At 50.3% G+C, this 140,654-nt stretch overlaps 1 protein-coding gene across 1 annotated transcript; it reads right to left on the bottom strand.

The window, feature by feature from the left end:
* Window positions 1-19,657: 19,657 nt before the first annotated feature.
* LOC140388213 (histamine N-methyltransferase-like) lies at window positions 19,658-81,063 on the bottom strand. The gene is made up of 6 exons (XM_072472011.1): window positions 80,883-81,063; window positions 65,205-65,260; window positions 49,867-49,974; window positions 41,218-41,348; window positions 38,727-38,820; window positions 19,658-21,370 (listed from the first exon to the last, which is right to left on the bottom strand). Exons 1-6 carry the CDS (start codon window positions 81,017-81,019, stop codon window positions 21,030-21,032), a joined length of 867 nt encoding a protein of 288 aa, XP_072328112.1. The 5' UTR covers window positions 81,020-81,063; the 3' UTR covers window positions 19,658-21,029.
* Between the last annotated feature and the right edge of the window lie 59,591 nt (window positions 81,064-140,654).

Genomic DNA, 140,654 nt, shown 5'->3' with positions numbered 1-140,654 from the left:
CCCCCATCCCCCTCCCCGGCACGAAACCTCCCTATCCCCCTCCCAGGCACGGACCCACCCCATCCCACTCCCCGGCACGGATCCGCCATCCCCCTCCCCGGCACGGGCCCCCCCCCATCCTCCTCCCCGTCACGGACGCCCCCATCCTCCTCCCCGTCACGGACCCCAACATCCTCCTGGCACGGACCCCCCCATCCCCCTCCCCGGCACGGATCCCCCCCATCCCCTCCCGGCACGGACCCCCACTCCATCCCCCTCCACGGCACTGACCCCCACATCGTCCTACCCGGCACGGAACCCAACCTCCTCCCCGGCACGGACACCCCCCAATCCCCCGGCACGGACCCCGCCATTCCATCTTTTCCTTTGCCCCCCTCATCCCCCCTGGCACGGACACCCCATCCCCCTCCTGGCACGGACCCCAACCTCTTCCCCCGGCACGGACCCTCCCCACCCCCCTCCCCGGTATGGACCCCCCCATCCTCCTCCCCGGCACGGACCCCCATCCTCCATCCCGGCACGGGCCCCCCATCCCCATCCCCGGCACGGACCCCCCCCATCCTCCTCCCCGTCACGGACCCCCCCATCCTCCTCCCCAGCACGGACCCCCCCCCATCCCCCTCCCTGGCACGGACCCCCCCCATAACCCCTCCCCGGCACGACCCCAACCTCCCTCCCCGGCACGGACCCCCCCCATCCCCCTCCCTGGCACGGACCCCCCCCATCCTCCTCCCCGTCACGGACCCCCCCCCATCCTCCTCCCCGGCACGGACCCCCCCGATCCTCCTCCCCAGCACGGACCCCAACCTCCTCCCCGGCACGACCCCCAAACTTCTCCCCGGCACAGGACCCCTCCCCCATCCCCATCCCCGGCACGGACCCCCCGATCCTCCTCCCCGGCACGGACCCCCCGATCCTCCTTCCCCGGCACGGACCCCAACCTCCTCCCCGGCACGACCCCCAAACTTCTCCACGGCACGGACCCCCTCCATCCTCCTCCCGGCACGGACCCCAACCTCCTACCCAGCACGGACCCCACCCCATCCCCTCCCCGGCACGGACCAACCCCCCATCCCCTCCCCGGCATGGACCCCAACCTCCTCCCTGACACGGACCCCCCCCATCCCCCTCCCCGGCACAGGACCCTCCATCCCCCTCCCCGGCACGGACCCTGCCCCATCCTCCTCCACGGCGCAAACCCCCCCAAACTCCTCCCCGGCACGGACCCCCCCCCCAATCCCCCTCCCCGGCATGGACCCCCCATCACCCTCCCGGCACGACTCCCCATCCCCCTCTCCCCGCACGAACCTCCCCCATCCCCCTCCCAGGCACGGACCCACCCCATCCCACTCCCCGGCACGGATCCCCCATCCCCCTACCCCGGCATGGACCCCCTCCATCCCCCTACCCGGCACGGGCCCCCCCCCCCCCCATCCTCCTCCCCGTCCGGACCCCCCCATCCTCCTCCCCGTCACGGACCCCAACATCCTCCCTGGCACGGAACCCCCCCATCCCCTCCCCGGCACGGATCACCCCCATCCCCCTCCCCCGGCACGGACCCCCACTCCATCCCCCTCCACGGCACGGACCCCCCCATCGTCCTACCCGGCACGGAACCCACCTCCTCCCCGGCACGGACCCCCCCCAATCCCCTCCCCCGGCACGGACCCGCCATCCCCCCTCCCTGGCACGGACACCCCATCCCACTCCCCGGCACGGACCCCAACCTCCTCCCCGGCACGGACCCCTCCCCACCCCCCTCCCTGGTACGGACCCCCCATCCTCCTCCCCGGCACGGACCCCATCCTCCTTCCCGGCACGGACCCCCCATACCCCTCCCCGGCACGAACCCCCCCCCATCCCCCTCCACGGCACGGACCCCCCCATCCCCCCTCCCCGGCACGGGCCAGCCCCCATCCTCTTCCCCGGCACGGACCCCCCCATCCTCCTCCCCCGGCACGGACCCCAACCTCCTCCCCGGCACGGACTCCCCCCATTCCCCCTCCCCCGGCACGGACCCCCCCATCCCCTCCCCCGGCACGGACCCCACCCCCATCCCCCTACACGGCACGGACCCCAACTCCTCCCCGGTACGGAACCCGCCCATCCCCCTCCCCGGCACGGAACCCCCCAATCCCCCACCCCGCACGGACCCCCCATCCCCCTCCCCGGCACGGACACCCCATCCCCCTCCCCGGCACGGACCCCCCGATCCTCCTCCACGGTACGGACCCCAACATCCTCCCCGGCACGGACCGCAAACCTCCTCCCCGGCACGGACCCCCCCCATCCCCCTCCCCAGCACGGACCCCAAACTCCTCCCCAGCACGGACCCCACCACATCCCCCTCCCCGGCACGGACCAATCCCCCCATCCCCTCCCCGGCACGGAACCCCCCCATCCCCCTCTCTGGCACGGACCCCCCCCATCCCCTCCCCGCAACGGACTCCCCCATCCCCTCCCCGGCACGGACCCCAACCTCCTCCCTGGCACGGACCCCCCCCCATCCCCCTCCCCGACACGGACCCCCCATCCCCCTCCCCAGCACTGACCCCCCCCATCCTCCTCCCCGGCACAAACCCCCCCATCCTCCTCCCTGCGCTGACCCAACCTCCTCCCCGCACGGACCCCCCCCCCCCCCCAATCCCTCTCCCCGGCACGGACCCGCCCATACCCCTCCCCGGCACAGACCCCCCCCTCCATCCGCCTCCACGGCACGGACCCCCCCATCGTCTCCCCGGCACGGACCCCAACCTCCTCCCTGGCACGGACCCTCCCCCATCCTCCTCCACGGCACCAAACCCCCCAACCTCCTCCCCGGCAAGGACCCCCCCCCAATCCCCCTCCCCATCACGGACCCCCCATCCCCCTCCCCGGCACGGACCCCTCATCACCCTCCCCGGCACGAACCTCCCCCATCCCCCTCCAGGCACGGACCCACCCCATCCCACTCCCGGCACGGACCCCCCATCCCCCTCCCCGGCATGGACCCCCTCCATCTCCCTACCCGGCACGGGCCCCCCCCCCCATCCTCCTCCCCGTCACGGACCCCCCCATCCTCCACCCCGGCACGGACCCCAACATCCTCCCTGGCACGGACCCCCCCACATCCCCCTCCCCGGCACGGACCCCCCCCCATCCCCCTCCCCGGCACGGTCCCCCCCTCCATTCCCCCCTCCACGGCACGGACCCCCCCATCGTCCTACCCGGCACGGACCCCCCCATCCCCCCTCCCCGGCACGGACCCGCCATCCCCCTCCCCGGCACGGACACCCCATTCCCCTCCCCGGCCGGACCCCCAACCTCCCTCCCCGGCACGACCCCCAAACTTCTCCACGGCACGGACCCCCTCCATCCTCCTCCCCGGCACGGACCCCAACCTCCTACCCAGCACGGACCCCACCCCATCCACCTCCCCGGCACTGACCAACCCCCCCATCCCCCTCCCCGGCACGGCCCCCCCCCCCCATCCCTCCCCGGCACGGACAACCCCCATCCCCCTCCCCGGCACGGACCCCAACCTCCTCCCCGGCACGGACCCCCCCCATCCCCCTCCCTGGCATGGACGCCCCCATCCTCCTCCCCGTCATGGACCCCCCCATCCTCCTCCCGGCACGGACCCCCCGATCCTCCTCCCCGGCACGGACCCCAACCTCCTCCCCGGCACGACCCCCAAACTTCTCCCCGGCACAGGACCCCACCCCATCCCCCTCCCCGGCACGGACCCCCCGATCCTCCTCCCCGGCACGGACCCCAACCTCCTCCCCGGCACGACCCCCAAACTTCTCCACGGCACGGACCCCCTCATCTCCTCCCCGGCACGGACCCCAACCTCTACCGAGCACGGACCCCACCCCACCCCCCTCCCCGGCACGGACGAACCCCCCCATCCCCCTCCCGGCCGGACAGGACGGACACCTCCGCCATGCACGCACGGGTTGGGAAGGTGTGCGGGATGAGGGTACGGACCCGGCCGGATCCCCTTCGCGGACCTCACTCGGACCTCGTGGCGCACCCCCCAATCACCCGGCCCGGCGACACCCGGCCAAGCGGACCTCGCCCGGCACGGACCTCCCCCATCCCCCTCCGCTGCGAGACCGCCCCCCTCCATCCTCCCCCGGCACGGACCCAACCTCCTACCCAGCACGGACCCCACCCCCCCCTCCCCGGCACGGACCCACCCCCCATCCCCCTCCCGGCACGGGACCCCCCCCCCATCCCCTCCCCGGCACTGACACCCCCCCCATCCCCCCTCCCGGCACGGACCCCAACCTCCTCCCTGACACGGACCCCCCCCCCCATCCCCCCCCCCCGCCCCGGACCCCCTCCATCCCCCCCTCCCCGGCACGGACCCTCCCCCACCCCCTCCATGCCACCCCCCACCCCCCCCCCCGCACACCCCCCCCACCCCCCCCCCACCCCCCACCCCCCCCCCACCCCCCATCCCCCCCCCACAACCCCCCCACCCCCCCCCCACGCCCACCCCACCCACCCCCCACCCCCCACCCCCACCCCCCCCCCCCCACCCCCTACCCCCCCCCCCCCATCCTCCTCCCCGTCACGGACCCCCCATCCTCCTCCCCCGTCACGGACCCCAACATCCTCCCTGGCACGGACCCCCCCCTCCCCCTCCCCGGCACGGATCACCCCCATCCCCCTCCCCGGCACGGACCCCCACTCCATCCCCCTCCACGGCACGGACCCCCCCCATCGTCCTACCCGGCACGGAACCCAACCTCCTCCCCGGCACAGACCCCCCCCAATCCCCCTCCCCGGCACGGACCCGCCATCCCCCCCCCCTGGCACGGACACCCCATCCCCCTCCCCGGCACGGACCCCAACCTCCTCCCCGGCACGGACCCCTCCCCACCCCCCTCCCTGGTACGGACCCCCCATCCTCCTCCCCGGCACGAACCCCCCCCCATCCCCCTCCACGGCACGGACCCCCCCCCCCATCCTCCCTCCCCGGCACGGGCCAGCCCCCTCATCCTCTTCCCCGCACGGACCCCCCCATCCTCCTCCCCGGCACGGACCCCAACCTCCTCCCCGGCACGGACTCCCCCATTCCCCCTCCCCGGCACGGACCCCCCCATCCCCCTCCCCGGCACGGAACCCCCCCCCAACCCCCTACACGGCACGGACCCCAACCTCCTCCCCGGTACGGAACCCGCCCATCCCCCTCCCCGGCACGGAACCCCCCATCCCCCACCCCGGCACGGACCCCCCATCCCCCTCCCCGGCACGGACACCCCATCCCCCTCCCCGGCACGGACCCCCCGATCCTCCTCCACGGTACGGACCCCAACATCCTCCCCGGCATGGACCGCAAACCTCCTCCCCGGCACGGACCCCCCCCCCCCCATCCCCCTCCCCAGCACGGACCCCCAACCTCCTCCCCAGCACGGACCCCACCACATCCCCCTCCCCGGCACGGACCAACCCCCCCATCCCCCTCCCCGGCACGGAACCCCCCCATCCCCTCTCTGGCACGGACCCCCCCCATCCCCCTCCCCGCCACGGACTCCCCACATCCCCCTCCCGGCACGGGCCCCCCCCCATCCTCCTCCCCGGCACGGACCCCCCCCATCACTCCTCCCCGGCCGGACCCCAACCTCCTCCCTGGCACGGACCCCCCCCCATCCCCTCCCCGACACGGACCCCCCCATCCCCCTCCCCAGCACTGACCCCCCCATCCTCCTCCCCGGCACAAACCCCCCATCCTCCTCCTGGCGCTTGACCCCAACCTCCTCCCCGGCACGGACCCCCCCCCCAATCCCCCTCCCCGGCACGGACCGCCCATCCCCCTCCCCGGCACGGACCCCCCATCCCCCTCCCCGGCACGAACGCCCCCCCCCATCCCCCTCCCCGGCACGGACCCGCCATCCCCCTCCCCGGCACGGACCCCAACCTCCTCCCCGGCACGGACCCCCCACCCCCCCTCCCTGGCACGGACCCCCCCATCCTCCTCCCGTTACGGACCCCCCCCATCCTCCTCCCCGGCACGGACCCCCCGATCTCCTCCCCGGCACGGACCCCAACCTCCTCCCCGGCACGACCCCAAACTTCTCGCCGGCACAGGACCCCACCCCATCCCCCTCCCCGGCACGGACCCCCCGATCCTCCTCCCCGGCACGGACCCCATCCCCCTCCCGGCACGGACCCCCCGATCCTCCTCTCCGGCACAGACCCTCCATCCCCCTCCCCGCACGGACCCTCCCCCATCCTCCTCCACGCACAAACCCCCCCAATCCCCCCTCCCCGGCACGGACCCACCCATCCCCCTCCCCGGCACGGACCCCCCATCCCCCTCCCCGGCACGAACCTCCCCCATCCCCCTCCCAGGCACGGACCCACCCCATCCCACTCCCCGGCACGGACCCCCCATCCCCCTCCCCGGCATGGACCCCCTCCATCCCCCTACCCAGCACGGGCCACCCCCATCCCTCCTCCCCGTCACGGAACCCCCATCCTCCTCACCCGTCACGGACCCCAACATCCTCCTGGCATGGACCCCCCCCATCCCCCTCCCCGCACGGACCCCACCCGTCCCCCTCCCCGGCACGGACCCCCACTCCATCCCCCTCCACGGCACGGAACCCCCCATCGTCCTACCCGGCACGGAACCCAACCTCCTCCCCGGCACGGACCCCCCCCCCAATCCCCCCTCCCCGGCACGGACCCGCCATCCACCTCCCTGGCATGGACACCCCATCCCCCCTCCCTGGCACGGACCTCAACCTCCTCCCCGGCACGGACCCCTCCCCACCCCCCTCCCCGGTACGGACCCCCCATCCTCCTCCCGGCACGGACCCCAACCTCCTCCCCGGCACGGACCCCCCCCCCATCCTCCTCCTCCCCGGCATGGACCCCCCATCCCCCTCCCCGGCACGAACCCCCCCCCATCCCCCTCCACGGCACGGACCCCCCCCATCCCCCTCCCCGGCACGGGCCAGCCCCCATCCTCCTCACCGGCACGGACCCCCCCATCCTCCTCCCCGGCACGGATCTCTCCCCATTCCCCCTCCCCGGCACGGACCCCCCCATCCCCCTCCCCGGCACTGACCCCCCCATCCCCCTACACGGCACGGACACCAACCTCCTCCCCGATACGGAACCCCCCCATCCCCCTCCCCGGCACGGAACCCCCCCAATCCCCCTCCCGGCACGGACCCCCCATCCCCCCTCCCCGGCACGGACACCCCCATCCTCCTCCACGGCACGGACCACAACATCCTCCCCGGCACGGACCGCAAACCTCCTCCCCGGCACGGAACCCCCCCATCCCCCTCCCCGGCACGGACCCAACCTCCTCCCCAGCACGGACCCCACCACATCCCCCTCCCCGGCACGGACCAACCCCCCATCCCCCTCCCCGGCACGGACCCCCCCATCCCCCTCTCCGGCACGGACCCCCCCCCCATCCTCCTCCCCGGCACAAACCCCCCCCATCCTCCTCACCGGCACTGACCCCCAACCCTCCTCCCCGGCACGGACCCCCCCCCCCCAATCCCCCCTCCCCCGGCACGGAACCGACCATCCCCCTCCCCGGCACGGACCCCCCCATCCCCCTCCCCGGCACGAACGCCCCCTCCCATCCCCCTCCCAGGCACGGACCCCCACCCATCCCACTCCCCGGCACGGACCCCCCATTCCCCTCCTCGCATGAAACCCCCCCCATCCTGCTCCCCGGCACGGGCCCCCCCCATCCCCCTCCCCGGCACGAACCCCCCCCATCCCCCTCCCCGGCAGGGACCCCCCCTCCATCCGCCTCCACGGCACGGACCCCCCCATCGTCCTCCCCGGCACGGACCCCAACCTCCTCCCCGGCACGGACCCTCCATCCCCCCCCCCCGGCACGGACCCTCCCCATCCTCCTCCACGGCACAAACCTCCCCAACCTCCTCCCCGGCAAGGACCCCCCCCAATCCCCCTCCCCATCACGGACCCCCCATCCCCCTCCCCGGCACGGACCCCCCATCACCCTCCGGCACGAACCTCCCCCATCCCCCTCCCAGCACGGACCCACCCCATCCCACTCATCGGCACGGACCCCCCATCCCCCTCCCCGCATGGACCCCCTCCATCTCCCTACCCGGCACGGGCCCCCCCCCCATCCTCCTCCCCGTCACGGACCCCCCCATCCTCCTCCCCGGCACGGACCCCAACATCCTCCCTGGCATTGACCCCCCCACATTCCCCTCCCCGGCACGGACCCCCCCCCATCCCCCTCCCCGGCACGGTCCCCCCCTCCATCCCCCTCCACGGCACGGACCCCCCCATCGCCCTACCCGGCACGGACACCCCCCCAATCCCCCTCGCCGGCACGGACCCCCCATCCCCCTCCCCGGCACGGACCCCCCCTCCCCAATCCCCCTCGCCGGCACGGACCCCCCATCCCCCTCCCCGGCACGGACACCCCAATCCCCCTCCACGGCCACGGACCCCCCCGATTCTCCACCCCGGCACGGACCCCAACCTCCCTCCCCGGCACGGACCCCAACCACCTCCCCGGCACGGACCCCTCCCCATCCCCTTCCCCGGCACGGACCCCCCCATCGTCTCCCCGGCATGGACCCCAACCTCCTCCCCGGCACGGACCCCCCCCATCCCCCTCCCCGGCACGGAACCCCCCCCCAATCCCCCTCCCCGGCACGGACCCCCCATCCCCCTCCCCGGCACGGACACACCATCCCCCCTCCACGGCACGGACCCCCCATCCTCCTCCCCGGCACGGACCCCCCATCCTCCTCCCCGGCACGGACCGCAACCTCCTCCCTGGCATGGACCCCAACCACCTCCCGGCACGGACCCCTCCCCATCCCCCTCCCCGGCACGGACCCCAAACCTCCTCCCCAGCACGGACCCCACCCCATCCCCCTCCCGGCACGGACCAACCCCCCATCCCCCTCCCCGGCACGGACACCCCCCCATCCCCCTCCCCGGCACGGACACCCCCCCCATCCCCCTCCCCGGCACAGACCCCCCATCCCCCTCCCCGCCACGGACCCCCTCCCATCCCCCTCCCCGGCACGGGCCCCACCCCCCCCCATCCTCCTCCCCGGCACGGACCCCCCCATCCTCCTCCCCGGCACGGACCCCAACCTCCTCCCTGGCACGGAACCCCCCTCCATCCCCCTCCCCGGAACGAACCCCCCATTCCCCTCCCCGGCACGGACCCCCCATCCCCCTCCCCGCACGGGCCCCCCATCCCCCCTCCCCGGCACGGAACCCCCCATCCCCCCTCCCCGGCACGGACCCCCCCCATCCTCCTCCCCGGCACGGACCCCCCCCCATCCGCCTCTCCGGCACAGAGCCCAACCTGCTCCCTGGCACGGACCCCCCATCCTCCTCCCCAGCACGGACCCCCCTCCCGGCCCTCCCCCGGAGCCCAGCCCACTCTAATCACCCCCCCCCCCCCGCCGCACACACACACACACAACCCGAGACACACCTCTCCCCACACATTCAGACTGCGGCCACGCCATCGCCTGCCCAGCGGCCAACCCCCCAGGCCGTCACTCACCTCCACGCTGGTCGGCGTGAACCTGGAGCACAGGTTCACGCCGTGAAAAGGAGGTTTGATTTACGTCGACGTGAACGGTCATCACGTCGACGGGACATTGGCCCATCCGGAAGGGAGAATATCGGTCGGCCGAAAATCGTCTGCCTTACGCAGACCCGTGCCATTCTCCGACGTCAGCGGCGCCATTAACGCCCCGCCGACTTTTCTCCCTTCAGAGACTTCGGCAACCGGCGGGAGCGGGATTCATGGCGGCCAACGGCCATTCTCCGACCCTCTGGGGGGTCGGCGAATGACGCCCCAATATCTTTATTCCCTAAAGCTCCTTCTACAATGTATTTAACATTCTAAATATCATTTTTCCTGCTAGTGACTTTGAGTCATCGGCACTCGGACCCTGGTGGAGCTGTGCTGTGTCAATTTCAACATGTTAGTTTCAAAGTAATTTCCTGCACAGAGCTCAGACTGCTCCCAAGTAAAACTTCTTTTTGTGTTTCTGCTAAGATCTATTTAGTTCTGAACATACTGATTTACTACGTCATAATACTGATCACATTGTACCTGCCATTTATAACTTTTAACTGATTTGCAAAACCTTGCAAAAATACATCATTTTAAAAACTACAATCACCTAAGGAAATTCACAAATCCTTATTAAGCACACACACACTCATTTATCCACCGAGATCTTGAATGGCTACTCTGTAGGTCTTTCAAAAATCCATATTAAACACACACTCACTAATTTACCAACCGAGTTCTTGGATCTCTATTCTATATGGTTTTAGGTACTCTAAAAAAATTGAGACCCCTCCGTTCTGATAAGTCTCTCTTATCCAGGAGTTGTTTTGCCTCTTAATCTTTTCCATTCTCGTTCCATTGCTTCATCTCTCTTGACCGTGTTTAACAACAAGATGATTACCCTAATTGCCATTTTTTTGATTTCTAACATCTGTTCCTGGTTGTCCCTTTCAGGTCGACTCTGAAATTAAGGATAAGTACCCTTTCTGGGCCCTATCCAAGGATACTGAGGCACTATCTTCCTGTTTTAGTTAAGGGTCGATTGGTTATTGGTCTCTAACTGTTTCTAGGCATCCCCGTTTCTCTAGGCGTTCCCTCACAATCTGCCTGACTCTAAGGATGATTTATTTTTTGGCCTCCTTTTACCAGTAATGGATGCAAGATTTTTAGTGCTATCACCAAGATGTCTTGCAACTTTTTCTCAGGGTAAGTATCTTCTAGTCTACTGATTTTCGCACCCAGCCTGAGTTTTATGTCCCCTCGATCCACAGAATATCCTTCCAAAAGTCAATCACACATGACTTTCCAAACTAAACTCGGCAGGTAATGTTTGACTCACAGAGACCAGAAACTGCTAATATTCTAGCCTTTGTGCCGGTTAGAAACTTCTAATATTCCAACCGTTGTTTGGGAACTAGGAACTTCTAATATTCTAGCCCCCATGCAGGGTGCCATGAAGTAAAAAACTCACCACTATTCTTAGAATTCCCCCGATACCAAAAAGGATCAATAAGACATTCTAAATGGTGAACAGGGATTCTCACTCCCTGACTCCTACGCAGACTTAGGTGGGTGCTATTTCAGTCAATCTGTATTTTCAAGTTATCCCCCGGTATAACCTATATCTTCATAGAGGATTTAATTCACTTACCACTTAGAAGCATCGATCCTGGGTCCTGCGTTGCTAAGTACGTAAAGCAGACTTTGTAATAACCACTGTGTCAGGTTAAAATGTTAAGATATTTTATTATTATATTTTTTCTTTTAAAAGATGAAATTACTGTTTATACAGAAAGGTAAAAAGATATTTTCTTTGGATCCTCCTGGTCAGTTGTTAGACCTTCAGGTCTACCTTGACAATCTTTCTTCTTTAACATTTGGTCTTCCTCAGATGGATTCACGGTTCTGCTCGGTTTTCGTGTTCTACCCTTCCCATGACCGAGGGCAGCTATGAGAGCTGACTCTGCTGGCTGCTATCGATTTAGGGTTTATATTGCCCTTCTAGCAGCTATTAAGTTTATATGACATTATCGTAAAGTAACTTTGTTTTGCTCTTGATTGTTCAATGTACCTTTAATCTTAATTACTTCTAACACGACTATGTATTCATATTGAGCATGACTTTAGTCCATCAAACTCTGATTACATTTTTTTCCTTTGTAATGTTCAAAAGTGCTTTGATCCTAGAGGGGTTCTGGTTCCTTTAACTTCTAAAGATGTTTCATTGCCAAATAGTGCCCTTAGCTTGTCAGGACTCTGACTCTGATTTGGGGTTAACTTGTGCTCTCGTGGGCACGTCGTCTCCAGCTTCCCATATTCACCTGGTGTCAGCAGGATTTTACACAAAAAACATTTGTCACCTAATTCAACTGAAGATCCTGGCAATTCTTTTTTAGCTGCTTACTAAAACAATGAACTTCAAAGAAGGTGTGAAATATTGTTTCCCTTCATGTAACTAAAAGTTCAATCTGCTTTAACTTGAAAGACAGGCATCAGTTTTACAGCTTGTGCAGTCACAAGCTGTTTTCTTAACGCCTGTTTGATAAAGGCTATTTGCATTTCAAAACCTTCTTTTGCTGCTGCTGTTAACCCTTCGTGGGATTTTCTCATGTACCCTCAGGTCAGGTTTTGCCAGTCTTCCATGTTTCAAATGACATATTTTCCCATTTTTGCTTTACACAGTCCATAAGAGGGTCGTTTAGGAGTCTGGTAACAGCGGGGAAGAAGCTGTTTTTGAGTCTGTTTGTGCGTGTTCTCAGACTTCTGTATCTCCTGCCCGATGGAAGAAGTTGGAAGAGTGAGTAAGCCGGGTGGGAGGGGTCTTTGATTATGCTGCCCGCTTTCCCCAGGCAGCAGGAGGTGTAGATGGAGTCAATGGATGGGAGGCAGGTTTGTGTGATATACTGGGCTGTGTTCACGTCTCTCTGAAGTCCTGGGTCATCCAGTTGCTGTACCAGGCTGTGATGCAGCCAATAGGATGCTTTTGATGGTGCATCTGTAAAAGTTGGTGAGAGTTAATGTGGACATGCTGAATTTCCTTAGTTTCCTGAGGAACTTTAGACACTGTTGTGCTTTCTTGGTGGGAGCTTCGACATGGATAGACCTGGGCAGATTTTTGGTGATGTGTACCCCGAGGAATTTGAAAGTGCTAACCATCTCCACCTCAGTCCCGTTGATGCTGTCAGGGATGTGTACAGTACTTTGCTTCCTGAAGTCAATGACCAGCTGTTTAGTTTTGCTGGCATTGAGGGGGAGATTGTTGTCGCTGCACCACTCCACTAGGTTCTCTATCTCCTTCCTGTATTCGGACTCATCGTTATTCGAGATCCGGCCCACTATAGTCGTATCATCAGCAAACTTGTAGATGGAGTTGGAACCAAATTTTGCCATGCAGTCGTGTGTGTACATGGAGTAGAGTAGGGGGCTAAGTACGCAGCCTGGCAGGGCCCCGATATTGAGGACCATTGTGGAGGAGGTGTTGTTCTTTATTCTTACTGAATGTGGTCTGTGGGTCAGAAAATCGAGGATCCAGTTGCAGAGTGAGGAGCCAAGACCTAGGTTTTGGAGCTTCGATATGAGCTTGGCTGGGATTATGGTGTTGAAGGCGGAGCTGTAGTCAATAAATAGGAGTCTGATGTAGGAGTCCTTGTTTTCGAGATGCTCTAGGGATAAATGTAGGGCCAGGGAAATGCCGTCTGCTGTGGACCGGTTGCAGCGGTATGCGAATTGCAGTGGATCAAGGCGTTCTGGGAGTATGGAGGTGATGTGCTTCATGACCAACCTCTCGAAGCACTTCAAGGCCACCAGGCGGTAGTCATTGAGGCACGTTGCCTGGTTCTTCTTTGGCACCGGTATGATGGTGGTCTTCTTGAAGCAGGTGGGGATCTCGGAGTGGAGTAGGGACAGGTTAAAGATGTTGCGAACACATCTGCCAGCTGGTCCACGCAGGCTCTGAGTGCACGACCAGGGATCCCGTCCTAGCCCGTCGTCTTCCAAGGGTTCACTTTCAGGAAGGCCGATCTGACTTCGGAAACTGTCCAGCCGAAATGGGCTGTGTAGCTGTTTAGAAAAATGTATAAGAATGGATGTTTTCCTTTGTTCGGTGGAGAGACGTCTGGGTCTTCAACACACCATCTCCCCGCCGGCGAAATGGACCACTTGATGCGAGGGCAAGCCCTTAGCATTGAGTGATTTCTTTGAAATTCTCTCCCACGAACAATCCTGCCCCATGTGTATTACTGGAATGGAATGCCCACCGAATGCAGATGTTGGGGATCTGATCGGGCTCCCTATCAGATTAGGAATGGCTCACATCAACACTAAACAGGTCAGGGCCCCAGTGCTTTATGAAAGTTATTGTTGTCTATAGTCTTCTTTGGAAACGGGAACTATGTCAAAGCTCCAGTTTAGGTTCTGAGGTTGGCAGACAGGGGTGCAGACATTCTTGCTGCAGAATGGAAAGAGATCAGATGATCGCCAATCCATGGACTACGTGGACCTCAAACCTGAAGTTAGAAAAAGGAGACAGTGCAGAAAATCAGAAGGCTTACGACACGATAAATCATTGGAAGTACAGTATAACCCAACTGCAGAACTGGACAAGGTCTGTGTACTTCAAAGGAAAAATGCACAATTTGGTGTGCAGGGCTCTCCTGCACCTGATGCCCCAAGGGTGTGGTAAGCTCTGTACTGGGCTCCAGAGAGTCTGGAGATGGTCACAATGCGCATTTGCAACCTGGAGATGTGGAACACATAATGCGGGGGGGGGGGGGAATGTGAAACTTCCATGGCTGTTATGTGGGATCCCCTGTAAGTGAAGGTGCACATACATGCACATGCGGGGGGGAATGTGTTAATGTCCAATACCACAACGAGAGGGTGCAGAATAACAGGCTACATCTCTATCTGCACATCGTGAAGCTCTCAGTAAATCAGAGGCACGCAGACAGTGTGGGAAGGAGGGTCAAACTCTGTCCTGTAATAAAGATGTAGCACCATCATCTCGTCACACAGGTAAAATGGCAACTTCCAAAATCAAAAGTAAGATCGGTTATGTCTGGGAGGGATATGATCAAGTATGGGAGAAATGCTAAACTGGGATTTGCGACTCCTCCTTGTGACACTTACTCACTTGTCAGTGGCACTACAGTGGACAGGGTCCAGGTCAATTAAACAGGTCACAGACCCCCCATTGCCCAGGAAGCAACAACAAGCCAAATTTCTAATTTTGTGCTGTTAAAGGGATAGTCCATAACTCAATAACCTCATATCAAATTTGAAAAGCTACATGGTGGAAGACAGGGATACAGCCTTGAGACTGAAGGCTATAGTGAAGGGGAAAAAGCTGCATCAATTCTCCAATCCCTCAGTGAAGGGGAGTCAAGAGTTGACAATGAATGCCATTAATCAGTGCCCAAATGGGTTCCATTCATTCACCATGGACAACCATCATATAATTCACAAGTTCTCACTGCCGTGCTCACTGTGGTAAATGGAACAACTGTTAATTCAACAGTGGACTGTGATATCATGTTACTGCTGTATCGTGTTACGTTATGTGTTTAACCCTGTGGGCTCCACCTATGGGCCATTGTATGGCTTCACCCACAGGGCAATATGTCGGGGCATGTACGGGCTCGCCCATGGCTCCACCCCTTACTGGAAGTATAAAGGCAGCTGACCTGCAGAGCCGCATTCATTGTTGTACCGGTCACAGGCAGGCTCAGTTGCAAGCTGATTAAAACCACGGTTTACTTCTCAACGTGTCTCTCAGTGAATTGATGGTCCCATCAATTTAATCAGCTTGAAATACTACTATGGAATCAGCCCTCAAACCTGATAGACTGGAACTCGATCCACAGGCCGCAGAGGCGAAATCATTTTTTTTACACTGGCTTCGATGCTTCAAGGCCTATCTCGCCGCGTCGTCTACACCATCCGTCACGGACGAACAGAAACTGAGTCTTCTCCACGCACGGGTGAGCCATTGCATTTCTGTCCAGCTCGACGGCACCCCGTCCTATATAGAGGCCCTCGCACTACTCGAACGCCTCTATGTGCGGCCTGTGAACGAGGTCTAAGCGCGACACATCTTCACCACTCGCTGCCAGCACCGCAGGGAGTCGCGAGATGACTACGCGACCTCAAAGCCCTCTCGCGCAACTGTAACTACCAGGCCATTACGGCCCCTCAGCATATGGAGCTCGCTATCCGAGACATTTACGTGGCGGGGGTCCGATCGAACTATGTAAGACAGTTCCCCGCCGACCACGCGACCCCCTCATGGGCCCCCGACCAGATACTAACTCAGGCTTGTGCCGCACGGCCGCCCACCCATCATGGGGGGCTGCCCTGCTATTTTTGCGGCCAGTCCCAACACCCCCGACAGCACTGCCTTGCCCGCAACGCAAACTGTAGTAACTGCGGGCGAAAAGGACACTTCGCCAAGGTCTGCCTGGCCAGGTCTAAAACTCGAACTCACAGTCCCGATCCACAGACCCGCAGACCCCGCAAAGTGGCAGCGTGTCTGCCGACTCCGCCTCCGCACAACACGTCTGACTCATGGGGGCCGCCATCTTGGCCATCCTCCCCCACACGGCCGGCCATGTGCGATCCATGGGGGCTGCCATCTTGGATGCCATCTTCCTCTCCACCCACCACGCTTGCCATCTTGGCCGCCATCTGCTACACCGCCCGAGATGTACGAACGACATGGTCAGCAACCATCGCGGGGCCGCCCCAGCACCTCCGATCATGCCGCCGGCTGCCCCCAGCTCAGCGCGGTCACCCTGGACCAGTCACGACCGAAGCACCTCCAGAGCTCCATGATGGCCGTCCAGGTAAACGGATACAAGACACCTTGACTTTCCGACTCCGGGAGCACAGAGAGCTTCATTTACCTGGACATGGTAAGACGTTGTTCGCTCCCAATATTCCCGACGCGACAAACTATCTCCCTTGCCTCTGGGTCGCACTCTGTGCAAATCCAAGGGTGCACTACTGCAACCCTAGCGATCGAGGGCGCTGAGTATGCTAATTTTAAACTATATGTGCTTCCAGACCTCAGCGCTCCTCTCCTCTTAGGACTCGATTTTCAGTGCAATCTCAGGAGCCTAACTCTTAAATTCGGGGGGGCCCTGCCCCCGCTTACCATCTGCAACCTCGCGACCCTAAAAATCGACACTCCCTCCCTCTTTGCGAACCTCACCGCCGATTGTAAGCCAATAGCCACCAGAAGCAGGCGGTATAGTATGCAGGACAGGACGTTCATTAGGTCCGAGGTCCAGCGTCTCTTGCGGTCATAGAAGCCAGCAATAGCCCCTGGAGAGCTCAGGTGGTGGTCGTCAAGACCGGGGAAAAGTTCCGGATGGTGGTTCAGGACCGCCACTACATGGCGTTTGAGGCAGATGGCTGCCTTTTCCATTTCCTCCGGGTCAACTTTGGTGTCACAAACGGGGTTTCGGTGTTCCAATGAGCAATGGACCGAATGGTGGACCAGTACGGGCTGTGGGCCACGTTTCCGTACTTGGACAATGTAACCATCAGCGGCCATGATCAGCAGGACCACGACGTCAACCTCCACCGATTTCTCCAAACCACCCAAAAACTCAACCTCATCAACAGCAAGGAGAAATGCGTTTTCCGCACAATCAGGCTAGCCATCCTCGGCTACGTCGTGGAAAACGGGGTCCTAGGGCCCGACCCTGACTGTATGCGCCCCCTCCTCCAATTCCCTCTCCCTCACTGTCCCAAGGCCCTGAAGATGTGCCTATGATTTTCTCCTATTATGCCCAGTGGGTCCCTCAGTATGCGGACAAAGTCCGCCCACTATTTAAGGCCACCATTTTTCCACTGGCAGACGAGGCTCGCCAGGCCTTCAACTGCATCAAGGCGGACATCGCCAAAGCTGCAATGCGCGTGGTGGACAAGTCCGCCCCCTTCCAGGTGGAGAGCGATGCCTCAGAGGTCGCTCTCGCCGCCACTCTCAACCAAGCAGGCAGACCGGTAGCGCTTTTTTCACGCACCCTCACCACCTCCGAAATTCGACACTCCTCGGTCGAAAAAGAAGCCCAAGTCATCGTGGAAGCCGTACGGCACTGGAGGCACTACCTCGCTGGTAGGAGGTTTACCCTCATCACCGACCAACGATCGGTTGCCTTTATGTTTGACAATACGCAGCGGGACAAGATCAAAAATGACAAGGTCTTCAACATTCATTGTTGTACCGGTCACAGGCAGGCTCAGTTGCAAGCTGATTAAAACCACGGTTCACTTCTCAACGTGTCTCTCAGTGAATTGATGGTCGCATCACTCCCCCCCCCCCTCCCCCCCTCCAACATGGTTCCAGATGTCACATCCGTGGAATGGAATGCTGCTCATCTTTACGTCCCTACGTGTGTGCTAGAGTTCTCAGGTTCAGGTAGCATGAGGAAAAATCCAATCTAAACTGCCAAACATTTAATTGCCCTACTTCTCCCATAGGTATCTCGTTCACACCTTTCTTTTCAGCACCCCCTAAACATTTTGGTCTTACATATACGTTTTCAGAGGAGGCAAAACACGAGAATGGATGCAGTGGGCTGCTGAGGGACATGAGTGAGCTGATATCATGGAGGAGGGGCGATATGGGAGGCATCCATGGCGGATGCCGCAGGGGGTCCCCGGCCTCATATGGGTCTCTTGTTCGGGGGCAGAAATGCAGTGGTTTGTGCTGCTGGAGTCGGTGCCGGCACAGCCAGAGGGGACTTTGAGAGGCTGCACACCCTTGTAGTATTTTGAGTGGAGATCCCGGGGGGGGGGGGGGGCTCCAACTAAAGCTCATCCTCCCAGTGAGTGCCAGAGGGCCCTGACCTGACTGCTGAAGGAGGTCAATGTACTTCGTCCCCATTTAATCTACATCCTGAAGGTGCCTAGCGGAGTGTGTGGCCATGGAGTGCATGGCTGGGTGAAAATCCAGCAGGACCTACTGGACCAAGGTTTCAATTCTGGCTGCACTGGTGTTCAGAGGGGATGGAGCAGAGGTTGGGTGAAATGCATGTCCCCTCTGTGTGCTTCACCTCCCCCAGAAGGAACAGAGGATGGAGTGTGAGCAACACAACAGATAGGATGGTTGTGATTTGAATGTCTTGTTGGTATGTGTGACCTGCGACTGAATGTGTGAGATCCAGGAAGAGAGTAGCCATTTGAGTACATGATACCATGCTGAGAGTTTGCTAGTGGAAGGAGCTAAGAGTGGAATTACCCTGGCAGCACAGTTGAGATTATTCATCTGCTTCCTGCCCTTGATGGTACATTGTGGAGAGGTGGCAGCCTTGCTGACCTTTTGGCAATGGCCTCACAGCGGAGAGGTGCAGCTGATGTGCTTCTTTGAACCATCCCTGGGGTAGAGCACATGAAAGTCAGCCTCAACTCCCCGAATGAAGGCCTCGAGGTTCCTGGCATTTAAATAATAATGATCTTTACTAGTGTCACAAGTAGCCTAGTTCCCCCTCTGCCAGGTGTTTCAGAGGGGGAACACACCTGTGCATAATTGATGAGATTCCAAGCACAGAATCCGGTTTGGAATCCCGTCATTCTGGTGAGCGGGGAAGATACTGCCAGAGCTGCCTACTCTCGCACTTAGCCTCAAAATTGAGAATTCCTCCCAGAGTGTGGATAAGGCCACACCTGGAGAGATAATGTGTTGTCACTCTCAGAGGACTGTAAGAGCCGCGGAACATTGTGTGGTAAAGTTACTGGCATTTTATGCATTTATGAGGAAAAGTTATGAGGATTGTTGCCATTTACAGGGTGGTTTAACTGAGTTATTTCAGTCAAGATCTGTTCCGAAAGGTTTAAGAAGTACTGTTCAGTGTGTCATGGTATTCCGGTGTTTCAGTGTAATATTTAAAATTTCTTTATTTAATAGATGTTTAAATTTAATATTAAAATCATCATAATTGTTCTGAGAGGTTACTTCCTGATTTCAAAAAACCTCCTCATAAAGTACAAATTGCCAAACCAGTATCGCAGCTGTTTCGCGTTTTCCTTTGGAATTTGGGCAGCTCGGCATATCTGCTGGGATATCACACTTAAATCTTGGAATGCAACTGTGAATAAGGATTACCATGGCAGAAGTAAAACAAAAACAATTTTATTTATTCTGCAGCAGCAAAAGAAAAAAATCCAAGCTACTGTACATACATGAATCAAAATGTAATTTTCCACAAGGAGATTTGAATTTAAATCGCCATAGTCACAGATGACCAGAGGTTGTTTTCCCCTTTGAGAGAAAGCGATGACTGGTGGTGATTTAACCTGAAGATCACCAAACCTCAGTCGAGGGTAAGAAGGTGGACCTTCATGAAGAACCTCAGCTGGTACAGGAATAAAACTCATGTGGTTGGCTTCAGCCTGCACCACGAACCAACTGTCCAGCCAACATGGAGAAAATGCAGTACAGATTTGCCAAAATGACTGTTACTAGATAATATTTTTAAAGCTGCAATAGTTAACATAGTTGAGGGACTCATCGGCAGACTCCGGAATCGCGAATTGCGATTGGGCGGAAAATCGGTTTTGACGCCAAAATCGTGGTGGATACCGGGTTCACGCCAAATTGCAATTCTCCTGTGCATCAACAGCGAGGAAAATGCGTTCCACTCCGCACGTACAGTAAATGCCGTTGGTACATCATTAGCGTGTCTGACTCGGTATTCTCCGGGGCCTCCACGATCCTCTGCCTCCACCGACGGCAAGGTTCACTTGTGCTTTCAAAAATCATGAAACAGGCACCGTGGCTGATGAGGGGGAGAGAGGGATGAGCAGCGGGTGGCCAAGAGGTGGGCTATAGGGTCAGGATGGATGGGAACCGAACACCATTGCCGCAACCTGCTAGGCATCTATGCGGTTGCACGTGCTGATGACTGTCACTGTGAACTTCGTACCACAAGATGTATGGATGCCCCCCCCCAGACACTCCCTTGGTACCCTATGGTCCCAGTCAACCTACCAACGAGATGAACGTCCTCTAGCACAACCAGTGCCATCCCGTTGGCTGGGATGAGTGTTTGGGGTGTGGAGTACTAATATGTCGCTGCAGCTTGTCAGCCTTTCGAGTGCCAATCCCGACACCCCGGCGAATCCGATACCGTTTCCATTGGAATCCTTCGTGTTCCACATCGTGCAGGTGCTAGCCTATTAACGGTCAGTGAATTGTTCCAGGTGCGGTAGCAGTTTTTCTGACGTAGAACTCCACTAATCCCGCCCTGGGGTCAACACTTAATCTCAGGAAGGGAGAAGCCAGCCAAGGATTTTGAACTTTAAATCTGATGAAGAACTGTTTTATAAATTTAAGAGCAGCAGTTTTGAACGGATTTAAAACATTGATGCAAGCACAATGCAAGACTTACTTGATGTTAAAGCCAACAAATCTGAAGCAATAATATCTAAGTATTAAGACAATTCGAAGTGAAGTTAACTAGGTAATGGATGACACATTGAAATCAAGTTAATTGTCAACCACTATGAAATGCAAATTATTGTTGAAAATAATTTTCTCATTTTCCTCTCTTGAGCACTGAGGATGGCGTAGGTAACGAAGAACCTCAGCCTTCAGATCCGGAGGGGCAGTTTTCCCGAAGTCTGCTACATCTGTGATGAAATCCAACAGACATTCCCCATTTTCATTCCCTTCAATGAAACACTCTGTGATATCCATGTCAGACGGTAGCTCATAGATCTGATACTTCACTCTCATTTCATCAAGCACTTTTTGGACGCCAAGGAAACCACTTTTGGTAGGAAAATGGGATCCAACCTTTTTCCAAAGTGAATGCCATCCTCCATCACCTGTTAAAAGTAATATGTGAAATATAATTGTAAAACAAAATGAATTGAAAAGCAGATATGTGGAAATGAGAAGGTTTCAAGTTGATCAAGACAAGCTGAGTGAGTGGGCAAACACATGGCAGATGCAATTCAATGTGGCTAAATGTGAAGTTATACAATTCGGTGTGAAAATCAGAGAGGAAGAGTGTTATTCAAATGGAGTTTTATCGGGAAGTGCAAATGCACGTAGGTACCTGGGCGTCCTTGAACACAAGTCAATGAAAGCGGAGAGGCAGGTGCAGCAACCAATTAGGAAGGCAAATGGTAAGTTGGTCTTCATTGCAAGTGGATTGGACTTCAGAAATAGGTACTTTACTCAAGTATACAAGGTCTTGGTGAGGCCACACCTGGAGGATTGAGTGCAGTTTTGGTCTCCCTTCCTTAGAAATGATATACTTGCCATAGTGTGAGTACAGCAGAGGTTCACTCGGCTGACACCGGGTTGGAAGGACTGTCCTATGAAGATAGACTGGTTTGCATGGGCCTCGATACATTGTAGTTTAGAAAGATGAGAGGAGATACGTTTGAGGTGTAGAAACATATAACAGGGCTGGACAGACTAGATGCAGGGAGGATGTTTTACCTGGTTAGGGAATTTAGATCCAGGGGACACAGTGTCAGGATACAGGGTGGGCCATTTTGGACAGAGATGAGGAGAGTTCCTTCACTCAAGGGGCAGTGAACCTGTGGAAATCTTTACCACAGAGGGCTGTGGAGGCCAAGTCACTGAATATATTCAAGAAAGAGAGAGATAATCTTTGAGATTTTATTGGAATCAAGGGGTATGGGTAGAAGGCGGCAATCTGTCATTCAAATAGACGATCAACCATAATCCTACTGAATGACAGATCAGGCCCAAAGGGTTCAATGGCCTACTCTTCCTCCTAGCCTCTATGTTTATCTATGTTTCTCTGGATAGTCTGGATTCCTTCTGTGAAAATTAGTTTTTGGTGCTATTTAAAAATATATTCATGATTTGTGGGAAGAAGATAACCTGTTGTAACATGTGTTTGCCATGCCAATTAAAACATATTTATTGCATGTGTACCTCTATGGTAAGAATATTTTGGAACATGTTTGGCAATTGGTGTATTGTGTAAATATCACTCATTTTGATTTGCTGAGTTAACAAGGAACACACCAATGTCTTGAGTTTTTCCAATCTCAAATATTGGAGAATCAGAGGATATTGCAAGTGAAAAAATGAGCCCATCAGTTTATCAACCGTTCCTCCCCACAATTAATTCCATTGCTGCTCATTCCGCATTGCTTTGAATATTCCCCCTTGTTAAAACATTTAATTCCCTATTTAAAATATCTATTAACTCTGTTTCAACCAGGCTTTGTGCAGAGATTTCTACATTCTACATAAAGCAATTTTTCTCACCTTTAGATTTTTGTGACTACCTTTAATATGTGGTCTCTTGTTACCATCTCACGAATTGAAACACTCTGTCACTAGTTATTCTATCATAACATTGAAAACTTCTGTCAGACCATCATTTCACTTCTCCAGAGAAAAGAGTGCAAACTCTGGAGTCTCTTTTTAGCAAATGTAAACCTTTGTCGTTTTTACGACCGGAGCAAATCTCGGCTGCAATTTTTACATTGTGATTTATTGCCTTCCCAATCCCCAAATTGCACACAACATCCAAAGCCTAACATAAGAATATAACATAAGAACTAGGAGCAGGAGTAGGCCATCTGGCCCCTCGAGCCTGCTCCGCCATTCAATGTGATCATGGCTGATCTTTGTGGACTCAGCTCCACTCTCCGGCCCGTACACCATATCCTCGAATCCCTTTATTCTTTAGAAAGGTATCTATCTTTTTCTTAAAGAGGTTTAAAGAAGGAGCCTCAACTGCTTCACTGGGCAAGGAATTCCAGAGATTTACAACCCTTTGGGTGAAGAAGTTCCTCCTACACTCCGTCCTAAATCAACTTCCCGTGATTTTGAGGCTATGCCCCCTAGCTCTGCTTTCCCCGACCAGTGGAAACAACCTGCCCGCATCTATCCTATCTATTCCCTTCATAATTTTATATGTTTCAATAAGATCCCCCCGCATCCTTCTAAACTCCAATGAGTACAGTCCCAGTCTACTCAACTTCTCGTCATAATCTAATCCCCTCAACTCTGAGATCAACCTAGTGAATCTCCTCTGCACTCCCTCCAGTGCCAATATGTCCTTTCTCAGATAAGGAGACCAAAACTGAACACAATACTTCAGATGCGGCCTCACCAACACCCTATACAATTGCAGCATAACCTCCCTAGTCTTGAACTCCATCCCTCTAGCAACAAAAGACAAAACTCAATTAGCCTTCTTAATCATCTGTTGCACCTGCACACCAACTTTTTGCGACTCGTGCACAAGCACACCAGGTCCCTCTGCACAGCAGCATGTTTTAACATATTACCGTTTAAATAATAATCCATTCTGCTGTTATTCCTCCCAAAATGGATAGCCTCACACTTGTCAACATTGAATTCCATCTGCCAGACCCTAGCCCATTCACCCAACCCATCCAAATCCTTCTGCAGACTTCCGGTATCCTCTGCACGTTTTGCTTTACCACTCATCTTAGTGTCGTCTGCAAACTTTGCCACATTGCACTTGGTCCCCAACTCCAAATCATCTATGTAAATTGTGAACAACTGCGGGCCCAACACTGATCCTAGAGGGACCCCACTAGTTACAGGTTGCCAACCAGAGAAATACCCATTTATCCCCACTCTCTGCTTTCTGTTAGTTAACCAATCCTCTACCCATGCTACCACTTTACCCTCAATGCCATGCATCTTTAGTTTATGCAGCAACCTTTTGTGTGGCACCTTGTCAAAAGCTTTCTGGAAATCCAGATATACCACATCCATTGGCTCCCCGTTATCTACTGCACTGGTAACGTCCTCAAAAAATTCTACCAAATTAGTTAGACACGACCTACCCTTTGTGAACCCATGCTGCATCTGCCCAATGGGACAATTTCCCTCCAGGTGCCCCGCTATTTCCTCCTTAATGATAGATTCCAGCATTTTCCCTATAACCGAAGTTAAGCTTACCGGCCTATAGTTACCCGCTTTCTGCCGACCTCCTTTTTTAAACAGTGGTGTCACGTTTGCTACTTTCCAATCCTCTGGGACCACCCCAGAGTCTAGTGAATTTTGATAAATTATCACTAGTGCGTTTACAATTTCCCTAGCCATCTCTTTTAACACTCTGGGATGCATCCCATCAGGACCAGGAGACTTGTCTGCCTTTAGCCCCATTAGCTTGCCCAATACTGCCTCCTTAGTGATTACAATCATCTCAAGGTCCTCACCTATCATATCTTTTTTCCATCAGTCACTGGCATGTTATTTGTGTCCTCCACTGTGAAGACTGACCCAAAAAACCTGTTCAGCTCCTCAGCCATTTCCCCGTCTCCTATTATTAAATCTCCCTTCTCATCTTCCAAAGGACCAATATTTACCTTAGCCACTCTTTTTTGTCTTTTATATTTGTAGAAGCTTTTACTATCTGCTTTTATGTTCTGAGCCAGTTTACTTTCATAGTCTACCTTACTCTTCTTTATAGCTTTTTTAGTAGCTTTCTGTTGTCCCCTAAAGACTTCCCAGTCCTCTAGTCTCCCACTAATTTTTGCCACTTTGTATGTTTTTTCCTTCAATTTGATACTCTCCCTCACCTCCTTAGATATCCACGGTCGATTTTTCCCCTTTCTACCGTCTTTCTTTTTTGTCGGTATGAACCTTTCCTGAACACTGTGAAAGATCGTTCGGAAGGTTCTCCACTGTTCCTCAACTGCTTCACCATGAAGTCTTTGCTCCCAGTTTACCTTAGCTAGTTCTTCTCTCATCCCATTGTAATCGCCTTTGTTTAAGCACAAAACACGAGTGTTTGATTTTATCTTGTCATCCTCCAACTGTATTTTAAATTCCACCATATTGTGGTCGCTCCTTCCAAGAGGATCCCGAACTATGAGACCTAATTAAAATTATTAGACCACAAGACCATCAGACATATGAGCAGCATTAGGCCATTCAGCCCATCGGGTCTGCTCCCAATTCAATCATGGATGATATGTTTTCCGGCCTTTGCCTCATACATAGATACATAGAAGTCAGGAGCAGGAGGGGCCTTTTGGCCCTTCAAGCCTGCTCTGCCATTCATCACGATCATGGCTGATCATCCAACTTAATAGCATAATCCTGCTTTCTCTCCATAGCCTTTGATCCCATTCTCCCCAAGTGCTATATCTAGCCGTCTCTTGAATATATTTAATGTTTTAGCATTAACTACTTCCTGTGAAATGAATTGAAAAAGAAATGAAAATGAAAATCGCTTATTGTCACAAGTAGGCTTCAAATGAAGTTACTGTGAAAAGCCCCTAGTCGCCACATTCCGGCGCCTGTTCGTAAAGATGAGACGTGAAGGTTCAGTTAGGGCGCTCGAGAGTTACAAGTTAGTTAGGAAGGACCTAAAGAGAGAGCTAAGAAGAGCCAGGAGGGGACATGAGAAGTCTTTGGCAGATAGGATCAAGGATAATCCTAAAGCTTTCTATGGATATGTCAGGAATAAAAGAATGACTAGGGTAAGAGTAGGGCCAGTCAACGACAGTAGTGGGAAGCTGTGCGTGGAGTCCGAGGAGATAGGAGAGGTGCTAAATGAATATTTTTCATCAGTATTCACACAGGAAAAAGACAATGTTGTCGAGGAGAATACTGAGTGTCATGCGAGACTGTCTTTAAGAACTGGATATTGAAGCAATGTACCTTTAAGAAAACACTGATGTCATAGAGTGGGTGGAGCTCAGCTCAGTTCAGCCATTCTGCAGTTTGGTTTTGCAATTTAAAAAAGTGCCTGGTTGGTTTTGCTGAGAGCAGTTTAAAAGTGCCTGGCTGTTTTGCTGTGAGCAGTTTAAAAGTAGAAAGCCAGTTTGAGACAGCAACTTGAGAAGTTCTGGTTTGCTGTGAGTGCTTGAAGGGAGAAAGCCAGGTTTGAGAAAGCAGCTTGGGGTGTGTCTGTGTGTTTACAGAGAGCTGCAGGAAGAAAGCAGGGTGCTGGAGTTGAAGTCACCCAAGCTAATTTATCTCTGCCATTCTACAGAAAATATATATATATCCTTTAGCCTGATGTGATACTGTTTAAAGATGTTAAGTCTCTTGGAAGTTTGAAGAACATTTTAAAGAGTTATTTACTGTTGCAATATTTTCTGAGTTATCTTTGAAGTAAGGGGTGTTAAGAGATCCAATGCTTATTTCAGATGTTAAGTTGAGTTCATGGAATAAACAGTGTTTTGTGTTTGAAAACCCACGTGTCCATAATTGTAATCCCACACCTAGGGAAAAAGCCGTGTGCTAGGAAAAGCAACAAATCCATTAAAGGGAGAGGTTGGTTGAACTCCATGATACATTTTGGGGTTCCGAAAACGCCTCGCCCATAACACTGAGATGCAGGCTACTAGACTAGAAGGGCTTGAGGTTCATAAGGAAGAGGTGTTAGCCATTCTGGAAAGTGTGAAAATAGATTAGTCCCCTCGGCCGGATGGAATTTATCCTAGGATTCTCTGGGAAGCTAGGGAGGAGATTGCTGAGCCTTTGGCTTTGAACTTTAAGTCATCTTTGTCTACAGGAATAGTGTCAGAAGACTGGAGGATAGCAAATGTTTTCCCCTTGTTCAAGAAGGGGTGTAGAGACAACCCCGGTAACTGTAGACCAGTGAGCCTTACTTCTGTTGTGGGCAAAGTCTTGGAAAGGTTTATAAGAGATAGGATGTATAATCATCTGGAAAGGAATAATTTGTTCAGAGATAGTCAACACGGTTTTGTGAAGGGTACGTTGTTATTGAGTTCTTTGAGAAGGTGACCAAACAGGTGGATGAGGGTAAAGTAGTTGATGTGGTGTATTTGGATTTCAGTAAAGCGTTTGATAAGGGTCCCCAAGGTAGGCTATTGCAGAAAATACGGCGGCATGGGATTCAAGGTGATTTAGCAGTTTGGATCAGAAATTGGCTAGCTGGAAGAAGACAAAGGGTGGTGGTTGATGGGAAATGTTCAGCCTGGAGTCCAGTTACTAGTGGTATACCACAAGGATCTGTTTTGGGGCCACTGCTGTTTGTAATTTTTATAAATGACCTGGAGGAGGGCATAGAAGGATGGGTGAGTAAATTTGCAGATGACACTAAAGTCAGATGGTCGAGTGAGGGAACCATGGTTGACAAGAGAGGTTGAATGTCTTGTTAAGAGGAAAAAGGAGACTTATGTAAGGCTGAGGAAACAAGGTTCAGACAGGGCATTGGAGGGATACAAGATAGCCAGGAGGGAACTGAAGAACGGGATTAGGAGAGCTAAGAGAGGGCATGAACAATCTTTGGTGGGTAGGATCAAGGAAAACCCCAAGGCCTTTTCCACATATGTGAGAAATATGAGAATGACGAGAGCGAGGGTAGGTCCGATCAAGGACAGTAGCAGGAGATTGTGTATTGAGTCTGAAGAGATAGGAGAGGTCTTGAATGAGTACTTTTCTTCTGTATTTACAAATGAGAGGGGCGATATTGTTGGAGAGGACAGTGTGAAACAGATTGGGCAGCTCGGGGAAATACTTGTTAGGAAGGAAAATGTGTTGGGCATTTTGAAAAACTTGAGGATAGACAAGTCCCCCGGGCCTGACGGGATATATCCAAGGATTCTATGGGAAGCAAGAGACGAAATTGCAGAGCCGTTTGCAATGATCTTTTCGTCCTCACAGTCAACAGGGGTGGTACCAGGGGATTGGAGAGTGGCGAATGTCGTGCCCCTGTTCAAAAAAGGGACTAGGGATAACCCTGGGAATTACAGGCCAGTTAGTCTTACTTGGGTGGTAGGCAAAGTAATGGAAAGGGTACTGAAGGATAGGATTTCTGAGCATCTGGAAAGACACTGCTTGATTAGGGATAGTCAGCACGGATTTGTGAGGGGTAGGTCTTGCCTTACAAGTCTTATTGAATTCTTTGAGGAGGTGACCAAGCATGTGGATGAAGGTAAAGCAGTGGATATAGTGTACATGGATTTTAGTAAGGCATTTGATAAGGTTCCCCATGATAGGCTTCTGCAGAAAGTAAGGAGGCATGGGATAGTGGGAAATTTGGCCAGTTGAACAACGAACTGGCTAACCAATAGAAGTTAGAGAGTGGTGGTGGATGGCAAATATTCAGCCTGGATCCCAGTTACCTGTGGCGTACCGCAGGGATCAGTTCTGGGTCCTCTGCTGTTTGTGATTTTCATTAATGACTTGGATGAGGGAGTTGAAGGGTGGGTCAGTAAATTTGCAGATGATACGAAGATTGGTGGAGTTGTAGATAGTGAGGAGGGCTGTTGTCGGCTGCAAAGAGACGTAGATAGGATGCAGAGCTGGGCTGAGAAGTGGCAGATAGAGTTTAACCCTGAAAAGTGTGAGGTTGTCCATTTTGGAAGGACAAATATGAATGTGGAATACAGGGTTAACGGTAGAGTTCTTGGCAATGTGGAGGAGCAGAGAGATCTTGTGGTCTATGTTCATTCATCTTTGAAAGTTGCCACTCAAGTGGATAGAGCTGTGAAGAAGGCCTATGGTGTGCTCGCGTTCATTAACAGAGGGATTTAATTTAAGAGCCATGAGTTGATGATGCAGCTGTACAAAACTTTGGTCAGGCCACATTTGGAGTACTGTGTACAGTTCTGGTCATCTCATTTTAGGAAGGATGTGGAAGCTTTGGAAAAGGTGCAAAGGAGATTTACCAGGATGTTGCCTGGAATGGAGAATAGGTCTTACGAGGAAAGGTTGAGGGTGCTAGTCCTTTTCTCATTAGAACGGAGCAGGATGAGGGGTGACTTGATAGAGGTTTATAAGATGATCAGGGGAATAGATAGACAGTCAGAGACTTTTTCCCGGGGTGGAACAAACCATTACAAGGGGACATAAATTTAAGGTGAAAGGTGGAAGATATAGGAGGGATATCAGAGGTAGGTTCTTTACCCAGAGAGCAGTGGGGGCATGGAAAGCACTGCCTGTGGACGTAGTTGAGTCAGAAACATTAGGGACCTTCAAGCAGCTATTGGATAGGTACATGGATTACGGTAAAATGATATAGTATAGATTTATTTGTTCTTAAGGGCAGCACAGTAGCATTGTGGATAGCACAATTGCTTCACAGCTCCAGGGTCCCAGGTTCGATTTCGGCTTGGATCACTGTCTGTGCGGAGTCTGCACATCCTCCCCGTGTCTGTGTGGGTTTCCTCCGGGTGCTCCGGTTTCCTCCCACAGTCCAAAGATGTGCAGGTTAGGTGGATTGTCCATGATAAATTGCCCTTAGTGTCCAAAATTGCCCTTGGTGTTGGGTGGAGGTGTTGAATTTGGGTAGGGTGCTCTTTCCAACAGCCCGTGCAGACTCAAAGGGCCGAATGGCCTCCCTCTGCACTGTAAATTCAATGATAATCTGTGATTAATCTAGGACAAAGATTCGGCACAACATCGTGGGCCGAAGGGCCTGTTCTGTGCTGTATTTTCTATGTTCTATGTTAAAGTCGGTGGAGTTGTGGACAGTGCGGAAGGATGTCACAAGTTACAGAAAGACATAGATAAGCTGCAGAGCTGGGCTGAGAGGTGGCAAATGGAGTTTAATGTAGAAAAGTGTGAGGTGATTCATTTTGGAAGGAATAACAGGAAGACAGAGTGCTGGGCTAATGGTAAGATTCTTGGTAGTGTGGATGAGCAGAGCGATCTCGGTGTCCATGTACATAGATCCCTGAAAGTTGCAACCCAGGTCGAGAGGGTTGTTAAGAAGGCATACAGTGTGTTAGCTTTTATTGGTAGAGGGATTGAGTTTCGGAGCCATGAGGTCATGTTGCAGCTGTACAAAACTCTGGTGCGGCCGCATTTGGAGTATTGCGTGCAATTCTGGTCGCCGCATTATAGGAAGGATGTGGAAGCATTGGAAAGGGTGCAGAGGAGAGTTACCAGAATGTTGCCTGGTATGGAGGGAAGATCTTATGAGGGAAGGCTGAGGGACTGGAGGCTGTTTTCGTTAGAGAGAAGATAGTTAAGAGGTGACTTAATTGAGGCATACAGGGTGATCAGAGGATTAGACAGGGTGGACAGTGAGAGCCTTTTTCCTCGGATGGTGATGTCTAGCACGAGGGGCATAGCTTTAAATTGAGGGGAGATAGATATAGGACAGATGTCAGAAGTAGGTTCTTTACTCAGAGAGTAGTAAGGGCGTGGAATGCTCTACCTGCAACAGTAGTGGACTCGTCAATACTAAGAGCATTCAAATGGTCATTGGATAGACATATGGATGATAAGGGAATAGTGTAGATGGGCTTTAGAGTGGATTCACAGGTCGGCGTAACATCGAGGGCCAAACGGCCTGTAATGCTGTAATGTTCTATGTTCTATGTTTTCCACCTTGTATTCCATCTGCCCACTCTCTTAGCCTGTCCAAGCCCTTCTGCAGCCTCCCTCTTCATCAACACAACCTGTCCCTCAACATAGAACAGAGAACAAAGAACAATACAGCACAGGAACAGGCTCTTCAGCCCTCCAAGCCTGCGCCGACCATGGTACCTGTCTAAATTAAAACATATGCACTTAAGGAGTCCATTCCCACCCTATTCATATATTTGTCTCGATGCCCCTTAAATGCCGCCATCGTACCTGCTCCCACCACCTCCCCAGGCAGCATGTTCCATATATTTACCACCCTCTGTGTACAATTCTTGCCTCGCACATCTGGTCTAAACTTTTCCCCATGCAGTTTAAACCTATGTCCCCTAGTACATCAGTCTCCTCCCCTTGGAAGGGCATCTGACTATCCAATCTGTCCATGCCACTCATAATCTTGTAGATTTCTATCAGGTCGCCTCTCAACCTCCGTTGTTCCAGTGAGAACAGATTCAATTTATCTAACCTCTCCTCATATTTAATGCCTTCCATACCAGGCAATATCCTAGTAAACCACTTCTGACCCTCTCCAAAGCATCCACATCCTACTGCTAGTGTGGCGACCAGAATTGTACACAATATTCCAAATGAGGCCTAACTAAGGTCCTGTACAGCTGCAACATGACTTGCCAATATTTATATTCAATGCCCTGACCAATAAAGGCCAGCATGCCATATGCCTTCTTGACCACCTTATCCACCTGCGTTGCCACTTTCAGTGATCGGTGGACATGCATGCCCAGATCTCTCTGCCTGTCAGTACTCACAAGAGTTCTACCATTTATTGTGTAATTCCTACAGGCATTGGACCTTCCAAAGTGCATTACCTCACACTTGTTCGGATTAAACTCCATCTGCCATTTCTCCGCCCAAGACTCCAACCAGTTTAATCCTGCGATATCCTCTGACAATCCTCTTCACTCTCTGCAACTCCACCAATTTCTGTGTCGTCTGCGAACTTACTAATCAGACCAGCTACATTTTCTTCCAAATCATTTATATACACTGCAAACAACAAAGGCCCCAGGACTGATCAATGTGGTATGCCGCTAGTCACAGTCTTCCATTCAGAAAAGCACCCTTCTACTGCTACCCTCTGATTTGTGTGCCCAAGCCAGTTCTGTATCCAACTGTTCAACTCTCCTCTGATCCCATGTGACTTCACCTTTTGTACCAGTCTACCATGAGGTATCTTGTCAAAGGCTTTACTGAAGTCCATGTATACAACATCTACTGCCTTTCCCTCATCTATCATCTTTGTCACTTCCTCGAAAAACTCGATCAAATTAGTGAGGCACGACCTCCCCTTCACAAAACCATGCTGTCCATCACTAATAAGTCCATTTGTTTCCAAATGTGAGTAAATCCTGGCTCTAAAAATCTTTTCCAATAATTTCCCTACCACTGACATAAGGCTCACCGGCCTAGAATTTCCTGGTTTATCCCTGCTGCCATTGAACAATGGAACAACATTGGCTACTCTCCAGTCCTCTGGAACTTCACCCGTAGCCAATGAGTATACAAAGATTACTGTCAAGGCCCCCAGAAATTCCTTCCCTTGCTTCACTCAGTATTCTGGGGCAGATCCCATCAGGCCCTGGGGACTTATCTACTTTAATGCTTTTTAAGATGCCCAACACCTTGTCTTCATTGATATCAACATGGCTCAGAATATTTACATATTCTACCCTATACCCCTCATCCACCAAGTCCTTCTCTTTGGTGAATACTAAGGCCAAGTATTCATTTAGTATCTCGCCCATTTCCTCTGGTTCCATACATAGATTCCCTCCGATATCCTTGAATGGACCAACCCTTTCTCTGACTCTACATGAAGTGGCGCCGCCATCTTCACCTCCTGGGGCCACGCGCGGCCATTGGCGCCGCCATCTTCTCCCCCTCAGTCCACGTGCGTCCCATGGGCGCCACCATCTTGTCCTGCTCCACCAACGTGCAGCCCATTGGCGCCGCCATTTTTTCCCGCCCCCGCAACGTGCGTCCCACGCATTTTGTTCCCCGCAGGATCTCCAGCAACCGCCATCTTGCCTTCCCCATGGGGCGTGGACGCCAGCGAACTTCCACGACCTGGGCCTCCAACGCTCTTCGTCTGAAACCAGTGACGATCACCCACAGCTCGCCTCGATGATGCTGGACCAGTCTTGTCCACACAACCTGGCCACCGCTTCGACAACGGTGAAAATCAACGGCCACGTGACCTCTTGCCTGCTGGACTCCGGGAGCACCGAAAGCTTCATACACCCGGATAAAGTAAGGCGCAGCTCCCTCGCGGTCCACCCCGCCAATCAAAGGATCTCTCTGGCCTCCGGATCCCACTCTGTTCCGATCCGAGGGTTCTGCACAGTCGCTCTCACAGTCCAGGGCGTGGAGTTCAGCGGCTTTCGCCTTTACGTCCTTCCTAAAATCTGCGCTGCACTACTGCTAGGCCTGGATTTTCAGTGCAATCTCCAGAGCCTCACCCTCAAATTTGGTGGGCCCCTTCCACCCCTCACTGTGTGTGGCCTCATGACCGTAAAGGTCGACCCCCCCCCCCCACCGGCCCCTCTTTGGCAATCTTACTTCAGATTGCAAGATGTTCACCACCAGGAGCAGACGGTACAGCACCCAGGACAAGGCATTCATCAGGTCCAAGGTCCAGCGGCTGCTTCGAGTGGGTGTCATCGAGGCCAGCAACAGCCCCTGGAGAGCCCAAGTGGTAGTCGTTAAAACTGGGGAGAAAAACCGAATCGTCGTGGACTACAGCCAGACCATCAATCGGTACACGCAGCTCGACGCGTACCCACTCCCACGCATATCTGATATGGTAAATCAGATTGCGCAGTACAGGGTCTTCTCAACGATTGACCTAAAATCCGCCTACCATCAGCTCCCCATCCGTAAATCCGACTACCCATACACTGCCTTCGAGGCAGACGGTCAACTCTACCATTTTCTTAGGGTTCCCTTTGGAGTCACTAATGGGGTCTCGGTCTTCCAAAGGGAGATGGACCGAATGGTCGACCGGTATGGTTTGCGGGCCTCGTTCCCGTACCTGGACAATGTCACCATCTGCTGCCATGATCAGCAGGACCACGATGCCAACCTCGCTAAATTTCTCCGCACCGCCACTCTCCTCAATCTTACTTATAACAAAGAGAAGTGTGTGTTCAGCATGACCCGCTTAGCCATCCTCGGCTATGTGGTCCAGAATAGAGTTCTGGGGCCCGATCCCGACCGCATGCGCCCCCTCATGGAGCTTCCCCTCCCCCACTGCCTCAAGGCCCTCAAACGTTGCCTGGGCTTCTATTTGTACTACGCTCAGTGGGTCCCAAACTATGTGGACAAGGCCCGCCCACTCATACAGTCCACCCAGTTCCCCCTCACGGCTGAGGCACAACAGGCCTTCGCCCGGATCAGAGCTGATATAGCCAAGGCAGGGATGCACGCAGGAGACGAGACACTGCCCTTTCAAGTAGAAAGCTACGCATCAGATGTCGCCCTTGCCGCCACCCTCAATCAGGCAGGCAGACCCCTGCCGTTCTTTCCCCGCACCCTTCATGCCACTGAAATTCGGCACTCATCCGTCGAAAAAGAGGCCCAGGCTATCGTTGAAGCTGTGCGGCATTGGAGGCATTACCTGGCTGGCAGGAGATTCACTCTCCTCACTGACCAACGGTCGATAGCCTTCATGTTCAACAACACGCAGCGGGGCAAGATCAAAAATGATAAAATCTTGCGGTGGAGAATCGAGCTCTCCACCTATAATTACGAGATTCTGTATCGCCACGGCAAGCTCAATGAGCCCCCAGACGTCCTCTCCCGAGGTACATGTGCCAGCGCACAAGTAGACCAACTCCGGGCCCTACATGACAGCCTTTGTCACCTGGGGGATCACACGACTGTACCATCTCATCAAGGCTCGCAACCTGCCCTACTCCGTCGAGTAAGTACGGACAGTCACCAGGGACTGCCAGATCCGTGCGGAGTGCAAGCCGCACTTCTACCGGCCGGACTGTGCCCACCTGGTGAAGCCCTCTCGCCCCTTTGAATGCCTCAGCGTGGATTTCAAAGGGCCCCTCCCCTCAACCGACCGTAACACGTATATTCTCAGTGTGGTCGATGAGTACTCCAGATTCCCCTTCGCCATCCCATGCCCCGATATGACGTCCGCCACCGTCATCAAGTCCCTCAACACAATCTTCGCTCTGTTCGGTTGCCCCGCCTACATTCACAGTGACAGTGGATCCTCATTCATGAGTGATGAATTGCATCAGTTCCTGCTCAGCAGGGGTATTGCCTCCAGCAGAATGACCAGATACAACCCCTGGGGAAACGGGCATGTAGAAAGGGAGAACTGGACAGTTTGGAGGGCCGTCCAGCTGGCCCTACGGTCCAGGAACCTTCCAACCTCTCGCTGGCAGGAGGTCCTCTCTGATGCGCTGCACTCCATCCGGTCACTACTGTGTACCGCTATGAGTAACACACCCCATGAATGTCTTTTTACCTTCCCCAGGAAGTCCACATCCGGGGTGTCATCCCGACTTGGCTCGCAGCTCCAGAACCGGTCCTGCTCCATAGGCACATCCGACTCAACACGGTGGACCCGTTGGTGGATAGGGTACTCTTGCTCCACGCCAACCCCCAATAGGCCTACGTTGCGTACCCCGGCGGCCGGCAAGATACTGTCTCCAAAGGGACCTGGCACCGTCAGGTTCCAACCGAGCATACTCCCCCGCCCCAGCGCCATCCTCCCCTTCCCCGGCGCTTCCATCATTGTCCCCACCAGGCCCATCCCACCTTCCCCTGCCCACACAAGAGGACGATGAAGATTTTGGCACGCTCCCGGAGTCATCTAACAGCAGGCCAGCACCGCCGTCGCCGCCACCATTACTCCGCTGCCAGCGGAACGTCAAGGCTCCAGACAGATTGAACCTTTAACTGGACCTTCAAAATGGACAATTTTTTTTCTCTCTCCATGTTGTTTCTACGACACAGTAAATAATGTTCAACACTGTATATAGTTCCGCACCACCCCCGCCAAACTCATTTTTAACAGGAGGTGAATGTGGTTAACCACTGTACACCTGTATTAGGGGATGTAAGGTAGGACCTGTACTATAGGTTCGCTGGTAGCCCCTGCCGGCTGGCCCCGCCCAGTAGGAGGAGTATAAATATGTGTGTCCTTCATTCAGCTGACTTCCTGCATTGGTTCCCATCCCCCTGCCACGTTAGTTTAAACCCTCCCCAACAGCGCTAGCAAACACCCCCCTAGGACATTGATTCCAGCCCTGCCCAGGTGCAGACCGTCCAATTTGTTATGGTCCCACCTCTCCCAGTACCGGTTCCAAAGTCCCCAAAATCTGAATCCCTCCCTCCTGCACCTTTTCTCAAGCCACACATTCATATTTTTGTATCATATGCAAACTGAGCAACAATGCCCTCAGTTCCTTCTTCCAGATCAATAATGTATATCGTACATTATTCAGGATTCACATGGCCTTCGTGAACTGATTTTCACATGCCGATATTAGTTTGGCAGCATGACGTGGATAGAGTGATGTTTGATTTTGCTGTGAACGCAGATGTGAGGAGAAAGGACACCATTCTGCAATCTGACAGTCGGAGACTGCTCCAGCAACTCGGGAAATGTGTGTGGCAAGAAGTGGAAGAAGGTATTCAAGGGACATTCATGTAACCTTTGGTGCTATATATTAGAGTGCAATTATTCATGTAACGCTACATTCTCTGCACCGCTTATAAGTCTTTAGGCTTTGCATAAGTTCACAAGATATAGGAGTAGAATTAGGCTTTACGGCCCATCGAGTATGCTGCGCCATTCTAACATGGCTGATATGTTCCTCATCTGTTACCTACAAAGCTACAGACCAAAAGCTGGATTGTAAAATCAGCCAGAGCATCTCCTCCCGAGAACACATGACCGAGGAGCAGGAGTAGGAAATTTAGCTTCCCGAGCCTAAACACCTCCAATGTGTCCATGGCTGATTCCATTATGGCCTCAACTCCACTTTCCTGCACATTCTCCATAACTCCTCAATCCATTGTGAACTAAAAATCTGTCTAATTCTTCCTTTAATTGACTCACTGTCCCTGCATCCACCAGACTCTGGGGTAGCAAATTCCACAGATTCACAACCCTTTGGGAGAAATAGTTTCTCCTCAAATCTGTTTTAAATTTTCTACTTCTTGTTCCAAGCTTATGACCTCTTGTTCCACAAGACAAAGCATCTGCTCCACGTCTACTTTATCCATATCTTTTAGCATCTTGTAAACCTCAATTTGATCTCCCTCCATTTTTCTAAACTCTAGACAGTATAGGCCGAAACTGTTCAATCTCGCCTCATACGCCTCATCTCTGGAATCAATCTTGTGAATCGTCTCTGACCTGCCTCTAATGCCACCCATCTTTCCTCAAATTAGGGGACCAAAACTGTGCACAATATTCCAGGTTCAATCTCACTCATACCTTGTATAGTTGCAACAACACTTCCTTACCTTTATATTGAATTTGTTTTGCTATAAATGCCAACATTCCATTTGCTTTCCTTATTAACTGCTGCACCTGCACCCATGCACGAGGACACGCTGCTCTCTCTGCATTGGAGCACCCCAAAGCCTCTCCCGATTTAGATCAAATGTTCCCTTTCCCATTTTTTCAACCAAAATGCATGACCTCACACTTATCCATGTTAAACTCCATCTGCCTCATTTTGGCTTATTTTTCTGACCTATTTGTATCCATTTGTAAGTTTCCTATTTCCTCATTGTAACTTACTGTCCCATCTATTTTTGTGTCATCTGCAAATTTGGCTATGGAACCTTCTATATCTGCATCCAATTTATTAATAGAGAATGTAAATAGCTGGGGTCCAAGGACCGAACACTGTGGCACCCCAATGGTTACATCTTGCCATCCAGAAAAGATGCATTTCATAGATTATCATAGAATTTATAGTGCAGAAGGAGGCCATTCAGCCCATCGAGTCTGCACCGGCACTTGGAAAGAGCACCCTACCCAAGGTCCACACTCCCACCCTATCCCCATAACCCAGTAACCCCACCGAACATTAAGGGCAATTTTGAACACTAAGGGCAATTTATCATGGCCAATCCACCTAACCTGCACATCTTTGGACTGTGGGAGGAAACCGGAGCACCCGGAGGAAACCCACGCACACACGGGGAGGATGTGCAGACTCCGCACAGATAGTGCCCCAAGCCGGAATTGAACCTGGGACCTTGGAGCTGTGAAGCAATTGTGCTATCCACAATGCTGCCGTGCTGCCCATGCATTTATCTCGACTCTCTGTCTCCTGTCCATCAGCCAGTCTTCTATCCAAGCTAATAAGTTACCACTAATCCCATGTGATCTCACCTTGTGAATTAGCCTTCTATACGGCACCTTACCAAATGCCTTCCAAAGTCCAGATGTGCTACATCGACAGATTCCCATTATTCACTTTGCTTGTTAAATCTTCAAATAACTCTAGCAAATTCGACAAACATGATTTGCCCTAAAAAAAAACAATGCTGACACTCTTGAATAAAGCTTTGACTTTTCAAATGTCCTAATATTACGTCCTTGATGATTGATTCTAACAATTTTCCAACAACAGATGTTAAACTAACTGGTCTGTAATTTCCCACAGTTTTTTCAAGGAGTAGCTCTGATAGTTACAAAATTTTTGCATAAATGCCAGATTGTATGGCATTAAATATCAGGAGGAAGATGAATAGCAATGATGTGACATTTGATTGTCTTTTCCCCTGTCGAATTTCAATTTGCGTTGGCCTGGCAGTCCCTCGCGAAAGGAAACTAGAATATCAGAAATGCCAAACATCACGTACCAGAAGCCTGTATTATTAGAAGTTTGCCATTTGTTTCCAGAAGGCTGTGGAAGTACTTGATGGTATCAGGCACACTTTGTACAAAGTACAACATCTAAAGAAAGGGAAAAAACCAGAGAATGCAAATATATCCTCAGAAAGATAAATCCTTTTCTCAAAAATAATTGCGGTACGGTTCTCAATGTGCCTTTAGTTTCTGTTTTGGATCAAAGGGAAATCCTGGCACATTTCTGGCAGGAGGGTATTAACATGGGGCTGAACCTGCTTCTACCAGGGTTTGAACCCTGTATTCTCTGGTTTCTCACTGTCCAAGGGGGCGTTTTGCAAACTGTGGAAATTTCACATCCTGGAATTCGAACACATCCTGGCAAGGCCTCAGCACAGAGCTACTGTGTTGTGTCCTGGTCTTTGGAAAATTTCCAGATGAACCCCTGGGGCAATCAGCTACTTGACACCAAAACTTTTGAAGATTTCTTCTCTACTGGTTCCTTTCCAGACTTCTCCCTTTCCCTGGAGCGTTGTAATAATGCTCTGATCTTCCAGTCTTCTGCAGCACGAGACATTTCTGGGACAATAGCCTTGGCCACAAATTTCTTGCAGTGATCGTTGCAGCACTGGTTGAAGAGTAAGCTGTAAGAGTAAGCTGCTTTTGCATATATTAACAGTGCAGGATTACCACTCCAGTAATTATGCTTCAGTGTCCTTCATCTGAATAGAGGCAGAAAATGTTGGGATGGATTATTTTGAGCTATTGTGGACTTTCCCCTTTTTGACAAAGTCAGACCACTGTGTTGAACGCTGCTGACTCCTTTAAAAAATGCATTTTGGCAAAATTGCCAAGAACAATCAAAATCATTGTGTTGAATGAGTGCTTAGGCCACCTCAATAACTGGCCAAACTGAACATCTCCCCCTACAGTTTTTTGGGAGGTATTTGGGAATGAAAATGGAAGCTCCAGTGAACCCCGACCTTCCCCTGCTTTCTAAGTGTCCTGCATTAGGACAACATTGTAGTGGGCAAACAATCCCCAGGAGGGGCTGAGGAAAATAACTACAGTAACTTGGAGGGCCGGAGATGTGATAGAAAGTCTGCCAATCCCATTATTTTCCATTCTCTACTCAGAAATATTTGAATACTCAGGTAACGAATAAGCTTCAATAGCATATTTGGTCCAATAATGTCAATCTTATTGAGAAATGATAAATTGATCTTTGAAATAGCAATGTATAAATTTATTTTAGGGGACAGCACGGTGATGCAGTGGTTAGCACTGCTGCCTCACGACACTAAGGATCCAGGTTTGATCCTGGCCCCGGGTCACAGTCCATGTGGATTTTGCAGATTCTCCCCATGTATGCGTGGGTCTCACCCCAACAACTCAAAGATGTGCAGGGTGGATGGATTGACCACACTAAATTAGCCATTAATTGGAGAAAAAAAATTGGGTACTTTAAATAAAAAATATATATTTTCTTCCCAATTTCTAACCCTCAATCTGAACACATTGATTTATGCTGTGTTATAGTATCCTCGGGATGACAGGCACCACAGCGAAACAGTTTTTTTCCTCTGTGAGCATAAACAATAAATGACAATAGGTTTATTTGTAATGAGCAAGTGCCATCACAGCAAAATGTATTTCTACGCACACCCATTATGCACAAACAGGTAATTTCCAATAGAAACTGCTTGATTGCTTCCAGGATTTCTTCCCTCCATAACCCAAGGTTGTACAAGCCAAAAGCCAAATGTAATTATTATTGTTATTATATGCTGGCATATACCAGCAAGCTCTGCGTTTCTCCTACAATATATTTCTGACTTCAGGAAAGGCTCCCCAAAAGGCGGCACGTTGTGCAGTGGTTAGCACTTGGACTACGGCGTTGAGGACCCGGGTTCGAATCCCGGCTCTGGATCACTGACTGTGTGGAGTTTGCACATTCTCCGCGTGTCTGCGTGGGTTTTACCCCGACAACCCAAAGATGTGCAGGTGAGGTGGATTGGCCACGCTAAATTGCCCCTTAATTAAAAAAATAATAATTGGGTCCTCTAAATTTATTTATAAAAAAGGAAAGGCTCCCTAAAATACATTTCACAAAAAACACTGATATACAGAATAGATTCTCTCTGTAGTGCATCTGAATTCCAAAGTCTCAGAAATGTATCTAACAGAGTGTTCTATTGAATTACCCAAATATTGCAGGTTCTTAACAATCTTTGACGTCATATTATTTACAACTGTTTTATTCATCTGCTAATATATTTTTAATCTACAATCCATTGAAACATATAATCATAGAAACATAGAGGAGTGAAGGAGACCAATTCAAACCATTATGTCTGTGTCAGCTCTTTGAAAGCTCCAAACGTTCCACACTCAAGGAACTTTATTATTTAAAGTCAAGTTCCTTTTCCCCTCACACCAAGCAATATCTGACTGAAATATGTGAAAGCTTTGGATGATTGTAAAGTTCATCGAAACTGCAGTTACCTGGACCATGTGAATGAAATCAAACTTTCTGCTTTCCTTCCTCTCCTTGTTTTGCTTTTCATATTCTTCTGAGCGCATCTGCTTCCAAGTGAAGGAGATGTTAAGTCCTTGAGTCTTTTCTTTCACAAGATCTGCAACAAAGGAAGATTTAGAAGGTAGTTCTTTGTGTTCATTAAATGATTGGAAACACAATCTTTTTGTTTGCTGTTTTGTCATACCTAGTCTCTTGAAAGACATTGTTGACTGGTTAGAAGTGGCCAGTTAGTGTCAAGCTGAGGGGAAATTGCACAGATATAAACATTGTGCTTTTATTTTCACATTTCAGCATATCACACTTACTGATGAAAATTTATCGATGGGTCAAATTGTACACATCATCAATCAGTAAGTCTAATGGAAATTGCTGGAATCCTTCATTTGTTTATATTCTTTCCTGGGATGTGGAAAGAACCAGCAGGACCTACATTCGCTGCCCATCCCTACTTGTCCTGAGTAAGTGGTGGTGAACCACCTTCTTGAACCGCTGTGGTATTGATACACCTAGGCTGCTGGTAGGGAGGGATTTTCCAGACGTTTGACCCAGAATCAGTGCAGGAACAATTGTTAGGAAAACAAAGATGTTTTTAAAGGATTTATATTTGTATTTGTAGACGTTAGAAATAAGGGCTGGATTCTCCGATTTTGAGGCTATGTCTGGAGGAAGTGTCTTGGTTTAAAATGAAAAAGTTGGCGGGGCCCTCCCACTGATGCTCCGCCCAGTGGGGGGCTGGCAGGCAAGCCACATATACCTTCTAGCTTTACCTGCAGATATGGATGGAGATTTGCTGGGCCCGTGGCTGTGCAAGTGCATGGCGGCTTCCTGCGGAGGCTGCGCAGTACAACATGGTGCCGACCATACGCAGACCCGGCCTGCCAGATAGTGCCCTCCTGTAACCCCCCTCACTACCCCTGCCTGGATCACCCCCCACCAGTCTCCACAGCCCTGGGTGAAGCCCTCTCGGCCAGCGGAATGGCTCACCTTTCGACTGTGGTGGCGCTGGACACAGTCTGCAGCTGCCACGCGAGCTCCCCAAAAACTGTGAGGACATGTGACCAACGCCATCTGGGAGTCAGCTAATCGAAGGCGGAGAATCAGGGAGGGTTTCAGGTGACATCCTGAGTGATTATGCCGTTTTTGATGGGGCAGAGCATCCGTAATACGGCACCTCCCCCGATTTCGGTGAAAAAGTGGATTCTCCGGCCAATCGCCGAATTAAATTTCGGAGTCGGCAATCGGAGAATCCCGCCCAAGGTATAGTTTTAAATGCTGTTCGGAAAACAAAGGTAGTTTTAAGGGATTTATATCTGCATTGGTAAACATTAGGAATATGGAATAGTAAAGTGAGTTTAACTTAATGTTTCTGTGTCTGGAAAGGTAAAACCTACAGATAGGTTCATGCTGGACAAAGGTGTTTCTTTGTGTGTTAAGTACCTACTGTATTTTTATTGTGCTTAATGAGGGCTATGCCATGAAGAATAAATAAAAGGCATGTGGTGTTGCTTCACAAATGGGGCCTTGTGAGATAGAGAAGCTTTTAAGTTTTAGTTCAGCTAATTTGATTGCAGTTGAAGACGGTAGTGACAGAGAAGAGCTCTCACAGCTCTGTGAGAAGTCGTTTATTCAGAAGGCTAGAGAGGAAACACATCGCTCAGCTTTGCTGGAAGAAAAGACATAACATGGAGCAATAATGAAGAAAACATGTGCATAGATCTGAAGAGTGGCTAGTTAGGGAAACTAGAGAAATGAAAAGAAGTTTCCAAGAAGTCTGAGTTTAAATATACTTGAACAGAGCACTGTTCAGTAAAGACAGACAGAGCTGAGAAGAAGGCTGAAATGCCAAAAGATATCTGAAGTGATTTTCAGGTTTGGTGAGATTTTACTACAGCCTGTGGACTGTGAGTTGAAATAATGATGGAAAATGATGGCTGGATCTCAGAGTTTGTGTAAAAACAGTCAAAACAAAGGACGTGATGTAAAATCGTGGACTGAATTTGTTGTTAAAAGTGGAGCAGAAGCTTTGTTTAAAAGAGTCATTTGAAAAACCTGGGGCGAAATTCTCCCGAAATAGCGCGATGTCCGCCGACCGGCACCCAAAACGGTGCCAATCAGACGGGCATCGCGCCGCCCCAAAGGTGCGGAATGTTCCGCACCTTTGGGGGCCGAGCCCCAACATTGGGGGGCTAGGCCGACGCCGGAGGAATTTCCGCCCCGCCAGCTGGCGGTAACGGCCTTTGTTGCCCCGCCAGCTGACGCGGAAATGACATGTCGGGGCGGCGCATGCGCGGGAGCATCAGCGGCCACTGACAGTTTCCCGCGCATGCGCAGTGGAGGGAGTCTCTTCCGCCTCTGCCATGGTGGAGGCCGTGGCGGAGGCGGAAGGGAAAGAGTGCCCCCACAGCACAGGCCCGCCCGCGGATCGGTGGGCCCCGATTGCGGGCCAGGCCACCGTGGGGGCACCCCCCGGGGTCAGATCACGCCCCCCCCAGGACCCCGGAGCCCGCCGACGCCGCCTTGTCCCGCCGGTAAATAGGTGCTTTAATTTACGCCGGTGGGACAGGGAATTTATCGGCGGGACTTCGGCCCATTCGGGCCGGAGAATCGAGCGGGGGGGCCCGCCAACCGGCGCGATTCCCGTCCCCGCCCCTGGTCTGGATTTTTGAAGGCAAACTGCGAAGAGAAATCACTTTTATGAGAAAAGTGTGTTTTGGGAGTGGAGTTTGGAAACTCTCATGTGGCAATCATGCAGGGGGAATTCTGAGGAGAAATCACGGACACTAACTTGTGTTCAGAGTAGAGCGTGTATTTAAATACAGTCATCTTATGTGCTTAAAAGGAACTTGATGTTTTAATCAGACCACTGTATCTTAAGGTGTATTTTGTAATCTATATCAATTCTAAAACCTTTGCATAATTTTTCAGCTAAAGCGGGAGTAAAGGAGCAGTGTATTATAATTATGTTTAATGAATGTTTCTTTGTTAAAACTAATTAGCAGTCCTGTGACTCGGGTTCCTCCAAGTAATAGAACAAGTAAATGTTATGGGGCGTGATTTAATGGAAAAAAACAGAGTCCCATTTTGGGTGTGTTTCGTGGGTTTTTTCCAGCTCTTGAAGTGCTAAGAATAACCTTGCTATTGTATGGGACTCTGATTTATATTTGGGCCTAGGCGAAGAATGCATCGCCAAGGCCGTACTTAAACTCATTTCCTGCACTGGCGCCCTAATCTTTCAGCCCCCCATGGCCTCCGTACCCTCCAATGTCTCAGTTTACCAATCCGTGGGTCCTCAAGGCCCCCCCCCCACACCTCACCTGATAAGGTCTGGGCAGCTGTGGTCCAGATTCTCGGCACGGGCAACCTGGCACCTTTATACTGCTAGCCTGTCACCCTGGCAGTGTCCATGTCTACCTGGCAGTGCCACCAGAGCAACGTGACAAGGTGCCACTACCAGGATCCCAGGCTGTCAGTGTCAAGGTTCCTGGGTAGCAATGGGAGTGCCAGCACACCACCCTACCTAGAGGTCGAACACCTAAGGGCCTCTGATGGCCTAGCCCCCCCAAACTAGCAGAGCTGGGTTAGCAACTGGTGGGTCTTGGAAGGTAGAAAATCTTTTGACTTTAGTTTTTAGCTGAATTTGTTTGCAATTGGAGACAGGTCACGAGGGAGTGAAGATCTCTCAACTCTGACAGGACAGGAGCTGCAAAGAGGCAGGCTTGCCAAAGAACTAATAAATGCCCAGGTAACCAGGGAATGGGTTAGAATTAATGTTTTAAGAAAGCTGGAGATAAGATAACAGAGACCACGGTATTGTTCAGGAGAATTCAAGAGAAACTTTCTGAATTAAACAGACAGATACTGAAGTTAAAAACTCACCACTATTCTTAGAATTCCCCCGATACCAAAAAGGGCCAAAATTCTAAATGGTGAACAGGGATTCTCACTCCCTGACTCCGATGCAGGCTTCGTTGGGTGCTATTCAGGTCAAACTATATTTTCAAGTTAACCCCCGGTATAATCCATATCTTCACCAAAGATTTCATCTACTTACCACTTAGTAGCATTGATCCTGAGTCCCGCATTGCTAAGTAAGTAAAGTAGACTTTGGAGTAAATACTATTTCAGGTTAAAATTTTAAGTTATTTTATTATTATATATATATTTTTTTAAAAGATGCAATTACTGTCTTTACAGAAAAGTAAAAAGATCTTGTTTCTGGATCCTTCTGGTTGGTTGAAGGGACCTTCAGGCCCAACTTGACAATCAATATTCTTTAAAGTCTGGTCTTCTTTCGATGTATTCACTGGTGAGCTCGGTTGCTGTGTCCTATCTTTCACATGTACCGAGCTGTGAGAGCTGGCTCTGCTGGCTATCTCTGAGCTGACTCTGCCTCCTCTTTAAATTCTAGTCTTCCTTAGATGTATCAGCTGTTTTAGCTCGGCTGCTATGCCTTATCTTTCCCATGTCCGTGCTGACTGTAAGCTGACTCTGCTTGCTTCTCTTGTTCTTTCCATGCTTCTCTCTCTCTCTCTGAGTTCTGGTAGTTTCTACTCTGGTCTCTGGGTTTATATTCTCTTTCTAACAGTTATTACGTTTTTATGGCTTTATTGTAAAGTAACTTTTATTTCACTTTGATTGTAAAAGGTATCTTTAATCTAAATTTTTCTAACACGACTAAGTATTCATTTTGGGCATGGCCTCAGCCCTCAGACCTGATTACGTTGTCCTTTGCGATGTTCAAAATGCTTTGATTTCAAGAGGGGTGTGAATCTTGGTTCTTGTCATTTCTATAGTTTTATTTTCCAATTTCCCCAGCTCATAATTTTGAGCTTGATATTGGCTTTAAATTATGTTTCTCGTAGACTGATAGTCTCCAGTTTTCTTTAATTTACTTGGTGTTAGCAGAGCTTCACACCTAGAATTGTCACCAAATTCATTCTTTTCTATCTGCTGATTTTACTTCAATGAAGGTGTGAATCATTGCTTTTAGCGTAATGCTAAAAATCCACTTGGTTATAACTTGAAAGGTTTACATTTATCACCTAACTCAAGTGAAACCCTCATCCATGCTTTTCCAGATGCTTACTAAGATGGTTAATTTCAATGAAGGTGTGAACCATTGTTTTTAGCCTCATACAAAAATCCTGTTTTGTTTAGTTTGCTAAGCTTGCTTAACCAAGGCTATCTGCATTTTACAATCCTGCTCGTTGCAGCTGCTGTTAACCCTTTGTGGGATCTTGCCCTGTAGTCTCTCATGTTTCTCTCAGACCAGATATTGCCAGACTTCCATGTTTCAAATGATACATCTTTCCATATTTTCAATTACAATACAGTAACTAGATTTAAAGTGGGAAATCAGACTTCAGGGGTAAATCAAAAGGTTGATTCAACCTTAACAGAGCATGGGAATCAATAGTTAAATAAATTATGAACTGCTTGTAGAAATCTTATGGGAAAGTAGTAAAATCTGGATATTGATTTGTTGTTAAAAGTGGAGTGGAAGCTTTGTTAAAAAGAATCATTTGAAAAATGAGGACTAGATTTTGGATTGAAAGCATTATTGTGAAAGGAGATTTTAAAGCACATTTTTGGAATGAAGTTTGGAACTTCTCATGTGACAATCATCTGGGTGGATTCTGAAGAGAGAAATCCACAGATATACACTTGTGGTTCAGAGTGGAGAGTGTATTTGACCACTGCCACCTGGTGTGTTTAAAGGGATGTTGTGTTACTAAGATCTTTGTAGCTGTTATGAAGATCTTGGGACAGAAACAGTTATATATTCAGCTGGAAATGTTTAGAATTAGAACTGTTGGAGCTGACATGGATCCTCCATTACTTGTTCCTATCAGACTCCGTTTGCAAAATGCACAATGCAATTTTCAATACAGCTGATAGTTAAAATCCCTATCATTATCTTATGTACCCACTCTCAGTGTCTACCAATATGATTCAGCCTGCTAATAGAAAGACTCATAATTAGTTTTATTACCCTGAGTTGGACTATTTTCATTTTCTGATTTGCTTTCTTATTTTAAGTATAAGAGAACCCACACATCAGTTGTCATAACTATAGAATCAGATTTTTGTTTTAAATGAGTACAGTACAACATGTATAATTGGTCAACACAAATATTACAATTCAATATCATTATAGGATTTTAAGTCTGGAGATAACAATTCACTATAAGAGCTCAGTGACGCACTTTACAGTATCAGCATGGCAAACAGTGATTTACTAGAACACTGATATCAGTTTCCTTTTCAGATCTCTATATTCCATACATGCTAACACAAAATTACACTGTATTAATAAAAACATACGAAGTAGACATTAGATAACATGGAGTCAAGAAGATACTGAATTCTATAAGTATTGCGATACCATGGTTATATGGTTTATTTGAGCTCTTTAATCCTCATTAATATAAAATGTGACTAGACAATATGTGTTTGACATTTAAGCCAGGCCTTTAAATAAGCTGTTCATTTTTTTAGATGTTACCTTGGGCCTAGTTCACAAAAAGCCCTATTCAGTAGAACTGAACGCTGCTTTCATTCATTGTGTTGATACCATAAACATTAAGTTATCTGGTCAATGCAAGCCCACATTCCTACATCCTGTTGTTTCTTCATAGCCCTACGAATTCTTTTCCCTTTTCAAGTGTTTCTCCAATTCCATTTTGGAAGTTTCTATTCAATTTCCTTCAAATGTCCTATCAAACAGTAAATTCCAGAACACAAGTTGTTATGTGAAAAAAGGTTATGAAGTGGATGCGTGTGGAGGACTAACTGAGCGTCCAAGAAATAATTGGAAGCTGGTTGTTCCTGACTTTCCTTTGCAAAATTCCATCATTCCTGCAGGAAGACACTGCTGCCATACTTCTGACCAGCTCCAAAACAGGGAATAAACTGATTTTGATCCTTAGTTTTCATTTCAAAGTTTTAACGCTCCTCACAGAATAACATTGTGCTCTCACCATATGTTTTTTTAATGTTTTGTTGCAATTGATTATACATGGTTTCAGTCCAGTGAGTGCAATGCAAAACCTCATCCAAAACAACAATATTAACCTAATAATCATGGACATAATTATAGAAGATTATCACTCACAAACAATTCACTTATTTTTGCCAAAAAGGGTTACAGTCATTTCACATTGGTTACAACAAACAGCTGGTTCTATGATCAGTAACACATGGGACGGTATTCTGCCAACCTGTCTGGTGGGTTTGGTGGCAGGTGGGTGCAAATAATGTGGCAAGAGCCAAAAAGTCGGAAAACCGCTGGCATAAAATTACATTGCAATTCTACCAATGGCACATTAATGGCAGGTCAGTCATCCCACTGGCAGGTGGTGCAAACACCATTTGCACCTCATGAATACCTGATAACACAGCTGCCCACCTGAATACTGTCGGGACTTCTGATCTTACGTCATGCCGGCGTCAACCCCGATTGCGCAAGAGAGGCAGGCATAAGGCAGTCCTCAATTTGCAAGAGACTTTGAGGTGAGTATAACAAAACCTTTCTGCCATCGTGCTGCACTGCTCCTGCTCTGCCATTCACCACTCTGCCTGGGCAGACCGGTTCCTGCCCTTCATCTCCATGTGGAGTTGATATACATGGATAGCACTGTGCTGCTTGACCATAGACAATGCTATGGCACTGTCTCAGTTCAGTACTGTGCCTGGGGTTGGGGAGTACACCCTCACCACCCCCCTCCCCCCCCCCTCCTTCCCAGCGAAACACACCTCTATCTATTTGGACAGCACTGTGCAGTAAAACAGATGCAACCACTACACGAAATGTCCAAGGTTTGACCAGGGGTTGGTGTACGAGGTGAAGCAGGGGGGGGTTTTGGTGGTGGAGGGGTGATTGGTGGCCTGAAGAACGCAAGGTGGGCAATGTAAAAGGAGGGCTGTGCAAGAAACCTGCAGAGGGAAGAGTCTCGCAATGGCACGCCGAGGCGTAAGGAGGTGGATGAAGAACACAAACAATGGAAGACAGAGGGAAGCCCAATGGGGGGAAGATGAACCCTTACAAGCCTGCCTAAACAGCTTACAAACAAGGGGGTCAAAGGAGTGCCACATAATTTACAGAGAGGAGATGGATGAAAACTCCAGAGGCGGTGGGTAGAGGTTCAGGTGGGATATGGGTGCTTCAGAGATGGTGGGATTGCAGCAAAGGTGGTTGAATCCAGAAACATCCATCTTCTTGAAGCTGCGAGCCTTTCCTCCCTGCATGGACTGGTGAAGACAGGTGAGTTGGAGAGAGTGATATGAGTGTGCTGGACTGGCTTTTAAATATGGCGTCAGGTCCTTTGAACCCATCATCTAAGGTGGGTGGACTAATCAGCTGTCATCCCACCGGGAGATTCCGAGGGGAACACGCCTGTGCATAATTAATGATGTTCCAAGCACAGAATGTGGCCCCGGATCCCATCATTCTGGTCGGCGGGAAAGGCACCGCTGGACCTGCCCACCACCCCACTGAGTCTCCGAAACAGAGAATTCCACCCCATGGTCACAACAGGAAACAGATAAAAGATGAGTTAATGGCTGAAACAAATGAAAACCCATGGTGCATAAAAACATTGAAGTTTAATCAATACCTTTGTATTTGGTGATTTGGTGTGGATTTGGCTCCACCACTTCATTGTGAATAGAAAGGCCAGGATGTTTGGATTGAATTTTGCCAAGAATTTTAATGTCCACTTCACCTGAATGAAAAACACAACATTTCTGTCCATGAATTCATTACAGCACATTTTCAATGCAAGTAGATCAGCTGCATTGAATCTGATAGGATTCACTTGTTTTAAATTTCAAAAGTTCAGAGCAATTCTAATCAATTTGCACTCATCTGACAGCAATGTACTTTTGCAAAAACACAACAAGCTAAATGTATTTTTATTGACTTATCCAATTCACTCAAAGACTATTTTTCATTTTAATTTCAGATCATACATATTAGGTGAATAATAATCAGCGGAGATTGAAACGACTCTGATATTAATTGAACAGTTGAGATAGCTGACGAGATAAGGGAATGGAGTCAATCCCTGGGTCGGGATTCTCCGGAATCCCGGACAAACGTTGACGCCGGCGTAAACACTCGAGTGGTTTTTGCCGGGGTCAACGGGCCTCCTGGCCCAGCAACTAGCCGCTGTTCAGAGGGCTAGCACGGCGCCAGAGAGCTGCGCGCTGCTCTGGCGGCGAAAGGAGGCCCTGCATGCGAGCGACGGTCGTCTCCACGCCGGCGCATGCGCGTAGGTGCCATCTCTGCTCCGGCGTGGAGCAACATGGCGCAGACTATACAGTGGGCCACGCGGACGGAGGCAGGCCCCCTCCAGATCGTGGCTGCCCGCCGATTGGATGGCCCCGATCGGGGGCCTGGACCCCGTTCAGGCCCACCCTGGAGTCAGATCCCCCCGCCCCCTTCATCAGGACGCCCACAGCGGCGCCGGGTCTGTGCTCCCGACGGGTGGTACCAGGTTAGAACCATGCCGGCGGGTGTTTGGCCCGTCGCCCGCGGAGAATCGCTGCGGGGACCTATTTCAGCGGCCTCTGACCGGCGCCGCGGCGACCGCGCGGGCGTGATTAGCGCTGATTCTCCCGTCCCCAGAGATTCGTCAGCCCAGCGTCGTAGCATCATGGTGGGAATTTCCCGCGCCCCCGGCAATTCTCCAACCAGGGGTGGGCTCGGAGAATCCCACCCCATGTGTACAGCGCTCCTTTCTAACCTCGGGTAGGATTCTCCGAGAATCGGCTGGGGGGGGGGGGCGGGGGCGTACCGGCGTTAAGGAGTAGCGTGAACCACTCCGGCGTCGGGCCGCCCGGGAGATGTGGAACCCTCCGCACCTCCTGGGGCTCGGCCGGCGCTGGAGTGGTTGGCGCATTGTCAATCGCCACCGAAGAGCCTACGCCGGCCGGCGCGAGTTGCCGCATGCGCAGCAGCACCAGCATGTTCTGCCGCATGCGCAGAACTGTTGCTGTGTTTCCTGCGCATGCTCAGGGGGTTTCTTCCCTGCTCAGATCATCGTGGAGCTTTACAGAGGCCGGGGCAGAGGGAAACAGTGCCCCCACGGCACAGGCCCTCCCGCAGATCGGTGGGCTCCGATCACGGGCCAGGCCACCGTGGGGGCCGCCCCCGGGGCCGGCTCCTCCTGCGCCCCTCCCCGAGGACTCCGCAGGCCGCTCTCAAAGCCAGGTCCCATCAGTATGGACCTGGTCGAATCCACGTCGGCGGGACTGGCCGAAAATGGGCAGCCGCTCGGCCGATCGGGGCCGGGAGAATCCCCAGGGGGACATCTGCCAACGGCCTCCGACCGTCCCTGCCCCGCCCAAAAACCGGCGCCGGAGAATTCGAGAATCCCGCTCCTTATGTGTAAAAATCCCAAGAAGGGAAGATTTGCTCCTGGAACCAGCCATGGGGGATTATACCAAGGTAAATAAGAAAAGTAAAATGAGGAGGACATCTAGATATTGGTGACCTTATGTAACATACTTTATGATAATGTGTGGGATTCTCCGTTGCCCGACGCTGATATCGTAATCGGCGATCGGTTGGAGAATCCCTTTTTATGGCCGAACCGGGGTCGGAGCATCCCAAAACATGCTCCGCCCCGATGGGTCGAGTTCACAACGGTGTGGATCCCTTGTGCTCTCTGTTTTCATCAACCTCACGTGGTGGCTCGGACTGTGTCCTATCTAGAACCTATCTATCTCTGTCATAAAGACACTCAGTGATTTAAACCTATCTATCTTTGTCAGAAAGATACTCAGTGATTTAAACCTATCTAGAACCTATGTATCTCTGTCTTAAAGACATTCTGTGATTTGGCCTCATAAGCCTTCTGCGGCAAAGAGTTCCACAGATTCATCACCCTCTGGCTGAAGAAATTCCTCCTCATCTTTAGTTTAAAGGATTGTCCCTTTAGTCTGAGATTGAGTCCTCTGGTCCTAGTTTTTCCTACAAGTGGAAACACCCTCTCCACGACCACTCTATCCAGGCCTCGCAGTATCCTGTAAGTTTCAATAAGATCCTCCCTCATCTTTCTAAACTCCAACGGGTACAGCCCCAGAATCCTCAACCGTTCCTCATACGACAAGCTCTTCATTCCAGGGATCATTCTTGTAAATCCCCTCTGGACCTATTCCAAGGCCAGCACATTTTTCCTGAGATGCAGGCCCCAAACTGTTCACATTACTCCAAATGGGATCTGACCAGAGCATTATACAGACTCAGAAGTACTTCCCTCGACTTGTATTCTAGCCCTCTCAACATGAATGCTAACATTTCATTTGCCTTCCTAACTGCCGATTGAACCTGCACATTAACCTTGTGAGAATCATGAACAAGGAGCAAAATTCTCCATCCCGCCCCGCCACATTTCTGCCCCGACCCGCCGGCGGGATGCTCCGTTACACCGGCCGGTCAATGGGGTTTCCCATTGTGGGGCAGCCCCACGCCGTCGGGAAACCCCCGGGCGCCGGCAAAACGGAGACTCCCGCCGGCGGAGAATGATGCCCAAGGACTCCCAAGTCCCTGTGTGCTCTGATTTCCGAAGCCTTTTGCCATTTAAAAAATAGTCTCTGCCTCCATTTCTCCTTCCAAAGTGCATAACCTCACACATTTTCACATTGTCTTTCATCTGCCACTTCTTTGCCTACTCTCCTGTCCTTTCCAAGTCCTTCTGCAGCCCGCCTGCTCCTTCAATACTACCTGCCCGTCTATAAATCTTTGTATGATCTGCAAACTTAGCAACAGTGCCTGCAGTTCCTTCTTCCAGATCATTAATGGATATTGTGAAAAGTTGTGGTCCCAGCACAGACCCCTGAGGCACACCATTACTCACTGGCTGCCATCCTGAAAAAGACCCCTTTATCCTCACTCTCTGCCTTCTGCCAGTCAGTCAATACTCTATCCATGCCAAGATCTTACCCTTAACACCATGGGTGCTTAACTTATTTAACAGTCTCCTCTGCGTCACCTTGTCAAAGGCCTTCTGGAAATCTAAATAAATCATGTCCGCTAGTTCTCCTTTGTCTAACTTCCTTCTTACTTCCTCAAAGAACTCTGACAGATTTGTCAGGCATGACCTTCCCTTGATGAAGCCGTACCTACTCAGTCCTATTGTATCATGCATTTCCAAGTACTCTGCAATCTCATCTTTAATAATGGATGATAAAATCTTACCAATGACCGAAGTCAGGCTAACTGCCCAAAATCTATCGCCTTCTGCCTCCCTCCCTTCTTAAACAGCGGTGCTACATTCGCCACTTTCCAGTCCTCTGTGACCCTTCCTGCCTCCTGTGATTCCTGAAAGATCATGATCAATCCCTCCACAATCTCCTGAGCTATCTCTTTTAAAAGCCTGGGCTGTAGCCCATCCAGTCCAGGTGATTTATCCACCTTCAGACCTTTCAGTTTCCCCAGAACCTTCTCCTTAGTGATGGTGACTGCATTCACCTCTGCCCTCTGATTCTCCTGGAGCTCTGGCATCCCACTGGTGTCTTCCACCGTGAAGATTGATGTAAAGTAACTACTCAGTTCCACTGTCATTTCCTTGTTTCCTATTATTACTTCTCCAGTCACAGTTTACAGTGGTCCAATGTCTATTTTTGCCTCTCTCTTACTTTTTATATATTGAAAAAAACTCTTCCTGACTTCCTTTATATTACTAGCTAGCGACTAGAAAATGAGCCAATGTGACAGAAGGCAGGGAGGAGAGTCAGCTCCATGAAGCTGAAGAGTTGTCATCGGCTCCGTGCTGGGCTTGGGCTCAGAGCACCCCCAGGAGCCATTGGTAGCTCCATGCTGCTAATATCAGAGTTTCAGGAGAACCAGGAGTAGTATTAACTAGTGCAGCCAAGAAGACATGGAACAGGACTTTCCCAGGGTGTTGAGAAGTTGGGGCTTTGAAAGGGCCCTGGAACAGTTGCTGGTAGCAGCTCTCTTGGGTTGCTGGGACACAAAGGAAGCCTAAAGGCAGTGTTAGATCGGTGAAACTGGAGTGCAGGTGGCAGCTCCATGAGAAGCAGTCGTTGGCAGCAGTGTGGCTGAGGAGCTGGGATTGTGCCTCTGCTTCGATGCTGGAGGATAGCCTGGCCAACACATGAGGACAGTGTCAGTAGTAGGTTAGCTCAGATAGAAAAGAAGACCATGAAGGCTGGACAGAGGATTGTAACAAATTTGGGGGTCTGGTCTCACAGACTAGAGGGGGCTGATTTAGCTCAGTGGGCTAGACAGCTGGTCTGTGATGCAGAACAAGGACAGCAGCGTGGGTTCAATTCCCGTACCATCTGAGAATTCTGAATTCTCCCTCTGTGTACCCGAACAGGCGCCTGAATGTGGCGACTCGGGGCTTTTCACAGTAACTTCATTGCCGTGTTAATGTAAGTCTACTTGTGACAATAAAGATGATTTCTTTACATCGTGACAATCGAGTGTCAGTAATGGCGACCAGGAAATTATTGTTGATTGATGTAAAATGCTATCTGGTTCACCAATTACCTTTTGGGAAGGAAGTCTGCTCCTTACCTGCTCTGACCTACAAGTAACTCCAGACCAATAACAATAGTGGCTGGTTTAGCACAGGGCTAAATCGCTGGCTTTGAAAGCAGATCAAGGCAGGCCAGCAGCACGGTTCAATTCCCGTGCCAGCTTCCCCGAACAGGCGCTGGAATGTGGCGACTCGGGGCTTTTCACAGTAACTTCATTTGAAGCCTACATTTTCATATGATTGACTCCGAAATGCCCTCTAAAATGGCCTAGCAAGCCACTCAGTTGTATCAAAAGTTTAAAAAAATGAAATTTGACTACTGTGCATTGACCTTGGCACTTGTAGTGACAATGGCACAACTAGTTGTGCTGACCCTGCCAGGTTCTCCTTACCAACCTTGTTGGGTCTTGTGTCAAAAGTGGGGCCAGCATCTCACAGAATAGCCGAGCAATGGCCATATTTACTTTGGTAAGTACCGAATCATACCTCAAAATGTCCCAACAATCACCACCACCATCACTGGGTATCTCCTGTTCCACCGGCAAGAAAGATTCAACAAAGATGGTGGCACAGTGTTATAGAGAGGAGGGGGGTGATATGCCCTGCGAGCCCTCAACATTGACTGTTGAAGTTTCATGGCAGCAGGTCAAACATGGGCAAGAAAACCTTGTGCAGATTATAATTTCCTGCAACTCTCACGCCACTCAGCTGATTATCTGTACTCCTACATATTGAACACCAAATGGAAGAAGCACAGAGGGTGGCAAGGATGTAGAATGGACGTTGGGTGGGAGAGTTCAAGGTTCCACCAAATTCTGCCTTACAAATGTGCCCCCCTGATATACGCACCCATTCCTGTGCAGCTGTCAATGTGGCAACAGCCTCAGTATGAACCCGGTTCTCTGCCTCTCAATGGAATTGTGAACTCTCTTGTCCGGCAAGGAGAGAAGCCAGAGAGATTTGAATGTGAGAAGTGACATGTGTGAAGAGGATGGAATTAAAAAACATTTGTGGAGGATGACCTTGAGGGATGAGTATGAGGCTATGAGGAAGTAATTGAGGAGAATGGTATAACGATATGTATAGTAAAGGGTTAACGAGAGATTACATGCAAATCAGCACTAGATGGCATTACTGAGCGATCATCTCAAAGGCTGCTGGGAGAAGCTGATGGAGATTTTGATGCAGAAGGATAGTGTGAGGTTGAGTTATAGTGTAGTTTATAAATTAGAGAAATTATTGATTCCTATATAACAGATTCAGTACTATTATCGGTCACTCAGTAAAGTGTGCAAACCTAATCAAGTTAAGTAGTGTAAAATAGAGTAGTTTTGGTTTAGAACAACAAAGAACAAAGAAATGTACAGCACAGGAACAGGCCCTTCGGCCCTCCAAGCCCATGCCGACCATGCTGCCCGACTAAACTACAATCTTCTACACTTCCTGGGTCCGTATCCCTCTATTCCCATCCTATTCATGTATTTGTCAAGATGCCCCTTAAATGTCACTATCGTCCCTGCTTCCACCACCTCCTCCGGTAGCGAGTTCCAGGCACCCACTACCCTCTGCGTAAAAAACTTGCCTCGTACATCTACTCTAAACCTTGCCTCTCTCACTGTAAACCTATGCCCCCTAGTAATTGACCCCACTACCCTGGGGAAAAGCCTCTGACTATCCACTCTGTCTATGCTCCTCATAATTTTGTATCCCTCTATCAGGTCTCACCTCAACCTCCTTCGTTCCAGTGAGAACAAACCGAGTTTATTCAACCGCTCCTCATAGCTAATGCCCTCCATACCAGGCAACATTCTGCTAAATCTCTTCTGCACCCTCTCTAAAGCCTCCACATCCTTCTGGTAGTGTGGCGACCAGAATTGATCACTATACTCCAAGTGTTGCCTAACTAAGGTTCTATATAACTGTAACATGACTTGCCAATTCTTATACTCAATGCCCCAGCCAATGAAGGCAAGCATGCCGTATGCCTTCTTGACTACCTTCTCCACCTGTGTTGCCCCTTTCAATGACCTGTGGACCTGTACTCCTAGATCTCTTTGACTTTCAATAATCTTGAGGGTTCTACCATTCACTGTATATTCCCTACCTGCATTAGACCTTCCAAAATGCATTACCTCACATTTGTCCGGATTAAACTCCATCTGCCATCTCTCCGCCCAAGTCTCCAAACAATCTAAATCCTGCTGTATCCTCCAACAGTCCTCATCGCTATCCGCAATTCCACCAACCTTTGTGTCGTCTGCAAACTTACTAATCAGACCAGTTACATTTTCCTCCAAATCATTTATATATACTACAAAGAGCAAAGGTCCCAGCACTGATCCCTGAGGAACACCAATGGTCACAGCCCTCCAATTAGAAAAGCATCCCTCCATTGCTACTCTCTGCCTTCTATGGCCTAGCCAGTTCTGAATCCACCTTGCCAGCTCACCCCTGATCCCGTGTGACTTCACCTTTTGTACTAGTCTACCATGAGGGACCTTGTCAAAGGCCTTACTGAAGTCCATATAGACAACATCCACTGCCCTACCTGCATCAATCATCTCAGTGACCTCCTCGAAAAACTCTATCAAGTGAGTGAGACACGACCTTCCCTTCACAAAACCGTGCTGCCTCTCACTAATACGTCCATTTGCTTCCAAATGGGAGTAGATCCTGTCTCGAAGAATTCTCTCCAGTAATTTCCCTACCACTGAAGTAAGGCTCACCGGCCTGTAGTTCCCGGGATTATCCTGCTACCCTTCTTAAACAGAGGAACAACATTGGCTATTCTCCAGTCCTCTGGGACATCCCCTGAAGACAGTGAGGATCAAAAGATTTCTGTCAAGGCCTCAGCAATTTCCTCTCCAGCCTCCTTCAGTATTCTGGGGTAGATCCCATCAGGACCTGGGGACTTATCTACCTTAATATTTTTTAAGACACCCAACACCTCGTCTTTTTGGATCTCAATGTGACCCAGGCTATCTACACACCCTTCTCCAGACTCAACATCTACCAATTTCTTCTGTTTGGTGAATACTGATGCAAAGTATTCATTTAGTACCTCGCCCATTTCCTCTGGCTCCACACATAGATTCCCTTGCCTATCCTTCAGTGGGCCAACCCTTTCCCTGGCTACCCTCTTGCTTTTTATGTACGTGTAAAAAGCCTTGGGATTTTCCTTAACCCTATTTGCCAATGACTTTTCGTGACCCCTTCTAGCCCTCCTGACTCCTTGCTTAAGTTCCTTCCTACTTTCCTTATATTCCACGCAGGCTTCGTCTGTTCCCAGCCTTTTAGCCCTGACAAATGCCTCCTTTTTCTTTTTGACGAGGCCTACAATATCTCTCGTCATCGAAGGTTCCCGAAAATTGCTGTATTTATCCTTCTTCCTCACAGGAACATGACGGTCCTGAATTCCTTTCAACTGCCACTTGAAAGCCTCCCACATGTCAGATGTTGATTTGCCCTCAAACACCCGCCCCTAATCTATGTTCTTCAGTTCCCGCCTAATATTGTTATAATTAGCCTTCCCCCAATTTAGCACATTCATCCTAGGACCACTCTTATCCTTGTCCACCAGTACTTTAAAACTTACTGAATTGTGGTCACTGTTACCGAAATGCTCCCCTACTGAAACATCTACCACCTGGCCGGGCTCATTCCCCAATACCAGGTCCAGTACCGCCCCTTCCCTAGTTGGACAGTCTACATATTGTTTTAAGAAGCCCTCCTGGATGCTCCTTACAAACTCCGCCCCATCTAAGCCCCTGGCACTAAGTGAGTCCCAGTCAATATTGGGGAAGTTGAAGTCTCCCATCACCACAACCCTGTTGTTTTTACTCTTTTCCAAAATCTGTCTACCTATCTGCTCCTCTATCTCCCGCTGGCTGTTGGGAGGCCTGTAGTAAACCCCCAACATTATGACTGCACCCATCTTATTCCTGATCTCTACCCATATAGCCTCACTGCCCTCTGAGGTGTCCTCCCGCAGTACAACTGTGACATTCTCCCGAACCAGTAATGCAACTCCGCCTCCCCTTTTACATCCCCCTCTATCCCGCCTGAAACATCTAAATCCTGGAACGTTTAGCTGCCATTCCTGCCCTTCCCTCAACCAGGTCTCTGTAATGGCAACAACATCATAGTTCCAAGTACTAATCCAAGCTCTAAGTTCATCTGCCTTACCCGTAATACTTCTTGCATTAAAACATATGCAGTTCAGGCCACCAGACCCGCTGTGTTCAGCAACTTCTCCCTGTCTACTCTGTCTCAGAGCCACACTGTCCCTATTCCCTAGTTCTCCCTCAATGCTCTCACCTTCTGACCTATTGCTCCCGTGCCCACCCCCCTGCCATACTAGTTTAAACCCTCCCGTGTGACACTAGCAAACCTCGCGGCCAGGATATTTATGCCTCTCCGGTTTAGATGCAACCCGTCCTTCTTATACAGGTCACACCTGCCCCGGAAGAGCTCCCAGTGGTCCAGATAATGGAAACCCTCCCTCCTACACCAGCTGTTTAGCCACGTGTTTAGCTGCTCTATCTTCCTATTTTTAGCCTCACTGGCACGTGGCACAGGGAGTAATCCCGAGATTACAACCCTCGAGGTCCTGTCTTTTAACTTTCTGCCTAGCTCCCTGAACTCCTGCTGCAGGACCTCATGCCCCTTCCTGCCTATGTCGTTAGTACCAATATGTACAATGACCTCTGCCTGTTTGCCCTCCCCCTTCAGGATGCCCTCTACCCGTTCGGAGACATCCTGGACCCTGGCACCAGGGAGGCAACATACCATCCTGGAGTCTCTTTCACGTCCACAGAAGTGCCTATCTGTGCCCCTGACTATAGAGTCCCCTATTACTATTACTCTTCTGCGCTTTGACCCTCCCTTCTGAACATCAGAGCCAGCCGTGGTGCCACTGCTCTGGCTGCTGCTGTTTTCCCCTGATAGGCTATCCCCCCCGACAGTATCCAAAGGGGTATATCTGTTCGAGAGGGGGACAACCACAGGGGATTCCTGCACTGACTGCCTGCCCTTTCTGGTGGTCACCCATTTCTCTGCCTGCACCTTGGGTGTGACCACATTTACATAACTGCGATCTATGACGCTTTCCGCCACCTGCATGCTCCTAAGTGCATCCAATTGCTGCTCCAACCGAACCATGCGGTCTGTGAGGAGCTCCAGTTGGGTGCACTTTCTGCAGATGAAGCCATCCGGGATGCTGGAAGCCTCCCGGACCTGCCACATCTCACAGTCAGAGCACTGCACCCCTCTAACTGACATTGCGTCAATTAATTAAAATTAAATTTTTTTATTTTTTTTTATAAATATTTTTTTTTATATTTCAAAGTTACTGTTAACTATCTGTTTCCTAGAACTAGATTTCTAATAAAAATGCGAAAGCTAAATATAGTACTCTCCGATCTCTGGCTTAGATATTCCTCTAAATTATAATTAAGTAATTATGTTTAATTAGTTACCAATGCTTAATTTTTTAAATTTAGTGTAGATTCCCAAGCAGCCACTCAGGTCACAGCTTTTCTGTGATGTCAATTCAGTTTCCCCCCGACACACACAATTTGAAAAAGGTATCAAAGTAAAAATGAGTAAAAATCACTTACTTACCTTCTTACCCTCTGAGTGTCTTAGATGTTCTCAGGTTCTTTCCCTGACAGAGACTGCTCCTCCTCCTCCGAACGGCTCCCGAAACTAGGCCGCGATCTTTTCAAATCACCGCTCCGACTCGCAGCTCCCGCGCTTTTTAAATCCCCCGCGCAGTTTTCACTGTCCCGGCTCACTCAGCTACCGCGCTGTTTTCACTGTCCCGGCTCACTCACCTCCCGCGCTGTTTTCACAGTCCCGGCTCACTCACCTCCCGCGCAGTTTTCACTGTCCCGGCTCACTCAGCTCCCGCGCTGTTTTCACTGTCCCGGCTCACTCAGCTCCCGCGCTGTTTTCACTGTCCCGGCTCACTCAGCTCCCGCGCTGTTTTCACTGTCCCGGCTCACTCACCTCCCGCGCTGTTTTCACAGTCCCGGCTCACTCACCTCTCGCACTGTTTTCACTGTCCCGGCTCACTCACCTCTCGCGCTGTTTTCACTGTCGCGGCTCACTCAGCTCCCGCGCTGTTTTCACTGTCGCGGCTCACTCAGCTCCCGCGCTGTTTTCACAGTCCCGGCTCACTCAGCTCCCGCGCTGTTTTCACTGTCGCGGCTCACTCAGCTCCCGCGCTGTTTTCACTATCCCGGCTCACTCACCTCCCGCGCTGTTTCACAGTCCCGGCTCACTCAGCTCCCGCGCTGTTTTCACTGTCGCGGCTCACTCAGCTCCCGCGCTGTTTTCACTGTCGCGGCTCACTCAGCTCCCGCGCTGTTTTCACTGTCGCGGCTCACTCAGCTCCCGCGCTGTTTTCACTATCCCGGCTCACTCACCTCCCGCGCTGTTTTCACTGTCCCGGCTCACTCAGCTCCCGCGCTGTTTACACAGTCCCGGCTCACTCAGCTCCCGCGCTGTTTTCACAGTCCCGGCTCACTCACCTCTCGCACTGTTTTCACTGTCCCGGCTCACTCACCTCTCGCGCTGTTTTCACTGTCCCGGCTCACTCAGCTCCCGCGCTGTTTTCAGAGACCCGGCTCACTCAGCTCCCTCGCTGTTTTCACTGTCGCGGCTCACTCAGCTCCCGCGCTGTTTTCACTGTCCCGGCTCACTCAGCTCCCGCGCTGTTTTCACAGTCCCGGCTCACTCAGCTCCCGCGCTGTTTTCACAGTCCCGGCTCACTCACCTCTCGCACTGTTTTCACTGTCCCGGCTCACTCACCTCTCGCGCTGTTTTCACTGTCCCGGCTCACCCAGTTCCCGCGCTGTTTTCAGAGACCCGGCTCACTCAGCTCCCGTGCTGTTTTCACTGTCGCGGTTCACTCAGCTCCCGCGCTGTTTTCACTGTCGCGGCTCACTCAGCTCCCGCGCTGTTTTCACAGTCCCGGCTCACTCAGCTCCCGCGCTGTTTTCACTGTCGCGGCTCACTCAGCTCCCGCGCTGTTTTCACTGTCGCGGCTCACTCAGCTCCAGCGCTGTTTTCACAGTCCCGGCTCACTCACCTCTCGCACTGTTTTCACTGTCCCGGCTCACTCACCTCTCGCGCTGTTTTCACTGTCCCGGCTCACCCAGTTCCCGCGCTGTTTTCAGAGACCCGGCTCACTCAGCTCCCGTGCTGTTTTCACTGTCGCGGTTCACTCAGCTACCGCGCTGTTTTCACTGTCGCGGCTCACTCAGCTCCCGCGCTGTTTTCACAGTCCCGGCTCACTCAGCTCCCGCGCTGTTTTCACTGTCGCGGCTCACTCAGCTCCCGCGCTGTTTTCACTGTCGCGGCTCACTCAGCTCCCGCGCTGTTTTCACTGTCGCGGCTCACTCAGCTCCCGTGCTGTTTTCACTGTCGCGGCTCACTCAGCTCCCGCGCTGTTTTCACTGTCGCGGCTCACTCAGCTCCCGCGCTGTTTTCACTGTCCCGGCTCCCTCAGCTCCCACACTGTTTTCACTGTCCCGGCTCACTCACCTCCTGCGCTGTTTTCACTGTCCCAGCTCACTCACCTCCCGCGCTGCTTTCACAGTCCCGGCTCACTCACCTCCCGCGCTGTTTTCACTGTCCCGGCTCACTCAGCTCCTGCGCTGTTTTCACTGTCCCGGCTCACTCACCTCCCGCGCTGTTTTCACAGTCCCGGCTCACTCAGCTCCCGCGCTATTTGCACTGTCCCGGCTCACTCAGCTCCCGTGCTGTTTTCACTGTCCCGGCTCACTCAGCTCCCGCGCTGTTTGCACTGTCCCGGCTCACTCAGCTCCCGCGCTGTTTTCACTGTCCCGGCTCACTCAGCTCCCGCGATGTTTGCACTGTCCCGGCTCACTCAGCTCCCGCGCTGTTTTCAATGTCCCGGCTCACTCAGCTCCCGCGCTGTTTTCACTGTCCCGGCTCATTCACCTCCCGCGCTGTTTTCACTGTCGCGGCTCACTCACCTCTCGCACTGTTTTCACTGTCCCGGCTCACTCACCTCCCGCGCTGTTTGCACTGTCCCGGCTCACTCAGCTCCCGCGCTGGTTTCACTGTCCCGGCTCACTCAGCTCCCGCGCTGTTTTCACTGTCCCGGCTCACTCACCTCCCGTGCTGTTTTCACTGTCCTGGCTCACTCACCTCCCGCGCTGTTTTCACTGTCCCGGCTCACTCAGCTCCCGCGCTGTTTTCACAATCCCGGCTCACTCAGCTCCCGCGCTGTTTTCACTGTCCCGGCTCACTCACCTCTCGCACTGTTTTCACTGTCCCGGCTCACTCACCTCTCGCGCTGTTTTCACTGTCCCGGCTCACTCACCTCTCGCGCTGTTTTCACTGTCCCGGCTCACTCACCTCCTGCGCTGTTTTCACTGTCCCGGCTCACTCACCTCCTGCACTGTTTTCAATGTCCCGGCTCACTCACCTCCCGCGCTGTTTTCACTGTCCCGGCTCACTCACCTCTCGCGCTGTTTTCACTGTCCCGGCTCACTCACCTCCCGCGCTGTTTTCACTGTCCTGGCTCACTCACCTCTCGCGCTGTTTTCAATGTCCCGGCTCACTCAGCTCCCGCGCTGTTTTCACTTTCCTTAAACTTCTTAGTTTTATATTCTTTGTCAACACTACGTATCTGGCTATCTTGGAGAACAAGTCAAGGAATGGCCTGAGTGAAGCCTCAAGGCGTGTTGTTCTGAGGAGTGCTGTTCCAGAGAACTCTGGGGAAGTCAGATAGAATCCACAAAGTGTTATGTCATTCACTTTTACTGTTTTGATCAGGTCACTAACCTACTTGCAGCATTTCACCCAGCTATGTGGGCCACACCTCTGCTGTTTTGCTCAATATCAATATTGTCCTGGAGCCAGGTTTGAATCAAACGACATTGAGAAAGCTTTGCAAAATTGCACAGTTGGAAGTGTGCAATTGCAAAAATTTCTGCTTCAAACTCAAATTTGACTTGCTTCCCTTTGCCATGTAAGATTTATCAAATATTTTACAAAACATGTTGATAAATTGTAACTTTTTAGAGGCAGCCTTGGTTTCTCATGATACTTTCTCAAATGAGAAGCTTATTTGGGAGTCAAATTCCAAATTTACTTTTGAGTCTGAAATTAATGGTAAGGCAATGTTAGATTTTCCTACGCTCCATTTGTAGTTTTCTGCTTATCCCCTTGTAACAAAACTACTGGGAAACTAATGAGAATCCAGGGTAAAATTTCATGGAGTTTAATCTGCACAAGTCTGAGGTAATGCATTTTGGAAGGTCTAATACAGATGGGAAGTAGACAGTAAACGGCAGAACCCGAAAGAGGATTGATAGGCAGAGGGGTCTGGGTGTACAGGTACGCAGGTCATTAAAAGTGGCAATACACGTGGAGAAGGAAATCAAGAAAACATACGGCATGCTTGCCTTCATTGGCCGGGGCATTGAGTTTCACAAATTGGCAAGTCATTCTGCAGCTCTATAGCATCTTAGTTAGGCCGCACTTGGAATATAGTGTTCAATTCTGGTCGCCACACTACCAGACGGATGTGGAGTCTTTGGCGAGGGTGCAGAAAAGATTTACCAGGATGTTGCCTGGTATGAAGGGCATTAGCTATGAGGAGAGTTTGGAGAAACTTGGTTTGTTCTCACTGGAATGACAGAGATTGAGGGGTGACCTAATAGAAGTCTACAAGATTATGAGGGGCATGGACAGAGTGGATAGTCAGAAGCTTTTTCCTACTGTGGTAGAATCAATTACTAGGGGGAATAGTAATAGGGGGTATAGGTTTAAGGTGCAGGGGCAAGGTTTAAGGGAGATTTATGAGGCACGTTTTTGTACACAGAGGGTGTGGGAGCCTGGAACTCGCTGGATGGGGGAGAGATGGGGGGGGGGCGGTGTTGGGGGGAAGTGGAAGCAAATACAATAGTGCCTTTTAAGGGGCATCTTGACAAATACATGAAAAGGATGGGAATAGAGGGAAATGGTCCCTGGAAAGGTTGGGGGGTTTTGTTCAGGTGGGCAGCATGGTCGGTGCAGGCTTGGAGGACTGAAGGGCCTGTTCCTATGCTGTAATTTTCTTTGTTCTTTGTTCATGATCAGAGGGCCTCCCCCTCCCACCGGCCAGATGTAGAGGGTGGGCAACATCAACACGGCTATTTCTGGGAGCCTCGATGCAATTGCCTGTTCATTAGGAAATCAACTGCCTGCTCTCAGGGTTTCTGTCGCTTCAAGCAACCTTGTGCATTATTCTTGTGGTTGTTACTGAATGAACAATAGGGGACCCATTGACATTCATTACTTGATCCTTTTAATTTGTCATAGAAGCTAAATTTTTAATTAAATACTCTGTATAAGGAGTGATAAAATACAGACCTCATGAAAACAACAGATACCATTAGATACAGAATAAGGGACACTGCAGGACCTACCTGAACCACTTCCTACCCCCAGGACATTTAGACTGGAAGCTCCCTTTTTCCCGATGCTGTAAAGAAAAGAACATTTTATTTTTAAAAGACATGAACAAATCTGAAATGAAATTTGCAACAAACGGTTTCGCTGAACAATGGCTGTGCAGATCTTAATTTAAAATGCCAAAAGCTCAGAGGTAATCTGTAAACTTGCAAAGCAAAAGTTATCAAATTATTTGAACTATTTCAATTCGTCACAAAGAAGCAAATGACCTGAAATTTACAGAAGCAGAGATGGTGAAATGATGGTCAGCATTCCCTGTCATTATCCCTCTGGCAGCAACTTCTGGTGTCCACACGTACAGTTAAACACGGAGATCCAGAGGTTCCTGTCAGTCCCCTATGCATCCACAGATCCTGAATTGTTGTGGTCCTTCCAGAATGTAACCAGAAAGTAACAGCCAACCTTGGTCTCTCAGTACTCCATAGAATTCATTGAATCCTTACAGTGCAGAAGGAGGCCATTCGTCCCATCAAGTCTGCAACACCGCCGAAAGAACACCCTACCAAGGCCCAACCCCCTCTACCCCATCGCCGTGACCCCAATTAACCTTCATATCATTGGACACTTTGGGACAATTTACCATGACCGATCCACCTAACCTGTACATCTTTGGACTGTGGGAGGAAACTGGAGCATCCGGAGGTAACACATGCAGACACGGGGAGAATGTACAAACTCCACACAGACAGTCACCTGAGGATGGAATTGAAACCGGGACCATCGTGTTGTGAGACAGCAGTGCTAACCACTGGGCCACTGATGCATGATCAATTGTACAAAGACTCAGGTTGGATACAACTGTGGCTTTATTGCAGTAAGATGTGTGGCCTCCCACAGCATCTGGCGAAATGGCTGCTGGATAGAGGACACGCATATTTATACTCCTCCTACTGGGCGGAGCCAGCAGGCAGGGGCTACCGGCAAACCTGTAGTACAGGTCCTACCTTACATCACCTAATACAGGTGTAACAGTGGTTTACCACATTCACCCCCTGTTAAAAATGAGTCCGCCGGGGGTGGTGGAGAACTATATACAGTAGCGAATTTATGTACAGTGTTTTATTAGGAGAGAAAAAAAATGTCTTTTGAAAGTCTGGTGCCAGTTAGAGATTCAACCGGTCTGGTGCCTTGACGTTCCGCTGGGAGCGACGTAACGGTGGCGGCGATGTTGATGCTGGCAACGTCGGTGCTGGCCTAATGTCGGGTGATCCTGGGAGCATGCCGAAATCCTCTTCATCCTCTTGCATGGGCAGGGGAAGGAGGGATGGTCCTGGTGGGGTTAATGTTGGGAGCGCCGGGGTGGGGAGGGTGGTGCTGGGCCGGGGACGTGTGTATGAGTGGAACCTGCTGGTGCCAGGTCCCTGAGGGAGACAGTACCTTGGCGGCCGTCGGGGTACACCACATAGGCATACTGGGGGTTGGCATGGAGCAAGTGCACCCTTTCCACCAACGGGTCCGCCTTGTGGAGTCGGACGTGCCTACGGAGCAGGACCGGTCCTAGAGCTGCGAGCCAAGTCAGGAACGACACCTCCCGGAAGTGGACTTCCTGGGGAAGGCAAAAAGACGTTCATGGGGTATGTTATTCGTAGTGGTGCACAGTAGTGACCGGATGGAGTGTAGTGCATGAGGGAGGACCTCCTGCCAGTGAGAGGCTGGAAGGTTCCTGGACCGTAGGGCCAGTTGGACGGCCCTCCAAACCGTCCCGTTCTCCCTCTCTACATGTCCGTTTCCCCGGGGGTTATAGCTGGTCATCCTGCTGGAGGCGATACCCCTGCTAAGCAGGAACTGACGCAGCTCATCACTCAAGAATGAGGATCCCCTGTCACTGTGGATGTTGGCGGGGAAGCCGAACAGAGCGAAGATTGTGTTGAGGGCCTTGATGACGGTGGCGGCGTCATATCGGGGCAGGGATGGCGAAGGGGAATCTGGAGTACTCATCGACCACACTGAGAATATATGTGTTACGGTCGGTGGAGGGGAGGGGCCCTTTGAAATCCACGCAGAGGCGTTCAAAGGGGCAGGAGGCGTTCACAAGGCGCCCACAGTCCGGCCGGTAGAAATGCGGCTTGCACTCCGCACAGACCTGGCAGTCCCTTGTGACTGTCCTTACTTTCTCGACGGAGTAGGGCAGATTGCGAACCTTGACAAGGTGGTACAACCATGTGACCCCCGGGTGACAAAGGCTGTCGCGTAGGGCCCTGAGTCGGTCTACTGTGCACTGACACATGTACCTCGGGATAGGGCGTCTGGGGGCTCGTTGAGTTTGCTGGGGCGATACAGAATTTCGTAATTATAGGTGGGGAGCTCGATTCTCCACCGCAAGATTTTATCATTTTTGATCTTTCCCCGCTGCGTGTTGTTGAACAAGAAGGCTACCGACCGTTGGTCAGTGAGGAGAGTGAATCTGGGCAGCACGGTGGCGCAGTGGTAGCACTGCAGTCTCACGGCGCCGAGGTCCCAGGTTCGATCCCGGCTCTGGGTCACTGTCCGTGCGGAGTTTGCACATTCTCCCCGTGTTTACATGGGTTTCGCCCCCACAACACAAAGATGTGCAAGGTAGGTGGATTCGCCACGCTAAATTGCCCCTTAATTGGAAAAAATGAATTGGGTACTCTAAATTTGAAAAAAAAAAGGAGAGTGAATCTCCTGCCGACCAGGTAATGCCTCCAATGCCGCACAGCTTCAACGATAGCTAGGGCCTCTTTTTCGACGGACAAGTGCCAAATTTCTGAGGCACGAAGGTGCGGGAAAAGCATGCCACTGGTCTGCCTGCCTGGTTGAGGTGGTGGCAAGTGCGACGTCTGATGCATCGTTTTCTACTTGGAAGGGCAGTGTCTCGTCTACTGCGTGCATCCTGGCCTTGGCTATATCAACTCTGATACGGGCGAAGACCTGGTGTGCCTCGGCCGTAGGGGGAAAGTGGGTGGACTTAATGAATGGGCGGGCCTTGCCCGCGTAGTTTGGGACCCACTGGGCGTAGTAGGAGAAGAACCCCAGGCAGCGTTTGAAGCCCTTGGGGCAGTGGGGGAGGGGAAGCTTCATGAGTGGGCGCATGCGGTCAGGATCGGGCCCCAGAACTCCGTTCTGGACCACATAGCCGAGGATAGCTAGGCGGGCCGTGCTGAACACACACTTCTCCTTCTTGTAGGTGAGGTTGTGGAGAGTGGCAGTGCGGAGGAATTTAGCAAGGTTGGCAGCGTGGTCCTGCTGATCATGGCCGCAGATGGTGACGTTGTCTAGGTATGGAAAGGTAGCCCGCAAACCGTACCGGTCGACCATTCGGTCCATTTCCCTTTGGAAGACCGAGACCCCGTTTGTGACGCTGAAGGGAACCCTGAGGAAGTGATGGAGACAACCGTCTGCCTCGAAAGCAGTGTATGGATGGTCCGATTTACGAATGGGGAGCTGGTGGTAGGCAGATTTTAGGTCTATCGTTGAGAAGACCCGGTACTGTGCAATCTGATTGATCATATCAGATGTGCGTGGGAGGGGGTACGCGTCGAGCTGCATGTACCGATTGATTGTCTGGCTGTATTCCATTATCATTCTGTGCTTCTCCCCAGTTTTAACGACTACCACTTGAGCTCTTCAGGGGCTGTTGCTGGCCTCGATGATGCCCTCCTGAAGCAGCCGATGGACTTCGGACCTGATGAAGGTCCTGTCTTGGGTGCTGTACCGTCTGCTCCTGGTGGCCACGGGTTTGCAATCTGAAGTTAGATTGGCAAAGATCGAGGGTGGGTCGACCTTTAAGGTCGCGAGGCTGCACACAGTGAGGGGTGGTAGGGGCCCGCCAAATTTGAAGGTGAGGCTCTGGAGATTGCATTGGAAGTCCAGGCCTAGTAGTAGTGCAGCGCAGAGATTAGGAAGGACATAGAGGCGGAAGCCGCTGAATTCTATGCGCTGGGCTGTGAGAGTGACCGTGCAGTACCCCTGGATCGGGACAGAATGGGATCCGGAGGCCAGGGAGATTCTTTGATTGGCGGGGTGGACAGCGACGGAGCAGCGCCATACCGTAACCGGGTGGATGAAGCTTTCGGTGCTCCCGGAGTCCAGCAGGCAAGAGGTCACGTGGCCGTTGATTTTCACCGTAGTCGAGTCCGTCAGGTTGTGTGGACGAGACTGATCGAGCGTCATTGAGGCGAGGTGCGGTTGGTCGTCGCTGGCGTCCGAAGATGGAGCACGCGGGGGGCCCAGGTCGTGGAATGTTGTCGCCGTCCATGCCCCGTGGGGAAGACAAGGCGGTGCCTGAAGATCCTGCGGGGGACAAAATGGTGGTGCCCATGGGCCACACGTTGTGGGGGCTGCACGGTAACATTGTGGATAGCACAATTGCTTCACAGCTCCAGGGTCCCCGGTTCGATTCCGGCTTGGGTCACTGTCTGTGCGGAGTCTGCACATCCTCCCCGTGTCTGCGTGGGTTTCCTCCGGGTGCTCCGGTTTCCTCCCACAGTCCAAAGATGTGCGGGTTAGGTGGATTGGCCATGATAAATTGCCCTTAGTGTCCAAAATTTCCCTTAGTGTTGGGTGGGGTTACTGGGTTATGGGGATAGGTTGGAGGTGTTGACCTTGGGTAGGGTGCTCTTTCCAAGAGCCGGTGCAGACTCGATGGGCCGAATGGCCTCCTTCTGCACTGAAAATTCTATGATTCTATGAAGATGGCGGCACCCATGGGCTGCACATGGACTAGCCGTGTGTGGCCGCGGGAAGTGAAGATGGCGGCGCCCACTGGCCGTGCGTGGTCCGGGACGAAGATGGCGGCGCCCATTGTGTGTGGGTCAGGGGGAGGGGCGATCGCGGCGACTGCGTGGGCCTGGCACACCGCGACGAAGAGGCTCTTTTTGGTGCAAGCCTTGCAAATGGCAGTGCGGACCAGGAAGCATTGGCGAGGTTGCTTCTGCTGGCCACAGAAGTAACATCGGGGACCCCCGGGGTGTGCGGATTGGCATGTGGCACAGGTGTATTGGCTGGGTAAAGCCCGGGCTGGTGCAGCCGTTTGTGGGGTCCACGAGGGATAGGAGGGGTGGGCCGTGCGGCCGGAGGGGTAGGCCTGAGCAACACGTGAGGCGGCCGCCATGGAGAGTGCTAGCTTCTTAGTACCCACTAGGTCGAGCGTGGCCCCTTCAAGCAGCCTTTGGCGAATGAGGACCGACCCAATCCCCGTTACAAAAGCACCGCGCATAAGAAGGTTAGAATGTTCGGTGGTTGTAATGGCCTGACAGTCACAGTCCCGGATGAGTGGGATTAGGGCCCGCCAGAAGCCTTCAATGGAGTCACCAGGGAGATGAGAGCGAGTGGCGAGTACATGCCTGGCGAACAGTGTGTTTGCTTTCTGTGCATAGTTCTCTTTGCGGAGCGCCATGGCGTTCGTGTAGTTTGGGGCCTCCTGGATCAGCAGAAACACGCTGGAGCTCAACCTTGAGTACAGGATCTGTATCTTCTGAGCCTCCGTCAGAGGGGCGGTCGCTGAGTTGATATAGGCCTCAAAGCAGGCTAGCCAGTGATTAAAGTCCCTCCTGGCGTCGCTCGATTGTTGATCCAGCTGCAGGTGATCTAGTTTGATTCGGAGGTCCATCTTACAGAAAATCTTACTGCAATAAAGTGATGCACGATCAATTATACAAAGACTCAGGTTGGATACAACTGTGGCTTTATTGCAGTAAGATGTGTGGCTTCCCACAGCAGCTGGCGAAATGGCTGCTGGATAGAGGACACGCATATTTATACTCCTCCTACTGGGCGGAGCCAGCAGGCAGGGGCTACCGGCGAACCTGTAGTACAGGTCCTACCTTACATCACCTAATACAGGAGTAACAGTGGTTTACCACAGCCACCATTAGCATTGTCATAAAATCCTGTGAATAAGTTACACCTTATTTAATGAGGTGTTTCGGGATTTTTAACGATGTATCATATTTGTAGTTAACTGCTAAGCAGCAACACAAACCCTGAAATTTCAATTTTAAATTTGTTGAATGTCAAATCTTTCCATTGTGATAAGAAATTGCACATATGCTTTAATTTTTTAAAAGGTAATGATATTTTAGCTTCCACCTTAATCCCATGTTTATGCGCCCAATCATTTATTTTGTTATGTGTAAAATTGTAATGTTAGGGGGTTTAGTGCATTTTACTTTCTGGATTACTCTCTGCCAGAATACGGCAATGTAATGAGCTGCTCTCCCGGCTTGATGGCATCATTGCTACTCCGAACCGGACAATCACCTTGACTTGCCATCAGGTTCAAATTAATATTGGCAAAAGGAAAACTCATGCCACAGAGATTGCTATGTTGTGTGAATACAAAACAAGAAAGCAAGTGACTTTTAAGGTATTCAAGGTTTACGGGGGAAGACAGCAAAGTGCAGCTGAGGCCACAATTGGGTTAGCCATGATCTTACTGAGTGGTGGAGGAAGCTAACCTCTCCTCAAATGACCTACCCCTCCTCTTATGGCGGAATTTCCCAAATCTTGGCTAAGCGTCAAGGAGTGAATCCCGCCAGCCCCGATGGTGTGATCCAGACAGCAATTTTTAGCCACTTTGAAAAAATAATTTCCCAAGTGAAAACTGCCCAACATCTGATTATCCCGCCTTGAGGTCATCTGAGACCTTCAGTCACGGAGGCGCTGAATTTAAACAACGCTGCAGCACTTGCTCTCATTCAAGCCAGGATGATGGCAGCCAAGAAGCCATACCACGATTCAGGGAGGGGACCGTAACCACAATGTTGGATGCCATGGAGGAGAGAAGGGCAATAATTTCCCCTCAGATTGACAAGAGATCCTCCAGTAAGACCTCCCCACCTGGGAGATGGTGGCAGCACCTCCACAAGAGGACAGGGGTGCAGTTGGCTGCCCCCACCTCTGATGTGCATCCTGGGGACACCTAAACATGGTGGGAGGGTACAGAAAGTATTGTGTGGGCACATTATAGGCATGGGTGAAGCTCAGCACTAGTTGGGGCACATTTTCACTTGTCGCATTTTGAAATGTCACTACAGCTTTCCATTATTGTTATTCACCACTTTAACACTTCAAATTCTTCAACCAGTGGCATGGCCTCCCCATCGGGATGCAGGTGACCTCACTGGGCCTCCATGCCCGTCAAACAGTTAGGCCCTCTCATAGAACATAGAACATAGAACATAGAACAATACAGCGCAGTACAGGCCCTTCGGCCCTCGATGTTGCACCGAAACAAAAGCCATCTAACCTACACTATGCCATTATCATCCATATGTTTATCCAATAAACTTTTAAATGCCCTCAATGTTGGCGAGTTCACTACTGTAGCAGGTAGGGCATTCCACGGCCTCACTACTCTTTGCGTAAAGAACCTACCTCTGACCTCTGTCCTATATCTATTACCCCTCAGTTTAAAGTTATGTCCCCTCGTGCCAGCCATATCCATCCGCGGGAGAAGGCTCTCACTGTCCACCCTATCCAACCCCCTGATCATTTTGTATGCCTCTATTAAGTCTCCTCTTAACCTTCTTCTCTCCAACGAAAACAACCTCAAGTCCATCAGTCTTTCCTCATAAGATTTTCCCTCCATACCAGGCAACATCCTGGTAAATCTCCTCTGCACCCGCTCCAAAGCCTCCACGTCCTTCCTATAATGCGGTGACCAGAACTGTACGCAATACTCCAAATGCGGCCGTACCAGAGTTCTGTACAGCTGCAACATGACCTCCCGACTCCGGAACTCAATCCCTCTACCAATAAAGGCCAACACTCCATAGGCCTTCTTCACAACCCTATCAACCTGGGTGGCAACTTTCAGGGATCTATGTACATGGACTCCTAGATCCCTCTGCTCATCCACACTTTCAAGAACTTTACCATTAGCCAAATATTCCGCATTCCTGTTATTCCTTCCAAAGTGAATCACCTCACACTTCTCTACATTAAACTCCATTTGCCACCTCTCGGCCCAGCTCTGCAGCTTATCTATATCCCTCTGTAACCTGCTACATCCTTCCACACTATCGACAACACCACCGACTTTAGTATCGTCTGCAAATTTACTCACCCACCCTTCTGCGCCTTCCTCTAGGTCATTGATAAAAATGACAAACAGCAACGGCCCCAGAACAGATCCTTGTGGTACTCCACTTGTGACTGTACTCCATTCTGAACATTTCCCATCAACCACCACCCTCTGTCTTCTTTCAGCTAGCCAATTTCTGATCCACATCTCTAAATCACCCTCAATCCCCAGCCTCCGTATTTTTTGCAATAGCCTACCGTGGGGAACCTTATCAAACGCTTTGCTGAAATCCATATACACCACATCAACTGCTCTACCCTCGTCTACCTGTTCAGTCACCTTCTCAAAGAACTCAATAAGGTTTGTGAGGCATGACCTACCCTTCACAAAGCCATGCTGACTATCCCTGATCATATTATTCCTATCTAGATAATTATAAATCTTGTCTCTTATAATCCCCTCCAAGACTTTACCCACTACAGACGTGAGGCTCACCGGCCTATAGTTGCCGGGGTTGTCTCTGCTCCCCTTTTTGAACAAAGGGACCACATTTGCTGTCCTCCAGTCCTCTGGCACTATTCCTGTAGCCAATGATGACATAAAAATCAAAGCCAGAGGTCCAGCAATCTCTTCCCTGGCCTCCCATAGAATCCTAGGATAAATCCCATCAGGTCCCGGGGACTTATCTATTTTCAGCCTGTCCAGAATTGCCAACACCTCTTCCCTACGTACCTCAATGCCATCTATTCTATTAGCCTGGGGCTCAGCATTCTCCTCCACAACATTATCTTTTTCCTGAGTGAATACTGACGAAAAATATTCATTTAGTATCTCGCCTATCTCTTCAGACTCCACACACAATTTCCCATCCCTGTCCTTGACTGGTCCTACTCTTTCCCTAGTCATTCGCTTCTTCCTGACATACCTATAGAAAGCTTTTGGGTTTTCCTTGATCCTTCCTGCCAAATACTTCTCATGTCCCCTCCTTGCTCGTCTTAGCTCTCTCTTTAGATCCTTCCTCGCTACCTTGTAACTATCCATCGCCCCAACCGAAACTTCACACTTCATCTTCACATAGGCCTCCTTCTTCCTCTTAACAAGAGATTCCACTTCCTTGGTAAACCACGGTTCCCTCGCTCGACGCCTTCCTCCCTGTCTGACCGGTACATACTTATCAAGAACACGCAGTAGCTGATCCTTGAACAAGCCCCACTTATCCAGTGTGCCCAACACTTGCAGCCTACTTCTCCACCTTATCCCCCCCAAGTCACGTCTAATGGCATCATAATTGCCCTTCCCCCAGCTATAACTCTTGCCCTGCGGTGTATACTTATCCCTTTCCATCATTAACGTAAACGTCACCGAATTGTGGTCACTGTCCCCAAAGTGCTCTTCTACCTCCAAATCCAACACCTGGCCTGGTTCATTACCCAAAACCAAATCCAACGTGGCCTCGCCTCTTGTTGGCCTGTCAACATATTGTTTCAGGAAACCCTCCTGCACACACTGTACAAAAAACGACCCATCTATTGTACTCGAACTATATCTTTTCCAGTCAATATTTGGAAAGTTAAAGTCTCCCATAATAACTACCCTGTTACTTTCGCTCATATCCAGAATCATCTTCGCCATCCTTTCCTCTACATCCCTAGAACTATTAGGAGGCCTATAAAAAACTCCCAACAGGGTGACCTCTCCTTTCCTGTTTCTAACTTCAGCCCATACTACCTCGGAAGAAGAGTCCCCATCTAGCATCCTCTCCGCCACCGTAATACTGCTCTTGACTAGCAGCGCCACACCTCCCCCTCTTTTGCCTCCTTCTCTGAGTTTACTAAAACACCTAAACCCCGGAACCTGCAACATCCATTCCTGTCCTTGCTCTATCCATGTCTCCGAAATGGCCACAACATCGAAGTCCCAGGTACCAACCCACGCTGCCAGTTCCCCTACCTTGTTTCGTATACTCCTGGCATTGAAGTAGACACACTTCAAACCACCTACCTGAACACTGGCCCCCTCCTGCGATGTCAAATCTGTGCTCCTGACCTCTATACTCTCATTCTCCCTTACCCTAAAACTACAATCCAGGTTCCCATGCCCCTGCTGCATTAGTTTAAACCCCCCCAAAGAGCACTAACAAATCTCCCCCCCAGGATATTTGTGCCCCTCAGGTTCAGATGTAGACCATCCTGTCTGTAGAGGTCCCACCTTCCCCAGAAAGAGCCCCAGTTATCCAAAAATCTGAATTCCTCCCGCCTGCACCATCCCTGTAGCCACGTGTTTAAATGCTCTCTCTCCTTATTCCTCATCTCACTATCACGTGGCACGGGCAACAACCCAGAGATAACAACTCTGTTTGTTCTAGTTCTGAGCTTCCATCCTAGCTCCCTGAAAGCCTGCCTGACATCCTTGTCCCCTTTCCTACCTATGTCGTTGGTGCCAATGTGGACCACGACTTGGGGCTGCTCCCCCTCCCCCCTAAGGACCCGGAAAACACGATCCGAGACATCACGTACCCTTGCACCTGGGAGGCAACATACCAAACGTGAGTCTCTCACGCTCCCACAAAATCTCCTATCTGTGCCCCTGACTATAGAGTCCCCAATTACTAATGCTCTCATTGCGAATGTTTCAGGGCTCAGGCATGATTCAGTGAATCCTAGCCCCTCACCCCTAATCCGCTTTGAGCGCAAAGAGACAGAGGAATGTAGCGCAGAACCTCACTCAGATATGGGCCGGGGAGTCAGCATGCTGGCAGCAGTCAGACAGGAGTCAGACATAAACAGTAGCTGAAGAGGATCACACTCCATTCGACACTGCGAGTCATCATCACCCTCCTGCATCGACCATGCAGCAGACACTCAAGGACTCCCAGATCCCTGATGAGTGAGACCTCAGCCACCTTCAACGGGATTCAACTGGTTTCAAAGGGATCACAGCAACCTGGGGGGGGGGGGTCACACTCTAAGCCAGAGTGCCCTTCTTCATCCATGAAGTGGGAGGTGATGAGGGCATTTATAGCCCTTCTGCCTGTGCGCACCCTCATAGATTATCATCATAGAATTTACAGTGCAGAAGGAGGCCATTCGGTCCATCGAGTCTGCACCGGCTCTTGGAAAGAGCACCCGACCCAAGGCCCACACCTCCACCCTATCTCCATAACCCAGTAACCCCACCCAACACTAAGAGCAATTTTGGACACTAAGGGCAATTTATCATAGCCAATCCACCTAACCTGCACATCTTTGGACTGTGGGAGGAAACCGGAGCACCCGGAGGAAACCCACGCAGACACGGGGAGGATGTGCAGACTCCGCACAGACGCCCTCTGGGCTCCACTCTGAGGCTCTACAGCAGGCTCTTCCTCAGCACGCTCATGTACATCCTTCTCACCCGAGGACATATTCCGTTCCTCAAGGTTGGCTTCAGGAAGCTCCTGGGCCCACTGCAGAGCCTGTTTGTATAAGGCACGGCAGACCACAAGATGCAGGAGGCCCTCTGGGGACTGTATTGAGTGCCCCATCAAACCTGTCAAGACATCTTTCGGAGGCCATTGCACTGCTCATTGACAGATCGAGTCGCACTGCAAGCCTAATTTTAATTGGTCTCCGCAGGTGTCTGTGGCCTCTGTGGTGTTCTTTGTGTTGCTTATTTCAGGAAGGTTGGCAGTACTGTTCACAAAGACCACAAAATAACTTTAACTGAAACAAAGCTATGGGGCGGGATTCTTGGACTCCCCCGCTGGAGAATCGCTGAGGGGGCGGAGTGAATCCCGCCCCGCCACTTCGACGCTGGCTGCCGAATTCTCCGGCGCCGGATTTTTGGCGGGGGCGGGGATCACGTCGCACCAATCGGGGGCCGTTGACAGTGGCCCCGATGGGCCAAGCAGCCGCCAATTTTCGGTCAGTACCGCCGGAGTGAAATACACAAGGTCTATACCGGCGGGACCTGGCTCTGAGGGCGGCTTACGGAGTCCTTGGCGGCGCGGGGGGATCTGTCCCGGGGGGGGCACGGTGGCCTGGCAAAGCTGCACATTAGAGTGAGACTAGCTGTCTTGCTCTAATGTGCACATTTGCCAGAACGTATTCTTGCCCAGACAGAAACCTACTTTATTATAGGGAATAAAGGCTTGAGGGATGAAATGATTTTGTGACACTATACTGTTAAAAAGCATAAGCCATGACGGCAGAGAATGCTGAGAGCATGGGAAAAGATCTGGTAAGGAAGTCAGTATTCAAACTGACTATCCACATTGCAGAATAGACTCATTGTTATCATTACTGGGCAAACATCCCAGTTCTGGAGAATATGGCGGGAAACAAATGGTTCGTTCACACCATATTATGGAAACATAGAGAAATTGTCTCATGCAGTATTATCTCTGAAAACCTGATGGACAGACATTTCGGTCAATTGATGAATTATAAATATTTTAACCCAATCACAGTCAGAAAGGGGACAGAACCTAAAAAAGATTATGATTTCCTTATGAGATAGGGAGAGAAGCTTTTAAGCCCTCACCAAAATCAGCTCTCTTCTCTCTTACTCTTTCTCTCTGAATTCATCTTTAACCTAACATTTGAAACCTATTTCTACTTTGCTTTGCGAACAGCTATTTCCTTTTGTTTCATTTTTGTATTGTGCATTTTGGTCTGAAGAAATTACCCCGAACTGAATTGTATTTTGAATTCAACTCAACCATCTGCATTTGCGTTGGACAAACAACTTTTTAAATTCTGTATTTGTATAAAATTTGACTTGATCAATAGACTTTGAAACTGACATAAATAAAGCTATACTTGACTTCACCCAAGAAGCTCAGTTTCGAGTTCTGTAAGATTGATATATAGTGCGGCGACACATAAATATATTAACGAAATACAGATCCATCATGCCCACAATGGGGGGGTATACATCGCAACACCTCGCGAGATCGCTTTGGATCTCACAAGGCATTTTGAGCCGGGAAGATTCCAGGAGTGGGGTCACCCGGTTTTTATCAGCCACACTGCACCGCAATGCACTGTGTTTCGTGTGCAGCATGGCCATTAAATTGCGCTAATATATATTTACTGGAATGAGTTGGAAAGTTTTTTGTTCAATTAAGTCAGGGTTATTTTGTGCACTCCACCAAAATTGATATAAATTTTCTTCTCCTTTATTTTTGCTTTGCCAGGTTAATGCTACACCTTTAAACCATTTCATGCTCATGAAATATTAGCAAACAGTTTGATTATGTGATGCTCCTGGGCTGAATTCTCCACTCCCCGACACCGGAAGCAGGAATCGCGATCAAACAGAGAATTGCGCGAAATGGAAATGGTTTTGCACCCAGCACCAATTCCGACGTCATTCTCAGGTCCCTCGTTCGCACTGATATCGGAGATTGCTTCCCCTGCTGGTGGATCCATGCAAAACTGTCATTTGCATGGATTTTAATATAATTTGTGTCTTGAAGGGGCGGCATGTGGCGCAGTGGTTAGTACTGGGACTGCGGCGCTGAGGACCCGGGGTTCGAATCCCAGCCCTGGGTCACTGTCTATGTGGAGTTTGCACATTCTCCCCATGTCTGCATGGGTTTCACCCCCACAACCCAAAGATGTGCAGGGTAGGTAAATTGGCCATGCTAAATTGACACTTCATTCGAAAAATATAATTGGTTACTCTAAATTTAAATTTTTTTTAAATTTGTGGCTTGAACAGTTCATGCTCCAGCCCTCCGTCATGCCCCATTCCTCTTAGGCAGAAGTCTCACTGGAGTGAATTAGTACAAGTATTTACAAGCAGGGCCTGGGTCCCATGAGGGGGAGCCGGAGGGGAAAAAGACACTGGAAGAACCTAAAATATCATCGGGCTTGCTGGGGAGTTACTGCTTGGGTCCGGGGCGGCAGCTGGAAATAACTTGGAGCCAAGTCCATGGACTCGGAGGGGGGTCCCCCTCGGGATCAGGGTGGCCTGGTTCAGACCGTTGTTGCTGAAATATGTATTTTAAATGCAGCTCTCTGATCAAACATATAGGCTCCAGGCTACTCTCACTGCTGAGTGCTGCCTGTGTCCTTTGAATGCTCAGAGAATCTCTGGTCATCTGGGAGGCCACCCAGGGCACTGCTCTGGACACCCTGGTGCCCAGGCTGTTTTATCAAGTGGCTCGATATGTATGGCTAAGTTCAATCAGGTGCCCATGAGGGGTTGGCCGTCCTCAGAAGTGCTGCCAGACCGCAGAGGAATCAGGGGATCAGCAGAGCTCATCCCATTCATTGGACACCTGCACCGTGGCCTTTGGAACACACACTGGTTCTCTGCCCCTCTCAGGGCAGATGCCTCATCTGTGACCCGCACCCCTCTGAATCACCAGTTGTCTCCTCCCGGTGAGGCAGGCAGCACTGACTGCCTCTGCCACCACCTCCCAGGTCGTGTTCAGGAGGGCAGGTTTGAGTCTGCGGCCCATCCTGGGGGCGAAGGTGTCCTGTCATGGGAGTGTCCCTTTGAGAAATGTTGTTGTCTCATCACATGGCTTCAGTGATGTAATTGTGTGGGTGGAGTTAGGCTGTGGTTCTGTGAGTTTTTACTTTGGCTTTTGGCTTTTACTTTTGCCAATTTTAACTGACTTTCATATTTCATGGACAGTTTCTGAATTCATAGTATCCGTCTTTTCCTTTTCCCATGATCTGTACCTCCCTTTCTCACACTTTTTGTTCTGTTAGTGCTATTCGTTCTTCCCCCTTTCTTCACTATCCTTTTCCTTTTCCCTGATCTGTACCTCCCTTTCTTTTTCCTTTTTTTCTGCCAGGACTTTCCTTCTTTAACTCCCATGACAGTCCCTCCTCTCCTCGATGGCGTGGAGCTGTGGGTCAAATTCCCCAACTCGGAGGGCAGATCTACTGTGAGCCATCTTCCTGGCTACAGTGAGTGTGCAGAGTGGAGCTGTCAGTCTCTTTGACGCTAACACAGACCCCAGTCGTCAGAACGCTCACTGGGCCAGGGATTGTTCTCAATTCGAGCCAGCAGTGTCTGCATATTAGCATGCCCTGACTCGCTTACTGAATAGCACCCCAAATGGAAGTGAGAATCGCATGTAATTCAGTCCCGGCAGCAACACTGGCCTCCCAAACAGAGAATTCTAGCCCCTATCCCCATTAGCCATCTCCTTTGTGACATGGGGTCAAATTTCCAGATATTGACGGAACTCAAAGTGTGAGATGAAACTGAAAATTGAACTCCTCTCTCCTCATGATCCTCATCCCCAATCCCTGAGGTTCCAGTTTCAGGTGAATACATTTCCAACCTGTACAATGCTTCAACCTTGTACAATGCTTTGTTTTTTCTTTCCCAATATACCGTGTGAGGCACTGGTAACTGGGAATTATTGCACTCTTCCTGCTTGCTACATCGAGCAGTTAGAAAGCCAGTTGGTAAGTCCAACAATGAGACGCTGTATGTCTGAAATTATCAACCTTCAATTGATAATTTAGAGTAAAAATGTTACCCAATGGCTTACACAAGCCATTGTGTAAACAGAAGAAAACATTTAGAGGTAACTTAACACAGATTTAAAGAAAGGTTTCCATTGAATAAGTAAGAGACTATCTGGCTCATAGTCTTTTCTGAATCCCCAGTTTTGAACACAACCTAAAAGAAGTCTTACCTGGTCACTACATCTGGCAGATTCTTGTCAAGGAACTTATCCATACACTGATGTTCCGTGGAACGTTCTATGAAGAGATTAAATGACTTAAAATACAGACCAACGTCTGAGGAGAGGGCTTTCAAAGGTGACTCCATCTTTGGTTCCCTGCTGTTAAAGAAAGGTAACAGTTTGTTTCACTCTGAATTTCATTATTAGGATATGACCTTTGCCTTGACTTGACTGGACCTTGATCGCAAAATTTGGAAATCTCCTTTCCTGCCTGCTTTTGGCAAATATTAACTCACACATTGTATGCTCTGCTGACGGTAGCATAGTGGGTAGCACTGTTGCTTCACAGCTCCAGGGTCCCAGGTTCGATTCCTGTCTTTGGTCACTATCTGTGCGGAGTCTGCAAATTCTCCCCGTGTCTGCGGGTGCTCCGGTTTCCTCCCACAAGTTCCGCAAGACATGCTGTTAGGTCATTTGGACATTCTGAATTCTCCCTCTGTGTACCCAAACAGGTGCCGGAATATGGCGACGAGGGACTTTTCACAATAACTTTATTGCAGTGTTAATGTAAACCTACTTGTGGCAATAAAGATTATTATTACTATCCTGAACTTTAGACTCCTATCTCTGATTGGATCCCAGCTCATTATTTACTTGCACTGTCATCTTGTCCGGCCTTAATCGCTCCCTCGATGTAAACTCTCCAATCCATATTCACAACCACCACTTGAACCACTGTCCACCCAGAAGGAAAAATCCGTTCGGACCAGTATTCTTATTTCCCCGTTTTGCTGTCTATTTTTCCTTCTGGGCATCACATCCCTGGTCCACGCCCTAAACGTAACTCCTTCTGGATTGGTCCTTGTGGGAAAGCTATCCCCAATTCAGTTCAAACTTTGGCTTTCAAAATTCCAACAGTCTAGTCTTTTCCCCTCCTTCCATCACCACATTTATGAATCTACTGGTTTGGTCAACTGCACGTGAACCTTCACCTTTCATACCATTGTCGGCAATGAAACCATTACTCTTTCACCCTGGTCAATCCCCCTATTAAGGCAATGATGGACCAACTGACCTCCTTCTGTACTGTAGCCATTTTATGATTATATGATTCACCTCAACGTCCAGAGATGAGGAGGAATTTCTTCAGCCAGAGGGTGGTGAATCTGTGGAACTCATTGCTGCAGAAGGTTGTGGAGCCCAAATCGCTAATTGTTTTTAAGCCAGAGATAGATAGGTTCTAGATTAATAAGGGGGTCAGGGGTTATGGGGAGAAGGCAGGAAAATGGGGATGACAAAAATATCAGCCATGATTGAATGGCAGAGCAGACTCGAATGGCCTCGAGTGGCCTAATTCTGCTCCTTTGTCTTATGGTCTTATGGTCCTGATGCCCAAGGGATGTAGACATGAAAGGAAATGGCAGACAAGTGGTTTAGCCACTCACTCCCATTTTACCTGAATAATCATCATCAGATGATCATTTCAAATGTCTGCACAGTTACCTCTGACATTCTCCCAGCATCTAGGCTTTGGCCCCTCCTGTTTCTTACCTATATGCTGTCCCTGAGCAATACCACCCAAAAAGAGCACATTATCTTTTACCTCTATACTGACTGCAGATCAGATCCCACATGAGCCCTGGATTCTGTGGGATCTTGTTAAAATCCCTGTGGATGACCAATAACCTAAGAGAGCCAAACTGACCAACAGAAAAACCACTGCAAGAACCAATGGACAATATTTCACTTCATATAACTGATCCTTTAACAATCAAACTAAAAGAAACATAAATTAAACATTAACAGGCAAATTGTACTCAATAAATGCCATAAATCACACTTTTAATAACCAACGCACAAAGATAGATTTCAAATGTTTTACCAGCAATCCCCTCAGTACATATGGCAACACATCCAGTCACCAAGTTGTTTTCTACTTTAATTTCTACAGATAAAGATCAATCCCTTTTCTTCATGCAGCATTTGTTAATTAAGTCACCTCTCACACAGCAGCTTTACTCCATCCGTGTTTCATGGATGTGATATCACCAAAAAGGTGCACATCTGAAGAATTTCTTTAAATTAGGTCACACCAGGTTTGCTGGTGTGGATTTCCCAGACTCACCTCCATCTGACCAATCGGTAACATGTGCACTGCATGCACGGCCCTGGTAAAATAACTGAAGGAGCGGCAGTAACTTTATTTTACTATCCCTGCAGCTCACTCCAGTCTTCAGGTTTCCATCATTTAGCTACCTCACAGACGCAAGACTCTCCAAAGTATCCTACAATGTTGTAATTTGATCTCTGAAGAAATCTGTTTACTTTCAGTTTCAATCAGCTTCCATTCCCCCAGCAACCTGAGGTCACAGTTTAATTTCCCAGATAAGTGACATTATAGCCAGGAACCCCAAGTCATAGCCCCCTTTCCCAGAAACCTAAAGCTTCTGTTTCTTTCAAACATTGCAGGCTTTGAAATGAATGTCAGTGCAGTTAACAGTCTCCAGAGGTGGGATAGTCTCTTCTGTCATTGGCAGACTGCTTGCATGCAGTGAAGATTAACATTTTCCTGCATTTTTTGTTTTTATTTCAGCATGCTGGTCTTCGTTCCCAAGGCGTTTTTCAAGGTTGTGGATAGGTTGATCTCTTTGTTGAATAGGAAGTTGGCCAGGATGATGAAGTTGGTAATTCAGAGGAGTTGGCAGTCGGGGGTGTGAAGGATGTTTACTGGGTGGCGCATGCAGAGAAGATACGGGGTTGGAGTAGGGAGGCGAAGGGTTTGTGGGTAAGGATGGAAGCAAGTTTGTGTACGGGGTGGTGTTGTGGACCCTGGCAATGGTGCAGTTCCCTTTGGTTATTGGAAACTATTCTGGACGTCCAGTTTTGGTTGGCACGCTGAAGAGTTGGAGGCAATCCCGGCAGCATGTTTGGTTGTGAGCGGGGTCGAGGGTGATGCCAATCAGGGGGAATCACGGATTCGAGCCGGGGAGAATGCATGATAGGTTCCAGGGATGGGAGGTGAGGGAGATTGGGGAGATGAAGAATCTGTTTTTGACAGGGCAGTTTGAGAGCTTGGAGGAGTTGAATGAGACATTTACACAGGCTGGGAGGAGAGTTTTCGCTACTTGCAGGTGCAGGAAGTTGTGAAGAAGGTTTTCTGACCTTTCAGATCGCGCCACTTACTCCTTGTTGGAGGAGGCTCTGTCAGTGGGGGGCTGGACAGGAGAGTGATTTCAGCAATTTATGGGATGATTCTGGAGGAGGATATGGTGTCCTTGCAGGGGATTAAGGACAAGTGGAAGAGGAGTTGGGAATAGCATTCGAGGAGGGATTGTGTGTGAGGTGCTTTGGACGGTGAAGGCCTCAACATTGTGTGTGAGTTTGGGGCTGATACAGTTGAAGGTGGTGCACAGGGCACATCTAGCAAAGTCAAGGATGAGCCAGCTGTTTGAGGGCATGGAGGAGATCTGTGAGCAGTTTGGAAGGGGCCCAATTAATCATGTACATATGTGTTGGTCTTGCCCGAAGCTGGAAAGGTTTTGGCGGTCAGTTTTTAGCACCAATTCAGATGTCTTATTTCAGATGGTCCCTTGAAGTCATATTTGGGGTGTCAGACTTGCCGGAGTTACAGGGATGTTTTAGCCTTTGCCTCACTGCTTGTTCGCAGGTGGGTTTTGTTGGGGTGGAGGTCAGCGTCTCCACCCTGTGCCCCAGCATGGCTGAGGGACCTAATGGAGTGAGGGTGTTTAATGGTTTTATTGGTAACAAGGGTGTCAAGTGTTGCTAACTTGTTGTCTCTTAATTTGGCTCTGTTTAATTACGTTTACTCAAGAGTCGCCAGGTATCTTTTGATACCGCCACAAGGTTCAAAACCGAATACTGATCAAAGACTCGATACACCAGTTAGTAAGTTCAAAAGAAATGCTCATTTATTTACACACAGTCAAATCTACTCATGCATAATACTCTACAACCTAAACTATCACTATTACTAAAAGCCTATACTTAGCTCCGGGTGCCCACTCAGTCAGAGGAACAATGGCCGTTGCTCGGTTCTGAGGCTGCTGGGTTGAGCTGTTTGCAGGATAGCAACTAGGAGCGTCTATCTCGTAGTGTGCATTGACTTGGAACTTACTTGGTCTGGCATAGCTCCTCGCTGAGAGCCAGGGCCAAGAGAGCGATTCTCTCTTGGGGAATCCTTTTTATACGCAAAAGGGCTTTGCGCGCTTTTGGGCGGGCCTTGAACTTGGCCCCAATTAATTGGGTCGTTTCCCAATCGTCCTTATCGATTTTCCTCCAATAGAGGGTTGGGTTCCCTGGTGGCTGAGCGTGTCCTAGGTGGCTGTTGGTTTGCTTTATTTTAGTCTCCTCTGGCGCCGGGGTGTCTGTCTTAGCATTGTTTACCTAAATGTTGCCTTTTGTTCCCGGGGATAGCTCATTAGTATGTAGATGGTTCTGCAGTACTGGTCTTGTCTGAGAGCTACAGCTCTAATCAACAGACAGGCATTGCACCTGCTTGCTTTTTCGGTATGGCCCAGTTTCCCTGCATTCTTTGCAAAGTGTCCATGTTGTAATCGGGACGTGGCCATCCCAGATGGCTACACAAGGAACAAGTTGAGGCTGAGTTTGAGCAAATCAGTTGATGCAAAAATGCAATTGCTCTTGCAAGACTAAAGGGTAGAGAGTTAGGAGTTTGAAAGTACAGTTGGACATGAATTAGGGGATAGATTTTTCCTGGGGTGGTGTCAGAAGGAGGTGTATTTAGGAAGTGGAAAGGCCTTATCTGATTGATACAATTGGACTGGCAAGAGCACATGAAATGGTAAGATCAAGGGGATGGCTGTGGATATGGAGAGAGATTCGGGGAGCATAGGAAAGAATTGAACTCAGAGGAGAGAGAGCATGATCAGCTAAGGTGAAGGCAAAGACAGGAAATGAAGATTGCAGACAAAAATTGAGCAGAGTGCGCAGCTGGGGCTTAATATTCACTGTTGCCCACTGGATTGAATATTTCAAAGTGGAAACTGGAAGCAAAGTTGATGAATTTTTCCAGGTCCGTACGCGAGCATGAAGCGTCACCAAAATAGTCATCAATGTATCGGTAAAGGAGTTGTGGAGGGTGCCCGAGGAATGTTCCACATACCAAATAAAAAGGCAGATGTAGTTAGGACCCATGCGGATACCCATTGCTGCACCTTTGATTTGGAGAAAGTGGGATGAATTGAAGGAGAAAATGTTAAGAGACAGAATGAGTTCAGCCAAGCGGGGGAGAGTGGTGGTGAACGGGAATTGTCCGGGCCTCTTTTCGAGAAAGAAGCGAAGAGCTCTCAGGCCATCCTGGTGTGGGATGGAAGTGTAGAGAGATTGCACATCCATGGTGAATAAGAGGCGGTTAGGGCCTGCGAACTGGAAGTTGCAGGGCATCAGAGGAATCCCAGATGTCAGTGGGGAGGGAATGGACCAGAGGAGTGAGGATGGAGTCAAGATAAGAGGAAATAAAAGCAAAAATCATCACCCTCGCTTCCAGTATCCACCCCTCCATCACTTTCACCTGGTCCATCTCAGACAATTCCCTTCCCTTCCTTGACCTTTCTGTCTCCATTTCCGGCAATAGACTATCTACTAATATCCATCACAAGCCCACTGACTCCCACAGCTATCTGGACTACAGCTCTTCGTGCCCTAGACCCTGTAAGGACTCCATCTCTTTCTCTCAACTCCTTCACCTCCGTCACATTTGTTCCGATGATGCCACTTTCTAAAGTGGTGCTTCGAAAATATATTCCTTCTTCGTCAACTGTGATTTCCCACCTACAGTTGTTGACTAGGCCCTCAACAGCATATAGTGCATCTCCCACCCACTGCCCTCGCCCCCTTCCTCCCAGAACAAGGTTAGAGTGCCCTTCGTTCTCACTTTTCACCCCACCAGCCTCCGTATGCAAAGCATAATCCCCCGCCATTTTTGGCCAACTCCAGCGTGATGAAATGAAATGAAATGAAAATCGCATATTGTCACAAGTAGGCTTCAAATGAAGTTACTGTGAAAAGCCCCTAGTCGCCACATTCCGGCCTGTTTGGGGAGGGTGGTATGGGTGATGCCATCACCAAACACATGTTCCCTTCACTCCCTCTGTCAGCATTCTGCAGAGACTGTTCCCGCCAGGGTAATCTAGTCCACTGCTCCACCATGCCCAACACCTCTCCCATCATCCATGGCACCTTCCCATGCAATTGCAGAAGATGTAATACCTGCCCCTTTACCTCTTCCATGCTTAACATCCCAGGCCCAAACCACTCATTCTGGGTTAAACAGTGTTTCACTTGCACCACTTTCAATTTGGTCTATTGCATTTGTTGCTCCCAATGTGGTCTCCTATATATCGGAGAGACCAAACGTAGACTGGGTGATCGCGTTGCTGAGCACCTTCGGTCTGTGTGATTCAGGACTCTGACCTTTGTTGCTAACTTGCTGTTGTCTCTTAATTTGGCTTTGTTTAATTACATTTGCTCAAGAGTCGCCAGGTATCTTTCGATACTGCCACAAGGTTCAAAACCGAATACTGATCAAAGACTCGATACAGCAGTTAGTAAGTTCTGTGGTGTTGGGTGCTCTGAGGTACAGACGAACCAACACGGTTGCGATTGGTACAACACAGTTTTATTCCAACTAGTTATAGAACATAGAACGATACAGCGCAGTACAGGCCCTTCGGCCCACGATGTTGCACCGAAACAAAAGCCATCTAACCTACACTATGCCATTATCATCCATATGCTTATCCAATAAGCTTTTAAATGCCCTCAATGTTGGCGAGTTCACTACTGTTGCAGGTAGGGCATTCCACAGCCTCACCACTCTTTGCGTAAAGAACCTACCTCTGACCTCTGTCCTATATCTATTACCCCTCAGTTTAAGGCTATGTCCCCTCGTGCCAGCCATTTCCATCCGCGGGAGAAGGCTCTCACTGTCCACCCTATCTAACCCCCTGATCATTTTGTATGCCTCTATTAAGTCTCCTCTTAACCTTCTTCTCTCCAACGAAAACAACCTCAAGTCCATCAGCCTTTCCTCATAAGATTTTCCCTCCATACCAGGCAACATCCTGGTAAATCTCCTCTGCACCCGCTCCAAAGCCTCCACGTCCTTCCTATAATGCGGTGACCAGAACTGTACGCAATACTCCAAATGCAGCCGTACCAGAGTTTTGTACAGCTGCAACATGACCTCCTGACTCCGGAACTCAATCCCTCTACCAATAAAGGTCAACACTCCATAGGCCTTCTTCACAACCCTATCAACCTGGGTGGCAACTTTCAGGGATCTATGTACATGGACACCTAGATCCCTCTGCTCATCCACACTTCCAAGAACTTTACCATTAGCCAAATATTCCGCATTCCTGTTATTCCTTCCAAAGTGAATCACCTCACACTTCTCTACATTAAACTCCGTTTGCCACCTCTCAGCCCAGCTCTGCAGCTTATCTATGTCCCTCTGTAACCTGCTACATCCTTCCACACTGTCGACAACACCACCGAATTTAATGTCGTCTGCAAATTGAGACCAAATTGAGAATGTTCCTAACTATGTGTGGGGTGCGAAGACATATTTACAGGACGACGTACATGAGAACTAAGCTATTTACATGGGAAGGTGCCTGGTGCAGAGAAGCAGTATACAACAAGAGTAACGAGATCAACACTATATACAAACCAGGGAAACGATCAAACAAAGCAACAAAACAATTCAGAGAGTCCATAAATTCGAAAAGTTCATAAATTTAGTCTCTGAGGTGGGCGACGAATTCTGGTTGACCGCCTCAAGGGTGGGTCGCGAGCCTCCGGTTCAGGAGCGGGCTGGACTGCGTCAAAGTCGGGGGAGGCAGAGTGACAGGGAGCTCTAAATAGTTCGTGGCAGGGTCAGCAGGAGGATGAGGCGACACTGAAGGATTATGTGGCGAGCGTGGAACGAGACGAAGCGCGCGTCGATTGCGGCGCAGAATAGAGCCATCCGGAAGACGAACCAGGAACGAGCGGGGGGCCACCTGCCAAAGGACAACAGCGGTTGCAGACCAGCCACCATCCGGAAGATGGATGCGGACGCTGTCATCTGGAGCCAGAGCAGGGAGATCAGCTGCACGGGAGTCATGAGCCGCCTTGTGCTGTGCACGACACAGCTGCATCCGGCGAAGGACCGGAACGTGATCGAGGTCTGGGACATGGATGGACGGCACCGTCGTCCTCAGGGTACGACTCATGAGTAACTGGGCTGGCGACAGGCCAGTGGACAGTGGGGCGGAGCGATAGGCCAGCAATGCAAGGTAGAAATCAGACCCAGCATCGGCAGCCTTGCAGAGGAGCCATTTGACGATATGTACTCCCTTCTCTGCTTTGCCGTTGGATTGGGGGTACAGGGGACTGGACGTCACATGGGCAAAATTGTACCTCTTTTCAAAGTTGGACCATTCTTGGCTGGCGAAGCAGGGGCCATTGTCCGACATAACCGTGAGCGGGATGCCGTGTCGAGCAAAGGTTTCTTTACATGCATGAATGACTCCAGACAAGGTAAGGTTGTGCAACCGTATCACCTCTGGGTAATTCGAAAAGTAGTCCATGATCAGGACATAGTCTCTACCCAGTGCGTGGAATAAGTCGATGCCCACCTTTGTCCATGGTGAAGTGACCAAATCATGGGGCTGCAGGGTCTCACATGGTTGGGCCAGCTGGAAGCGCTGACAAGTGGGGCAGTTGAGCACTGTGTTGGCTATGTCCTAATTAATGCCGGGCCAATACACTGCCTCTCGGGCCCGTCGGCGGCACTTTTCCACGCCAACGTGGCCCTCGTGTAATTGTTCCAGGACAAGCTGGCGCATGCTATGCGGGATGACAATGCGGTCCAGTTTTAGAAGAACCCCGTCTACTACCGCCAGATCATCTCTGACATTATAGAATTGAGGGCATTGGCCCTTGAGCCACCCGTCCGTTAGGTGGCGCATGACACGCTGTAGCAAAGGGTCAGCTGCCGTCTCTCGGCGAATTTGGACGAGGCGTTCGTCCGAGGCAGATTGACTAGAGACCGCGAATGCCAAATGGGCGTCAACCTGGCAAACAAATCCCGCTGGGTCACATGGAGTGTTGACTGCCCTGGAGAGAGCGTCAGCAATGAGGAGGTCCTTGCCTGGGGTGTATACCAGCTGGAAGTCGTATCGCCGGAGCTTGTGAAGAATACACTGGAGGCGAGGCGTCATGTCGTTCAAGTCTTTCTGTATTAAATTGACCAGCGGGCGATGGTCGGTCTTGACGGTGAATTGAGGAAGTCCGTAGACATAATCGTGAAACTTAACACCGGCCAGAAGGCCCAGGCACTCATTTTCTTTCTGCGCGTAGCGCTGCTCCATGGGGTTCATCGTACGTGACGCATATGCAATGATAAGACCTTATCACGTTGAAGGAGCTATGCCCCAATGCCGGATTGACTGGCATCGGTCGAAATTTTGGTCTCCTTTGCTGGATCAAAGAAAGCTAAGACCGGGGCCGTGGTCAGTTTTGCCTCGAGTTCTCTCCATTTGCGCTCGTGGGCAGGGAGCCATTGGACGTCTGTCGTCTTCCTGACCAGGTTCCTGAGAGCCATGGTATGAGAGGAGAGGTTCGGGATAAATTTCCCTAAAAAATTGACAATGCCCAGAAATCGGAGGACCGCCTTCTTGTCCTCTGGTGTTTTCATAGCTGTGATAGCAGCTACTTTGTCCGCATCCGGCTGCACACCCAATTGAGAGATGTGGTCCCCGAGGAACTTGAGTTCCGTCTGACTAAAAGAGCATTTGGCCCTGTTGAGGCGGAGGCCATGCTCATGTATACGTCTGAATACGCGCTGGAGGTGACTAACATGCTCCTGCAGGGTGGTGGACCAAATGATTATGTCGTCGACATAGACGCGAACACTTTCAATGCCTTCCATCATTTGTTCCATAATCCTTTCAAAGCCAGCGATTTAGCCCTGTGCTAAACAGCATATTTATAACCCGGCTCCTGGGCCGAGCTAGCATGCAGGGGCCCAGGTGAACCTGTAGTGCAGGTTCTAACGTACAACCCTTAATATAGGAACACAGTGGTTTACCACATTCACCCCCTGTTAAAATTGAGTCCGGCGGGCATGGTGGATAACTATATGCAATTCGCAATCTTTAATATTTACAGAACAATGAGAAAACAAATGTCTCTGGTCATCCGGTGGGCCGGTCAGAGGTTCAGCCGGTCTGGCGCCTTGATCGTCCTCTGGGATCGACGAAGTGGAGCCGGCGATGTTGGTGCTGTCATGGTCGAAGTTGACTCCTGGGAGCATGCCAAAATCCTCTTCATCAACTGGGGTGGGCAGGGGGAGGACGGACATGATGTGTTGGGTGTTCTGGATCACAAACAGGTCACCAACACTGGAAGTGGTGCAACTCTATTTTATTATAAGGTTAACTATATTAACATACTTGAACTGTGGGTAAATGCAAGACCAGCTTTAACTGTTGACCCTTGCCTAGTCCTAACCAGGTGATGCACTCAGCACATGGTGAATGTCTGTCTTGCAGGCTGTGAGCTCTGTGCTCCGAGCTGGTTGCTACTAAAGTGAGCGGGAACTCTCCAGTCCCCTGTCTTTATAGTGCGTGTGCTCTCACTGGTGATTGGCTGCGGTGTTGTGTATGCTGATTGGTCCCACTGCATGTCCATCAGTGTGTGTGTGTGTGTGTGTGTGTCTGCACCACAATATACTGGTGTATATTATGACAGGCCAGTCCTAGGGGGGGTGATGGGGGCGGCGGGGGAGAGGAGGGTGGCGCCGGGGGGGGGACAGGGGTGGTGTGGGGGCGGAACCTGCCGGTGCCAGGTCCCTGAGGGAGACGGTATCCTGGCAGCCATCGGGGAATGCCACGCAGGCGTACTGTGGGTTTGCGTGGAGCAGGTGCACCCTTTCCACCAATGGGTCCACTTGTGGAGCCGCACATGTTTACGGAGAAGCACGGTTCCCGGAGCTGTGAGCCAAGTTGGGAGTGATACCCCAGATGTGGACTTCCTGGGGAAGGCAAAAAGACGTTCATGCGGTGTACTGTTAGTAGCAGTGCAAAGTAATGAGCGAATGAAATGTAGTGCATCAGGGAGGACCTCTTGCCAGCGGGAGGCCGGGAGATTTCTGGACCATAGGGCCAGCTGGACGGCCCTCCATACCGTCCCATTCTCCCTTTCTACCTGTCCGTTTCCCCGGGGCTTGTAGCTCGTTGTTCTGCTGGAGGCGATACCCCTGCTGAGCAGGAACTGCCGTAGCTCATCACTCATGAATGAGGATCCCCTGTCACTGTGGATGCAGGCGGGGAAGCCGAACAGAGTGAAGATAGAATTCAGGGTTTTAATGACGGTGGCAGACATCATGTCGGGGCATGGGATGGCGAAGGGAAAACAGGAGTATTCATCGATCACACTGAGGAAATACGTGTGTCGGTAGGAGGAGGGGAGGGGGCCTTTGAAATCCATGCTGAGGCGTTCAAAGGGGGGGGAGGCCTTCACCAAGTGCGTGCGGTCTGGCCGGTAGAAGTGCGGATTGCAATCCGCACAGACCTGGCAGGCCTTGATGATCATCCTTACTTCCTCGACGGAGTAGGGCAAATTTTGTGCCTGAACAAAGTGGGACAACCGAGTGACCCCTGGGTGACAAAGGCTGTCATGCAGGATCCGGAGTCAGTCTACCTGTGCGCTGGCACATGTACCTCAGGATAGGGCGTCTGGGGCTCGTTGAGTTTGCCAGGGCGCTACTTAATCTCGTAGTTATAGGTGGAGAGCTCGATTCTCCACCGCAAGATTTTGTCATTTTTGATCTGGCCCCGCTGTGTGTTGTTGAACATGAAGGCTACCGACCGTAGGTCAGTGAGGAAAGTGAATCTCCTGCCGGCCAGGTAATGCCTCCAATGTCGCACAGCCTCAACGATAGCCTGGGCCTCCTTTTCGACGGATGAGTGCCGAATTTCGGAGGCATGGGAGTGCGGGAAAAGAGTGCCACGGGCCTGCCTGCCTGGTTGAGGGTGGCGGCAAGGGCGACGCCCGATGCGTCGCTTTCGACTTGGAAAGGGAGTGTTTCGTCTACAGCGTGCATTCCAGCTTTGGCACTATCAGCTCTGATCCGGGCGAAAGCCTGTTGGGCCTCGGCCGCCAGGGGGAAATGAGTGGACTGTATGAGTGGGCGGGCCTTGTCCGCATAGTTTGGGACCCACTGAGCGTAATACAAGAAGAACCCCAGGCAGTGGTTGAGGGCCTTGGGGCAGTGGGGGAGGGGAAGCTCTATGAGGGGGCGCATGCGGTCGGGATCGGGCCCCAGAACTCCGTTCTGGGCCACGTAGCCAAGGATGGCTAAGCGGTTTGTATGGAACACACACTTTTCCTTGTTATACGTGAGGTTGAGGAGAGTGGCGGTGCGGAGAAATTTAGCGAGGTTGGCGTCGTGGTCCTGCTGATCATGGCCGCAGATGGTCACATTGTTTAGGTACGGAAACGTGGCCCACAAGCCATACCGGTCGATCATTCGGTCCATCTCCCTTTGGAAGACCGAAACACCATTGGTGGCGCCGGAGGGGACCCTAAGTAAGTGATCTAGCCGGCCGTCTGCCTCGAAGGCGGTGTATGGCCGGTCCGATTTACGGATGGGAAGCTGGTGGTAAGCGGATTTCAGGTCCACCGTTGAGAAGACCCGGTACTGTGCAATCTGGTTAACCATGTCAGTTATGCGTGGGAGGGGGTGCGCGTCGCGCTGTGTGTACCTGTTGATGGTCAGGCTGTCGTCCACGACCATTCGATTTTTCTCCCCAGACTTAACCGCTACCACTTGAGCTCTCCAGGGGCTGTTGCTGGCCTCGATGACTCCCTCCTGAAGCAACCGCTGGACCTTGAACCTGATGAAGGCCTTACCCTGGGTGCTGTACCATCTGCTCCTAGTGGCGACGAGTTTGCAATCTGGAGTTAGATTGGCAAAGAGGGAAGGAGAATCGACCTTTAGGGTCGCCAGGCCGCACACAGTGAGGGGTGGTAAGGGTCCGCCGAAATTAAGGGTCAGGCTCTGGAGGTTGCACTGAAAATCGAGGCCAAGGATAAGTGCAGTGCAGAGGTTAGGGAGGACGTAGAGGTGAAAACCGCTGAACTCTACGCCTTGGACTGTGAGAGTGACCGTGCAGTACCCCCGGATCGCTACGCGATGGGATCCGGCGGCCAGGGAGATACTTTGATTGGAAGGGTGTACTTTTAGGTAGCAGCGCTTTACCTTATTTGGATGTACAAAGCTCTTGGTGCTCCCGGAGTCCAGTAGGCAGGAGGTCCCGTGGCCGTTGGTCTAGACTGGCCGATTACCATGGATGCGAGTCATGGTTGACCGTTGGGTAGTGAAGCGGCCGCCATGTCGGGGTCCTGAAACGCCGTTGGTCTCCATGTGCTGCGGGGTGGATAAGATGGCGGCGCACGGAGGTCCTGGGTGGTCACAAAACAGGCCAACAAGAGGCGAGGCCACATTGGATTTGGTTTTGGGTAATGAACCAGGCCAGGTGTTGGATTTGGAGGTAGTAGAGCACTTTGGGGACAGTGACCACAATTCGGTGACGTTTACGTTAGTGATGGAAAGGGATAAGTATACACCGCAGGGCAAGAGTTATAGCTGGGGGAAGGGCAATTATGATGCCATTAGACGTGACTTGGGGGGGATATGTTGGAGAAGTAGGCTGCAAGTGTTGGGCATACTGGATAAGTGGAGCTTGTTCAAGGATCAGCTACTGTGAGTTCTTGATAAGTATGTACCGGTCAGGCAGGGAGGAAGGCGTAGAGCGAGGGAACCGTGGTTTACCAAAGAAGTGGAATCTCTTGTTAAGAGGAAGAAGGAGGCCTCTGTGAAGATGAGGTGTGAAGTTTCAGTTGGGGCGATGGATAGTTACAAGGTAGCGAGGAAGGATCTAAAGAGAGAGCTAAGACGAGCAAGGAGGGGACATGAGAAGTATTTGGCAGGTAGGATCACGGAAAACCCAAAAGCTTTCTATAGGTATGTCAGGAATAAGTGAATGACTAGGGTAAGAGTAGGACCAGTCAAGGACAGGGATGGGAAGTTGTGTGTGGAGTCTGAAGAGATAGGCGAGATATTAAATGAATATTTTTCGTCAGTATTCACTCAGGAAAAAGATAATATTGTGGAGGAGAATGCTGAAACCCAAGCTATTAGAATAGATGGCATTGAGGTACGTCGGGAAGAGGTGTTGGCAATTCTGGACAGGCTGAAAATAGATAAGTCCCCGGGGCCTGATGGGATTTATCCTAGGATTCTCTGGGAGGCCAGGGAAGAGATTGCTGGACCTTTGGCTTTGACTTTTATGTCATCATTGGCTACAGGAATAGTGCCAGAGGACTGGAGGATAGCAAATGTGGTCCCTTTGTTCAAAAAGGGAAGCAGAGACAACCCCGGCAACTATAGACCGGTGAGCCTCACGTCTGTAGTGGGTAAAGTCTTGGAGGGGATTATAAGAGACAAGATTTATAATCATCTAGATAGGAATAATATGATCAGGGATAGTCAGCATGGCTTTGTGAAGGGTAGGTCATGCCTCACAAACCTTATCGAGTTCTTTGAGAAGGTGACTGAACAGGTAGACGAGGGTAGAGCAGTTGATGTGGTGTATATGGATTTCAGTAAAGCGTTTGATAAGGTTCCCCACGGTAGGCTATTGCAGAAAATACAGAGGCTGGGGATTGAGGGTGATTTAGAGATGTGGATCAGAAATTGGCTAGCTGAAAGAAGACAGAGGGTGGTGGTTGATGGGAAATGTTCAGAATGGAGTTCAGTTACAAGTGGCGTACCACAAGGATCTGTTCTGGAGCCGTTGCTGTTCGTCATTTTTATCAATGACCTAGAGGAAGGCGCAGAAGGGTGGGTGAGTAAATTTGCAGACGACACTAAAGTCGGTGGTGTTGTCGACAGTGTGGAAGGATGTAGCAGGTTAGAGAGGGACATAGATAAGCTGCAGAGCTGGGCTGAGAGGTGGCAAATGGAGTTTAATGTAGGGAAGTGTGAGGTGATTCACTTTGGAAGGAATAACAGGGATGCGGAATATTTGGCTAATGGTAAAGTTCTTGGAAGTGTGGATGAGCAGAGGGATCTAGGTGTCCATGTACATAGATCCCTGAAAGTTGCCACCCAGGTTGATAGGGTTGTGAAGAAGGCCTATGGAGTGTTGACCTTTATTTGTAGAGGGATTGAGTTCCGGAGTCAGGAGGTCATGTTGCAGCTGTACAAAACTCTGGTACGGCCGCATTTGGAGTATTGCGGACAGTTCTGGTCGCCGCATTATAGGAAGGACGTGGAGGCTTTGGAGCGGGTGCAGAGGAGATTTACCAGGATGTTGCCTGGTATGGAGGGAAAATCTTATGAGGAAAGGCTGATGGACTTGAGGTTGTTTTCGTTGGAGAGAAGAAGGTTAAGAGGAGACTTAATAGAGGCATACAAAATGATCAGGGGGTTAGATAGGGTGGACAGTGAGAGCCTTCTCCCGCGGATGGAAATGGCTGGCACGAGGGGACATAGCCTTAAACTGAGGGGTAATAGATATAGGACAGAGGCCAGAGGTAGGTTCTTTACGCAAAGAGTGGTGAGGCCGTGGAATGCCCTACCTGCAACAGTAGTGAACTCGCCAACATTGAGGGCATTTAAAAGTTTATTGGATAAGCATATGGATGATATTGGCATAGTGTAGGTTAGATGGCTTTTGTTTCGGTGCAACATCGTGGGCCGAAGGGCCTGTACTGCGCTGTATCGTTCTAAAAAAAAAAAAATGGCGGCGCCCCTGGCACGCACGTTGCGGAGGTGGAGCAAGATGGCGGCACCCATGAAACGCACGTGTTGTGCGGGGGAGAAGATGGCGGCGCCCATTGCTCGCACATGACCTGGGGAGGAGGGGAGGATAGCGGCGCCCATTGTCCGTGACCGGGGGGGGGGTGACCGCTGCCGCTGAGCGGGCCTGGCACACCGCTGCGTAGTGGCCCTTCTTCCTGCAGGCCTTACAAAGGGCAGCGCAGGCCGGGCAGCGTTGGTGGGGGTGTCTTTGTTGGCCGCAAAAATAGCATCGGGCCCCCCGGAGATCACTGGCTGGCGTGTAGCGCAGGCATACTGGGTGGGTAGCACCCCCGCTGTGGCAGCTGTCTGTGGGGCCCATGAAGCGTAGTGGGCCGTGCGGTTGGGAGCGTAGGACTGTACATTATGCAGGGTGACCGTCATGGAAAGTCTCTGCGAGGTCGCGTGGCCCCTTCTAGGAGCCGCTGCCTGATAACATCGGACCCAATCCCAGTTACAAAAGCGTCCCGCATAAGGAGATCTGAGTGCTCCTTAGCTGTAACGTCCTGGCAGTCACAGTCTCGAACTGGTGGGATCAGGGCCCTCCAGAAGTCCTTGATTGACTCACCAGGTAGTTGAGTACGTGTTGCGATCGCGTGTCTGGCGAAGAGCGTGTTCGTCTTCTGCTCATAACTCTCTTTGAGTCGAGTCATAGCGTCAGCGTAATTGGGCACATCCTGGATCAGCGGGAAGATTTTAGAGTTGAGTCTGGAGTACAAGATTTGAATCTTCTGAGGCTCTGGAACGGGGGTCCGCGCCGCGTTGATATACGCTTCAAAACAAGCTAGCCAGTGCTGAAAGTCCTTTCTGGCGTCGCTTGCGTCTGGATCCAGCTGCAGTCAAAGAACAAAGAACAAAGAAACGTACAGCACAGGAACAGGCCCTTCGGCCCTCCAAGCCCGTGCCGACCATGCTGCCCGACTAAACTACAATCTTCTACACTTCTTGGGTCCGTATCCTTCTATTCCCATCCTATTCATATATTTGTCAAATCGATCTGGTTTAATCCGGAGGTCCACCTTCTGAATCAGATACTAATAAATTGAGGCACGATCAATTTGGCTGGAGAAGAAGTTGAATTCAAACTAAGGCTTTATTAGTATCTGAAGGGTGACCTCCTCCAGCAGCTGACAAAATGGCTGCGAGCTGAAGGCCATGCATATTTATAACCCGGCTCTGGGGCGGTGCTAGCATGCAGGGGCCCAGGTGAACCTGTGGTGCAGGTTCTACCGTACAACCCTTAATATAGGAACACAGTGGTTTACCACATCCTCCACCCCCCCCCCCCCCAGCTCCTCCCCCCCCAGCTCCTCAAACACCACAGCTCCTTCCCCCCCCCCACCTCCCGACACGCACACTCCAATGGCTCCCGCAACCCCCCCCACCACCTGCGGCCGTGCCGTCACTTCTCCGGCGGCCGCCCCACGCCAACCCCTACCTCCGCGCTGGCCGGCGTCAACCAGCACGACTGGTTGGCACCGTTAAATAGGTGGTTTGATTTACGCTGGCGTGACCCACGGTCACGTCGGCGGGACTTCTGCCCATTCCGGCCCGGAGAATTGGGGCGGCTCCGTGGCCCATTGCGTCGTGCAGGTCCTCGAAATTCTCCGAGGCCCGCGGCGTGATTCACGTCGATGGGATTCTTGGGGAGCCGGAGAATATCGCGGGCGGCCGGGCGTGATTTACGCCCCCCCCGCCCCCCACCCCCGGCGATTGTCCGATCCGCCGGTGGGTCGGAGAGCCCCGCCCCTGATCAATTTTAATCAATTTCCACTCATCTGAAAGCAATGTACTTTTGCAAAAACGTAACAAGCTAAATATATTTTTAGTGACTTGTGCAATTCACTCTCGTCTATTTTTCGTTTTCATTAAGATCATACATATTAGGTGAATAATAATCACAGGAGATTAAAACTACCCTAATATTAATAGAACAGTGGAGATAGTTGAAGCGATAAGCGAATGGAGTCCATACCATGTGCAGAGGGTTCCTTTCTATGTCTATAATTCCCAAGAAGGGAAGGTTTGCTACAGGAATGAGTAATGGGGAATGTACCAAAGCAGATAAGAAAAGTAAAAGGAGGAGAACATCTTGGTAATAGTGGCCTTAATATAAGATGCTTGAAGAAAGTAACATGATAGTAACATGTCAGTGTGATGAAAATCAGGGAAATAAATAGATGGCAGAGGCATGCATGATAAGAGAGGCTGCAAAAAGATTAGGAGAAAAGTCAAAAAACAATTAAGAAGACAAAGAGGAATTATGAAACAACACAAAACTAATTGTTTCAGGTGCATCCTTAAAAAAGGAAAGGCACTGATGGGAATATCATCACTAAGGGATAGAGGAAATAATACCACAAATAATGATAGAGAATTGCAGAAAAATTAAATAATTATTTCCCTTCCATGTTCACTGTGAAGATAGAACAGGGAGACATTGGTAATCAGGTAAGTGGATTTTAAATTAGAAAGGGGATGTACTGAATAGACTTTTCAGTCTCAAAAAATGGAAAACCCTTGGTTCAAATGGATTGCATCCATTCATTTGGAAATAGTCTTGGGAAGAGATGGCAGGGACAATGGGCAGGATTCCCTGTCCAGCGACACCGGAATCATGAAACATGATCAGCCAGGCGCCCGTCAGAATGCCATGCTCCGGTGCCTCAACAGTGATGTCAATGCATGCTACTCCGCACTTACAGAAAATACTGTTGGCATCTCATTATTAGGCCAGATCTGACGTCAAGGTGAAGGGCCGGTCTTCACATCCTGAAAGGGGCATCAACTCGATGAGCATGCAGCTGCTGTGTGACCATGAGCTGCACATCATGCACGCTGCGCTCAATACCCGTGCAGTGTGTACGTCGTCATCCTGGCACACTCAACGGTTCCTGGCACCTTCGAGGTGCACCCCCGGGTGAGGGGTTGTCTCTTGGGTCACAGGAGCTCATTAGTTATTCACTGTGGTCGTGGCTCATGACACTTATCCGGAGGACACAGACCGGCACAGAGACATGCTATAACGAAGCTCATGCAGCAACAAGGGGCATGATCGAGTGGTACGGTGGCATCCTGAACATGCGGTTCAGATGCCTGGTCCACTCTGGAGGGGCCATCCAGTATGGCACGAGGAGAAACTCCCACATCATGGTGGCTTGCTGAGTCCTCCACAATATTGCACAGCAGAGGGGCAATATGCTGAAGGAGGGGGATGATCGCCAGGTCTCTTCTGATGAGGTGGAGGTGGAGGATGGCCCTTATGGGCAGAGCATGGGTCCCGGCAGAATTGGTAGGACACACAAAGTGTGCGCCAAGCTGGTTCGCACGGGACGCTCTAATCACCTCCAGGTTCACTGACTAGTGCGCCTGTCCGACGGCGCAAACATCACATCCCACCCCCACATCCCCTCCCTCCCCACCCCAGCTCATCACCCCGTCCCATGATCACCATCCCTGCACAAATCTCTCCCCACCCCTTGCAATCCCTCCATGATTTCTACCTGCCACACTACGGGGTGAAAGTGGCAACGCATGTGGATAAGGTGGTCAAGAAGGCACACGGCATGCTGGCCTTCATCGGCCAGGGCATTGAATATGAAAATTGGCAAGTTGTGTTGCAGCTGTACAGGACCTTAGGAGGGCCTCATTTGGAATGTCGCATACAATTCTGGTCGCCACACTACCAGAAGGATGAGGATGCTTTGGAGAGGGTACAGAGGGTTTATTGGGATGTTGCCTGGTATGGAGGGCATTAGCTCTGAGGAGAGGTTAGATAAAGTCGATCTGTTCTCACTGGAATGACAGAGGTTGAGAGGTGACCTGATAGAGGTCTACAAGATTATGAGTGGAATGACAGAGTGGATAGTCAGATACTCTTTGCTAGGGTAGGAGAGTCAAGTACTAAGGGACACAGGTTTAAATTACGTGGGGAAAAGTTTAGAACAGATGTGAGAGGCAAGTGTTTTTACACAGACGGTGGTAAATATATGGAACGCGCTGCCTGGGGAGGTGGTGGGAGCAGGTACGATAGCGGCATTTAAGGGGCATCTAAACAAATATATGAATAGGGTGGGAATGGAAGGATACAGACTCCGTAAGTGCAGACGGTTTTAGTTCAGGCAGGTACCATGGTCGGCGCAGGTCTGGAGGGCCGAACAGACTGTTCCTGTGCTGTGTTGTTCTTTGTTCTTTAGTTATCCAGTGAAAAGGTGAATAAGGGTTAATATGGAGCTGCCCCAAATGACAGTTTTCTGTTAATTTCCTGAAGCCTGATTAGCAGGCAAAAGGTGTTGATAACATAATTTGAAATTTAACTGGTGCGTGAGATAGTTCAGACAATCTCAGCTCGATTTAGCTAAAGAGCTTCACAGTGCACTCACAGGAAACTGTGTGCACGAGCAAAGGGAGGCATGCCACATCCGGAGTAAGGCCCCAGGCAGAGTAAGCTTTAAACTTGGGAATTTGAAACAGAGTGGGCATTAGATTGGTACGCCTATTCATTTTCATTTTCTATAAGTTTAGTTATCAAGATAAAAGGTGAATACAGTTTAGTAGGGAACTGCCGCAAATATCTGAGTGGCAGTTTTCTGTCAATCTCCTGAAGCCTGATTCGCAGGCAAGGGGGGTTGATTACATAATTTGAAGCATAACAGCTGCATGTGAGAGGTCGGGGACATTTGCAGTGCCCAGGGCCAGCATGTGTGCAGGAAGTGTTTCCAGCTGCAGCTCCTGGAGGCCCGAGTTAGGGAGCTGGAGCGGCGGCTGGGGACACTATGGAACATCCATGAGGTGGGAATGTGTTGTGGATAGCACAAACAGAGAGGTGGTCACACCGCAGGCTCTAGAGAATGGGTGCCCATCTGGCAGAGCAAGAGAGCTAGGCAGGCAGTCCAGGAATCTCCAGTAGTCATTCCCCTGAAAAACAGAGGTACCGTTTGGATACTGTTGAGGGGAATGACCTCTCAGTGGAAAGCAGCAACGACCAAATTCGTTGCACCATGGTTGGCTCTGCTACAGAGGGGAGGAGTAAAAAGTGTGGGAATGCAATATTTATAGGGGATTCGATTGGAGGGGGAACAGATAGGAGTTTTTGTGGGCGTAAACAAGACTCCAGGATGGTATGTTGCCTCCCTGGTGCGAGGGTTAACGATTACTCAGAATGGTTACAGGACATTCTGGGGAGGGAGGATGAACAGCCAGTGGTCGCGGTACACAACGGTACCAACGATATAGGTTAAAAAAGGGATAAGATCCTGAAAGCAGAATACAGAGAGTTAGGAAGAAAGTTGAGAAGTTGGACCTCAAAGGTAGTGATCTCAGGATTATGTGCTAGTCAGAGTAGAAATAGTAGGATGTGTCGGATGAATATGTGGCTGATGAATTGGTGTGAGGGGGAGGGTTTCAGATTCCTGGGGCATTGGGACCGGTTCTGGGGGAGGTGGGATCTGTACAAACTGGACAGTTTACACCTGGGCAGGACTGGGACTGATGACGTTGGGGGGGGGGGATACTTGCTACAGCGGTTGGGGAGGGTTTAAACTAATATGGCAGGGGGATGGGAACCTACTTAAGGATTGTTATGGGCCAGGGTTCAGAGAGCCCCAAAGTGTATCATGGAGTTCACCTGACCCACAACTTTTAATAGATTGTGGTATGGGGAGCACACGGCCCACTCTAATGGTTTGGTACAGCAGAAATGGAAAAGTATTTTTTAAAGCAAAACAATGTTTATTCTATGAATTCAAGTTAACCTTTTTAAAACATACAGTGAACATCTTAGCAACCATTAATTCAAATACAACCCCCAAGAATACAACACTAAGTAATCCTTTAAGCTTTCCTTTTAACATCCATCAGACTTAAAACACCTTTCACCAGAAGCACATCAGGTTAAAGTCACTACTGTTATTAGTAAACACACCCTGCAGCAAACAGCCAAAAACAAAAGTAAAAAGCTGACAGACAGCCCAGCTCCACCCACTCTCTGACATCACTGCAGTAATAAACACCACAGATACTTAAATACACCCCCATTTATAAACACCCATTTCTTAAATGTACTTTCACATGACAGGATTCAGAGCAGGGAGAATCAAGAACAAGAGGAAAAGACAGAAAAGAGAATAAGAAAAGTGATATGCCGAGAAATCAAGGGCTTGTGTCAGATAATAACATTGTTAAAAATAGTAGGGAAGGGTCACAGGGAGTAGCCTTAAGGCTTTGTACCTGAGTGCGAGGTGCATTCAAAATTAAATGGATGAATTAGTTGCATAGATAGATGTAAAGGGGTATGATATAGTTGGGATTATGGAGACATGGCTCCAAGGTGACCAAGGACGGGAACTAAACATGGAAGGATATTCAATTTTTGGAAGGACAGACAGAAAGGAAAAGGTGGTCGAGTTGCATTGTTGAATAAAGAAGATATGGAAACAATATTGAGGAAAAATATTGGTACAGATGATGTGGAATCTGTCTGGGTGGAGTTAAGAATCATCAAGGGGCAAAAATGATTCATAGGGGTGGTATACAGACCACCAAACTGCAGTGGTAATGTTGGGAATAGCATTAGACAGGAAATCAGAGATGCATGTGTTAAAGGAACATTTGTGATTATGGGTGACTTTAATCGGCATACAGATTGGGTGATTCAAATTGGTCACAGTACAATAGAGGCGGAATTTCTGGTGCGTATAAGAGATGATTTTCTGGACCAGCATGTTGAGGAACCAACACGGGAACAGGCCATCTTGGACTAGGTGTTGTGCAATGAGAATGGATTAGTTGACAATCTAATTGTGAGAGAACCCTTGGGGATGAGGGACCATAATGTGGTAGAGTTCCTTATCAAGGTAATAGTGAGGTAGTTGATACTGAGACCAAGGCCCTGAACCTTAATAAAGGTAACGATGATGGTATGAGGTATGAGCTGGCAATGACAGACTGGGAAACATTACTGAAAGGAAGGACAGCGGACAGGCAGTGGCAGGCATTCAAGGAACGGATAGGTGAACTCCAAAAGTTGTTATTCCTATTTGGCGCAAGAGTAGAAAGAGTACTCTGGCTAAACCATGGCTTACAAGGGAAATTAGAGATAGTATTAGATTCAAAGAAGAGGCATACAATTTGGCAAGATAAAGCAATAGACCTGAATATTGGGAACCGTTTAAAATTCAGCAAAGACAGACCAAGGGATTGATTAAGAAGGGGAAAATACAATTTGTTGGCCTGCACGGTGGCACAGTGGTTAGCCCTGTTGCCTCACGGCACCAAGGGCCCAGGTTAGATCCCAGCTCTGGGTCACTGTCCGTGTGGAGTTTGCACATTCTCCCCGTGTTTGCGTGAGTTTCGCCCTCACAACCCAAAAGATGTGCAGGCTAGGTTAATTGGCCACACTAAATTGCCCCTTAAATACAATTTGGAAGTAAACCAGCGGGGCACATAAAAACTGACTGTAAAAGTTTTGCCAGGTATGCATTGAAAAATAAATGAATACAAATGAATATAGCCCCTTACAGTCAGAAATGGGTAATTCAAAACACGGAACAAAGAAATGTCTGAGGAACTACATTTATACTTTGCTTCTTACTTCACAAAGAAGGACATGGATAATGTACCTGAAGTTCTGAGAAGCATAAGTTTTAGTGAGGAGCTGAAGAAATTAATATTAGTAAAGAAATGGAGTCCTTTATCAAGGATTTGATAGCACAGTATTTGGAAAGCAGTGGTGTAATCCGACAAAGTCAGCATGGATTTCCAAAAGGTAAATCTGCTTGACAAATCTACTGGAATTCTTTGAAGATGTAACTTGTGGAGTTTATCAGCGAGAACCGGTGGATGTGGTTTATTTAGACTATCAGAAGGCTTTCAAAAAGGTCTTGCATAGCAGATTAATATGTAAAGTTAAAGCGCATTGGGTCCGTGTAGTGTCTTGAAATGGATAAAAAGCTGGTTAGCAGACAGGAAGCAAAAGGTTTGAATAACTTTTTTTCTCTGATTGGCAAGCAGTAACTCTGGAGTACTGCAGGGATCTGTGCAAGGTGGCGGCACGGTCGCACAATGGTTATCATTGTTGCTTTACAGCGGCAGGTACCTGGATTCGATTCCCGGCGTGGGTCACAGTGCGGAGCCTGCACGTTCTTCTCGTGACTGCGTGGGTTTCCTCCGTGTGCTCCGATTTCCTCCCACAAGTCCCGAAAAACATGCTTGTTAAGTGAATTCAGTACGAATTCTCCCTCAGTGTACCCGAACAGGCACCGTACTGTGGCGACTCGGCGATTTTCACAGTCACCTCATTGCAGTGTTAGTGCAAACCTTACTTGTGACACTAATAAAGATTGTTAGTAGGACCCCAGCTGTTCACATTATACATTGATGATTTGGATGAGGGAACTAAAATGATCTCCAAATTTGCAAATGCTACAAAGTTGGGTGGGAGGATGAGTTGTGAGGAGGATGCAGAGATGCCTCAGCAGGATTTGGACAGGCTGAGTGTGTGGGCACATGCACGGCAGATGCAGTAAAATGTGGATAAATGTGAGGTTATCCGCTTCATAGCAAAAATAGGAAAGCAGATTATTATTTGAATGGGTGTAAATGAGAGAGATGGATGCTCAGCGAGACCTTGGCCTCCTCATGCATTAGTCGCTGAAAGTAAGCGCGCAGGTACAGCAGGCAGTAAAGATGGCAAATGGTATGTTGGCCTTCATAGCAATTGTATAGTGCACTGGTGTGGCCATACCTGGAATATTGTGTGGATGTTTTGATGTTCTTATCTGAGGAAGGATGTTCTTACTATCCAGGGAGTGCAGCGAAGACTTACCTGGTTGATTCCTGGGATGGCGGGACTGTCAAATGAGGAGAGATTAAATTGGTTAGAATTATATTCATTGGAGTTTAGAAGAGTGAGAAGGGAGCTAATAGAAATTTACAAAATAGGACCCATTGACATTCATTACTTGATTCTTTTCAGTCATATTCCTATCAGATGCAAGGTTCTAGTTTCACACCATCACCAGGTATTTATGCGAGCAGCAATTCTGTTTCCAATTCTACAAGCTTCAACGGTTCTCAGCAGGATCACCCTTCCTGCACAGCATGTGGCCAGAACCAGTAGATACAGTCTTATCCAACTTCAACATATGGCACATCCATGACCTCGAATGATACTGTTGATGGTACCTCTTCAACGTCAACACCTTATCAGCTACAAGATGCCATCCGACAGCACCATCACAAACATCGAAAAAGAAAGGGACTCCAAATCAGACAGCGAAGTGATTTGACCACTTCTTGGTTCCTATGGCACAGGGACGTTGATGGCGTTCATAACCAAGAGAGACATTTGACCATGATGATTGATGTTTTTTTGACTGACACGAATGATTTGGACTTATTGTTTAATCACTGTTCCCTTAACTTATCTACCTGTTTTTTGTTCAATTATCTTTAAGTGTACAGAAAATATGTGACATATAAAAAAGGGGGATGTGGTGATGTGCATCACTGTGGGCACACAGGGGGTTAATGTAAATACATGTAGGCTAGCTAGACACTAGAGGGAGCACCAGAGACATCGCACACACACACTCAACCAATAGATTAGTTAGATAGGACACGACATTCACGATACACACAGAGGTGAAACGACCACAGGAGGGCATTACACCAACCCATACATAAAGGACAGCACACACATGATCTGCCTCTTTCCAGTGGAGACAGTCAGTGAGTACAGACACAGGGTTGATTCAAAATCACTCCCACCACGTGGATTGCAGCAACTGGTTAGTCAGTCTAGGTAGCGATAGTAGGATTAGCAGTAGTGTCAAACCCGAATAATAGAAGTGTAAATAGTTTAATAAACGTGTTGAAGTTATCTCCACGTCTGAACCTTCCTTTGTCAAGTGCACCACAAGGAAGCCGCTTATGGTACACCGAAAGCATAACAAATCAGATACTTGGTTAAATACTCTGTGTAAGGGGTGATAAAATACATGCCTTATGAATACAACAGATACACCATTAGATGAAAAACAATGGACACTGCAGGACCGACCTGAACCACTTCCTACCCCTAGGACATTTAGACAGGAAGCTCCTGTCAGCATGATAGTATGGTGGTTAGCACAATTGCTTCACAGCTCCAGGGTCCCAGGTTCGATTCCGGCTTGGGTCACTGTCTGTGCGGAGTTTGCACGTTCTCCCCGTGCGTGCGTGGGTTTCCTCCGGGTGCTCCGGTTTCCTCCCACAGTCCAAAGATGTGCAGGTTAGGTGGATTGGCCATGCTAAATTGCCCTTAGTGTCCAAAATTGCCCTTAGTGTTGGGTGGGGTTACTGGGATATGGGGATGGGGTGAAGGTGTGGACTTGGGTAGGGTGCTCTTTCCAAGAGCCGGTGCAGACACAATGGGCCGAATGGCCTCCTTCTGCACTGTAAATTCTATGTAATTTATGTAATCCCTTTTTCCCAATACTGTAAAGAAAAGAGCATTTTATTTTTAAAAGGCATAAACGTATCTGAAATGCCATTTGTAACGAAACGGTTTCACTGAACAATGGCTGCGTAGATCTTAATTTAAATATGCAAAAAGCTCAGAGTTAATCTGTAAACCTGCAAAACAAAAGTTATCAAATTATTTCAACTCATCATGAAGAAGCAAATGACCTGCAATTTACAGTAGCAATGATGGTGAAATCATCAGCATTCCCTACCATTACTCCTCTGAAACTGGCAGCAACTTCTGTAATCCACACATACGGCTTAACACAGAAATCCAGAGGTTGCTGTCAGTCCCCTATGCATCTACAGATGCTGCATTTTTGTGGTCCTTCAAGAATGTAACTAGTAAGAAACTGCCAACCTTGTTCTCTCAGTATTCCATAGAATCACTACAATGCAGAAGGAGGAAATTCGGCCCATCAAGTCTGCACCAACCCTCCGAAAGAGCACCCGACCTAGGCTTAAACCCCCTGCTCTATCATCATAACCAAAATTTACCTTCATATCATTGGACACTTTGGGACAATTTACCATGGCCAATCCACCTAACCTGTACATCTTTGGACTGTGGGAGGAAACTGGAGCAGCCGGAGGAAACATACACAGACATGGTGAGAGTGTGCAAACTCCTTTCAGAGAAACACCCAAGGCCGGAATTGAACCCGGGACCATCGTGCTGTCAGGCAGTAGTGCTAACCACTGGGCCACCATTAGTAAATTGCAAAATCATCTGAATGAGTTACACCTTAGTGAATGAGGTGTTTTTGGATTTTTAACGATGTAGGGGCAGCACGGTAGCATAGTGGTTAGCATAGTTGCTTCACAGCTCCAGGGTCCCAGGTTCTTGGATTAGTACTTGGAACTATGATGTTGTTGCCATTACAGAGACCTGGTTGAGGGAAGGGCAGGATTGGCAGCTAAACATTCCAGGATTTAGATGTTTCAGGCGGGATAGAGGGGGATGTAAAAGGGCTGGCGGAGTTGCGCTACTGGTTAGGGAGGATATCACAGCTGTACTACGGGAGGACACCTCAGAGGGCAGTGAGGCTATATGGGTAGAGATCAGGAATAAGAAGGGTGCAGTCACAATGTTGGGGGTTTACTACAGGCCTCCCAACAGCCAGCGGGAGATAGAGGAGCAGAGAGGTAGACAGATTTTGGAAAAGAGTAAAAATAATAGGGTTGTGGTGATGGGAGACTTCAACTCCCCCAATATTGACTGGGACTCACTTAGTGCCAGGGACTTAGACGGGGCAGAGTTTGTAAGGAGCATCCAGGAGGGCTTCTTAAAACAATATGTAAACAGTCCAACTAGGGAAGGGGCGGTACTGGACCTGGTATTGGGGAATGAGCCCGGCCAGGTGGTAGAAGTTTCAGTAGGGGAGCATTTCGGGAACAGTGACCACAATTCAGTAAGTTTTAAAGTGCTGGTGGACAAGATTAAGAGTGGTCCTAGGGTGAATGTGCTAAATTGGGGGAAGGCTAATTATAACAATATTAGGCGGGAACTGAAGAACCTAGATTGGGGGCGGATGTTTGAGGGCAAATCAACATCTGACATGTGGGAGGCTTTCAAGTGTCAGTTGAAAGGAATTCAGGACCGGCATGTTCCTGTGAGGAAGAAGGATAAATACGGCAATTTTCGGGAACCTTGGAAAACGAGAGATATTGTAGGCCTCGTCAAAAAGAAAAAGGAGGCATTTGGTAGGGCTAAAAGGCTGGGAACAGACGAAGCCTGTGTGGAATATAAGGAAAGTAGGAAGGAACTTAAGCAAGGAGTCAGGAGGGCTAGAAGGGGTCACAAAAATTCATTGGCAAATAGGGTTAAGGAAAATCCCAATGCTTTTTACACGTACATAAAAAGCAAGAGGGTAGCCAGGGAAAGGGTTGGCCCACTGAAGGATAGGCAAGGGAATCTATGTGTGGACCCAGAGGAAATGGGCGAGGTACTAAATGAATACTTTGCATCAGTATTCACCAAACAGAAGGAATTGGTAGATGTTGAGTCTGGAGAAGGGTGTGTAGATAGCCTGGGTCACATTGAGATCCAAAAGGACGAGGTGTTGGGTGTCTTAAAAAATATTAAGGTAGATAAGTCACCAGGGCCTGATGGGATCTACCCCAGAATACTAAAGGAGGCTGGAGAGGAAATTGCTGAGGCCTTGACAGAAATCTTTGGATCCTCACTGTCTTCAGGTGATGTCCCGGGGACTGGAGAATAGCCAATGTTGTTCCTCTGTTTAAGAAGGGTCGCAAGGATACTCCAGGGAACTACAGGCCGGTGAGCCTTACTTCAGTTGTAGGGAAATTACTGGAGAGAATTCTTCGAGACAGGATCTACTCCCATTTGGAAGCAAATGGACATATTAGTGAGAGGCAGCATGGTTTTGTGAAGGGGAGGTTGTGTCTCACTAACTTGATAGAGTTTTTCGAGGAGGTCACAAAGATGATTGATGCAGGTAGGGCAGTGGATGTTGTCTATATGGACTTCAGTAAGGCCTTTGACAAGGTCCCTCATGGTAGACTAGTACAAAAGGTGAAGTCACACGGGATCAGAGGTGAGCTGGCAAGGTGGATACAGAACTGGCTAGGTCATAGAAGGCAGAGAGTAGCAATGGAAGGATGCTTTTCTAATTGGAGGGCTGTGACCAGTGGTGTTCCGCAGGGATCAGTGCTGGGACCTTTGCTGTTTGTAGTATATATAAATGATTTGGAGGAAAATGTAACTGGTCTGATTAGTAAGTTTGCAGATGACACAAAGGTTAGTGGAATTGCGGATAGCGATGAGGACTGTCTGAGGATACAGCAGGATTTAGATTGTCTGGAGACTTGGGCGGAGAGATGGCAGATGGAGTTTAATCCGGACAAATGTGAGGTAATGCATTTTGGAAGGGCTAATGCAGGTAGGGAATATACAGTGAATGGTAGAACCCTCAAGAGTATTGAAAGTCAAAGAGATCTAGGAGTACAGGTCCACAGGTCACTGAAAGGGGCAACACAGGTGGAGAAGGTAGTCAAGAAGGCATACGGCATGCTTGCCTTCATTGGCCGGGGCATTGAGTATAAGAATTGGCAAGTCATGTTGCAGCTGTATAGAACCTTAGTTAGGCCACACTTGGAGTATAGTGTTCAATTCTGGTCGCCACACTACCAGAAGGATGTGGAGGCTTTAGAGAGGGTGCAGAAGAGATTTACCAGAATGTTGCCTGGTATGGAGGGCATTAGCTATGAGGAGCGGTTGAATAAACTCGGTTTGTTCTCACTGGAACGAAGGAGGTTGAGGGGAGACCTGATAGAGGTATACAAAATTATGAGGGGCATAGACAGAGTGGATAGTCAGAGGCTTTTCCCCAGGGTAGAGGGGTCAATTACTAGGGGGCATAGGTTTAAGGTGAGGGGGGCAAGGTTTAGAGTAGATGTACGAGGCAAGTTTTTTACGCAGAGGGTAGTGGGTGCCTGGAACTCACGACCGGAGGAGGTAGTGGAAGTAGGGACGATAGGGACATTTAAGGGGCATCTTGACAAATATATGAATAGGATGGGAATAGAAGGATACGGACCCAGGAAGTGTAGAAGATTGTAGTTTAGTCGGGCAGTATGGTCGGCACGGGCTTGGAGGGCCGAAGGGCCTGTTCCTGTGCTGTACATTTCTTTGTTCTTTGTTCTTTGTGCCATGCCTCTGGACATATTCAGCCTTCAGATTCTTAAAATGAAAAGGCAGAGCCAGGAATACCAGGAGGGGTTGACATTGACACTCCTGAGACTGCAAAGCCAAATGGATGAGCCCCGCAACCTTCTGTAGACGGAGAGGGTGTCGTCAATGTGTGGCATGGAGGCCAACACTGTGAGGGTGACATCCGCAGTGGAAAGCCTTGGGGTAGAAATCAGATCCACAGTGGGAGATGTCTGGAACATGGCTCAGTCCCTAAATCCATGGCTGAGAGCTCCAACTGCATGGTGCAGACAATGGTGGGCCTCTAGGACTGTCAGCATCAGAAGACAGTGAGGCTTCTGGAGCTCACACGTGCTGCCCCTCCATGCCACCCAGTAAGCCAGGGGCTCACGAGAACTCAGAGGGTGGAGGATCTGCTAGAGCATAGCCTTCAACCCAGGAGACTCTTGGAGTAACCAGCCAAAGTTAATCCCCCTTTACTGAAACCAGCACAACCCAAGCACAGAGGGCAGAACAGGGTTACCCGACAGGACCTGTGCTACCCGAATGTAGACCAGGGCACTCTAGAGGACATTCGCCAAGGGCATCTCAGGCAACAAGGCATGGAAGGCACCTGGCCACCCCCACCTCTGATGTGCATCCTGGGAACACTTAAACATGATGGTATTGTATGGGCACAGAGTGGGCACGGGTGAAGCTCAGCACTAACATTTGGGGCCCACAGGGTTGGTTGGCTGCTGCGCGGCACAGGCGTGGGGTTGGCTGAGTGAGGTCCCCGATTGGGCGGCCGTCTGCGGAGTCCACGATGCGTAGGAGGGGTGGGCCGCGCGGCCAGGGGTGTAGGCCTGGATGTTACCGTCAGCGAGAGCGCTAGCTTTTTGGTTGCCGCGAGGTCGAGCGTGGCCCCTTCTAAGAGGCGCTGGTGGATGTAATCGTACCCTATCCCCGTAACAAAAGCATCTCTCATGAGCAAGTTTGAGTGTTCCGTGGCCGTGACGGCCTGACAGTCACAGTCTCTGACTAGGGGAACTAGAGCACGCCAGAAATCTTCCACTGACTCACCAGGAAGTTGACTACGAGTGGAGAGGATGTGTCTGGCATAGAGCGTGTTAGTCCGCTGAGCGTTGTTTTCCTTCAGATGCCATGGCATCTTCGTAGGTCGGTGTGTCCTGGATAAGTGGAAAGACGTTGGAGCTCAGCCGCGTGTAGAGGATCTGAACCTTCTGAGCTTCCAGAACTGGGTCTGGTGCAGACCTGATGTATGCTTCGAAACAGGCTAGCCAATATTCAAAGTCCTTTTTGGCGTTGCCTGATTGCGGATCCAGCTGCAGGCGATCCGGCTTGATCTTCTGAAAACTTTACTGCAATAAATTCATGCACGATCAATTACACAAAGACGAGAGTTGGATGCAATCGAGGCTTTATTACACTAAGATGTGTGGCCTCCTTCAGCAGCTGGGGAAATGGCTGCTGTACGAGGAGCACACATATTTATACTCCGCCTCCTGGGCGGAGCCAGCAGGCAGGGAACTGCACCCGTACCTGTAGTACAGGGCCTTACCACAAAGCACCTACACCGACATCCTCTATATGCAATATATCCATCAGTGGTGACTACCACAGGCGCGAGCTTAATTGTTGGGAAAGACTCAAGGCTACATGCAAGTCCAAGTGGACGAGGGGATATGTGAGGTGCAGCAAGGGGAGGACACCTGCGCTGTGAGCGTGCGATCACTGCCGACAAATCTCTGGGACTGGCTGCTTCCAGGTCAGGAAGGTCTATCGGTCAGCGGAGATAATGATAGTCAACAGCTGCGACATCAACCTGCGACATCCAAGGGGACCCTCATTCCTCGCAGGGTTCGGATCAATACCAGGATCGGACCAGTGGAGCTGGCTATCTTACTTATCGATTACTATCGCTGGTGTGCGAACACGAGATGCATGTAATGCACATGGGTGCCAGTTTTCCAGGGAGCTTGCATGACAGCATCATCCGAGGTCAGTAGCAGGTCCCTGCGTTCTTGGAGACAACGGAGATCTACTCAGGTCATGGCTGATGACGCCAGTGTAGAGTCCACAGAACAATGTGGCAGCTCCCTGCAGAACAAGACTAAGGGGCCGCAGGGCAGGACTGTGGGCCGGAGGCCGCACCAGCCATGCAGGGAGCACAAAGGCACCAAAGATGCCACCAGGTCTTCCGGGCTCGCGTGTCCTTCCTGGAGCTGTACGACACCATTTGCGGATGAAGACTCCGCTTAATGAAGGTAATGGTGCAGCCCTTGTGCCATGTCCTTGCAGATATGGCAGTGGAACAAACCCACTCCCTATGGCCTTCAAGAGCATGGCAGCACTCAGCTTCTATGCACAGGTTCCTTTCACAGCTCCACTAAGGACCTCTGTAGAATCTACATTTATCTTCCCATAAGTGCCATCGCTGAGGTGACAGATGCACTATATGCAAGGGCACTTTGTCCTGGACCAGGCTTGGCAGGATGAGAGAGCTGCAAGGTTTGGGCAGAAAGCTTGTCTGCCACAAGTGCAGGGGGTGAAAGACTGCACCCAAATTGCTTACCTCACCCCTTGGCACCAGGGCGTTCCCTTCATCAATCGCAAGGGGTTCCACTCCCTCAACATCCAGCTGGGGTGCGAACACCAGATGTGTGTTGGGGCCCAAGGGCAATGTGTCCAAGTTTTCAGATGACACTAAGATGAGTGGTAAACCAAAAACTGCAGAGGATACTGGAGGTCTGCAGAGGGATTTGGATAGGTTAAGTGAATGGGCTACGGTCTGGCAGATGGAATACAATGTTGACAAATGTAAGGTTATCCATTTTGGTAGGAATAATAGCAAAAGGGATTATTACTTAAATGATAAAATATTAAAACATGCTGCTGTGCTGAGAGACCTGGGTGTGCTAGTGCATGCGTCGCAAAAAGCTGGTTTACAGGTGCAGCAGGTGATTAAGAAGGCAAATGGAATTTTGTCCTTCATTGCTAGGGGGATGGAGTTTAAGACTAGGGAGGTTATGCTGCAATTGTATAAGGTGTTAGTGAGGCCACACCTGGATTATTGTGTTCAGCTTTGGTCTCCTGACTTGAGAAAGGACATACTGGCACTAGAGGGTGTGCAGAGGAGATTCACTGGGTTAATCCCAGAGCTGAAAGGGTTGGATTACAAGGAGAGGTTGAGTAGACTGGGACTGTACTCGTTGGAATTTAGAAGGATGAGGGGGGATCTTATAGAAACATATAAAATTATGAAGGGAATAGATAGGATAGATGCAGGCAGGTTGTTTCCACTGGCGGGTGAAAGCAGAACTAGGGGTCATAGCCTCAAAATAAGGGGAAGTAGATTTAGGACTGAGTTTAGGAGGAACCTCTTCACCCAAAGGGTTGTAAATCTATGGAATTCCTTGCCCAGTGAAGCAGTTGAGGCTCCTTCATTAAATGTTTTTTAAGATAAAGATAGATAGTTTTTTGAAGAATAAAGGGATTAAGGGTTATTGTGTTCGGGCCGGAAAGTGGAGCTGAGTCCACAACAGATCAGCCATGATACAACAGATCAGCCATGATCTCATTGAATGGTGGAGCAGGCTCGAGGGGCTAGATGGCATACTCCTGCTCCTAGTTTTTATGTTCTTATGTGTCATGCACATGAGTGCCAGTTTTCCAGGGAGCATGCATGACAGCATCATCCTAGGCCAGTAGCAGATCCCTGGATTCTTGAAAGGATAACCACAGGCTACAGGTATGGCTCCTTGGAGACAGCGGATATCCACTCAGGTCATGGCTGATGACACCAGTGGCGAGGTCACAGACCACTGCGGAAACCAATTACAATGAGGCTTACAGTGAGACTCGATCTGTTAATGAGCGGTGCACTGGTCTGTTAATGATGTGATTCTGCTGCCCTGACAGGTCTGGTGGGGCTCTGAATACAGCCCCCAGAGGGGCTCCTGCATGATTGGGGTCTGCTGTGCCTGATACAATCTGGCTCTGTAGTGGGGCAAGGAGCTTCCTGAACACAGCTTTGAGGAGTGGAATATGTCCTTGTGTGAGGAGGACATGCTGGGGGCCTCAGAGTGGAGCCCAGAGGGTGAGGGTGCGCACAGGCAGAAGGGCTATAAATGCCCTCATCGCCTCCCACTTCATGGATGAAGACTGGCATACTGGCTGACAGTATGACCGCCCCCCAGGTTGTCGTGATCACTTTGCAACCGTGGGGTGAAGTTGGCCGAGATCTCAATCATCAAGGTGCTGGGCGTCCTTTAGTGACTGCTGCATGGTCGATGCAGGAGGGTGATGATGACTCACAGTGTGGAATGGGCTGTGATGCTCCTCAGCTTCTGTTTATGTCTGACTCCTCTCTGTCTGCTGCCAGCATGCTGACTCCCCGGCGCATGTCTGAGTGAGGTTCTGCGCTACATTCCTCTGTCCCTTTGCACTAGAGGGGATTAGGGGTGAGGGGCTGAATCCTGCCTGAGTCCTGAAACATTCACAATGAGAGGGCCTAACTCTCTCACGGGCATGGAGGCCCAGTGAGGTCACCTGCATCCCGATGGGAGGCCATGCCTCCCCCCCCACGGTTGCAAAAGGATCACGACAACCTGGGGGGCTGGTTTAGCACACTGGGCTAAATCGCTGGCTTTGAAAGCAGACTAAGGCAGGCCAGCAGCACGGTTCAATTCCCGTACCAGCCTCCCCGAACAGGCGCCGGAATGTGGCGACTAGGGGCTTTTCACAGTAACATTATTTGAAGCCTACTTGTGACAATAAGCGATTTTCATTTCATTCATGCCACTGGGAGGTCAGTTTGAGAATCAGAGGTGTTAAAGTTGTGAATAACAATAATATTTAATGTCGTGACATATCAAAATGTGACAACCGACAACGCTGCCCAGCCCGGAGTGCTCTTTGCAAGGCCTGCAGCAAGAAGGGACACTTGGCTGCGGTGTGCCAGACCCGCGCAGTTGCCGCTATTGTCCGACCCCCCCCCCCATTCTTCCCCTCCCCGGACCACGTGCAGCCCGTGGGTGCTGCCATCTTGTTCACCCCCACCACGTGCGACCCCCACCACATGTGGCCTGTGGGCGCCACCATCTTGTCCTCCCCAGGATCTCAGGTGCCGCCATCTTGTTTCCCCCATGACACGTGCGGCCCGTGGGCACCGCCATTGTACCAGGACCCATGCCCCCCGGGCACCCCATCGTCTGCCACCATCAACGACCAGCCGCGTCTCGCCTCGGTCACGATTGACCAGTCCCGCCTTCGCAACCTAGCAACGGCCTTGACCAACCTGAAAATCGATGGGCATGAGATCTCCTGCGTGCTGGACTCCGGGAGCACTGAGAGCTTCATCCATCCCGATACGGTAAGGCGCTGCTCCCTCTCGGTACACCCCGCCAACCAGAGAATCTCCCTGGCCTCCTGGTCCCACTCTGTGGCGATCCAGGGGTACTGCATAGCCACTCTCACTGTCCAGGGCGTGGAGTTCAGCGGCTTCCGCCTCTACGCCCTCCCCAACCTCTGCACTGCCTTACTACTCGGCCTAGACTTCCAGTGCAACCTCCAGAGCCTAACATTGAAATTGGGCGGGCCCCTACCACCCCTTACAGTGTGTGGCCTTGCGACCCTAAAGGTTGGCCCACCTTCCCTATTTGCAAACTTAACCCCAGTTTGCAAACCCGGCGCCACCATGAGCAGATGGTACAGAGCCCAGGACAGGACCTTCATCAGATCTGAAGTCCAGCGACTGCTTCGGGAAGGCATCATCAAGGCCAGCAACAGCCCCTGGAGAGCCCAAGTGGTAGTTGTGAAGACTGGGGAGAAACACAGAATGGTCGTGGACTACAGTCAGACCATCAATAGGTACACGCAGCTCGATGCGTACCCCCTCCCACGCATATCTGATATGGTCAATCAGATTGCACAGTACCGGGTCTTCTCAACTGTCAACCTAAAATCCACCTACCACCAGCTCCCCATCCGCAAGGCGGACCGCCCATGCACTGCCTTTGAGGCAGATGGCCGCCTTTACCACTTTCTTAGGGTTCCCTTTGCCGTCGCCAACGGGTTCTCGGTTTTCCAACGGGAAATGGACCGAATGGTTTACCGGGTACGGGCTGTGGGCCACTTTCCCGTACCTAGACAATGTCACCATCTGCGGCCACGATCAGCAGGACCATGACACCAACCTTGCCAAATTTCTCCACACCGCCACTCTCCTCAACCTACCCGTTCAGCTGACCCTACGGTCCAGAAATCTCCCGGCCTCCCGCTGGCAGGAGGTCCTCCCCGACGCACTGCACTCCATTCGGTCGCTCCTATGCACTGCGACAAATGACACACCCCATGAACGTCTCTTTGCCTTCCCCAGGAGGTCCACCTCCGGGGTGTCGCTCCCGACTTGGCTTGCAGCTCCAGGACCCGTACTCCTCCGTTAGCACGTACGACTCCACAAGGCGGACCCGTTGGTTGAGAGGGTACAGCTACTCCACGCTAACCCACAGTACGCCTCCGTAGCGTACCCCAATGGCCGCCAAGATACTGTCTGCCTCAGGGACCTGGCGCCAGCTGGTTCTACACACACACCCCCTTCTGGCCCAGCGCCACCCTCCCCTCCCCTGGCGCACCCAGCCGCAACCACCGCCCCAGGACAAGCCGTCCTCCCACTGCCCACGCCCGAGGATGAAGAGGATTTTGGCACGCTCCCGGAGTCACAGAAGATCAGACCGACATCGGAATCGCCGCCATCACTGCGGCGCTCCCTACGGCAGATCAAGGCTCCGGACCGACTGAACCTTAACTTGAGCGGGACTCTTTAAAAAAAACATCATCCTTCTGTATAACTCTCCTCCACCCTGCTGGACTCAATTTTCTTTCTGTATTTTAAAACATCTACTTGTATATAGTTCTCCACCACCCCCGACGGACTCAATTTTAACAGGGGGTGAATGTGGTAGTCACCACTGATGTATATATCAGGTGCTTTGTGGTAAGGCACGGGGATAGTTCCCTGCCTGCTGGCTCTGCCCAGTAGGCGGAGTATAAATATGTGTGCTCCTCGTAAAGCAGCCATTTCGCCAGCTGCTGTAGGAGGCCACACATCTTAGTGTAATAAAGCCTGGAGTGCATCCAACTTTCGTCTTTATGTAATTGATCGTGCATCAGCGCCCACTGGGGATTCTTTCAAGAGGGAAATGTGCTTGCTCATCCTGACTGGGCGAAGTCAATTGGACAATGATGTCTGCCTTGGTTGGTGGGTGGGCAGCTGATGGATCCTGATCAGCAGGCATTGGAAATCTAGAGGAGAAGCAAGCCCTTTGCCTCTTGATCCCTTGTCACCAAGTTTAGAGCACTGAAACCTGAGGCTTAATCCCATTGTATTGGTATCAAAACTACTACTAATCTGTAGGCCGCAGCTTTTTGAATACCACAGCTGGACACCTATTGAAGGATTCCCTTCAGGAGACCATGTGGCTGCGAATGAAAGGCAACTTTTTGCCGATGGAACTTTGAGGAAATATCATCCAATACGTCCAATTGGATCTGGACTGGTTTACATCCAATTTCTTCTGCATAGGATTCTAAATTTGCTTCATTTTATGTGCTAAATTCAAAGGCCGAGACCTTTTCTGGTGGCACCCTCCCTAGTTGTATGGTTTTCTGGACTTATTAACAGAAGTTTAAATGCTGACGTGGAAACAAAAAAAAAACTGTGTGACATTGAACAAAAGCATCAAATCAGTTGCAACATCCTGAAAATCTGCCAACAGACAACTCAGCAGTGATCCCAATAACAAGTCAATGACTGGCAAAACAAATAGTTACACAAGAATCCTAACTTACATTGTAGATAATATTCTATCGTTATTGCTTGTAGAGGAGGGGAAGTGGATCACAATCAATTAAAAGCCCAAGGAGTAAAATGCCAATTTTAAAGGAAGAATATGGTACATTTTTAAGGGGAATTGAGAGTGTTAAGTGTCATGATATTCAAACACACACATCATGATAGACAGACCAACAGACCAATTAGCACACATAACACGACAGCCAATCACAGACAAGGACAGAGACAGTATAAGAGAAGAAACACGACACCTGGTGGTCAGTAGATCTGGAGACCAGGACAAGGACAGGACCTGATTAACAACACACTCAGAGAGTCACCACGTGCTGAGTACCAGGACAGATCTGTAAATAACAAGTTGAAATAAAACAGCGTTGTACCAATTGCAACCGCGTTGGTTCATCTGTACCTCAGAGCACCCAACACCGCATGGTACCAAGTGAGTGGATCGATACCCGCCGCCATACCTCAGCGTACAGAGACAACCAGCAATACCCAGGCAAGATGTACGAGCTCCCGGTTCCGCAGCCGCTCCAGTGCCACGGCGATCTCCGCGAAAACTGGCAGCAATTCCGGCAAGCGTTTGAATTCTTCCTGGTGGCAGCCGAACTTAAAGACCTGGCCGATGATGAAAAAATAGAGTTTCTCCTCACCATCGCCGGTGCAAGAGCAGAAGAAATCTTTTAAAAATTCAAGTTCTCCAAGGGGCAAAACAGGTACGACTTCCAGGCAGTCCTGGACAAATTTGCCAAATACTGTGAGGAAAACACACTCCAACCGGCAAGGAAAGGTAAGAAAAGCGGCAGTACTCACCCCGAGGCCGAAATCCCGGACCAGAGAGCAATTTGGGCCGAGGTCGGCGGCCATCTTGCTAAAGGGAGTACACTAGCGCAGTTGCGCGAGAAGTGCGCAGAACCGGAAGTTTCGTCTGCGCATGCGCGAGACGCCGTGCATGCGCAATCAAGAAAACGGCCTTCGGTAAAGGAACAGCGATCTGCGCATGCGCAATCGCTTCCTATGCGCTATGTCACGTAGTCACGCGTCATGACATCAGAGTCCCCAGACCGCACCAATTTAAAGGGGAAACATCCCAAATCAAAGAAAAAATCTTTTAAAGCTGTAAAACAACCTTCCTTCACCTGGAATGACAGCACAATGCCTCAAATTGAACCAGGAAATGAATTTAACCTCCGAAGAACCCTGCAACAAGCAGTTACCTACGCACAAACCGATGATTCCGACCTTGAATACTTCGATACCGATCTTTACATTTTTTCCGGACCTCGCAAGCCCAATGACAGCTCCATGGTCCTAGACGACTATGACCCGGACGAACCTTTCGTGTTGCACATTGGCGACCCCCACATTGAATCCGACGCAGATGCGGATTCACTTTTCGGATATGAGGATCTTCAACCCAGCAGATACGACGTCCCAACTCATCAGTGCAGGATGACGCTGCAGCCTGAAATTAAGAGACAGAAAGCGGGACAGACACACAGAGAGCGGCCTGCTGCCACACAGAGCGTGGTCCACGCCCCGCTCAGGGTTCCCGACCCTACGAGGGAAGCAACGCAAGAATCCAATGCACAGTCCTTACAGGAACAAGACCATGAGGGTCTAGCAACCTCCTCTGACCAGCTAGCGGCAGATGATGCAAGTCTGCCATGCTCACGTAAACAGCAAGAAGGCTATAACAGTTGCACAGCAGGATGACCATGACGGTCTATCATGCTACAATGAAGGGCATAGCGCTGATGACTGTTCAAGCCCAAATGAAGACAAGCCAAAGGAATCGCCTCTTCCAAGCCCGAAGAAAAAAGGATTATGCGCTGACCTTCAGGATAATTATAACCGAAGAGATACTAATAATGCTGCACAGTCACAGAAGGATGCTGAGGATTTGCTAAAGAAATTACTTGTATGTCTAACTTGCAAGGAGCAGACTGAAAATTGCCATTGTACGGATCGAAAAAATGGACAAGACATTGATCCTCATTTAATGGAAATAACACAACCTGAATCATATCTACAGCAGGGACAACTGTCTCCCTTCAACACAAAACCGCAAAGTCCCAACTTCAGAGACCAGCAGTTAGTCAGTAATGACTCTTCAAACCCTGATGGGAATATTAATCGCATTGAACCTATGCACACTCCACTGATAAATGAGCAGAACATTGGAGCAAGAATCCTGAGGACACCGACATCGAGTAGCCAGACAAAGCACTTAAAACCCGCAGCAGTTTCAAGTGAACCAATTGTGCTTTCCAGTGATGGTGAAGATGCAGATAAGGTCGACCCGATTATCCATTGTACCACATTAACTCCAGAGATTAAGCATTTATGTCTGGGGAGTAGAATGTGGGCAATTGAGAACAGTAAAAGAGAGACTGTGACTATGCCAGTCCCAGCAAAATCAGACCCAGAGACTATGAAGGCATGTACATTAGAAAAGGATACATATGAAGTAACTGAGAAGAAAATTGAAACGGACTGTTCTTTGGAAACTAGTACGATGACGAAAGAAACATTGGATCCAACATTTGGTGCCCTACATATGGGAGAAATTGAGGGAAATGAACAAGGTTCTGTAATGTCTGGGGGAAGATTTAAAATTCCAAAGAAGAAAAGCCCAAATGAAGGACAACGGCAAGACAATGACAGTCCACCAACATGGTTTGCACCACCAGATGAAAACTCTGACAATTTACCCAACCCTAGTGAACAGCAAGCAGCTACTGAGGATCTATCCACAGTATGTGAAACGAGTGACGACAGCATCCCACTTCCCATGCAAAAGGTGCAAAGTGACAGACCTCAGCTAGTGCGTACAGAGGCACTTGACAATCACGGTGAGACCACTGGTAACTACAGTGACACCACACTACTTCCACCCTCAATTGCTCGAACCTCTCCACTAGTCAATGCATTCCTGCATGTTCCGACTCCAGAAGTGCAGCTTCAAGAAATCTCAGCTGACTCCGTGAACCTGCTAAGACTCCGGACGTGGAGCATCAACAAAAAACAGACCAGACTCCAGATGGGGAGCAACCAAACGCTGACTCTGATTCACGTAAGCCAGACTTTACTCCAGACAGGCAGTGTCTCAACCTCAGTGATGGCACGCTCAGGGTGACAGCAGATGCCACAACGACAGGAGATGGATCACGTGACAATCACACTGGGTCAGCAATAACAAGCCGCAGCTACAGTCCAAGAGGAATACACCAATTTTCACAAACAGCTATGTCCACACATTTGTTCCACACCGACAGTGCGGCCAATGACAGCTCATGCTGGACAAACCCAGTATTCAAGCCTGCTGCAGCCAGCAGTCTATGCAGCATATTCTCAAACAGGCCAGCACTGCGGATTGCCCACTAATGGAATGAAGACCGAAGGAGGACTACCGCCAGCGCAATCTGCACTACAGACTGGATGCCTTAGTTACTGCCCAGGATTTGCTGCACCACAGCCTGGCCAGATAGCATTTTCCTATCAGATGCAAGGTTCTAGTTTCACACCATCACCAGACATTGATGCGAGCAGCAATTTTGTCTCCAAAGCGACATGCTTCAACGCTTCTCAGCAGAATCACCCTTCCAGCACAGCATGTGGCCAGAACCAGCATGCACAGTCTCATCCGACTTCAACATCTGGCACATTCATGACCTTGAATGATATTGTTGATGGTACCTCTTCAATGTCAATGACCCATCAGCTACAAGATGCCATCCGACGGCACCACCACAAACATAAAAAGAAAAAGACTCCACCTCGTTCCTGGTACGCATGACGGATGGATCGGTGCGTAGGCGCAATCGGCGAGCCCTTCGCCTACTTCCACGCTCGCAACGGAACAACACACAGACGTCGTGTCCTCCAATGGTTCCTGATAGTGACTTCGTGGAGCTGCCATATACCATGCCACTTCTTTCGCCACCCGTGGCCAGGCTCGCACCTCAGCCGGTGGTTCTCAACCCACCCTTGAGGCGGTCAACCCGTATTCGTCGCCCACCTACTAGAATGGACTTCTGAGACTGTTCACACGTCAAAGTTTAGAAACTATTGTATTGTAACATGTTACTGTTTTATCATTCCAGATCTCGTTTGACTGGACCACACTTCAAAGTTTTTCTTCTTTTGTTATGGTACAACCTCGTTAGCATGCCACACCTGACATCGCCCCATGTATATAGTTACGCCACATGTACATGCTGTAAATATCACGCACACACACCTTTAGCTGCACTCAGGACACATTCATATTTATAACCACGTAGGCACATAATCTTGTAAAAAAAGGGGGGATGTCATGATACTCAAACACACACATCATGATAGACAGACCAACAGACCAATTAGCATACATAACACGACAGCCAATCACAGACAAGGACAGAGACAGTATAAGACAAGAAACACGACACCTGGTGGTCAGTAGATCTGGAGACCAGGACAAGGACAGGACCTGATTAACAACACACTCAGAGAGACACCACGTGCTGAGTACCAGGACAGATCTGTAAATAACAAGTTGAAATAAAACAGCGTTGTACCAATTGCAACCGTGTTGGTTCATCTGTACCTTGAGTGTGTTGTGTCTTATAGTGGTCGTGTAATGCCCTCTTGTGGTGATGCCACAGCTGGGTGGTATGATTACCCATTGGTAACATGTCTACATATCATTACACTTTCTACTTTATAATGATTTTGAACCTCAATGAAAATAAATGGAAAACAATAAGTGCAGTTACAACTGTTTGAAAACATGAGTGAAAAATCACTTGGGATTTACAGGCATAGAATGTGATAAATCGAGGAAGCAGGATTAGCAAAGGAAAATTTGGGAACATTTTAGATTGAGAAGAACCATATTGTGCTTACATAAAGTGAAGAAAAGTTAAACAGTTTATTGGACCACAGTTAAAATATCACGTTAGTTTTCGATTGTCATAATAGGAAGGATTTAAAAATCTCTGAACAATTGCAAGAGCTTTTAAATACCTCTGAGTAAGCTGAGATTGTAGCTTTCAGAATTTCCCTGCATTCCCAGATTCTGTGCTTAAAAGACCATAATGCGTAGGGGGATGTCAGCCATTCGGCCCATCGAGTCTGCTTCACCATTCAATTACATCATGACTGATCTGATGTGATAATCCTCAACTCCACTTTGCCGCCTTATCCCCATAACTTTTGATTCCCTTGTTGATTAAAAATCTATCGATCTCAGCCTTGAACATACTTATCGATCCAGCCTCTTTAACCCTCTGTGGTAAAGAATTCATGAACCGCTAAGAGAATAATTTCCTTCTAATCGCTCTTAAATGGGTGAATTCTTCATCTGAGATTATGCCCACTGGTTCTAGACTGTCCCACAAGGGAAAACAACCTCTCCGCATCTACCCTGTCAAGCCCCCTGTGAATCCTATTTGTCTCAATAAGGTCACCTCTCATTTTTCTTTTTAAATTTTTTTTCCAGTTGAAGGGCAATTTAGCTTTGCCAATCCACCTACCCTGCATATCTTTGTGTTGTGGGGGTGATATACACACAGACAGGGGGAGAATGTGCAAACACCACCTGGGCAGTGACCCAGGGCAGGGATCAAATACACTATGGGAGGGTTCCCGACAACCCCAAACACCCATGCAGTGTATCATTGGCCCGACCGCGCGTGTGCAAAAAATGCCAGCTTGGCACCCTAGTAATGCCCATGCCAGCTGTCAGTGCCTCCTAGGCACCTTTGCAGTGCAAGGCTGGCACTGCCATGGTGCCCAGGTCGCGCAAGGGGCATCAGGGTATCACACTTACCAAAGCACATGCAGCTAGGGGCCTCCAATCCCCTGGGGGATCCCTACGAGTACTGATCCGTTTGGTCCCTTTTTCTGGAGACAGTGCTGAACGGCGCTCGCTCAAGATCTCCGAGGCAAAGGGGATGAATCCCAAAGCCTCAGGTACCTCGGGAAACTGCACATTAGAGTGAGACTAACTGTCTTGCTCTATTATGCAGATTTGCCAAAAACGCCTCGCAAAATCGCTTTGGATCTCGCGAGGCATTATGAGCCGAGTAGATCACAGGGGTTGGATCACCCGTTTTCTATCAGCCACATTGCGCCGCGGTGAATTGTGTTTCATGTGCAGTGTGGCCATTGGATCGCGCCTATGGTTATTTAAAGAAAATGGTTGGAATAAATCCGTTTCGCGCCCAGCACCAATTCCAACGCCATGCTCAGCCCTCTCATTCGCAGTGATATCGAAGTTTGCGTCCCGTGCCAGTGGATCCCTGCAAAACCGTTATTTGAATGGATTTTAATATCATTCGCGGCGTGAACACTTCATGCTCCACCCCTCCGCGATGCTCCATCCACCTTAAGCGGAAGTCTCAATCGGGTGAATTGGTTTATCTTTCCCAATATACCGGTTGACGGACTGATAACTGGGAATGATTGCAATCTCCCTGCTTGCTACATCGAGCGGTTAGTAAGCCAGTTAGATCCCAATAAACAGATGCTGTATATCTGAAATTTTCAACCATCGCTTGATAATTGAGAGTAAGAATGTTACCCACTGTTGCAAGCCATTGTGTAAATAGAAGAAAACATTTTGAGGCAACTTAACACAAGATCCGTAACTTAAGATTTAAAGAAAGATTTTCACTGAATAAGTAAGAGACTATCTGGCTCATAGTCTTTTCTGAATCCTCAGTTTTGAACACGATCTTAAACAAGCCTTACTTGGTGTGGTAGTATGTATTAGGGGTCATGTGGGACTGTGAAGCCGTGATGCTATTGGCTGACAGATCCCGGGTCCTGGTTGGCTGTTGACTCCTGGCTCCGCCCTGAAGGCGGAGTATAAGAACCCGGGCTTCTCCCCGCCGCTCCATTCTGTTGCTGAACTGCTGGGGACAAGTCTCGCTCAATAAAGCCTCATCGACTTCATCTCTACTCGTCTCTCTCGTAAGTCATTGTGCGCTACAATTTATTGAGCGAGCTTAAAGGACTATGGAGCTCCGGATCGCCCCGGAATGCCTGCGGATCAGCCCCCACGCAGCGAACTCGGCAGCAGTTTTTAAACACTGGCAAGCTTGTTTCGAAGGCTACCTCCGAACGGCCCCCGGCCGAATCACAGAAGACCAGAAAATGCAGGTCCTGCATTCGAGGGTAAGCCCGGAAATTTACCCTCTCATTGAAGACACAGAGGATTTCCCGATGACGCTCGCAGCACTGAAGAGCATTTACGTTCGCCCCGTGAACCAAGTCTACACACGCTACCAACTCGCAACGGGACGGCAAAGTCCCGGAGAATCGTTAGAGGAATTCTACGCCGCGCTGCTAATTTTGGGACGGGGCTGCAGCTGCCCGCCGGTGAACGCGATTGAACACACGGACATGCTAATTCGCGATGCGTTTGTGGCAGGTATGAACTCTCCCCAAATCCGCCAAAGACTTTTAGAAAAAGAGTTGCTAGGACTCTCAGAGGCACGGGCCATTGCAGCTTCTCTAGATGTGGCCTCGCAAAACGCCAGCGCCTACGGCCCCGACCGCGCGGCAGCCCCTTGGGCTCCTTGGACCCCCGTCGCGACAACCCCCCTCCCTCACAGGCTTGCGCGGTTAAAGCGCCAGATCATCCCGGGGGGGGCCCGCTGCTATTTCTGCGGGCAAGCGAAACACCCCCGGCAGCGCTGCCCGGCCCGCGCAGCTATTTGCAAAAGCTGCGGCAAAAAGGGCCATTACGCGGCTGTGTGCCGGTCCCGGGGGGTCGCCGCAATCCCCGGAGAAGAACGAGCCCAGCGCATCCCCAACCCCCCCCAGCGCCCCATGTGCGACCCGCGGGCGCCGCCATTTTGGGTCCCGGCCACCACGAGGGGGGGATGGGCGCCGCCATCTTGTGACTCCCCAGCCACGTGCGATTCATGGGGGCGGCCATTTTGTCCACCCCCGACCACGTGCGATCCATGGACGCCGCCATCTTGGATGACAACAAAGGACCCCAGCATCGACGGCTCCACGGGGTCCGAAGAAGACGCCGAGACACTACGACCACGACTGGCTTCGGTGACGCTGGATCAATCACGGCCCCGGACGCTCCAGACGACGACAACAACGGTGCTGATCAACGGACAAGAGACACCATGCCTGATCGTCTCCGGGAGCACCGAGAGTTTCATCCACCCCGACACGGTAAGACTCTGTTTTCTGACCATCCATCCAAGTATGCAAAAGATTTCCCTAGCTGCAGGATCCCACTCCGTAGAGATCAAAGGGTTCTGCATCACGAACCTAACGGTGCAAGGGAGGGAGTTTAAAAACTACAGCTCTACGTCCTTCCCCAACTCTGCGCGCCCACATTACTGGGATTAGATTTCCAGTGTAACCTGCAGAGCCTAACATTTCAATTCGGCGGCCCAATACCCCCACTCACTATCTACGGCCTCGCAACCCTCAAGGTTGAACCGCTGTCCTTGTTTGCTAACCTCACCCCGGATTGCAAACCCGTCGCCACTAGGAGCAGACGGTACAGCGCCCAGGACTGGATATTTATTCGGTCTGAAGTCCAGCAGCTGCTGAAGGAAGGCATAATCCAGGCCAGCAATAGTCCCTGGAGAGCCCAGGTGGTAGTAGTAAAGACCGGGGAGAAGCAAAGGATGGTCATAGACTATAGCCAGACCATCAACAGGTACACACAGCTAGATGCGTACCCTCTCCCCCGCATATCCGACATGGTAAATCGGATTGCCCAGTATAAGGTTTTCTCCACCGTGGACCTCAAGTCCGCCTACCACCAGCTCCCCATCCGCCCAGGTGACCGCAAGTACACAGCCGTCGAGGCAGACGGGCGTCTATACCACTTCCTAAGGGTCCCATTTGGTGTCACGAACGGGGTCCCGGTCTTCCAACGGGAGATGGTCCGAATGGTTGACTAGCACGGGTTGCAGGCCACGTTCCCGTATCTCGATAACGTAACCATCTGCGGCCACGATCAGCAGGCCCATGACGCCAACCTCCAAAAATTCCTCCAGACCGCTAACGCCTTGAACCTCACATACAACGAGGAAAAGTGCGTCTTTAGCACAAACCGGTTGGCCATCCTGGGATACGTAGTGCGCAATGGGATAATAGGCCCCGACCCCGAACGCATGCGCCCCCTCATGGAATTTCCCCTCCCCCACTGCTCCAAAGCCCTGAAACGTTGCCTGGGGTTCTTTTCATATTACGCCCAGTGGGTCCCTCAGTATACAGACAAGGCCCGCCCGCTAATACAGACCACTACCTTCCCCCTGTCGACAGAGGCCCGCCAGGCCTTCAGCCGCATCAAAGCGGATATCGCAAAGGCCACGATGTGCGCCATCGACGAGTCCCTCCCCTTCCAGGTCGAGAGCGACGCATCTGACGTAGCTCTAGCGGCTACCCTTAACCAAGCGGGCAGACCCGTGGCCTTTTTCTCCCGAACCCTCCACGACTCAGAAATCCGCCACTCCTCAGTGGAAAAGGAAGCCCAAGCCATAGTGGAAGCTGTGCGACATTGGAGGCATTACCTGGCCGGCAGGAGATTCACTCTCCTCACAGACCAACGGTCGGTAGCCTTCATGTTCGATAATGCACAGCGGGGCAAAATTAAAAATGACAAGATCTTAAGGTGGAGGATCGAGCTCTCCACCTTCAACTACGAGATCTTGTACCGTCCCGGAAAGCTGAACGAGCCGTCCAATGCCCTATCCCGCGGCACATGTGCCAACGCACAAATAGACCGTCTCCAAACCCCCCACGAGGACCTCTGCCACCCGGGGGTCACTCGGTTCTACCATTTTATAAAGTCCCGCAACCTCCCCTACTCTGTGGAGGAGGTCCGTACAGTCACCAGGAACTGCCACATCTGCGCGGAGTGCAAACCGCGCTTTTTCAGGCCGGATAGAGCGCACCTGATCAAGGCTTCCCGCCCCTTTGAACGCCTCAGTCTGGATTTCAAAGGGCCCCTCCCCTCCACCGACCGCAACACATACTTCCTGAACGTGGTGGACGAGTACTCCCGTTTCCCCTTCGCCATCCCCTGCCCCGACATGACAGCGGCCACAGTCATTAAAGCCCTTGGCACCATATTCACACTGTTCGGTTGCCCCGCATATATCCATAGCGACAGGGGGTCCTCCTTCGTGAGTGACGAGCTGCGCCAGTTCCTGCTCAGCAAAGGCATAGCCTCGAGCAGGACGACCAGCTACAACCCCCGGGGGAACGGGCAAGTAGAGAGGGAGAACGGCACGGTCTGGAAGACCGTCCTACTGGCCCTACGGTCCAGGGATCTCCCAGTTTCCCGGTGGCAGGAGGTCCTCCCGGACGCCCTCCACTCCATCCGGTCGCTGCTGTGTACCACCACCAACCAAACGCCTCATGAGCGCCTCCTTGTCTTCCCCAGGTAGTCCTCCTCCGGAACGTCGCTGGCGACCTGGCTGGCGGCCCCAGGACCCATCTTGCTCCAGAAACATGTGCGGGCGCACAAGTCGGACCCGTTGGTCGAGAGGGTTCACCTCCTCCACGCGAACCCGCAGTACGCCTACGTGGCGTACCCCGACGGCCGACAGGACACGGTCTCCCTGCGAGACCTGGCGCCTGCCGGCAACACACGCACCCCCACCGACACCGATCATCCCCTCCCTGCTACCGGCGCACCCCGTGACCACCCCCTTCCCGGGATGATCGGTCCTCCTCCCGTGTCCGCCCAGGAGTGAAACAGGAACAAACACCGAAACGCTCCCGGAGACGACAACGCCGGAACAAGCACCTGCACCACCACCGGGGCTGAGGCGATCGACGAGGAAGACCAGACCGCCCGCTCAACTCGTGGCATCGGTGTGACACCAAGAATGTTGTTGGACTGTAACAAAATTTTTTTTTCTCTTACTAATATTGTAAATAGTTTCACAAACCTTGTACATAGCCCAGTGTAGGGCGAAAACTGTAATGACATGCCCGAAATTTTTCCTCCCAGGACCAGCCTTGTAAACCCCTACCACCATGTGAACCACCACCCTGCCGGGTTCATTTTTAACAAGGGGTGAATGTGGTAGAATGTATTAGGGGTCATGTGGGACTGTGAAGCCGTGATGCTATTGGCTGACAGATCCCGGGTCCTGGTTGGCTGTTGACTCCTGGCTCCACCCTGAAGGCGGAGTATCAGAACCCGGGCTTCTCCCCGCCACTCCATTCTGTTGCTGAACTGCTGCGGACAAGTCTTGCTCAATAAAGCCTCATCGACTTCATCTCTACTCGTCTCTCTCGTAAGTCATTGTGCGCTACACCTGGTTACTACATCTGGCAGATTCTCGTCAATGAACTTTCTCATGCACTGATGTTCAGTGGAACGTTCTAGGAACAGTTGAAATGACTTCAAATACAGACCAAAGTCTGAGGAGAGGGGTTTCATAGATGACTACATCTTTTGTTCCCTGCTGTTAAGGAAAATTAACAATTCGGTTCACTCTGAATTTCATTATGAGGACATGGCCATTGCCTTGACTAGCCCTTGATCGCAAAATTTGGAAAATTCCATTACTGCCTGTTTTTGGCAAATATTAACTCATGCAGTGTATGCTCTGCTCAATTATCTTCCTCAACCTTAGCCTCCTACCTTTGTTTGCATCCCAACTCATCATGTACTCGCAATGTCCTCTTGTCCGGCTTTAATATCTCCCTCGATGTAACCTCTCCAATCCACATTCACAGCCACACCTTGACCTTGTCATCTCACATGGTCTTGCTACTCCGAGTATACCAATCACAGATAAGGCCATCCCTGATCACTTCCTTGAATCACTGTCCACCCAGAAGGAAAAATCAGTTCGGACCAGTAGTCTTATTTCCCCGTTTTGCTGTTTATTTTTCCTTCTGGGCACCACCCCTGTTCCACGCCCCAAACGTAACTCCTTCTGGATTGGTCCTTGTGGGAAAGCTATCCCCAATTCATTTAAAACATTGGCTTTCAAAATTCCAATTGTCGAGGCTTTTCCCCTCCTTCCATCACCACATTTATGAATCTCCTGGTTTGGTCAACTACACGTGAAACTTCACCTTTCATACCATTGTCCCCAATGAAACCATTACTCTTTTTTACCCTGGTTATTCACCCTGTTAAGGCAATGATAGACCAAATTACATCCTTCTGTACTGCAGCCATTTTATGATTATATGATTCATTTCAAAGTCGTGGTGCCTAAGGGATGGAGACTAAAAATGAAATGGCAGACAAGTCGTTTTGCCACTCACTCCTATTTTACCGTAATGTATTTGAATGGGTGTAAATTGAGAGAGATAGATGCTCAGCGAGACCTTAGTGTCCTTGTGCATTAGTCGCTGAAAGTAAGCACACAGTACAGCAGGCAGTAAAGATGGCAAATGGTGTGTTGGCCTTCAAAGTGAGAGGATTTGAGTATTGGAATAGAGATGTTTTACTGCAATTTAATTGTGCATTGGTGAGGCCACACCTGGAGTACTGTTTGTAGTTTTGGTGTTCTTATCTGAGGAAGGATGTTCTTCCTTTGCAGAGAGTGCAGCAAAGGTTTACCTGGCTGATTCCTGGGATGGCGAGACTGTCATATGAGGAGAGATTGAATCAGTTAGGATTATATTATACAAATCTGTAAGTAATTGAATTAGAACATCGTTATGGAGTTTAAGAGAGTTAGAATGAAGGTTTAGAAGCATAGAACGAGAGTAAAAGATAGAATTAGATGTTATGCAGGGCACAGCTTGCAAGAAGTCACCTCGCACCGGCGACATCTTGGAATTTCTACGAAATTCATTCCTACGAAACTCATCTCCAAACTCCGTGGCCTTGGCCACGGCTCCTCCCTCTGCGACTGGATCCTGTACTTTCTCGCCCACAGGCCACAATCAGTAAGGATAGGCAACAACACCTCCTCCACGATCATCCTCAACACCGGTGCCCCACAAGGCTGTGTCCTCAGCCCCTACTATACTCCTTGTACACCTAGTGACTGTGTGGCCAAATTCCCCTCCAACTCAATTTTCAAATTTGCTGATGACACCACCGTAGTGGGTCGGATTTCAAACAATGACGAGACAGAGTACAGGAATGAGATAGAGAATCTGGTGAACAGGTGCGACGATAATAATCTCTCCCTCAATGTCAACAAAATGAAGATTATCATCGACTTCAGGAAGCATACAGGAGAACATGCCCCTGTCTACATCAATGGGAACGGAGTAGAAACGGTCGAGAGCTTCAAGTTTTTAGGTGTCCAGATCACCAACAACCTGTCCTGGTCCCCCCATGCTGACACTATAGGTAAGAAAGCCCACCATCGACTCTACTTTCTTAGAAGACTAAGGAAATTTGGCATGTCACCTGGGACTCTCACCAACTTCTACAGATACACCATAGAAAGCATTCTTGGTATGGATTCTGCTCTGCCCAAGACCGCAGGAAATTACAAAAGGTCGTGAATGTAGCCCAATCCATCACGCAAACCAACCTCCCATCCATTGACTCTCTCTACAATTGCCGCTGCTTCAGAAAGGCAGCCAGCGTAATTAAGGACCCCACACACCCCGGACATACTCTCTTCCATCTTCTTCCGTCAGGAAAAAGATACCAAAGTTTGAGGTCACGTACCAACCTACTCAAGAACAGCTTCTTCCCTACTGCCATCAGACTTTTGAATGGACCTACCTCGTATTAAGTTGATCTTTTCTCTACACCTTGCTATAACTGTAACATTATATTCTGCAGTCTCTCCTTCCTTCCCTATGTACGGTATGCATTGTTTGTGCAGCATGCAAGAAACAATACTTTTCACTGTATACTAATACATGTGACAATAATAAATCAAATCAAATATATTCATTGGAGTTTAGAAGAGTGAGAGGGGATCTCATAGAAACTTACAAAATAGGACCCATTGACATTCATTACTTGATCATTTTCATTTGCCATAGAAAATCGATACCTGATTAAATACTCTGTATAAGGAGTGATAAAATACATGCCTCATGAATACAACAGATACACCATTAGATATGGAACAATGGACACGGCAGGACCTACCAGAACCACTTCCTACCCCGAGGACATTTAGACTGGAAGCTCCCTTTTTCCCAATACTGTAAAGTGAAGAGCATTTTATTTTTAAAAGGCGTAAACAAATCTGAAATGACATTTGTAACAAACGGTTTCACTGAACGATCAGCGAAATGTCAGCATTCCCTGTCATTGCTCCTCTGAAACTGGCAGCAACTTCTGTAGTCCACACATACAGTTAAACACAGAAATCCAGGGGTTGCTGTCAGTCCCCTATGCATCTACAGATGCTGCATTGTTGTGGTCCTTCCAGAATGTAACCAGTAAGAAACAGCCAACCTTGTTCTCTCAGTATTCCATAGAATCACTACAGTGCAGAAGGAGGCCATTTGGCCGATCAAGTCTGCACCGACCCGCTGAAAGAGCACCCTATGTAGGCCCAACCCCCTGCCCTATCCCCGTAACCCCAACTAACCTTCATATCATTGGACACTTCGGGACAATTTAACATGGCTAATCCACCTAACCTGTACATCTTTGGACTGCGGGAAGAAACTGGAGCACTTGGAGGAAATACACGCAGGCATGGGGAGAATGTGCAAACTCCACACAGATAGTGACCTGAGGACGGAATTGAAACCGGGACCATCCTGCTGTGAGGCAGCAGTGCTAACCATTGGGTGACCATTAGCATTGTTGTAAAATCCTGTGAGGTGTTTCTGGATTTTTAACGATGTATCATATTAATAATGAACTGCTAAGCAGCAACACAAATCCTGATATGAAATTGCAGACACGCTTTAATTTTTTATAAGGTAATGATATTTTAGCTTCCACCTTAATCCCATGTGTATGCGCCCAATCATTTATTTTGCTATGTGTAAAATTGTAAAGTTAGGGGGTTTAGTGCTTTTTACTTTCTGGGTTTCTCTCTGCCAGAATAAGACAATGTAATGAGCTGCTCTCCCGCCTTGATGGCATCATTGCTACTCAGAACCTCACAATCCCCTTGACTTGGCACCAGATTCAAACTAATATTGGCAAAAGGAAAGCTCATGGCACAGAGATTACTATGTTGCGTGAATTCAAACAATAAAGCAAGTGACTTTTAAGGGATTCAAGGTTTAGGGGGAGGACAGAAAAGTGCAGCCTAGGTCACAATTGTGTTAGCCATGATCTTATGAGTGGTGGAGGAAGCTAACGGGCCAAATTACCTACCCCTACTCCGAGGGCGGAATTTACCTAAATCTTAGCTAAGCGTCACTCTCGGAGCAAAAACCAGCGCGAATCCTGCCAGGTCCAATGGTGCGATCTGGACAGCAATTTTAACCACTTTGATTTTTTTTTTACTCCTAGTGGAAAATGCCCAGCACCTGATTCTCCCGCACTGTGTTCATCTGAGCCCTTCAATCAAGGGGGCGCTGCTTTTAAACAGCTCGACAGCACCTGGTCTCATTTAAGCCAGGAGGATGGCAGGTCCACGATTCAGAGGGAATGCTAACCACAACAATGAATGCCGGGGAGGAGAGAATGGCAACAACTTGGCCTCAGGTTGACAAGAAACCCTCCAGCAAGGTGATAAGCCCCACCTGGGAGACGGTGGCAGCACCTCCATAATGCCGCAAGAAGATGAACAACCTATTCTGTTCTGCCAGTGTAAGTGCGTCCTGTATCCTCTCTGCACACCACCTTGCTGTCACCTCGAGGAATGTCACATTGGCTTCACAGGCTTCCAGCTAGCAGGGCCCCAGCTTCCCACACCCTCGGGATTCCTCCCCTCACAATGCTTCCCTGCTCACGTGCCATGCTCACACATCCAGCTTTTATCAACATCTTACCTACCAGACAGCCAGCTAGTATAATCTCCATTTGTGTTCCTGCAGGATAAGCTTGTTCACAAGTGTCGCGAGTGAGCAAAGACGGGTGGAGGGGTACTGGAGTTGAAAATCTCGACTCCATTTGAAGATAGAGAGCCCTGGAGCGCACAGGACAGGAGCAGTGGTGGGCCTGTGCGGAGAGCGAGCTCGGCCTGTGAGACAAAAGTAAAGAACCTCTACATGTTCATCCATGTGACCAAACACAAGTGGGTTCTGTGTGTCCCAGACCATTGCCTTGGTCATGTACTAATACCATGTTCCTTTCCCATCATCCCATCAGCCTGGCCCATTCACCAGCAGGGTCTCACAGCCCAACCTTAAAATTACCTTCGAGACGATGGCGGATGACACCGAAGATGTGTCACGATTATCACCTTCACCGTCCACAAATGCAGAGACACACACCTCAGTGTAGGTTTCTGGGTCACTATCTGGTGAGCACCACACCGCTTCTGATACACACCAGGTGGAGGCAGAAGCGTCCCAGGGATCAGACAGTTGGAGGTCTGCTGGATCCCAGGACTCCTGTGCCATGCCTCTGGACATATTCAGCCTTCAGATTCTTTGACTGCAAAGGCAGAGCCAGGAATACCAGGAGGGGTTGACATTGACACTCCTGAGACTGCAAAGCCAAATGGATGAGCCCCGCAACCTTCTGTCGAAGGAGAGGGTGTCGGCAATGTGTGGCATGGAGGCCAGCACTGCGAGGGTGACACCCGCAGTGGAAAGCCTTGGGGGAGAAATCAGATCCACAGTGGGAGATGTCTGGAACGTGGCTCAGTCCCTAAGTCCATGGCTGAGAGCTTCAACTGCATGGTGCAGACAATGGTGGGCCTCTAGGACTGTCAGCGTCAGAAGACAGTGAAGCTTCTGGAGTTCACACCTGCTGCCCCTCCATGCCACCCAGTAAGCCAGGGGTCACGAGAATTCAGAGGGAGGAGGATTGCTGGAGCATAGCCTGGGGCCTTCGACACAGGTGACTCTGGGAGTGACCAGCCAAATTGAATCCCCCTTTAATGAGATCAGCTGGTGGGAGGGGTGGTCATACTGTCAGCCAGCATGCCAGTCTTCATCCATGAAGTGGGAGGCGATGAGGGCATTTATAGCCCTTCTGCCTGTGTGCATCCTCACCCCTCGGCTCCACTCCCCAGCACGTCCTCCTCACCCGAGGACATATTCCGCTCCTCAAGGTTGTCCTCAGAAAGCTCCTTGCCCCACAGCAGAGCCAAATTGTATAGGGCACAGCCGACCACAATAATGTAGGAGGCCCTCTGGGGGCTGTATTGAGATGCCCATCAGACCTGTCAAGGCAGCGGAATCACATCATTAACAGGCCAGTGCACCGCTCATTAACAGATCTAGTCTCACTGTAAGCCTCATTGTAATTGGTCTCCGAAGTGGTCTCTGGCCTCTACACTGGTGTCATCAGCCATAATCTGAGTGGATATCGGCTGTCTCCAAGGAGCCGTACCTGTCACCTGGGGTGTCCTTTGAAGATCCCAGGGATCTGCTACTGGCGAAGGATGATGCTGTCATGCATGCTCCTTGGAAAACTGGCACCCACATGCATGACACGCATCTAGTGTTCGCACACCAGCTGGATATGACGGAGTGGAACCCCTTGTAATTGATGAAGGGAACTCCCTGGTGCAATGTAGTGAGGTAAGCGATTTGGGTGCAGTCTTTCACCCCCTGCACTTGTGGCAGACAAGCTATCTGCCCAAAACCTTGTAGCCCTCTCATCCTGCCAGGCCTGGTCCAGGACAAGGTGCCCTTGCATACAGTGCATCCGTCGCCTCAGGGATGCACTTATGGGAAGATATATGTAGATTCTACAGAGGTCCTTAGTGGAGCCCTGGAAGGAACTTCTGCATAGTGGCTGATTGCTGCCATGCCCTTGAAGGTCTTAGGGATTGGGTTTGTTCTGCTGCCATACCTGCAAGAGCATGGCACATCTCCTTCATTAGGCGGAGTCTTCTTCCGCACATGGTGTCGGACAGCTCCAGGAAAGACACACGAGTCCGGAAGATCTTGTGGCATGATTGGTGCCTTTGTGCTCCCTGCATGGCTGGTGAGGCCTCCGGCCCCCAGTCCCGCCGCCCCTGGTCTTGTTCTGCAGGAGCTGCCACATCTTCAGTGTCCTCCAGTACTGTGATAAGTAAGATAGCCAGCTCCACTGGTTAGATCCTGATATTGATTTGAATCCTGCGAGGAATGAAAGGGAGTCAGGTTGATGTCGCAGCTGTTGAACATCATTATCTCCACTGACCAATAGAACTTCCTGATCTGGGAGCAGCCAGTCCCAGAGCCTTGTTGGCAGCGACCGCATGTTCACAGTTCAGGTGTCCTCCCATTGCTGCACCTCGCATATGTCCTCACCCACTTGGACTTGCATTTAGCCTTGAATATTTTGCGACCATTAAGCTCACGCCCACTGGGCCTTTTAGGAGGGGAATGTGCTTGCTCAACCTGCCTGGCCGAAGTCAATTGGACAGTGATGTCTGCCTTGGTTGGTGGGTGGGCAGCTAATGGATCCTGACCAGGGGAACTAGAGGAGAAGCAAACCAAGGGCAGGAATTCCCCACCACCCTCTGCGGCATGTTTTCCTGCAGAAGGGGCAGCACACCATTGTCTGCCAGCTCCAGCTCCTGCTCCCGCTGAAGTCTACGGTGTACTGCGACTTGCCTGTCCCGCCACCAAGGGGTCACCTTCGGCAGGACTGGAAGATCTCGCCAGCGGGAAGGACCAGAAAATCCCACCCCAAGCGTCGCTTTGCTTTCTCAAGAGGACATGCAAAATCTAATTGTCTTAAAAGCAGCTGGAGGTCACTCAGTGTCCTCGCCAATATATATCCCTCAAAAAAAAATCACTAAAATAATATTAGGGTAGAAATTGGTATGCATTGTTTCTTTCTTAAAGGATAAGCAAGGATTTATTGTACAAATTTAGCAATGGCAATACCTGCACTCATCCTGCATTGGTATCAAAACTGCTACTAATCTTAGGCTGTTTCTTTTTTTTCGATGCTTATGGTAGCAATTCTTGATGGCAAATGTCCTGAAAGCCATGTTGCCGATTGGTAGTGCAGCAAACGTGAATTGGTAAGATTATCATAGAATTTACAGTGCAGAAGGAGGCCATTCGGCCCATCGAGTCTGCACCGGCTCTTGGAAAGAGCACCCTACCCAAGGTCAACACCTCCACCCTATCCCCATAACCCAGTAACCCCACCCAACACTAAGGGCAATTTTGGACACTAAGGGCAATTTATCATGGCCAATCCACCTAACCTGCACATCTTTGGACTGTGGGAGGAAACCGGAGCACCCGGAGGAAACCCACACACACATGGGGAGGATGTGCAGACTCCGCACAGACAGTGACCCAAGCCGGAATCGAACCTGGCACCCTGGAGCTATGAAGCAATTGTGCTATCCACAATGCTACCGTGCTGCCCCAAAGATACATCGTCCTGCCATGGTATGTCATTGTACTGAGCTGAGCAGTAACAGTGTCCCGCATTTGCAGAGTTGGACCATGTCGTACCAGTCGTAGTTCCATTGGTGTCGTCTTTGTCGTGCTTGTTGTCGACGTTGTTGCCTTTGGTACACTTCTTGTTATTGTCTTTGATGTTGCTGTTGTGTTGGTTGGTTTTGTTGTCGTGTTTATTGTGCTCAAGGACCACACTCTGTGGATAATACGAGTCCTTCACACAGTTACTCGTGTCAGCATCCTTTGTGGCATCTTCTGTTCCCTTGAGTGTGCCATCACTGAGTTTGCGGCGCTCCCCGTCTGGAGTCATGTCCGGCTTACTTGAATCAGCTTTGGCTTGTTGATTCTCCCCATCTTGAGTCAGGTCTGTTTCACCTGAGTCAGTTTTGGTTTCTTGATGCTCCCCATCCGGAGTCATTGCAGGTTCACTTGGGTCAGCTGAGGTTCCTTGATGCTCGCCGTCCGGAGTCATTTCAGTTTCACTTGCATCTTCTGAGGTTTCTTGATGCTCAATATCCGGAGTCAAAATGTTCAGGAAAGCATTTGCTTGTGGAGAGACTCGAGCGGATGAGGATTGAATGAACATGGTGTCACCGGAGTCACCAGTAGTCTCACTGTGATTGTCGTGTGCCCCTGTATACATTAGCTGAGGTCTGTCACGTTGCACATTTGGTATGGGAAGTGGGAAGCCGTCATCACTTCTCTCACATACAGTGGTTAGAGCCTCAGTGTCTTCTTGTTGTTCACTTGAGCTGGGTAGACTGTCAGAGTCTTCTTCTGGTGGCTCAAATAATCTGGGTGGACTGTCATAGTCACTTTGTTGTTCACGTGAGCGTGGTAGTCTGTCATAGTCTTCTTGCCGTTCACTGGAGCATGGTAGATTGTCATAGTCTTCTTGCTGTGCACTTGAGCGTGGTAGATTGTCATAGTCTTTCTGTTGTTCACTTGAGTGTGGCAGACCTGCATCGTCTGCTGCTGGTTGCTCAGAGGACGTTGCTAGATCCTCATGGTCTTGTTCATGCAAGGACTGCGCTCTGGGGTCTTGTGTTCCTTCCATCGTGGAGTCCGTCCACGAGCTTGCTGGGGAGGCTTGTGTCACTCCCTCTGTGGAGTCTTGCAGCGTTACCTGTGTGGAATCGTGCATTGGTCTCGCTGTGGCATCTTTCATCACTGTCTGTGTGGAGGCTGGGGCCCTTCCTGGTGCGTGGACCACTCTCTGTGTGGAGTCAGGGACTCTTCGCGGTGTGTGGAACACTCTCTGTGTGGCAGCAGGCCGCTCTCTGTGGGCTTGTACCGCTCTCTGTCTCTTGGCGTCAGGCTGCAGCATAATCCTGCACTCACGAGTCGGGATGTCATATATGCTGGGCTGAGGATTCCCCAATCCGAAGAACGCGTCATCGGGGTCGTCAATGTACAACACGTCTAGTTGCGGTTCGGATTTGGTACTGGGATAGCCACCTCCCAAGGTGAAGTCTTTGTCTGAGTCTTCCAAGACCATATCATCACGTTTTGTGTCGGAGCTGGCATTGGGCTTGCGATGGTAAGTAGAAGCTTTTTTTTTTTCTGCATCCACCACGCCATCTAAGTCGGATGCTACCAGGTAGATCTCGAATCTCTGCCTGAACCAACGGCAGTTTTCACTGAGATTGCCTTGGTACCTGAGCCGCTGTGGAACCGGAATCTCAATCATCTTGTCTGGCTGCTGTTGCTGGTTGTCACTGTTCGCTGAGTTGTAACTATATGGATTTAACAGTCACTCCTGAGTACCATGTTTTGTTATGCTCTTGACGTAGCATAAGCTGCTTCCTTGATGTGCACTCTGACAAAGGAAGGTTCAGACTTGGAGATAGCTTTAACACATTTATTAAACTGTTAACGATTCTCCTACTTGGATTCGACTCTACTGTTAATCCTGCTATAGCTCCTCAGACTGACGAACCAGTCTGCTACAATCCACGTAGTGGGAGTAATGTGCTCCAATCAACCCTGTGTACTCACTGAGTGTCTCCATTGGAAAGAGGAAGATCATGTGTGCTGTGTCCTTATATATGGGTTGGTGTAATGCCCCCCTGTGGTAGTGTCACCTCTGTGTGTATCATGAATGCCCATTGGTCGTGTCCTATCTTACTGGCCTATTGGTTAGTGTCTGTGTGTCATGTTTCTGGTGCTCCCTCTAGTGTCCAGCTAGTCTACGTGTATTTACATTAACCCCTTGTGTACTTATAGTGATGCATATCACCACAGTGGCTGCTCATGAAAGGCAACATTTTACCAATGGAACTTTGAGGAAATATCATCCAATATAGCCAATTGGATCTGGACTGGTTTACATCCAAATACTTCTGCGAATGAATTTGGCCGGGATTCTCCGTGAATCGGTGCCATGGCCCGAACCCAGCGCCAAAAACGGCGCCAATCACTCTGGTGTCGGGCCCCCCGAAACGTTGCGAG

Source organism: Scyliorhinus torazame, chromosome 2 (assembly GCF_047496885.1).
Source record: "Scyliorhinus torazame isolate Kashiwa2021f chromosome 2, sScyTor2.1, whole genome shotgun sequence".
In the NCBI taxonomy this organism is placed as follows: Eukaryota; Metazoa; Chordata; class Chondrichthyes; order Carcharhiniformes; family Scyliorhinidae; genus Scyliorhinus; species Scyliorhinus torazame.
The sequence above is the reverse complement of the archived record's forward strand: the minus strand, read 5'-3'. Positions and strand labels throughout refer to the sequence as shown.

What these genes read in the sequence shown, in the direction of transcription:
- LOC140388213 (XM_072472011.1), bottom strand. Translation starts at nt 81,019, where the DNA reads ATGGAGTCACCTTTGAAAGCCCTCTCCTCAGACGTTGGTCTGTATTTT. An exon ending in GGGGGTAGGAAGTGGTTCAG is followed by an intron (nt 49,975 to 65,204) that starts GTAGGTCCTGCA and finishes TTTTTCATTCAG; the next exon opens with GTGAAGTGGACATTAAAATT. An exon ending in TCTAATAATACAGGCTTCTG is followed by an intron (nt 21,371 to 38,726) that starts GTACGTGATGTT and finishes TACTTTTAACAG; the next exon opens with GTGATGGAGGATGGCATTCA.